The sequence below is a fragment of the Mchenga conophoros genome, linkage group LG3 (genome assembly GCF_057382185.1).
Source record: "Mchenga conophoros isolate Kocher_MC1m ecotype Shallow Benthic linkage group LG3, M_conophoros_male_GT1.1, whole genome shotgun sequence".
In the NCBI taxonomy this organism is placed as follows: Eukaryota; Metazoa; Chordata; class Actinopteri; order Cichliformes; family Cichlidae; genus Mchenga; species Mchenga conophoros.
This window is the reverse complement of record NC_140528.1, coordinates 65,763,778-65,878,181: the sequence shown is the minus strand read 5'-3', so window position 1 is coordinate 65,878,181 and position 114,404 is coordinate 65,763,778. Positions and strand designations below refer to the sequence as shown.

At 40.3% G+C, this 114,404-nt stretch overlaps 12 protein-coding genes and 2 long non-coding RNA genes across 23 annotated transcripts; 9 read left to right on the top strand and 5 right to left on the bottom strand.

Moving 5' to 3' along the window:
* Positions 1 to 1,528: 1,528 nt before the first annotated feature.
* LOC146580177 (uncharacterized) lies at positions 1,529 to 8,255 on the top strand. The gene is made up of 3 exons (XM_085266710.1): positions 1,529 to 2,018; positions 3,676 to 6,977; positions 7,069 to 8,255. The coding sequence occupies exons 1-3, from the start codon at positions 1,943 to 1,945 to the stop codon at positions 7,279 to 7,281; spliced, it is 3,591 nt and encodes a 1,196-aa protein (XP_085122836.1). The 5' UTR covers positions 1,529 to 1,942; the 3' UTR covers positions 7,282 to 8,255.
* A 2,520-nt stretch (positions 8,256 to 10,775) lies between these two features.
* slc7a7 (solute carrier family 7 member 7) lies at positions 10,776 to 19,786 on the top strand. 2 transcript variants are annotated; one of them, XM_085266712.1, is made up of 11 exons: positions 10,776 to 11,158; positions 11,579 to 11,632; positions 12,508 to 13,132; positions 15,705 to 15,830; positions 16,097 to 16,241; positions 17,381 to 17,504; positions 17,588 to 17,691; positions 17,786 to 17,882; positions 17,982 to 18,131; positions 18,768 to 18,951; positions 19,057 to 19,786. In XM_085266712.1, exons 3-11 carry the CDS (start codon positions 12,640 to 12,642, stop codon positions 19,128 to 19,130), a joined length of 1,497 nt encoding a protein of 498 aa, XP_085122838.1. In that variant the 5' UTR covers positions 10,776 to 11,158; positions 11,579 to 11,632; positions 12,508 to 12,639; the 3' UTR covers positions 19,131 to 19,786. The 2 variants fall into 2 exon arrangements, with proteins under 2 accessions (XP_085122838.1, XP_085122839.1); XM_085266713.1 differs by lacking the exon at positions 11,579 to 11,632.
* oxa1l (OXA1L mitochondrial inner membrane protein) lies at positions 19,748 to 25,808 on the bottom strand. 5 transcript variants are annotated; one of them, XR_014891214.1, is made up of 12 exons: positions 25,677 to 25,808; positions 24,483 to 24,617; positions 23,880 to 23,975; positions 23,512 to 23,788; positions 23,210 to 23,353; positions 23,028 to 23,113; positions 22,302 to 22,466; positions 22,096 to 22,200; positions 21,847 to 22,009; positions 21,637 to 21,717; positions 20,345 to 20,511; positions 19,852 to 19,985 (listed from the first exon to the last, which is right to left on the bottom strand). XR_014891214.1 is itself a non-coding variant. In XM_085266716.1 (11 exons), the coding sequence occupies exons 1-11, from the start codon at positions 25,785 to 25,787 to the stop codon at positions 20,504 to 20,506; spliced, it is 1,371 nt and encodes a 456-aa protein (XP_085122842.1). In that variant the 5' UTR covers positions 25,788 to 25,808; the 3' UTR covers positions 19,748 to 20,503. The 5 variants fall into 5 exon arrangements, 4 of the variants coding, with proteins under 4 accessions (XP_085122842.1, XP_085122840.1, XP_085122841.1 ...); XM_085266716.1 differs by having other exon boundaries at positions 19,748 to 20,511; XM_085266714.1 differs by lacking the exon at positions 20,345 to 20,511 and having other exon boundaries at positions 19,748 to 19,985.
* Positions 25,809 to 30,006: 4,198 nt separating this feature from the next.
* LOC146580174 (uncharacterized) lies at positions 30,007 to 31,070 on the top strand. The gene is made up of 2 exons (XM_085266785.1): positions 30,007 to 30,284; positions 30,683 to 31,070. Exons 1-2 carry the CDS (start codon positions 30,152 to 30,154, stop codon positions 30,814 to 30,816), a joined length of 267 nt encoding a protein of 88 aa, XP_085122911.1. The 5' UTR covers positions 30,007 to 30,151; the 3' UTR covers positions 30,817 to 31,070.
* On the bottom strand, positions 30,487 to 35,106 carry LOC146580173 (uncharacterized). Of its 2 annotated transcripts, XM_085266756.1 has the most exons (7): positions 34,879 to 35,106; positions 34,622 to 34,741; positions 34,413 to 34,529; positions 33,620 to 33,803; positions 33,422 to 33,522; positions 32,762 to 32,914; positions 30,488 to 32,676 (listed from the first exon to the last, which is right to left on the bottom strand). In XM_085266756.1, exons 4-7 carry the CDS (start codon positions 33,774 to 33,776, stop codon positions 32,218 to 32,220), a joined length of 870 nt encoding a protein of 289 aa, XP_085122882.1. In that variant the 5' UTR covers positions 33,777 to 33,803; positions 34,413 to 34,529; positions 34,622 to 34,741; positions 34,879 to 35,106; the 3' UTR covers positions 30,488 to 32,217. The 2 variants fall into 2 exon arrangements, with proteins under 2 accessions (XP_085122883.1, XP_085122882.1); XM_085266757.1 differs by lacking the exons at positions 34,413 to 34,529; positions 34,622 to 34,741; positions 34,879 to 35,106 and adding an exon at positions 34,214 to 34,398 and having other exon boundaries at positions 30,487 to 32,676.
* Positions 35,107 to 35,452: 346 nt separating this feature from the next.
* On the top strand, positions 35,453 to 45,665 carry LOC146580172 (ubiquitin carboxyl-terminal hydrolase 47-like). 2 transcript variants are annotated; one of them, XR_014891215.1, is made up of 12 exons: positions 35,453 to 35,857; positions 36,440 to 36,542; positions 38,854 to 38,966; positions 39,065 to 39,135; positions 39,206 to 39,331; positions 41,558 to 41,653; positions 41,739 to 41,867; positions 42,353 to 42,481; positions 42,591 to 42,628; positions 42,927 to 42,958; positions 43,045 to 44,235; positions 45,355 to 45,665. XR_014891215.1 is itself a non-coding variant. In XM_085266745.1 (11 exons), exons 1-11 carry the CDS (start codon positions 35,785 to 35,787, stop codon positions 43,299 to 43,301), a joined length of 1,167 nt encoding a protein of 388 aa, XP_085122871.1. In that variant the 5' UTR covers positions 35,453 to 35,784; the 3' UTR covers positions 43,302 to 45,345. The 2 variants fall into 2 exon arrangements, 1 of the variants encoding a protein (XP_085122871.1); XM_085266745.1 differs by lacking the exon at positions 45,355 to 45,665 and having other exon boundaries at positions 43,045 to 45,345.
* Positions 45,666 to 46,814: 1,149 nt separating this feature from the next.
* Positions 46,815 to 51,955, top strand: LOC146580171 (E3 ubiquitin-protein ligase DDB_G0292642-like). The gene is made up of 5 exons (XM_085266762.1): positions 46,815 to 46,973; positions 47,329 to 47,423; positions 47,598 to 47,698; positions 51,016 to 51,171; positions 51,274 to 51,955. The coding sequence occupies exons 1-5, from the start codon at positions 46,954 to 46,956 to the stop codon at positions 51,727 to 51,729; spliced, it is 828 nt and encodes a 275-aa protein (XP_085122888.1). The 5' UTR covers positions 46,815 to 46,953; the 3' UTR covers positions 51,730 to 51,955.
* Positions 51,956 to 55,296: 3,341 nt separating this feature from the next.
* Positions 55,297 to 60,748, top strand: LOC146580170 (uncharacterized). Of its 2 annotated transcripts, XM_085266760.1 has the most exons (6): positions 55,297 to 55,421; positions 55,619 to 55,713; positions 55,894 to 55,994; positions 58,597 to 58,629; positions 59,659 to 59,814; positions 59,897 to 60,748. In XM_085266760.1, exons 1-6 carry the CDS (start codon positions 55,417 to 55,419, stop codon positions 60,350 to 60,352), a joined length of 846 nt encoding a protein of 281 aa, XP_085122886.1. In that variant the 5' UTR covers positions 55,297 to 55,416; the 3' UTR covers positions 60,353 to 60,748. The 2 variants fall into 2 exon arrangements, with proteins under 2 accessions (XP_085122886.1, XP_085122887.1); XM_085266761.1 differs by lacking the exon at positions 58,597 to 58,629.
* A 915-nt stretch (positions 60,749 to 61,663) lies between these two features.
* LOC146580169 (uncharacterized) lies at positions 61,664 to 63,887 on the bottom strand. Its single transcript, XR_014891218.1, has 3 exons — positions 63,732 to 63,887; positions 62,848 to 63,022; positions 61,664 to 62,273 (listed from the first exon to the last, which is right to left on the bottom strand). It is a non-coding gene; the product is annotated as an uncharacterized LOC146580169 (long non-coding RNA).
* On the top strand, positions 63,059 to 66,710 carry LOC146580168 (uncharacterized). 2 transcript variants are annotated; one of them, XM_085266758.1, is made up of 6 exons: positions 63,059 to 63,151; positions 63,396 to 63,510; positions 64,387 to 64,481; positions 64,597 to 64,697; positions 65,552 to 65,707; positions 65,778 to 66,710. In XM_085266758.1, the coding sequence occupies exons 2-6, from the start codon at positions 63,473 to 63,475 to the stop codon at positions 66,231 to 66,233; spliced, it is 846 nt and encodes a 281-aa protein (XP_085122884.1). In that variant the 5' UTR covers positions 63,059 to 63,151; positions 63,396 to 63,472; the 3' UTR covers positions 66,234 to 66,710. The 2 variants fall into 2 exon arrangements, with proteins under 2 accessions (XP_085122884.1, XP_085122885.1); XM_085266759.1 differs by having other exon boundaries at positions 63,075 to 63,151; positions 63,412 to 63,510.
* A 416-nt stretch (positions 66,711 to 67,126) lies between these two features.
* LOC146580165 (uncharacterized) lies at positions 67,127 to 84,178 on the bottom strand. Its single transcript, XM_085268045.1, has 7 exons — positions 83,959 to 84,178; positions 83,629 to 83,720; positions 83,185 to 83,329; positions 82,855 to 82,961; positions 79,361 to 79,452; positions 68,095 to 68,291; positions 67,127 to 67,678 (listed from the first exon to the last, which is right to left on the bottom strand). The coding sequence occupies exons 1-7, from the start codon at positions 84,023 to 84,025 to the stop codon at positions 67,548 to 67,550; spliced, it is 831 nt and encodes a 276-aa protein (XP_085124171.1). The 5' UTR covers positions 84,026 to 84,178; the 3' UTR covers positions 67,127 to 67,547.
* LOC146580167 (uncharacterized) lies at positions 72,675 to 74,615 on the bottom strand. The gene is made up of 2 exons (XR_014891219.1): positions 73,711 to 74,615; positions 72,675 to 73,112 (listed from the first exon to the last, which is right to left on the bottom strand). It is a non-coding gene; the product is annotated as an uncharacterized LOC146580167 (long non-coding RNA).
* On the top strand, positions 76,268 to 79,300 carry LOC146580166 (uncharacterized). The gene is made up of 5 exons (XM_085266780.1): positions 76,268 to 76,428; positions 76,712 to 76,806; positions 76,991 to 77,091; positions 77,487 to 77,642; positions 77,739 to 79,300. The coding sequence occupies exons 1-5, from the start codon at positions 76,280 to 76,282 to the stop codon at positions 78,162 to 78,164; spliced, it is 927 nt and encodes a 308-aa protein (XP_085122906.1). The 5' UTR covers positions 76,268 to 76,279; the 3' UTR covers positions 78,165 to 79,300.
* A 7,819-nt stretch (positions 84,179 to 91,997) lies between the features above and the next one.
* On the top strand, positions 91,998 to 96,622 carry LOC146580164 (uncharacterized). Its single transcript, XM_085266746.1, has 5 exons — positions 91,998 to 92,192; positions 93,471 to 93,565; positions 93,748 to 93,848; positions 94,899 to 95,054; positions 95,152 to 96,622. Exons 1-5 carry the CDS (start codon positions 92,044 to 92,046, stop codon positions 95,791 to 95,793), a joined length of 1,143 nt encoding a protein of 380 aa, XP_085122872.1. The 5' UTR covers positions 91,998 to 92,043; the 3' UTR covers positions 95,794 to 96,622.
* Positions 96,623 to 114,404: the final 17,782 nt, after the last annotated feature.

Sequence of the window (114,404 nt, the reverse complement as noted above, 5' to 3'; positions counted from 1 at the left end):
TTCAGTTACTGTACTTCACTGTCTAACGTTATGAAGCCACATAGCACATATATTGGCAAAAACGTATATGTTGTCTTTTTGAATTCATGTTTTTTTTTTTGTAGCTGCTTTTGCTGGCACAAGTATTTATGCTTCCAGGCTTCCTTACAAAAGGGACATAAATAAAACAACAACAACAATGAGAATGAGAATGTGATCTGGATATCAGTGAGGGAACCATTAATGCCAGAGATGATATATTATGTGCCATCTGTTGCTATCCTGGATTTCAGGAAGGACCATGCTTGTTTCAGCATAATAATAATAATAATAATAATAATAATAATAATAATAATAATAATAATAATAATAATAATAATAATAATAATAATGGTTTTACATGTTATAGTGTCCTAACTTTTCTTTCTTTCTTTCTTTTTCTTTCTTTTCGAAATAGTGCCGTATTTCAAAGTGACGTGAAAAAGCTTGACTAAAGTCCATCATTGTGAGCTTAAACTGTTAAACTCTGAATGGCAGGCATTTCCTCAAAATCAAATACTGCCCATTTTCCCTACACAGCCTCTGAGCGGCCAGTCTATATGCTTTATGTGAGACACCTACTTAAATATGGCCCCCTTCCTCCTCCGCCACCACTTTTTTTCTCCCCCTCTCCTGCTTTTATCCATTTCTCCACGTGGTACAGGAGTAAAGGCAGGGGGTGAAAGAGGGGCATTGTGTTGTGCAGCAGCGGGTCCGGGGGTTCATAGTGAGAGAGGGGAGATGCTCACTCAACTGTGTCCAGCACGCCATTGTCAAAGATTCCCATCTATTCTCTGCCTTTTAAATAGAGCTCCAGTGTAAGATGCTTTTTTTGGGTGGTGGTGGTGCTGGGGGTGGGTATTATGCGCTCGGTGATAACACACACGAATTACATGCATGCATGTGGAATGGATGTGTGGCCCCACTTGCAAACATTAGCCGCTCGCTGCACTGTTGTTGATAATTGGCCCCGAGGAAATCAAAGGCTACATCTCGCCTTCTCAGCTCAATGCTGGGAAGGCAGATTTTTGACTCACGCTGACGGAAACCACCTGCCAGCTTGACTTCATTATTATGACTATAGGATCAAAGTATAGGTGCAGAGCGCACAGGATGATCGAGGCATGGCACCTGATTGCTAAGTTACCTGTTGGATTAGTTTTACGCGTGTTACTGCATCTTAATCAGAGCCATCATCGTCTCTCTCTCTCTCTCTCTCTCTCTCTCTCTCGCACTCACTCTCTTGCTATAATGATTGAAACATTTATCTCGAACAAAAAGGCCACATCTTACGCCCGTTTTAATTTGTTTTTTAGACATCCAACGGGCTTTGACGCCATTGTCGGTTTTTTATTGAAAGTTTATGGCTGCAGCGTGAGAGTGTTAAGAAAAATAAAGCTGGGGGGGGGGAGATAGAGAGAAAAGGAGAACCGGGGAGGCTGTGTGTTGCACGCCATTCAAATGCAAATATCATAGAACAAGGAGTGGTTCTGTGTGCGTGTGTGTATATAGTGTGTATGTGTGACTGTGTGTGCGCTCCCTGTATGTGCATGCAGTGGGGCAGCAGTGGGAGAGGAGGGGCGCAAATTGGACAAGTTTTTTGGGGGGGTAGAAGAGACTTTAGAAAACAGCCACACACACGGCAAGCTTCATGTGACACGGTGCAGCCCGGCGGATTTCCAAACATCACTTTTTCTTTTTGGAACTTTGTTCCATGAAAGACCCGCTCTTTCAAAACTCCCCCTTTCTTCTTCTTCTTCTTCTTCTTCTTCTTCTTCTTCTTCTTCTTTTTTCTTTTTTAAAGCCAAGGACTTGCAGCTTCTTAAATTTGGATGCTCTCGGAAGCTCGTCCAAGTGCGCAAGAAAAAAAAAACTGCCATTGAACCGACGGATGCCCCCCTCTCCGTCTGACTCGCCGTGAATCATGTCACGCCGGAAACAGAAGAGACCCCAGCATCTCGTTAACGCGGATCCAGGGGGCCCGAGGCTGCAGTCGCACGGTGAGAAAACATGTTTACGAGTGTTCGTGCGCTTTTTATTTTTGGATTTTTGTGTTTCTTTCTTTCTTTTTGTTAAATCAAAGCGGCATAAGATTGTTATAAACAACATTGCTCACAGGCTACTGGCTGCTTGTGAAATTCACTATAAGAACTTAAATCTTTAAATTCATTTACCAACGCAAAAGTTAGCATTTAAGTCATGAGCGGGTTTTCTTTGATTTCTTTTCTCGAACTTTTGCAAGTTCATGTTTGCATTTGCATTCCGACAAATGCACCTGATTTAACTGACTGAAAAAAAGTCTCACCTCACAATTCTGCTTACTAGTTTAGTGCAATAGATCCCACTTATAAATGAGACCTGGGGCACTTTGGACGGGGCCAATAAACTTGCTCTTGTGGGTAGGATTAACTAACATACATCTGTGGCCATTTTCGTGTGCTGTTCATCCTCTTGGAGACCAACAGGCTGCTCAGCGCTGACTGCTGGAGGGCTTTGATTAGTATGGAGCACTCTCTTACTTCTTCACAATAAGGTGCAATAGGGTGGGGGCGGGGGGCAGTGGTTTTTTTGGGGGGTAAAGATTAATCTTCCACCCTTTCTGTTCTGATCTTCTTTTGCTCTTCATCCATGCTTTTCTTCCTTATGTGCCCCTCTCCCCCTCATTTTTCCACCTTTCTTAATACAGCCCCCCTCCCCTTTCTTTGCTCCTTCTTTCTCACCCTTTAGCCCTATTGACTGTATACTCCTAACACAGGCGGGGGGATTGAAAACATTTCAGAGAATATGGAGGTTTTTGTCACATTATTAGTGGGATATAGCTTCTGATGCATGCACCAGCTCCCCTGGGGCAAACTCTCACAATTAATAGTGGAAGTTTTAGTTTGAGGCTTATCTGCTTGCAGGTTTGCAGGGAAGGAGTTTCGCTTGAGGTACAGTCTTTCATTCCATCACTGTCTCTCCAGGAGGGAGTAGTTAGTTTGTCTCTCCATTGTTGTTACCCTCCCCCTCATTTCTTTTTCTTTTTTACTCTTTCTCACTCCGTGCTCAAGATTTCTGAAAGAATTTGACCCCTGAGTGCCAGAGGTCAGATTAGTTGACCAATCAGAGTGTGTGGACAGTGCCCAGAACCCTTAGCTTGGCCTGACCCCTGACCTCCACTGTGACGTAAGGCGGGGGAGGGTGAATAGGGAGATGAAAGACGTAACCGCTGTAGGGAGTGGGTTAAGAGGGGCTATGGGTTGTCTTGGTGATGCCCATTGTCCTCTAAAATGTGTTGCTATAGCAGCAAGGTGGTCTGTGAGCTTTTTTTTTTGTATGTGTGTGCACAAGATGTTTGAGGAGTTTTACTCTGGAGAGCACAGATTGAGACAAGATATCACAAAGACTCGTGGACGGTTGAGTTTCTTGTTTATTTGCATGTTCAAGGCCACTTTCCAGCAGGAATTTCTTTTGATGTTGTAACTGTATCTTTTGGTATGCACACAGAATTTTTTAAAACTAAATTCATAAACAATAATGGAGGCAAAGGAAAAAACAGAGTTCAGATAAATTCACAAAGCTGTATATTTGGGTTGATATCGGAGCTTTGTCAAATAAACATGCAGGTTTAAAAAAAAAAAAACCCTCATCATTCTTCTTTTTCTTCTAAATCCTCAGATGACCATCTGGGCTTAAAGTCACCATCCACATCTCTCGGCTCAGAAGTGACCTCATCAGGATCCTCCTCCTCCTCATCCCCCACATCTCTTCAAGACTGCCAGCCGCCTCTGGCCCCTCGCCCATCCCCTGGAGGGCTCCACGCGCCCTCCTTACCCAGCGAGAGCTCACCTCCTCCCCACTGGCCCAGCCACATCGCCCCCTTCACAACATCTCTTCCCAACACCCACTCCTCCCTCTCCCCGGACTTCCCTCACCCGTCGCTGTCTTCCCAAACTCACTCACCTCCCCCCCTGGGTCAGACCTCTGGTTCCCACAGCCAAGGGAACTCTCACTCCACCATGACCTCCCCGCAGACTGGAAGTTCAGCCACCACCACTACCTCCACCTCCTCTTCCTCCTCCTCTTCTCAATGTGTTCCACCTCACCGTGAAAGCTCAAGTCCAGGTCAACAGCAGGCCACCAGCTCACCAGGGGAGCAGGGACAGAGCCAGGTCCCTCCCACACTGGCGGTGCTCTTAGAGGAGCTGAGGGTTTTACAACAGCGCCAAATCCACCAGATGCAGATAACAGAAGAGATCTGCAGGCACGTTCTGAGGCTTGGAGGAGCTGTCTTTGGCCAGGACAACAATGCACAAGCCAGCGGAACGGAAAGCAACCTGAAACCTAACGGAGCAGCATCTTCATCCCCAACGCATCCTTCCACTGCCACTCCAGTCACCACAGCCTCGTCACTTTTGACTGGCCTTCCATCAGCTCTCTTCCCCCAACCGGCTGTCTCCAAGTCAGGCGCTTCACACAACAACAGCAGCAGAGCTGCATCTTCCTCTACCTCGTCCTCATTATTATCTTCTTCTTCCTCATCTCTTTCATCCACTATTAGCTCCTCTGTTGCCTCCCTACACCCCTTGTCCCTGTCGCTGGGCCTGCCACCGCGCTACCTCCATGAAAAATCGTCTAACACCTCTTCATTCGCTCACAGTAATGGCGTCAGCTTCCCAACTCCTTCACTTCCTCCCACCAGCCATCCCCAGGACCTCCAGTCCAGCTCCTCTCTTACCTCTGCCTCCTCATCAGGACGCCCTCAGCACATCTGCCGCTTTTGTGGGAAGGTGCTGAGCAGCGACTCGTCCCTGCAGATCCACCTGAGGTCCCACACAGGGGAAAGGCCCTACCAGTGTCCAGTCTGCCTGAGCCGTTTTACAACCAGGGGGAACCTTAAAGCTCATTTCCTGCGACACAGAGAGCAGAACCCAGAGCTGTCGCTCTCCCTGCTGCCTCCAGCGCTGTCAGAGCAAACGCAGGGCGGATCGGCCACAGGGAGCATCCAGAGGAGGCGCAAACGGCGAGCTGATGATGATGAAACATTTAACGCGGTGAAAGGAAGCGTTCCCGGCATCACAGAGAGCATGGCTTTAGGATTCCTGTCCAGTGGCTCGGCTCGGGCCTCGCCTTCCTCCCTACCTCTTCCCCCCTCTGTGGACATGGCTCTGCTGTCCACAGCTCATTCGCTGCTACAGCTGAACAGAGCTTCAGCGGCAGCCGCTGCAAGCGCATCCAGCAGTGTGCTCCCGTCTTCCTCTTCGTCATCTTCGTCCTCTGTGGGCAGCCAGTTTAAAGGAGCAAAGCAGCAGCGCTTTGACGAAAACACTCCTCCTCACTCGAGCCTCCATTCAGCCTCGCCGTACTCCCAGCTGGCTCACCTGCCTAAGATTCTCTTCCCTGGAGGTACCTCCCCTCACCACCTCGCGCTTCTCCGACCACCGGGACACCCATCCACCTCCCACCTCACTTCGCCTCATCAGCTACCTTTCCCTTTCCCACCTTTCCCCAAACCATCTGCCTCCTCCCCCTCCTCATCCTCTCCCACTACCTCTACCTCTGATACATCCAAGTTGCAGCGGCTGGTACAGAAGCTTGAAAAGCAGCCTCACCCAGGTGTCTCCTCCTCTTCTTCTGCCTCTTCGCCCTCCACCTCCTCACACACCACTACTGAAGCCAACGGAGACACCCATGGCCACGACCTGACCACCACCTCCAGTGCCTACCGCAGGGAAATGTTGGCGGCTCTTGGACTGAGTCCTAGTGCTAATGCTGCAGGATCAGAGACAACCCAGGGTTCGGGCGCTACTAGAACTACCCCATCTCTCCCCGCCGTCCAGGCTGCTAATCAGTGTGGTGTGTGTTTGCGTGTTCTTAGCTGCCCCAGAGCTCTTCGCTTGCACCAGGCCACACATTTGGGAGAGCGCCCGTTCCCTTGTAAGCTTTGTGGTCGTTCCTTCTCAACAAAGGGCAGCCTTAGGGCCCACCTGGCCACTCACCGTGCGAGGCCACCCAATAGCCGTGCCCTGAACTCCTGCCCGCTGTGCCCACGCAAGTTCACCAATGCCCTGGTTCTTCAGCACCACATCCGCTTGCACCTCGGAGGACAGATTCCACCCGATGAAGATGTTCCCCCCGAAGATGCTGTAGAAATGGACAGTGGCGTCTTTGATGATGGTGAGAATGACTCCATTAGCTCCCAATCTAAAACACAGCTCCTTCCTTTGGCCTTAACAACAGGCACCAAGTCTCAAATTGATGCTCTAAGCTCAGGGTCCACTTTTAAGCAATCTGCAGCTAATGACACCACATCTGTGAAGACAGAGGAATCAGAGCGCTCCACGTCCAGTGTTAGCCCACCTCTGACCCATAACCTCACTTCAGCAGGGCCAGAGGACAGCATCCCAGCTGACAGTAGCCTGGTGAATGGCTCCATGTCCTCTGAGGAGGAGACCCACACTGACCTGGGCAGCCCTTTCAAAGCACCCCCAGCTTTGGCAAATGGAGATTCAGAGGGTGACGACGTCCCCCTTTCTCTCTGCATTTCAAAGCCTGGTGCAGAAAATGATCTGCCACACAGAGGCGTTAATCATGATGAAGAGTCCTCGACAGATAAACCCACAATAACTCCTGATAGTAACCCCACTGCAAATCCCGCACCTTCACTCCCCCCTCCCGTCAGCCCCACAGCTATCCCAGAAGCAGATGAGGCCTGTGGCAGTGCACCACATGAGTCACAGGAACGAGATGCTGCCCACAGTAAAGGGAAAAGTGAAACACTCAGAGAGTCTTTGTCTGGGTTGGACACAGAGCTGGAGAAGGACACTCCAGAAAAGCCTTCTGCGGATGCTGAGCCCTCGGTCCCAGCAGCATCAGCACCAACACCAGCACCAACACCACACACACAGCCTCATCGCCCAGAGAAACCCTACAGCTGCTCCCACTGTGGAAAGGCTTACGCTAGCCGGAGCGGACTTAAGGTGAGAGAAGAGATAATAGATAGTGTGATGTAAAAGTTTTTAATTTGAGATTTTGTATCTGTAAATAAATATCATTGTGTCCTGTCAACAGGGTCATATGAAGACCCACCCCGGCGTGCTGACCAGTACCCCCTCCAAGGCTCAAACCAATGACAATGACTTTGCGGAGGATCGTAAAAACGCCGCACAGCAGGATGAAAAGCAGGGATTGCTTAAATCCCCCGAGAAAGGCGACAGCACAGATCCTCTGCCGAACAGCGTCGGCTGTGACGCGGCAGACGAGGCTATGGACACCACCGCGTAGAAAGTTAGTGCTGTTGAATGTCAGTTTTTAAGGGTCCTGACAAGGGAATGTATTTTTCTTTTACTTAATAGAACGAGATTTGTTTCCTAGCGTAATAATAATTCAAATTCATATTTACCTTTTTGTTAGGCAGATAGGTCTGCTGTAGTTTATACTGTAGTATGATTCCAGTGATTTTGTGAATGTAGTGTTTTAGCTATGTATTTTTCTATTTTGGAGACCACGGTGAGGCCTTATTTACACACTTCACAGCATTACCATGAGCTGAATTACTTGTTCTTTTTTTGTTATCGTGGTGCTTGTTCAGCACAGACTCTATGATAGCTGATTTTTGTGGTTTTTTTGTTTGTTTTTTTTAAAAAGAAGAGTGTCCAGAATTTTACAAAATGAAGTCAATACCAAAACAGGCCAGATTAGGAATGGCCAGAGTTTGTAAATACAGCTGCGGTTACATTTTAAGACTTCTTATTGTTTCCTACTTTGTTCCTTTTTTTTTTTTTAATGTGATGCTGCTGAATGCATGTGCCGAGCTACACTGTGAGCTGCACTTTGCCTTGTGCTGCCGAAAAACCTGCTGAAATGATTGAATCCGTGATGCTGTTTGGTCGTAATGCTGCCGGTGACTGTGTGAGTCCCGTACTTAAAACTGTAAGCTACCCCGGCCCTCACAGGGCCCTGTTTGCGTTGTTGTATTGATGGTTGCTGTTATCTGCATTGTGAAACCCGCAACAAGTATGAGCCCCGTCCGTTATAACCGCCCTCCCGCCTCCTCCTTCATCCTCCCTTCTCTCTCAGAGCACTTGAGGGTGTCCTGCTCCTGCACCAACTGTCTGCACTCACTGCATTCCTGCTTTAGCTCAGTTTAGCTTTTTGTATGCTTTGCTCCCCCCTTTGTAAACCCTTTTTTCTTTTTTTTTGTAGCAAAGACAAAAATATGTTCCCATGAGATGTATAAAAGATAAATAAAACAAAAGGCAATGTGAAGAGGAGACCTGTTTGTTGCTCGTCTGGTGGGTTTCGTTTTGTGTGTGTGTGTTGGGGGGGGGGGGGGGGGGCATTTTCTTGTCTGGGTTTAATCCCGTGTCTCTGTGAAGTCATCTATCTGTTTAAGTATTCTGCTTGCATGACTCTTATTCTGTGTGCACACTGTTGGTCAGTTTTCTCTTGTTTGTTCCAGTTTCTCTGTGTGTCTGGATTGGAGGAGGAGGAGGAGGAGGAAGGTGGGGTCCTTTGTCTGAGACTCTGGGCTAGCTGTCTCCAGATTCTGCTTTTTCTTTTCTTTTTCTTTTTTTGCTCTCGGTGTCTTTTAATATGTTTCAGTTCCCCTGCGCTGTTCATGTGTGTGTGAGTGTGTGTGAAAAGGATAATCGGAGCCTGTATGAGTGTGATTGAGGGTGCAGCTGTAGAGGCTGCCACCTCCCTCCCTATACCCCCCTCTCCTGCCTTTCGCTCCCCTTCTCTGTGTCATACTCTCTTTCATACTCACTCCTTTTTTCTTTTAAATTTTCTCTTTCATTTCGCTCCCTCACTCTTTTTGCTCCACCCGTCACCCCTACACTCCCCCGTGTAATGAGCTGACACACAGGAAGCTCTAATCCTCACACAATGCCGGCCCTCGTCCCCCCTCGCACAGTGACTGGGAGCGGGACAGGGGGCAACAGGGACCAACCTGGTCCAGCTGTCCCCAAAATGGCCGCCTTTAATCCCTCTAGTTTTTTTTTTTTTTAGCCTGCAGGGGCTCCCTGAAACCATGACAACTGGTAACCAATGAAAAGAATGCCCAGGGCAGGGAGCGGGACAAAGGGGGAGAAAGGAGCCATGTGTGAGAAGTTTGTCCACATGCGTTCATGAGTGACAACGGATGTGTCTCAATCAAAAAAAAAAAAAAAGACAAAAAGAGAGAGAGCGGGAGCGAGAGACAGAAAAGAAGCCATTTAGATAGAAGTGAATATAAAATCCAACAGGTGTGATGCTGGATGTGTTTACAGGCTTTAATCACGCCTCATCACACTCATCAGTGAGCTTTAATCAACCCTCTGTGGGCATCAATCATCTCCAGGGAAAAAGGACAAAAGTTTCTCAAGGGGTCAAAGGTCAGCGTTTAAACCTGTTTAGCCTTGGAGCAATGAGGAATTAGCATCGTTTTAAAAGACAAAGAAACTGATTACTTCACAGTCGCCAGTAATTAATTTGATCTGATTAATTAAAGCTGCCATTCAAGCGAAACATCCTCGAATAAATCCTTAAAAAAAAGGCTTATGATTAATTAGTGATTTGATTTTTGAATTGGGACAATAATAGCTGTAAAAATGTGCAACATGAGTCACGTATTTTTAACTTTTTAAATCATTTTTTTGTTCCCCAGGTTGTATTAGTGGGGCAGGAGTTTTGTTTGTTTTGTCTCTTTTTTGCTCAAAATGTTCTCGTTACGCTCTGTAAGTATTCGCCGATGGCCACATCAGACATTTCCTCACAAACAGAGCCGCACAGTTTTACATCATAACTGTGACCGACACACAGGAACAAAGATGAAGTATTTGGATCTTCTGTGAGTTCATTTTGAGCATCTGGTGATTTGATTGTTGAGGCTGATTCTTAATTAACAGTTGTCTGCAGGGACCTGGCTCTTACATCTCCAGGTTAAGTGTTTGCCTGTTAATTAGACATAACAGAGATCAGAAAACGGGTCAGACAAAAGACAAAATGGAAAAAACAAAAATGCATTATGAAAATAAAAACACAAAATTTATGTTGTTTTTACTTTATACATTTGTTTTTATGTTCACTGCAAACCCTTTTACTTTAGAGACTTTATTTCTTGTAACTGACCTGTAGCAGCCTACCTGTAGTACCTTCACAGCCCACCAGGCGGACCCAACGCACACTTTGGGGAGAATCAAGAGTAAGCAAACAAAGCAAACAACAAAGAAAGAAAGATAAAAATGACCTACTGGTTTTTCTACTTTTCCATAATATCTGCATTATTGAAGGTTCACGTGCGCTTGATGTTTTTTCTCTCGGATCTTTCTCTTTTAAATCATCTTCATTTCAGTCAGAATCAAACCGAGATCACTAGAAACTGATAATTTATCACCATTCAGTTTATTTCATATCCACAAGAGGGCGCAATAGCTTGTGTTTGGTCATCCATCAAACAGCCTCACACAGACACGCATCAGCTAAGTTACGCTATTTCCCTCAGTTTTATAAACCAGTATAACTGTTTTATTACAATATTGCCTGTGTTATAAACAACACTGTAATGGGATGTACTTAAAGTGAAGGAGAAAACGCAGGCTAGTCTTACATGAGTGGATAATTACGACCATTGTTCGGATGAGCCTTAAAGTGAACATTTCTAACAGCATTATATCATCAAATTGTCTCCAGATGCATTTGCATAATAGTAATCGTGGAAAAACCCTCAGTCCTCCTTTTATTTCCACTGTCACACTGATCAGAGAAGAGCAGGTAAGCTGCAGATAACACCTGTGTGATGGGCGAGATAATTGAATCACACACCCGTAGGAAAACAATGCTGAGGTGAACTAAAGCCCTCCCACTCTCGCCTTGAACTCGTTTCCTTGGTCGATTAAAAGCGTCGTTGGGAACCAGAAGTGCACAACACCTCAAACGCATCAGCCGAGGAAGGTCGGAGCAAAGCAGAACAAGAGGAAACCGAGCAGCAGCACAGCAGAGAGACAAGAGGAAGGCGCATGAAGTGGTTTATTTACGACTGTGACGGGGAGGCAGGACAATGAAATAACAGAACAGAGAGTGGATTTTGAAATAATACAGTATTTGCGATCAGACTGTGCTGCAGTGATTTAGAGGACCCCAAGAGGAGCAGAGAGGAGCTGAGGAGCCTCTGGAGAGGGTGAGTGTCCCCCCCCCCCCCCAAACTGCTGCTTGTGTTTCATAATGATTTAAGTAGAAGTGTTAATTCAGGAGAGTTGTTTTACCATGCCTGGCTGCTTTTACGAGTGAGTAATCTGAGATCTTTTACATGAAGAAATAACTAATTAGAAACCCTCTGATGTGTTTCAGATGTTTCCACAGCTGCCTTGAAAACATAATGATACTTTGTATTATCGCTGCTTCATTAATCTGAACTGTTACTTGTGTCCCGTTGCGTAAATAACAGGACTTCCTGTATCCAGGATGTGACCTTAAGTAGCTCAAAAAGAAGCCTACTTATCAGCAGCTTTTGAACTTTGCACTTTCTGTCTGCAAGAGCTTCGCCTCTGAGCTTCTCCGGCATGCTTCACGTCCAATCTGCTGTCCTCCTTCTTTGCAGTGACTCCTTCATCAAGACACGTGCTGCTGCTCCTACTGCTGCTGTTGCCACGAGGTATCTGAACTTCACAGCCTCTCTTACATTCTCCTCACAAAAGCTTCATGCTTCTGTGAGTCTGTGTCTGTGTGTGTTCATATCAGGCTTTCCATGCTTGAGTCTCTCCTGTATCTGAGTTCCTTATTACTTACGAGCTGTATCCAGTTTACGATCTTTGGATCGATATCTTGCATTTATGCTTCTCCGTGTACCTCTACACCTGACGTATACTTATTTATATGCGCTGACTTTATGAAAGAGTCAGAAGCCTGAATGATCAAAGTGTAAATACTGTAAATAACTACACTTTAAATTGGCATTAATGTAGTGAAAACACTGTCATTCAAAACAACACTAGCAGTTCATGATATGTAAAGAGATTGTGTAAAGCCAGATTATTGAACCTGCTGCCTAACGTGTCTGCATCATCATCAAATTGCACACATGCTGACGATAATGAACTTTGGAAAACATGTGACCTGTGGCCGCTGTGCTGACACTGAAACTCTGCATATGCCGGCGTAGGTGGATCTGGGAGTCTAAGTGTGAGTCTTAGTCAGTGATTCTTTCTCTGCTTGTGGTTACCAGCGAGAAGCCGGTGTCTGAGGCACGCAACGTGTTTGCTCCCCTCCCCGTCTCTCTGTAAATACACTCAACCTTAAAAGGCCATTTGGTGTGCGGCCTAATGGCCCTCCAATCCCAAAATCCCGCTCTCGAATCCAACCGTGTCCACACTCGTTGTGCGTTGTCTTTTCTGCATGTTTGTTCTGACATTAGTGCCTCTGGCATGCGAGTGTGTTTTTGTGTGATCGGATCGGGACAACGCGAGTATTTGCTGTGTGTCTGAGTTGTGACAACATCGCTGATATGACCCCTGCGTGTTGCCTTCACAGATGGCGGGAGATAAACGAAGATAGCTCGAGGAGGAATTTTCCAATCTTCATCACACAGCAAGGCCAAACAAACCCTCTTATTTTGTGACTGTTTTCCTTTTTAAAATAAATTAAAACCACCAAACTCGAACAATGGCTTCTCACAGCCTCATCCCGACAGAAGAGCCGTCCAACGGCGGCCCCCCGTCAGAGAAGTCAGATGACTCGCAGGAGTCCATGAAGCTCAAGAAGGAGATCTCCCTCGTGAACGGAGTATGCTTGATCGTGGGGAACATGATCGGCTCGGGGATCTTCGTCTCGCCCAAGGGCGTCCTCATCCACAGCGCTTCTTATGGTCTTTCCCTGGTGGTGTGGACCATCGGCGGGATCTTCTCCGTGTTCGGCGCCCTGTGCTACGCCGAACTGGGGACCACCATCACCAAGTCCGGGGCCTCCTACGCCTACATCCTGGAGGCCTTCGGGGGTTTCATGGCCTTCATCCGCTTGTGGACTTCGCTGCTGATCATCGAGCCCACCAGCCAGGCCGTTATTGCCATCACGTTCTCCAACTACATGGTGCAGCCCATCTTCCCCACCTGCATAGCCCCGTACCTGGCCAACAGGCTGCTGGCTGCTGCTTGCATATGTAAGTACACATCTGGAGACTGAAGATGAGTCAGTGCGTGAGTGCGTGAGTGATATCCAGTGTCAATAATGCCTAATAATCTGTGTTACAGCCGTGGTTTCACATCTATGACAGATCACGTGAGCTGCAGAGACTAGAGAAGTGAAAAATGGTGGCAGTCGGTTAGAGTCAGCAGGTCTACAGCAGAAACACTCACTAACATCTGATTAAAGAGGAACCGATCCACCCTAAAATCATCCATTTGGTAGATTAAGTGGGAGGAAAAGCCACTTTTTACTCAATCTCAGAGCAGTGGCTTTGGAAAACCTGGTATGGGCTCATCACACAAGGACATGAATCACAGCTTTTCCTTTTTCTTCCTGTAAATGTAGAAAGATCAAATCTACCACGAGATAAAGACTACGCAACTGCACACTGAGTCAAAGGTGCAGAGAGAACTTGTTAATATCTTCCAGATAAGCCCTGATAACAAATATATGTCCTCCTTTAAATCCATTGACCCACCTAAAAGGTGGGCGCGCAACACACACACACACACACACACACACACACACACACACACACACACGCTTGAATGCGTGCACACACACACACACACACACTTTTGTGCCACGCACCAGTAAGCAGAGGACGACAGAGAGGCTGGTAGCTATGAGGTAAAGTCCTCCCTGCAGGGGCACTCTGACCTGACAAGCCTCTCCTCTGATAGCTCAGTCAGCACATGAGTGAAGCGCTTAAACAGCACCACTTCCTTTTAAGTGAAGGCAGTGCAGTAAATGTAAGTGCAGCTGCTGTAATGAAGTCCCTCTGTTTCATATTCACCTTCACCCTATTTCACTCAAGACTAGAAAAGAAAGGTTTTAGACATGGCAGTGCCGAAACTGCTCTGACAAGACAACATGTAAGTTCTGTTTTATAAAAATTATGATAAAACACAAGAACAAACAGCTTGTAGTGCAATGAGGTCATGTGTAGACAGAGAACTGGGATGGGGGTGAATGAGGTCCTGGGTTTGAATCCACCGGCCACCCGGGGCCTTTCTGTGTGGAGTTTGCATGTACCTGTGTGGGGTACAGCATGCTTCCTCCCGTAACCCAAAGATTAGTTTAATTAAACTAACAGACCACATGTACAGATGTGAGTGTGAGCGGTTCCCCGTTTCAGGGCGTACTCCACGGCAGCCGAGGTAGGAGCCATCGTGACCTTGAACTGATTAGCAGAATAAGATAGACAGTTGTGATTTCAGTACCTTAACATGACAGATAAAAACATTCAGATTATAATAAGTGAAAGTTTACATCCTGTGTAATAATTTACTATCGAATGATTTGAGTTGGACTGAGTATTTAAAAGTCTGGTTGGGTCAAAGTGTTTTGCAGTGGAAGAATTTTGACTGATTATCTCAGATGTCGTGTAACTGTATAACTTTATTAATATGCGCGGGCCATGCTTCTATAAAACGTCCAAATTTTGAGTAATTAGGTCATTGTGTGTGCAGTTTTTATCTATTCTTGTCTCTGTGATGTCAAAGTGAGAGGAGACATCTTTAATATGGTCATTTCAGATACATTCAGCTCAGTCCACATCCACGTACTGTTCAAACGTTTTGTTTGTGAGGGGCGGTTATCAGAAGCACGTGAACTCAGGTGTAAAGTCCGCCCAACCCGTACTCAAGGTCATCGTCTGCTAACAGCTACGCAGTCTTCAGCATCTCTGTATCACTGGCCTGCCTGTCTCTCACACCTGATCTCAAACCTCCACCTCTGGGTGGCACAGCCTCCTCCTCCATCACTCATCCTTGATCGCCTCCATCTGAGGCATTGTGCTCTGCTGTGTTTGAACAGGCATCCTGTTATTACCCTCTAGCTGTCAGTGTGGTGGAAGATGATGCATTCCTGTTTTGGTCTGAACTACAGCAATTAATTTACATTCATTAATAAAAAGATTCGCTTTCGCAAAACTGAGTATTACACGCTATCAATGGAGATAGTAATTTTTACGATGTCCCGTGAACTAGGCGGTCCCTTACTGATAAGGTGCCAGAGTCAGAGAGCGTGCGTGAGAGAGATAAGTGACAGAGAGGAGCAGAAAAACATGTTTTCCAACACCATTAATGCTGATCAAGGTGAAGGAGGGCAATAAGGAAGAATGCAGCAGGGACCACTTTACTTATCAGGACCAGAGGCTGTAGGTCAATAAGTGCCAATCGTGACAAATCTCCAACCTCAGGCTGAAACATACAAGCTCATCAGAACAGATCGGTGCTTGTTTAATTATTTCTTCTTTCAAGCTTTTAAACTTGGTCTCACTTCCATGACCGTACATGTGTGTATTTCAGTATGTGTGTGTTATGTGCTGCACTCAGCTGTTTCCTTGTCTGACAAACAACTATCCGGTCTGCTTGAGTCAGCAGCAGTGCTTCCTTAAATCAGCCGCTCTCTCACATGGAAACACGCTGGCACAGACACAAACACACAAACACACACAGTTTAAAGAGCAAATGTCTGTTGCTGTGCGAGTCTGTGTTTGAATGATACGTGTGTGTTCATGTGTTTCGCTCCCTCGCCTTCAGGTTTGCTGACCTTTGTCAACTGCGCTTATGTCAAGTGGGGAACCCGAGTCCAGGACTTCTTCACCTACGCCAAAGTTATTGCTCTCATCGCCGTCATCATCACCGGCCTGGTGAAGATCGGACAAGGTGCTCAAACACATCAGCAACTCACACACATTTTTTCTTTTTCTCGTTTTTCTTTTTCTTCTTCTTCTTTCGTCTTTTACCCTGTCTCTGTCACATCAACACTCTGCATGTCCTCCTTCACTAAATCCATAAAAAAATTATCTGCTGTTATAACTAATATAAAACTGTTAAAGAACAATCAGATAAGATTGTTATGTGGAGGGTAGGAGTTTAATTAGGTTAACTACATGACGCTCACACAGTGCCATGCTGTCACTTCCTTCTAGGTCACACCCAGAACTTCGAGGGGCTATTTGATGGCTCATCTCGAGATCCAGGAGCCATCGCTCTGGCTCTGTATTCGGCTCTGTTCTCCTACTCTGGATGGGACACCCTCAACTTTGTCACAGAGGAGATCAAGAACCCAGAGAGGTGAGTTAATACGCATGATGTCACATGAACCATTTGCCACTATGAGCATTAAATCATCCCATCATATGGGAATTAAATTACTTTGGTTTCAAATGTATAATTCCATTCCTAGACACCGGAGTATGGAAGCTCATTTCTGCCAATGAAAAAATTTTTTTTGTCATGCATAAGTCAAAATTTCAAGTTATTATCTCAAAAGTTGGACTTTGGACTCAAATTTCTGAATAAGCTGAAAATTTTATATAACATGAATTTTTGACTCACAGATGATAGAAAACATTTTCAGTGATGGTAATGGGCTTTTTAGACTTGAGACATTAACAAACAGGTTCAAATGTGACAGGTTTTTCTCTTTACACCCAATGGCCTTTTTGACACAACCCCAAAGTGGTTTGTGTCACTTTGTCCCAAAGATATAGCCGTTAATGACCAGCAGGGGGCGACTCATGTGTTTTTGCAAAGAAGAGAAAACTACACTTTTGGCTTCGCTGCTCTGTTACCTTATTATAAATATTTAACTCATGAGTTAATGCTTTTAATGGCTAGTTTAAGTCTTATCCCAAAAAATTAACATCTTTATTTTATAAACTGTGTCCTCCCTTTAGAGCCAATGGCCAGAATAGCAGACTAGCTTACACTTAATTTTACATTTGCAGCTATTATATTCACAATTACATCTTTAAACATACAACAAGCAGTCTATGAGCAGTCTACTTTTCCTGAAGCATCTGGATAAAGTTCAGAGTTAAGGCTATAAAACTGAAATGATCAGTGCATGACAAAAAGTAGCGGTAGCTTGGACTTCTACGGCCTCCTCTTGTCTGAGTACAAAACAAAACACAGAGGTGAAAAGCAAAGGGAGGGAAAATGGGAGGAGAGGCTCTGAAGTATTCTCGTGTGTGTTTCAGGCTTATTCTTTGATTCACACAGCCAAACGCTGATCAGCAAGGCCACACATGTGATTAGATCAAAAGCCTTTCTCAGAGTTCACAGACAGAATAAGTGACAAACACCCGCTCCTTATCACTTAATATCCTCTTGACTCAGAGACTTCAGACAAAACTCTGGATCTTTTCTCTCTATAAGAATCTCTCTGATCTCTTTTGCTGCCCTCTGCTGTTTCTCTCTCTAAACTACAGAAACCTGCCTCTGGCCATCGCTATTTCCATGCCCATCGTGACTGTGATCTATATTCTCACCAACGTGGCCTACTACACTATCCTCCCAATTCCTGCAATCTTAGACAGTGATGCTGTGGCTGTGGTAAGTTCCTCCGATCCACACTGAATGATGTAGGCTTGACATGTACGAGGTGTAGCTTTTGTTGAAGAGTTTTCCCTCTGCAGACATTTGCAGATCAGGTGTTTGGTGTGATGAACTGGACCATTCCTCTGGCTGTGGCTCTGTCCTGCTTTGGAGGACTCAATGCCTCCATCCTTGCTGCCTCCAGGTATCTCTATCGTTCTTTAGGCTACTTTGCGAGGTCATTAAAACCAGTCAAAATAAACCAATCCTCATCATCGCTTTATTTTGTGTCTCGAAAGGCTGTTCTTCGTGGGCTCCAGAGAAGGCCACCTGCCCGACTTCTTGTGCATGATCCACGTCAACCGCTACACTCCCGTCCCCGCCCTGCTCTTCAACGTCAGTTGTTTTTTTCTTTGTTGTCTAATTGTTTCAATTTAGTGCCATGCTTTTTTGGCCCTCACCCTTACTCACCATGATTCCCGTACTTTCCTGCAGGGCGTCATGGCTCTCATATACCTGTGTGTAGAAGATGTCTTCAGGCTGATCAACTACTACAGCTTCAGCTACTGGTTCTTCGTTGGTTTGTCCATCCTGGGCCAACTATATCTGCGATGGAAGCAGCCGGACAGAAAGAGGCCTTTAAAGGTATTTAAATGAAATGTTTCAGATGTATGTGCAGTGTTACCTGTAAACAGACAATAGTAGACTGATGCTGCTGCTGAGATAGAAAAGTGAAGCCAGTGTGAAAATATAAAATCTCCACTTTTTATTGCAAAATCTTTACTGCAGCTCAGGAAATAACCGCCGGAGTGAAACAATCAGGAAAATAACTCCTGAACACATTTAATTTTTGAACTGCACACATGCTCAGACTGGTCACTGTGTACTCACAGGCTGTATAACAAAAAGGAGGCAGCCTTCAGGTTAGAAAAGCATCTAATTCTAATAAAGTTCTAATTCTTCAACCTGCATTCTTTCTACTGGCCAGCAGGGGGTGACTCCATTGGTTGGGCTGATTATAATGATTCCTCTCTCTCAATTTATGACCTACGTAAACTCTTTCGTGATGGGTCTACGACCTTTATCGCTTGGTTTAAGTCCTATTAAAAACAACATGTGCATTTCGTAACTGATGACCCCGTATTGAGTACAGCAGTCGATAAACTGGAAAAGGCTTTAAGATCCAGCATGTTTCACTTAATCACGTTGGCGAAAAGAATTTTTGAGGCAGTAATTCATCCCATCGTCTCACCCGGCTCTCTCTCTCTTTTCCTTCCACAGCTCAGTTTGTTCTACCCCATTGTTTTCTGCATCCTCACCATCTTCCTGGTGGTGGTGCCTCTGTACAGTGACACCATCAACTCCCTGATCGGCATCGGCATCGCCCTGTCGGGAGTGCCCGTCTACTTCCTCTGCTGCTACACCCCGGCTCACAAAAGACCGCTGTGGCTGCGAAGGTTCATCGGTAAGATTGGGAAGAATCCAGATGTTTTTCTGCATTATTCTGATCATCAAAGTGTAAATGCTTGACCTAAATCCTGCATTCTAACCTCCTTCATGTCTCTTTTAGCCAAATGTGGCATGGGGATTCAGAAAGTGTGCTTCTCTGTCCTGACCGAGATGGACATCGACAAACTCGAGTAGAGACGCTCGTTTTAACGCCCTGCTGGCGGCCGGTGACGCACAAACAACAGACTCTCAGCTCAGCCTGGATCTTTGCCAGCCGCCGCTGTTGCGAGACCGCAGTGGACCAAACATTTGGGCTTAAAGCGGGATCCAGTTCTCAGACCCGTCAGCCACCACCCTGTGATGATGTTAAAGAATGTGTTAATGATGCTGCTCATAGGCGGCACTTCCCTGAAGCCAAGCGTGACTTCGGACTGTATTTAATTATGTCAACACAAGTAGTTTGTTTGAAATGATCTAAATGCAAAACCTTTTTTGATTTCACTTGAAGGTGGCCGGTTGTTGTTGAAATCGGTCCAGCAGGCTGCATCTTTGGAACCGAGAGCGCTGCTGATCGTGTTTTTATCATCATTTGCTCACAGAAACAGAACAGATGAGACTGACTCCACGCTCACTCAGGTGGATGAACATTCATGAAGTTTTATAATGTCAGAGACTACTGAAGGGCTATTTTTAAACAAGTGTGAAACAGCTTGAAAAAGTTGAGCTGCAAACATGTATTTATAATAAAATTACTCGTTGACAACATGAAGACAGCCGTTTGTTTTGTTGAAATAAGCAGACATACAATAAGGTTGTGTTGAGGCAGTTTACATTTTTATTAGAACACATATTCATACCCCTAACTCTTCTATCCATAAATATGTACACAATTCATCATTACTGCCACGCTGACAGCTGGTTGGATTTATCCAATAGTGTCCTTCCATGGTCTCGTCTTGCTTCCAGCAGACTTGTCTTTAGCTGATGCTGCTGCTGCAATGGGAGGTTTCTGCTCTAGAGGATTGTGGGTAAAAGTCTGTCTCAGTGGACCTGCAGGGAGAAATGAAATGAGACAACTCTTAGATAAACCACGGTGGCATCAAGTGATAAAAGTCCGGCAGCAGAACAGCAACAAATCAAACAGCTCCACCGAGTGTTTAGGAGGTGTAAAGACAAACACGTGTGGAGTCTCCCCCTACCTGTGACCTAGAAATTAATCTCAGTAGCCATCATGAGGAATGTTTCAATTCCTAAAATATATCTGGAAGATAGAGGTGGTTTGCAGGAACAGCCATAAACACGGACACACAGGTGTATCCTGTCCTTAGAGTGTTTTTAATCTTGGTGTGTGCAAGAGACAGGATGCTACAATGATGATCAACTGCCTGATCAACCTCTGTCCTTCTCACCTGTGCGTGGTGAATAAAAATAGTTCCCGTGCACTGCTGTCATTGTGACTCCTGACATTTAAGTTGTCATGAACACTTAAGTTCACCTGGACACTCCCCCCACATTAAATAAAGCACTACATTGTTGCCTTCTTCATGTCTCTTCATCGCCTCCTCCAGTCATATCTCTGATGAAAGGAAGAAAGGTGTAAGGAGAGGTGATAAGGAATGAACTGAGGATGCACAGAGAAATGAGACGAGGTGCAAACATGTGAAATGTCTGCTGTGAAATATAAGCTCCAAACATCTAGAAATCAGAAAACGGTTGCTAAAAAGCCTTTTTTTCACAACAAGCTAAACTTTGATCTTTAGAATATAAAATGTCCATATTAGTATTTATTAATATATATATATATATATATATATATATATATATATATATATTAACATTACTTGAAATATCACTTTCCTGCTAAATTTACAACCATCCAGCAGTAAGTCTGATCAGGTTTCACACTCAAGAATCTGTATTTATCTCTTTAAACGCTAATTTATTTAACACTACTGATTACAAGAGTTTAAAAAAAAAAGTTAATTTTTATACTTCCCAATCCTTTATTAAAACCTGTCGTTTTTAAGGATCTTAAATCTTTCTTTTAAGCTTTTAAAATGCAGTAAATTCCTTATAAAGCAGGTAGTACTGAAGTAGCCACTGAATAACTGCCCGGATAAATCCCACAGAAATAAATTGTATATGTCGCACTGTTCGGTAGGTTAAGGGCACATGCTCTTGGCTGTCTGTGTGTGCATCAAAGGTCAAAGCCATTTTTAAAAATTTTTTTTTTTTTTAAACAGTTTTTAAATAATAACACATGTTCTTCCACAACTACAATGGGGCTACTTAGGAACAAATACACACAACAATCAGCTCTAACCCTGCAGCTTTTCAGCACATGAATCCGTTCTCCACCTGCTCCATAACAGAACAGGGACTACAGCAGACAGGCCGACCGCCTGACAGGGTAGCTGACTGACAGGAAGGATCAGGAAGCGGGTCAGCAGTGAATAAACCTTCAAAATAAAAGCGAGTGAATTCTACTCCGATAAATTGACTGTGTCTGGTGTCAGTCTGTAAGGTGGAGGGCAAGACGACAAATGTACTTGGGTCAGAGTTTATATAAATGAGCAACCATTTCAAATAAAGTTTTTTTCTCCCTCCCTCTAAATAAAGTGAGTCATTTTTCTGCAAGGAGGAAAAAACCCCTGACAGAGACCAAAAGGTCTCTGTGGATGAGCTGAAGACTGGGACTGACCTTTGGCAGCGAGGTCCAGATGATTTTTTATTCTTCGCTCACGCTCTTCCAGCTGGTGGGCCAGCTGAGCGTTCTTCCAACCTGCAGACCAAACCAGTTCCAACACAGACAAACACAAAAACAATCAGAGTGGAAACAAAGTGCTACAAACTACAACTAGATTTATAGTCCTACTCTGTTTATCGACAGATTTATGCTCACAACACCAACCCTTTTTCATGCTTTCGATCAATCCGTCGCTCTGTGGCAGAGCGGAGGCCGGGTGCTTGATCCTTTCAGGGATCTTCAACTTTTTTCTGATTAAGGGGTGTCTGAGCAGAGCCACTTGGCACAGAGAGAAGCAGTTTGAGGTCAGCCAGTAGGTAAAGACTGCCTGAAGTTTGTACGAAGAAAAATAAAGATGTTTCAGCGATGTTTTTTATGAAAACAATAACAGATGTGAGCGAAAGAGTCACTAACCGTGGGGAAGTTGATGGTGAGAGGGAAGATGACTAAAGGCATGATCCTGAACACCGTCTTCATGGCTCGCAGGTTGGGGTTGTCAATCCCAGACTCTGCACCCAGCTGAGGAAAAAAAGATGGTGATGAAGTGGGTCAGTAATTTTTTACCATCACTCTCTTTTTGTTGCCGTGTTTCTTTTGGGAAATAAGAGATCTGAGTTCACCTCCAGGATGAAAAACATCGTTCCAGTGACGGCCAAAGGCAGAATATAAAAAGGATCTGATGCCGTCAGGTCTGCAAACCACAGCATGCCTCCTGTCTGCATGCTGGGCACGGGCAGATAGGCCATCTTTCTCAGGGCGATGAAGAAGGAGATGAAGACGGGTGTCTGAGGGTTGTGGGCAGATGAGTGAGGCCAGAGAGAAAAATGGGAAAAACAAAGCTCCAGCAAAAACAATCTCAAACACGTTGAAGCAACAAAGCAAAGTCAATGATAATAACTAGCATATCTGCAAAGGTACACATACATTCATCACTAATTTAACAGCCATGAATAGTTTCTCTGTTTTATGATGATGAATCCATGAAGCTGCTCCCCTGCACCAAACACACGCCTTTATTTTGAAGGAAGGGACATATATTTGACATATGGCTGTGTTTGTGATGTCTAAATAAAACCCTTTCAACAAAACCCGCCATGGCAAAAAGCTAGACACCAAAATCTTACTTACAAACTGCATTTTTAGTGTTTCTGTGTTACAGTCAAGATGAACTAAAAAGAACTTCTTGTTAATCATAAATGCACCTAAAAATCTAAATTCCACCTTTGCTTACACTGTAATAGCTGGGAGCTCCACATAAGCAAGTACTAAGCTGAAGTGTAAAATTTGTTTAATTAGTCTGCCTGAAACATTCATGCCAATAACACAGAAAGCTGAGAATAACTGACCTGCACCAAAGGGATCAGGAAGCCACGAAGAGGATTCACATCATGTTTCTTCTGGAACAGGTTCAGGTCAGAGTACGCTTTGGAAACTGTGACAGAACCAGAGACAGCAGCAGCAGCTCAGGATCAGCTGAATGTCTAAAGAGTGAGTATAAGGCCATGAAGAAAGAGGAGAGAACATTTACATTCAAACTTGTTTCCGCTCTGCTTGGCCTCATTCATCCTGTTGGTCAGTTTGGTCATCTCGGGCAGCACGTTGTTCAGCTTCGCCGCCTCTCGCTGGCCCTTCACTATGACGGGAAACACAGCCAAGCGAGCCAACACGGTCGCTGGAGGAAGGAAAGCAGAGGATGAGAATAGACGCAGGAAATCAAGAACAAGGCGCTTCTTAAAGAAAACTTGAGGAAAATATAAACCCAGCCTGTGTTTGGGTGGCCTAAAGTGACGCACTGATACTGACAGAGAAGAAGTGTTAAAGCATGCTTACCCACAACAATGGCTCCCCACCAGGGCAAACCCAGATCCATGTGAATGAACTCTAACATATTCTGGACCAGCCCCACTGGTGTGTGACCAGCTAGTCCAAGCTCTGCTAAACGAGGCTCTCCAGCAACGGCCTGCAGGACCTCCACTGCAGTCGGTGCCACATCAGCGACCTGCTCAGAGACCGGTTGTGTTAAAACAGGAGCAGGGTCAGCAGACACGAGAGGAAGAACAGAGCTCTCTGCTGCTGGTAACACACTGGAAACTGTCCCACCTAGGATCTAAAATGATTAAAAATGACAAAAGCACCAAATGATTGAAGTGATCACGTAGCTGAGGGATGTGGAAGATTTACTTTGGATGCAGACTCACCTGCTCAGTGACAGGCTGTGTGACAGACTCCAGGACTGGAGGACTGTTTAAAGTTTCTGTTACTGGAACTGCAATGGATCCACCATCAGGCGGGATCTGTGAATGTCAAGATAAACTCTACACATCAGTTAAGTAGAAATGTAATAGTGTAACCTCACAGGAGTTCAATTTGTTTAATTTCAGTGTTTCTATAAACTGGATCCAGTTGTTAAGATTACATCAACTTGTAATGTGTTACTGGATCCTACGCGACTCATTTCACTCTACAGTCCACCTGTGGCTGTGATAGAGGATTTAAATCCTACAGGCCACTCCCAATCCTGTTACATGAAGAGGCTAAAACATTTGACGCACTTTAGTTTGACACACGACAAACACAAACCTTTCCAGGTCTTCAGGCTGGCCACTGCACTCCAGTAAAAACTCACAGACACTTTTTTTTAAACCAACATTTAAATAATACCGTGACTACTATCAGTTTACACCAGTAAGTGAGGAGGCTCAAGAAAACAGTATAAATCAGATTAACTTTAATGTGTGAAAAAGGTTAAAGAATGGCATAGATCTAACTGTAGTGACTACATAACCTGTGTGGCGACCCACCTGTGAGCTGTTGTGTCTGATGGCCACGGCATTCACCCAGAGGAACTTGTCATGGTGTCTGCGGCCCAGCAGAGCCCTGGTGGCAGGGCTGCGGCACTCAAACACTGTGTGGAGATGTGACCTCTGGATTAACCGCTGTGTGGACAGAAGGAGGACAAAGACCTGTCGGTCTGATACACTAACTGCAGAATAACCTTTTTTTTTTTTTCTTTTTTTTTTTTTTTAAATAAAGACAAGAAGCAACAGGAAAGTAAAAAAATAAAGCTTGTATAATTAATGATTATATTTCAAATTGAATCCTTAGAATAATTTACTAAGCTACAAGTCTCCTGCTTCTGAACCAGTTCAGTAACAGAAAACAATATAAGATGTTAATGTTTTACAGCTGCGTCTTTTCTACATTGTGTAATAACTAAAACCAGCGCACTGAATGAACAATGGGCTGTGAGGGTGACTTGCATTGAAAACGCTACGTACAGATAAACAGAATCAACCTTTTGGGATTTACTTACCTGTATGATTGGGCATGCATCAAGACTTTACTGCAGTAAAGTGCTGCTTGAATTAAACAATGTGACTTATATAACTCTTTGGCCACATAAACTAATGCAATGTGATACTTTTTAAATATGATCGTCAATCTTTGCATTTGTTTAACAATTACTATAATACATCCTTAATAGATACATTGACGTTTGGGAAAACATTACATGTAGTTCAAGTTAAACCTATACTGACCTCTAGAGGTTTGCAGGTGACTCCTGCAGGACATGGGTTATTACACTTTGGCATAGTTTAAATGAGGTTAATCTATTTTCATAAAAACTCTCATTATTATACATCGGAGAGAAAAGCTGTAATGGTTCTTTATAAACTGGTAGACTGTGCAGTCACACTGATGTAGCATTACGGATTTTCAATAACATCAAACAAACTCCTACTAATTCCGTATTTCAGTGTTTTTAGCTGACCTGTCCGCGCTTTCTGGTTTAAATCCAGCTGGTTTTACAGTTACCCTGAACAGCAGAGAGTCCTGTCTTTCTTGTCTTTGCTGGAGAGCCTGTTACTGTCAAAGTCACACAGGAGGCATGATGCTAGCCGGCGAGCTAGTTAGCCGTGGAGAAAAAGCTATTTGTATCTTTGCTTCGGAAGCACAGACAAAGTACCGAACATGAAACTGTGAAGAAGACCTACGTGGCTCCAGATGTCTGAGAGAGGATGGCCGCCTCGGCTTGGTTTGCCTGTCTGTCTTAGAAAACATCTTGTTAAGCAGACCGGAGTCAAACCGCTCCTGACGGCAGCCATGTTGACATGACAGACAACCTGCTACGGAAAGCGCAAATAGTCAATTTCAATTTCAACAAGTTGCGCACATATATAAAAACACGATGTTGGTTATTTCTACCAAGGAAGTTTGTTTATTTGCATAATTACATTTAAAAAAAGTCACTGCCTGAAAATCATAGCAAATTTACCAAGTGGTTTTGGTTTGGTCCACTTTGGAGTCCAGGATCCAGGATTATTTGGAAAGATGACCTTTTAACCTTTTAAAAACTGAGACTCAAAGATACAAAAAACAATCAATAAACAAGCCTAAGTCACATATAATCACAGTCTGGAGTGTTACAGCAATGGGTGAGACATGTTTTCACTTTGTGTTACTGATGGTCACGTTATTACTAAAGGTTGTTTAACATTTGAAATGGTCTGTGTGCTTTCTGTGGTTCCTTTACCCAGTTTAAATATTACATTAAAAATGTAATGGAGACTTTCATGCAAGAAATTGTCTGTCTCGTCTTTTACACCTCTATTTCTTGTTTAAACCATACTGAACAATCTAGATGAAGAAACGTGAAGATGAAGGATTTTCATATCAAGGAAACTGAAACACGAATGAAAATCACTTAGTGTTATTCCCATAAAGCAGAAAGTTGCTCTTTCATCGTAAAAATCGCATGACATAAAATGTAAGGTAATAAATATAATGAAACAATGATGAACAAATGAAACAAGTGACAATAACCAAAAACCAAAACAAACAATTAAAATCCTCAAACTTTATATGTAAATAACTTTCATTTTTAAGTTGATACCAGGTGGCACAATTGACTCCGTTTTAATGTACAGTTAATCATCAACACTTTAGACACTTTAAATAAAACCAAAACAAAACAAAATAAACATCCCTCAAAATATTCCTTGGAAACTGTGTCTCTGTGTCTCTTAAAATGATATTTAATGTTAATGTTAATGTCAGTAAGTGTGAACACTTCTATAAAAGCAAAAGCTCTGTCAGTTTGCTGGTCTGGAGTTTTCAGGCATGTGTTAACGCAATGCCTACACTGTAAAAAAAATTGTATTATAAAAGTATTTTACAGTTTATTTTACAGTTTTGTACCGTTCTTCTAGAACATAATTAAATTCACATAAATAGACTGTGATTTTACATTTCAAATGTAAATTAACGTAAAATCACTGTAAATGTAATAAAACATCATTTTCTTGTTTTTTAAATGTATCTGTCTGTACATATGCATATTTAGATTGTTAAAATACATTCACAAATGCATCACAATTTCACAAATATTTGTCCGTTATTTGAAAGATTGAACTGTTAAATTCAAATGTAATGCTATGGAAAAATATATATAAAATGATTTTTATAAACTTTTTCTTTTTACATCAAATAATAATAATAATTATTGTTATTTAGGGCGATCGTGGCTCGAGAGTTGGCAGTTCGCCTTGAAGGTTGCCGGTTCGAGCCCCAGCTCGGACACTCTCGGTCGTTGTGTCCTTGGGCAAGACATTTCACCTACGACCTACTGGTGATGGCCAGAGGGGAATTATAAAGTGGAATTGTAAAGCACTTTAAGGGTCTCAAAAAGCGCTATATGAATGCAATCCATTATTATTTAAACCAACTGTTAACTGTATATTTCTATACATTTAAATATTATTATTCATATTGCTGCATTCATTGACCTTGTTTATAGGTAATTTCATTTTCATTATTTAATCACGTTAAATTGTTCCTAATTCAATGTTTAAAAGCACTTGAAAAAGGCAGAATCCCATGTAAAATTATGGCAACAAACTGTATTGTCATTACTGAAAATAACTGTATTTTCATGAGAAAGTTATTTTCTGGTATTTTCTGGTAGTATTTTGGTGCCCCAGCTGCCAGAATATTACGTTTTTTTAGGATTTTCTTTTTTACGGTGTAGGAGGAAAGACATGAGCTGTGATCTTAAAAAAGCAATTGTTTCTGCCCATCGGTCTGGGAACGGCATATCCAAAAATTTGAGGTCCATATAAACTTCCAAGAACTACGTCTCTAAAGGCCTCAGTTAGCATGTAAAATGTTAATTTGATGACAGTAAAATTAGAAAATGAATGAAGAAGTTTGGCTTGTTTATCAGAATCAGAATCAGAATACTTTATCAATCCTGAAGGAAATTAGGGTTACAGCAGGCAGCACGCTAATGGCGCATGCGCACTTACAAAGGAACCTTCTGACCAACTTTACACAAACATCACATTGGGGAGACATGTCAGAAAGGTAGGCTGATAGGAAAAAAAACAATGAAAATACAAAACATGAGGTAAGAGGAGGAGAAAAAAAAACTCCACTCAGATTGAGCTCCTAGTGGGAGAACAGTTTGATAACAGAAAAAACACCTCAGCACAAAAGCACATGACTATCAATACATCATAGAAACACAAGACAAGCAACAGGGGCGGGTAAAGGGTAAGAGAGAGCCGGTGTAGACAGCGCATCCGGTTCTGCAGCATGTCTGCGCTGGTCCAGTCGACTGCCATCTTCCCAGGTAAGGCACAAGCATCGAAGGTGTTTGGAAAGGGAGGGAGGATCAGTGTGTGCATATCAGTGTATGTGTGTGTTTGTGCGTGTCCATAGTTTAGCTGAGACAGTGTCCTTCGCCCCGCCAGGCTAAGTAAACAGTCTTCCAGCCAACCCAGGTGGCCTTGCATGGAATGGGGGGAACAGTCTAAACACAGTTGTTATCAGGGTGTTTTGTTCAGCTCCAGCCTTGAGGCCGCAGCTGGCGCTGAAGGGGTCTCCGCATGAAGTGATGATGGTTTTTACTTTAGTGCGAACAGCTCATATGAATTTCAAAGCTGTTCTAACAGTCCAACACTGGTCTCTCAATCTCCCGTTGGAGAGCCGCGAGCTTTCTATGGTGTTATCCAAACTTACGTTCCGTGATGTTGTCGTTCTTTTTGCTCAAAGAGCAGGTTCTGAGAACTCACGACCGCAGTGCACTTGCCCAAGATGTGATCGAATTTGCGCTCAAAGGTGTTATTCGAGCTAGCCCCTCCAGATGTAATCCAGTTTTTCACTCAGAGGTCTTGTTCTGAGTATTCACGGCAGCCGTGCGTTCTCCAAGATCTTCTCCGTGCTGCACTCAATGAGCCCATTTTGAGAAACTCACGCCTCGTCCCATCATTTCAATCCCAGCGGGCAGCCTTGTGGGGGTTTGAACAGCCGGTTCCACTTCCTTAATTCTTCGGTAAGCCAGGGCCAAGCCTGCTCCGATCAGCAAGAACCCTGTTATCATGGTTCCGAATAGGTAGATATCTTCAGCACTCAGGCTCACCCGAGCCCAGACTTCTCGTTGAGAAGGGGTGTCAATTGCATTCAGAGACCAGTTGATCAAATCCATAATTCCTCTTTTAGGTTTTAGAGAACAGACTGTGAGAGAGTGTTCCAGGGAAAAGTAAGTAAAAACACAAGACAAGACAAGGACATAAGAAGCTAAGCAGGGAAGATAAGGGCAGGAGAGGAGAAAGTGCGACCGCCTTCGCTGAGAGCCTAATCTGGCCTCATGTTTAGAGGGGCTTTCAGGGGAAACTCGTGTCTCTTTAAGAAGAACCTGGCAGCACGGCATATGTTTGTAAAGTTGTATCTGAACAAGTCTTCTGGAACAACAACCTTTCAACAGGTGAGACAAAAGTGCAAATGTTTGACTGTAACACACAGCTCCATGTTTCAAGAAAGTGTAACACAGCATCTCAGCACAAACACCTCATAACATAAGTTCCAAAGGTAGTGCAATAAAAACACATATTTTCAAAATAAAGCAATAAATCTGTGAGCAGCACTGATAACCTAAATAAAACAATTCAGCCTTCCATTATTGCAACTGGTGGAAAGCAACAGCAAGTAAAAAAAAAAAAAAAAGTTAATGTTTACGTATAATTCCCAAAACTTATCTCAACCAAAAACTGGCGCATGGCCAGGTCCAAAACAGACTTGATGCCAGAGATATGACTCAGAAATCTGCTGATGACCTGGCTTCATTATTAAACCAATAAACCATTGAAGTATACAGCATCCATATCCTAATCACACATTAGAAACTGTGCTTGTGTTGCTTTTTCTACTGGCTGACGAAAAACATAAAATATTTTTTCACATTTATTTGGGAGTTGGGAACACCTTGCTTGCTGACCCACATCTTGCCCATAGTTAGAACTGAATCGTCACTTACAGTGTGCCGAAGCACTCCACAGGAGGAAGTTGTTTACCTGAATACCCAAATGGGCGGCGACTGCTGGGATTTTGTCTCTCGGACAAGATAGTTGAAGTTAAAAGCCTTGATAAAAGTCTTATTGAAGTGGAGACAGATCCAGCTCTTAGTGCTAAAATGTCCGTCCAGCTGAAAGTAAACGGACCGAGGGGAGAGGAGAAGATAGTCGATATTTGTGACAATATGGACCAGATGAAGGCCCTCACTGTGATGGAGCTGAAAAGCAAAATCGCCAAAGCGCTGGTGATAAGTAAGCATGACTTTTCTTATCGTCTGCTTTTACATTTTTATAGAAATGCAAATGTCATACTTTTATTGAACAGCAGATTCTGTTTACAGAACTCTCTATTTAAATGCAGTGCAAGTGCAGTGTCTATTTATGTTGTCTTCAGCCAATCAGACAACACACACAATAACCACAAACATGACTTTTAGTGGTCTACAGCAGATATAATGATTTAATAATGAAAATTGTCTTCTAAGTGGAAACTTTCTTTGAAAAAATACAAATCAAATCATCTTTTGCTAGTATCACTAACTCATCAGATCACATACATTAAACAATCCAAATATTAGCTTTGCTGATCTACTCTAAAAGGCCTGAAGCAAGCCCAGCTCTTTAAAGCTCTTCTCTCTGCTTCTGCTCAGTTGGTGAAATGCGGGTGGTGTTCAGGACGAAGCCGCTGGAGGACAAAGCCCTGCTGGTGTCTTATGGGATTAAGCACATGTCCGTCATCCACACACTGCTGATGCTGCCTGGTGGAGGAGATCGACCCGCATGAAGGAACACGACAGACTCTGCACTGACAAAATCATTTATTGTGAAGTCTTTATTGTGATCTCATATGCACTCACATGATCATATTATTGTTATGTACTTACTGCTGTCCCTTTTTTGGTCTTTATTTTTCATATAATAAAATACATCATGTTTGTAGCACACTGCATAATGCGTTTCATATCTTATTTTTGAGACACTTTAAGAAATCAGATGTTTAGCTGGACTTTTGCTAGAGAGATCATTTCAATAAAACTCTTCCATGTTTGTTTGTGCTATCTTGTTTCTTTAAACTCCAGATTACAACAGAGGAATCTGGATGTTACAATATTTACAGAAACAGATCGCTGCTAAAAGCAGACAGTTACTGGGTGACTTCAAAACATAAAAGGCAGAAACCAGTGCCTGATCCAAGATAAGAATGTGATCTGAAAGACAGCTCTACTGAGGCAATACTTATAATCAGTGTTGGGCAAGTTACTTTGAAAAAGTAATTAATTATAGTTACTAGTTACTAGTTACTTCTTCAAAAAAGTAACTGAGTTACAATATTCTAAAAGTAATTAATTACTTGAAAAGTAATGTGCATAAAATGAATTTTCATTCACATGTTTTAGGACAAATTTTTTCTTTTAAAAAGACGCACGATTTATTTATTATTGTTAAAGTTTACTGCAGTTAACAATCTTGTTTGACACGTGAGGAGAAAAGGGGATTCCTAGGGTACAAGGAAAATTTAAAAAGTGAGAAATTATCCAAAAAGTTATTTTAAAAGTCTATAAAAGTCTGGTGCACATTCTTCAGATTTCTGGTGTAGAATTTTTTTCATTAAATATTAGAAAGTGAATTCTGTATTAGAAAATGAAGAAATTCTTTCAAATAATAGAAGTAAAACACTTAATTTTAGAATGCTAATATATTAATTTGATGATTACTGGTCTTAATCTGATTTATTGCTGTATTTGAGACACAGAAAGTCCATGCATTAGATCAGCGGTCTCCAACCTTTTTTGCGCCACGGACCGGTTTATGCCCGACAATATTTTCATGGACCAGCCTTTAAATACAACAAAATAAAACTAGTACCGGTACCGAAAAAAAGAAGATTTATTCATAACACACGTGAAAAGACCCAGGAAAACCGAGTAAACGATAAAAACAAAATAACGCTGAAAACCGATAAAAACCCTGAAAACTATACATTTCACACCTGAGCCTCAACTCTCACGGCCCGGTACCAAACGACTCACGGACCGGTACCGGTCCGAGGCCCGGGGGTTGGGGACCGCTGCATTAGATTGTGGTAACTGTAGCTTAGTGGTAAATTTTAAATCAGGCTTTACCAACTTACTGAGCTGTTAGTTTTTCTATGTGAATCACACAATAACAACATTTCTGTAACAATCTAATCATCCCACTGACACACTGGTATAGAAGTCTGTCTAGGGGCTACACCACTGGAACAAGGTTTGTAATATTCACTCGTCTCCAAACATTCCTCTTTCATTTTGAGGCAAACAAAGCAGAACTGCAACTTACAACGTGTACAGAAGATGTTTTTACACCCAGTTGTGTTATGTTCCACAAGGAAGCCACATGTGGGACAGGCACGGATAGAGGGACAGCCAGTGATGCCCTCCACATTCTGGAAGGTGATATCTGGACATTTTCTCAGAGTTTCTAAGGACTTATTGTTGCAGCCATGATTTTCACATCGGTTTGAACGTGGGGACGGACCTTTCCATTCCCTCAAACACTGCCAACAGAACGTAAAGGTCCGATTTAGATCAGCTGTGCACACTGTACATTCAGTACACAGATTACTGAAGTCAGTTCTCAGCACTGAAGACTTGCAGCCAGGACACTGTTAATAAAAAACGATTATTTATTTAATGCTCAACATTTGGACAAATATGGCGCAGAAATGCAGACTATGTAAATAAACTTACTGATTTAACATCAAAAACATCCTTAGAGTTGCTGAACATTTTCTTTTCAAAGTACTCGATTTCTTCCGGGGTTAGAAGAGCCATTTTACAAACCTCCTCAAAGGACCACTCAGCATGACATTCAGTTTGGCCGCACACAAACCTGCTCTCGCCCTGAAACACAATATACAAAAATATATATCAATCAGTGAAAGCAAAACATGTGGAACAAATAGCAACTGCTCACAATAGTATATAGATCCATTAACTGAGCCACAGTCCAGTCTCATGCCTATTAGATTCCATTCCTACCATACTAATGTGAATGCTTTATTTATTTATTTTTGGATTCTGAAGTAGCAATCCAGAAAGAAAGCTTGAGAACTACCAGACTAAGAAAACCCCCATTAATTAATTCCTGCGCTGATGACCCATTACTTAAACTCCTATAAAACTTATATAGTGCGTTTCTGCTCTATCTGGTAAAACAACATACAAACGTTCTTGACATCATGAGAGTTGTCAGTTCTGCCTTATAGTCCTGTAATGTTGAATTGGTGCCTTATTTTGTGACTGCAACTCAGTAGTTATGCAACTGAGTGCATAGTAATATACACTCAGTTCAAAAATCACTGTTAATTTATTTGGGGTTTGTGATTAGATGAACGTGTAATATCCTACCTGATTCAATAAGCTAAGACACCAGTTGGTGAGAGACATGGGAGTGACAGCATGGCCGCAAGACATCAGCGCTCTCAGAGACTTGAAGTCCTCATACAAGACTATGAGTGACACATGAAAAATCGCATTACTGTTGTACACTCTACTCAACATTATCTGTAGCCCAGTAAAGGTAGAATTCATAGTCTGAAGACTTACAGTCCAACTCATCATCTCCATCCACAAATGTAAGTGTAAAGTCGGATGGGTCGTAGCACTTCTCCTCCTCATATGTCAAACTGCTTCTGGAGTCTTGAGAGGGAGTTCTGCTCCTCTGATGAGAAATCTTTTTCTTTTTAGATAGTTTTAAACCCATCCTGACTCAGCGCCGCCTTCAGATCATCTACAACAAAACAAACAGAGATCTCGCTAAAAAGTTTTTTCTCTCTTATTTCATCCACTTTGGACTTCACTCCATCAGGGACTGTCACTATACCAGATATTCTACATGCATTCACATATGATTAACATGTATTTATTCCATGTTTTATTCTCTCACTACACTTTTCCTTTATGCTGGGTGCTTTGTCTAACACTACGTGTACAAGTAGACACAGGAAAGACAAAAGGAGCTCATGCACAACTATGTGTGTCTTGGTGCGCACGCATTACAGTCTATAGCATTAGAGTTTATTGATAATACTGCCATAAGAGAGCGTGGAAAAAGTCAAGCCTGACGCGTGGATTTCAAGAGTTTCGACAATATATCGCTGCTCAAATTCCGATTAGATCAAAGTAATCTATGTTACTCACTTTGACGCGGAAAAATCTTCGTCATCTTTCGACGTCTTGACTTGCTTTGGAAATAGCTCCCAAATGAAAGTTATCCCGATGCGCAGACGGATCTTAAAAGCGAAAACCCTGAACTTTGTTTCAGACGAAACAACCAAATGGCCAATAGTACCCAACACTCCCATTATTTAATGCAAAACATGAAAACGGAGGTAATTACCAGTAAGAGAGGAACTGCCAAAATCCAACGATGTCAGGATTCCCAAAATTGTCAAATATACTCGCAAGGAAATTCTTGTCCCACAAGACACAACCGCAATAGTCGTCTTTCCATCATCTGTTAGAACAAAGCACATCAAACAAAAACAGTGTACCTGATGACTAAAGTTTTAACATGAAGACTTGCCAAACAGAGATCCGGACGGTGACCTTTTCTTATTTTTCAAAGAAGAACAGAAGCCGCAGCTGCCCGCAGGTCGAACCCGCGACGTTGTTTTCTTGGTCATGTGGTCGCGGTATGACGCGTAGTGATCCAGTCAGAGTCTCTCGCTACAACACAACAGATAGGGATCATTTTAATTTAACAGAGAAAACAAATCCATGGGTGTTTGGTGTTTGACGTTACATTTTATCACCAAATTTTCGTGAACAGTCAAAGAGGCTCCACTCCAATCACATAGATTTACCTCAGCCTGTTTTTTTTCTCTTTTCTTTTTCTCTTTTTTTAAATAACACACTAAATAACACTAATCCATTCGCGTCTGCCTATATGCAAAGGATGTCTTCTTTCACTTGCGTGTGTGGACACACGAAGGTCACCACTCTGCCCTCCTCCCCATGTCGGAAAAAACAACCTTTCATGGGTGTCAGATCGGGTCCAAGTGAATTAAATTTCCTCATGAGACCGCGAGAACGAGGCTCGTAAAGAGCTCCGCATGTTGTTGTTATGATGTAAATACAAAAATGGGATACACAATCTATACTCATTCTGTAATAATAATAATAATAATAATAATAATAATAATAATAGTTGTAAACTCGAAAAATTTCGTCTCATCTAAACATAAAAAGGAAGAGGAACTCAGTCCATTTGATGGAAATGTAAACACTGACGAGCTGCATTCAAAATCACAATATTTTAAAAATTACGCTAAGGTGTATCAAACAGTGTCTGCCAATATTTTATGACCACTTGGACTTTTGCATGGAGACTCTCCAGTGCATCATGTGCCCTCTGGGCGGATTTCAAGCTGACACGAATGAGTAGGCTGCTCCCCTGTGCCTGCGTGCGCAACAATCCCATGGCGCGCGCAGTAAAAAATCTCGACTTTCTTCTCTTTAAAATATAAAATAATCATTGTATGGAGCCTGTTCTTAAATAGAAAGTTCAATCTGAACTTGCAGCAAACAGCGACATCGGCGGATCTATTTTTAAACCAAGAAAAGAAGGTGAGCCGATAGTTCAAAGTCGAAACTATTCCTGGGTGAAAATATGGAATATGAGATGGTGCAACAAAGAGCTGGATATTTTTAACAAATAAACTCAGATTTTAAAAAAAGCAAAACAATTGATCCTCAAGGAGAAATTCAAGATGATCGGCTCCAGGAAACGGAACCTGGAAGAAGTGAACACAGAAGAGACGAAAAAACTAAGAGAGGATGCAGGTGAGTTAAAGTCTTTTATACTGAACACTTGCTGGACAAAAATTAAAGAAATAAAACTAAAGCACCGCATACACAGGATTTATAAAGCCGATTTATAAAGCTGTAACTGTCACAGAAAAGAAACATCTTTAAACCATGTCCCCATAAGGCCCAGGCTACATTATACATTCAGAGACCACTTTATTAGGCACACCTGTTCAACTATTCTATAAGGCATCTAATAGCCAGTCACATGGCACCAACCCACTGCATGTAGACATGGTCAAGATGACCTGCTGACGTCCAGATGAACATCAAAACCAGGAAGAAAAATAGTTTAAGTGACTTTGAATCGTTGATGCTTTGAAATATTTCAGAAACTGCTGATCTACTGGAATTTGCCCACACAATCTCACGTCACATAAGAGTTTTCATAAATAGATACAAGAAACCTATTGGTCTGTCAAAAACTGTCAAATTAATTCCTTATATATATGCTTTAAATATGCATCATTTTTGTGGCTGAGGTCTTTAAATTTTTTGTAATCTTTTCTACAGTCATTTATAAAAAAAATGCTATTTTTTTTTCTTTCCCCCCCAAAGTAATCCAGCAGAAGAAATTTCATGGCCTGAAAAATCAAGGAGCCACATGTTATCTCAACAGCATAATGCAAGTTTTCTTCATGACACCTGAGATTCATGACAGGTGGGAGATTTTAGATTGCTTATATTTCACATCTGATGCTAATTAGAAACAAATAAACAAACAAATATACCCCTCTTCTGTGGAACCAGCTTCCAGTTTGGATTCAGGGGACAGACACAATCTCTTCTTTTAAGATTAGGCTTAAAACTTTCTTTTATGTCATAGCTTGTAGTTAGGACTGGATCAGGTGATCCTCAATCCTCCTTTATTTATTATTTTATTTCCCACTGTCGCCAAGTGCTTGCTCACATAGCAACAATCGAATTGAACTGAAAGTGAACAAAATTGAAGCGTTTATGCCACTGAGAATTATTTTGATTCATCAGGCCCTGAGTTTTATAAGCTCAGATATGTTATTACAAGATTTCTGGTCATGTTAAACTTTCTTCATATTTAGAAAATGTCACACAGAATAAATATTCTTTGGTTTGAGAATTATTTTTAGGAATCATATTACTCTCAACCAGCTGCTATACTGAAAGAAAACAAGAGACGTGAAAAAAAAGTTTCATCTAGTGGTGAATCGGTTCTTCTATCTTTCCCCACCTGCACTCCACCTCGTTTTATTTGAAGTGAGGTGGAGTGCAAACTATGGTCCTCCTCCATAGAGAAAAGTAAGCAGTTATTATCTGCCATGTGATTGAAGTGGAGCTTGTGCAAAACCATTGGTTCATCAGGTTATTGTAGTCACAATATGATTATGATGGGGGCAAATGCATGGTTAATCAAATGTATGATCAGTCCCCTGCTGTGGGTTGTTGACTGTTCATTCATCACATAACTGGTATGAAAGCTTCATTTTCATCTACATTATTTTACGAATAGTTCGCAAAGCAGCAAACTTTCTGAACCCAAAACAGTGACTCCCAGTCATTACTTGGTTTTCTTTCATAAAAAGGAGTAAAAAAATAACTTTATGTAAAAAAAACAAACAAAAAACATCCAAAAAGCTTTTGTTTACTTCGCTTATCAACTTTTGAGCCTAGAGTGCAACTGTTCTGATTGTTCTTTATGACAGTCTGGTGTGTTGTGCTGCTATCAGCAAATGTAAACCTGATCTTCTGACCCCAGTCACAAATAAGGAGTTGACTCTAGAGGTCTTACAGAGTTAGATTTTGTTTGTTTTCAACTTCAGTCCCCATGAATGCAACTCTTGGTTTAATAGAGTGTTATGGTTCAAAAATATTGGAGATGGACACCAGAGGAAAAACCCACAATAACAACACTGGTCCGGTCGGGTTGAGTCAAACGATGATTTAATGATCACACACGTGGGAGATGGACACTGTATGCAGACAGTCTCAGATCTCATCTCAAAAAACACATTTCCATAGTTTTATGAAATCAGGGTATTAGAACGCCCCCTCATGCGTAGTGACAGGTGTAATACAATCAATGTTGACAATTTTATTTAACACAAAGAATAACATTGTCTCCTTCCCGAGGGCAGACGCTAACTGCCCCCCTTCTCCTGGAACCGTCTGTACCTTGCTGAGACACAACATGGGAGCTACAAGGACTCTTTCATTTATTAAGACCATCAGTGTGTATTGCTCTAAATCAAGTATATAATATTAAATGAATATTGCTGGATCAGCTACTTCTACTTAAAACATATTAAAACATGACTAAGCACAAAATCACCAAGAATGACATCTTATAAGTGCTGTGTAAGCGCGTGCGGCCTTCCAAGCTCAAAGCCTTTGCCCTCCATAGATCAGCCAGACTCGCGCTGGCTGTAGCTTTTAACCTTTAATTACCTTGAGCACAACTCTAAAATGAGCAACAAACTGCAATGTGTATGGAATGATCATGGTTACATCTGCAATGGAAAATCATGTTATTATTCTGATACCTGTAAGAAAGATCAAATTAAAGTTATCACCATCACTGTAATGCAAAGAATAATATAAGATCAAAAACTTCAATTTATGCTTAATGCAAAGCTGGTTATATACTTCTAATGAACTACTAATGACATATTAAAATATTAAATGATAATGAGAAAAACATCCCCTCCTTATTCTACAAGAGGCAGGTTTTTTTTTCTTTTTTTAGGATATGCATTTTACCCCCTAATATCTTTAAAGAAAAATGTAAATTTAGGAAGCCCCTTGAGTTATTAATTGGGTGTCAAATCAGTCAAAGTGTTTCATTTCGAATTTTTTTGTCAGAAATGAAAGAAATCAAATGACTGAATAACATTGTTCTTGGTCACAAGCCTGTATTTGAAATTAGATAAAATATTAACAACATGGTGAATGGACCATAAAAAGTCAATATTAACTAAGAAATATCTGTTTTCCTGAAGGTTGGATCCAGAATCACAGAAAATAGACCAAGAGCTGAGAAACATCTTTGAACGTCTGAAGAAAGGAACGTGTGGAACAGAAAAGATAACAAAAACTTTGGAGATCCATAATGGTGAGATAACCAGTTGGTAAAACATAAACATCAAAGGTAAACTCAAAGAAAAGGTCACATAGTGGCTGTGCTGAGTAACATTTACATGTAATTTTCAGTTTCTCAGCAGCGTGATGCTGCTGACTGCCTGGATCTGATTTTATGTAAGGTCAGCCCCCGTGTCTCTGAGGTGAGAATCTTACCATCCAAATAACATTGAGAAACCAGAATGTTTTCTAACTGATATTTCTGTGTTAAAGCTTTTTGAGGGTCAGCTGACGTACACAACAAAATGCTCCAAAGGCCACGTCATCAATGAAGAGACAAATCCTTTCTGGACTCTTCCACTGTCACTCAGAGACAACCCTGATGAAATATACAGCATGGTAAGCAGCAGCCAGGGCTCAGACTGCACCCCTGGTCATGCTGGTTTTGAGTTAATAAAGAGATAATTCTGTCATTGGTACAGAAAAGATGTTTATTCTAACATACACTGTGGTGTAATCTGGATACATCATCAGTGATGTTCCCGGGCTCATCAGGTGCTTCAGGTCTCTTTTCTTTTTTTCTTTTTTTTTTGCCTGTCCCGTTTGGCTCTTTTGCCATCAGAATTATTGTCTAAAGGCGAAGAAAGATCCATCCATCCATCCATTCGCTTCCGCTTATCCTTTTCAGGGTCGCGGGGGGTGCTGGAGCCTATCCCAGCTGTCATAGGGCGAGAGGCAGGGTACACCCTGGACAGGTCGCCAGTCTGTCGCAGGGCCAACACACAAGGACAGACAACCATTCACACTCACATTCATTCACACATTCACACCTAGTGGCAATTTGGATTATCCAATTAACCTATCCCCACAAGCTGCATGTCTTTGGACGGTGGGAGGAAGCCGGAGTACCCGGAGAGAACCCACGCAAACACGGGGAGAACATGCAAACTACTTTACCAAATTGACCATCCCAGCCTTGCCGTAATGGTCTATTTGATTCATCTTTTATTGTTTATTTTATTTATTTTTTATTTTCACTTGTTAGATACGGGACAGACTTGAATGAGGAAAAGAAAAGGGAGAAAGGAAAAGGGGAAAAAAAACAGTGGAGAAGAGGGGCGGGGATAAAGGGCAAAAAAACCAAAAACCAACTAAATAAGCAGACAAAAAAAAAATACATATATCAATCACCTGGATCACCTGTTGAGAAAGAAAAAAGAAAACAAGCAGAAGAAAAGGAGAGCAATACAATAAACAACATCATGATGATCTATGGGAATATAACAGTAAATACTAAATATTAAACATTATTGTGCAGCACGTAAGATCGACAGCGCACAGTGTGCTTTGAGGTAGGAGCCAAAAAGGGTGTAGTTTGTGTGTGTGAGTCCCCGTGTGTACACCTGTGAGCATGAGCGCGCTTGTTTTTAAAAGGTTCCTTCATGTAATGATCTGCTAGAGGGTGTGGGGGGGCCACAGCCCCGTCCTCCAGGGCATGAAGCAGGTATGGAGGAGATCAAAACTCCAGACATCCAGAGGCCCCCAGAACACAAGAGACCAAGGAAGACCAACAGAGGGGCAGCCGCGCCACTGTCCCAGAAAGAGCTGAGGAGAGTCCCAGGTGAGGGGTCGCTCAGCAGCCGCGGAGCAGAAGCCAGGGGGGGTTGCAGTGACGCGCCCGTGAGCTCCGCCGGCAGCCAGCTGTGCCAGAGTGACCGAGCTCCAGGCCGAGAGGCCGAGGGCATCCCACCCCGAACTGGCCCGAGCGAGCCCCAGGCTCCAGGCCCCGATAAGCGGCCACCAAGGAGTGAGCCGGTGTGTACCTGGACGCCCATCCTCGGACACAAAGAACCACCAACGCACCGATGTCTGAGGGAGTCCGCCACTGGCAGGGGAAGTGGTGGTGGGAGATAGGCCTCCATACCTTGGAGGGCCTGAGATGTCTCCAGAGAGGTGGCATCTGATACCCAACCTAACATATAGACACAGACATACAGGCACACACAGATACAAACATCCATTACCACCCTCATGCTCTCATATGGTGTTTCAGGTCTTAATATCAGACACCTTCTCCTCAGTGACCCAGCCATGGGGATCAGGCCCTGACTTGCGTCCAGGTAGCAGGCTCTACTGCATAACACCTTTCTTCAACCAGAGCTATTGGGAATCATTCACTTGACAGCTTTCCTCCTTCACAGTCTAGATCCCCAAGAGCACTAGGACTACTCAGTGTATATACTGACTTGCAAAGCCCCCAACACGCCACCTCCATGGGGTCAGTGGGTGCTTTCAACCCTTGCCTCCAAAAATTGGCTACAAAGTATTTTGTCCACTTTCTTTCCTGGGCTTCCTCCACTCAGTCCTCCTGTGGGACCATCAACTCCAGCAGTGTGACTTGCTTAGACTCCTCAGACTCCCAGGACCATGTCAGGCCTGAGTATGGGGGTTACAATGAGCACGCTTAGTGTGCATGAAAGCTTTTCAGTTGTGTATGTAAAAGTGTTTTACTAGTTGGTTTCTGTAACCAACTCTTTCTTTAAGAGCTTGATTTCTGCCTCCCCCCCCCCCCCCCTTCTTCTTCTTCTTTTTTTTTTTAAAATTGCAACATGTGTGTTTGTGCAGGAAGGAGGATTTGAAAAGATTTTCCAAACCAAGTCATACAGTGGAGACAACATGGTGTACTGTGGAGAATGTGAGAAAAAAACAGAAGCAACGAGTGTGAGTTTCTTAGTTTTTTTTATTTTAAAGCAGCGTTTGTTAGTCAAACTCTGCTGTGTGTAATCATCTCTCTTGTGGTTTTTAGAAATGTGAGATGGTGAAGTTTCCTCACATCTTGATTCTACTCCTGAAGAGATTTGGCTTTGACTACTACACCATGTCAGATTTCAAGTCCAACTGCTGTGTCGCTGTGCCATCTGAAATGACAACAAACGTAAGGAGAAGTCACTCTGAAACCTGCTCTTATGTTTTTGTTTCTATAAACTTAGAACAAAACTAAGGAAATTTGTGATTGGTCAATTGTTTCTTTGTTGTAACTGGCAACTAATCTTATATCTGTTGGAAAGCCTGTTTATTTCTCCTTTAAATGCTCCCACATTTGTAAGGAAATGCGTTTGTAGGGTGAGCAGCAGTTACACCCATGAAAAACCTGCCAGATCTTCACTGTCAATGTCAAACAGTTTACTCTGCTAATGACTCTTGCATGGTGTTGTTTATTAGTTTGGGTGAAGGAAGGCTGAAGAAATAAGAAAGGTCCATGCTCACAGGTGCTGAGAATCTGGTACCTGGGGTACCAAAGCTGAGATTTATTACCAAGAAGCATTGTTAGGGCAAAGAAATAATCAGTCAAACACAGATTTCCTTACTTTTTGCGGTAATTTTATATGTTCTTATGTCTGACTGCGTGCTCTGTTGTAGGGCAAAAAGTACAAAGTGTATGGGATAGTGAATCACATGGGGAGTCTGAGAGGTGGACATTACACAGCCACTGTGCTGTTCAGGGAGGACCACACCTGGTATGACTGTGATGACTGTAATGTGACAAAGGTGACTGATTAAATAGAACTGAAATATGGGTCATATTTAAAACCTACAGAAAGTGTTACAACTGCAGAACTCATTTTAATGTTAATCTTGGTTTTGTTGATGTGTGCAGGCTGAAGAACAGCTGTTTGCAAAAACCAAGACATACAAGTAAGTTTAATTTTGTTTAACAAGTCTGACACAGCAGACAGTTTACATCTAGAGCTGTTTGTGAGCTTTATTTACTAAACCTTCACAAAATGATTTTTTTTCCCCCAGTGGTTTTGCGATCGAGTGTTTTGTGTGTTTTCGTTTTATTCTTTGATTATTGTTATTTTCTCAGGCAGTTATTTTTACCACTTGTTGGGGCACTTTAATGTCTTTAATAAGCATGTATGACTGATGGATTACTGAACATTGTTGAATTTCCTTCTTGCTCTGTGTGAACTTCAAAATGATGGTTCGACAGTTCCAGGTCTGCATATCTGGTCATGTACAGAGGTAAGATCACAAAACTACTGAACATCAAGAAATCGTTTAAGAAGTTCATTCAACACTGACAAATAATTACTGTGTCTTTTGTGAAGCCTCGGAGAGAGAGCCAGAGGAATTGAAAGAACAACAGAGGACCAGGAGAAGAGTGGGGGAAAAGGATGAACCAAAGAAAAGAAGAGTGTATGAATACATAAAGAAATCTGGAGAAAAGAACATCCACGATGATGCCCTGCAACCTGGCAAGAGTTCAGAGATAAAGAGGAATACTTTTTTGATTACTTTCATCACTGTTTTTTTGGCCTTAATTGTAATACTTGCAATGATACTCACAGCTCTAAGCAGAAACTGATGGAGAGGAAGAAAGTCACCAGAGTTTATGGTTTTGAAAATTTCAGCTTGTAACAGAACCAGTTTTGTCAAGGGAGCAATGAAAATGTTATAATTGCATTTCACAGATAACTATGGTCGATGTTATGAACGCAACTTTGTAGAAGCCATTTAAATAATTGTAAAATCAGTTGTTTGAAGTGTGCAGCTCAAAGAAGGTGCTGTGGTGATGATCATGATGATGTTAATGAATTTTAATCACAACAGAAAAAATTCAGGCATCAAAATTGTATTTTTCACATTGTCACTGTAAATTCTGACGCACAAACACAGTCATGACATGCAATACCAAGATTTCATTAGCAATAAACGATTAAATAATAACTGTTGTAATCATAAAGTTTTCCCCAAAATTATAAAAAATGATTTTCCAAATAAATAAAGGGTCCCACTCCACAGTGAGTGATAGTGACAGAACAATATCATATATTTGTTTGACGTGCAATTTACAGTTCACCCAGAAGGAAGCAGTGATCCAATAATGTAACTAGAATGGTTATGGATATGTAATCTCTCATTATTAATATTTAGCAACTTATATATTTACTTATATATTTCTGGCTTTAATATTACATAATAGAAACTGTAAAAGTAAGTTTATTACCTACTGTTGTTACCTGAAACCACAAAGACCATCAGCTGTAAGAGCGGTATGTTGACATAGCCTATAGGCTACTTATAAACACTGACAACCTTTCAATTGATATTCTGCACATTGTCATCCAGTTTCTGAATCCTGCAGACAATATTAATTGCAGTGTCCTGCCTTAATTTTTAGAGCTCACCATCCAAGCCAAGCGTCCAACAGTCCAAAAGCAAAGTGTAGCTGAGCGTCATAGTAGAGACTGAGCTGCTGCTGTCAGATGTTCTCTCATCATCAAAATCTCTTGTGAAAGGTAGCTTGTATTTTCATCTTTAGCCACCTTCAGCCACCAGGTGGGCCTTCTTCATATTTACTTTCTAATAGTTTACTCTGTATATCAGGTGTGTAAATTAAAGCAATTAAAGGTGCTGCTAGTTAGAGACATTGTGGAATTTGTTGTGTATGTGGACTACTCAGATTTAATTTGTAAGGCACTTATACAGTTGCTGACTAATATACAAAATGTCTATGTTGTACACCTTTAATGTTATTCCTTATCACTTTCTGATCAGAAACACACGACACCATGTTTTCAGCCTCACTGTGCACTAAGTCCTCCTGATCTACAATCACTGCTGCATCAAGTGCTTCTTTTCAGTCCACACTAACAACATACACTAATCTACATATTCACTGTGAACATGTAGATTAGTGAATGTTGTAAAAAGAAACAAACAAAACAAAAATTTGAGTATAGCTTCCCATATAACTTTTTCATTTTCCCACCGAATAACTGAAACTATTCATGTTTTTAATACGATTTTACTCCCCCACCTTCCCTCTCCCTTTTTAAAAGCAGCTGAGATGCAACGTGATACATGATATAGGCAACAATCATTAAAATCAGAAAGCCTAAACATGCACTGTTTACCAGAAATCTCACATATGCTCTCTAACCCTGTGTTAGTTACTATATATGTCTAAAAACATATCTTTACTAATTGTAATGTTCATTTTATAATACATGGACAAAGTCCCAAAAGATTTGGATCATTTGACTAAACTGGAAAATCACATGCCTTTCTCCAGTTTAACAACGTTGGATGGAATGGTATCAAGAGAATATCATTTTGTATTTGTGGCTGTTCCTGAGTTTTTTCATTGCAAACATTATCCTGCATCATACATAAATCAGCTACTCTAAAAGATTAAAAAAAAGCTGGAAAAATAAACAAATGACTTCAATACAACTTTCTTGGGAATACTTATTTACACACTAATTAATCATTATTTACAATCTTTGATACTTAGTACTGAACTCTAAATAGGTTTGATAAAAGTCTTAAAATGTAAAGGAAGACCCAAAGATGACACAGTTCAGTCTCAGCTGGCAAAGATGATGCATTTTGTCCTTTGGTGTATCATATTTCAGTCCTGCTGTGCATCGATGATGATATCTGTCAGCCACCGTGGACCTTCGCCACCATCTGCACCACAGACGAGGGTTTGATCCCATACTCCGACAGAGATGCAGAGTCATCGTCCAGCGGCTTTCCTGAGACAATCAGCCGGAATTCAGCCACAAGATATCCTACACACACAAGACAGGAGAGAGAGAACCTCACTAAATATTTAAACATGTCACAAATAATTATATCATGTCCCTGAACACCACTGAAGATTGTTATTTTTAAAAGTCACTCAGAGAGCACATGACTGTGGCCACTGCTCAACTTAAACTAAACTAAGTGTGAAGAATATTTAATTCAACTATAATAAAATAATAACTGGAAACAAAACAAAACCTGAGTGTGCTCTCACAGTTTGTGCTACTAACTGACATACAACAACAGTAAACACGTACAAATGTGTGCATGGGACTGTGCTCATCTATTAACACAACCTGAGATGTCCACTTGAATGTGTGTTTGAAGTTGTTCTGTTTTATTATTGTGCTTCTTGATTCTTGCGCCACACAAATACCTCGCATGACAATAAAACAAACTGAAACTGATACTGAACATAATGTAAACAAAACTAAATCAAAAGATTTTTTAACAATAAAAATTAAGCACATTAAGGTCATTTAAAAGATGAATAAAATAAACCAGGACATTTGAATGTAGGCTTATAACAGAGTCTGCCTCATTTGCTTGTCTTACTTTTTATCAGATTTCTACATAATCACATGAGACACAGATTAAACACAGATCTGTTTTGAGTTGTTGGGCTTACCTTTCTTGGGAAACAGTTGCGCTGCTTTCATCTTCAAGTCTTTCACGGTCTTCTGCTGCTTTTTGGAGTGGTTTAATTTGATAATCCTCAGCTCACCTGCGGGTGAGCGAACAGACACGCTGTACTTGCACATTATGTTTGTCTGGATCGTGTGTGAGGCTGAGGAGCTCCTTTGGGTTCTGTTAAAGTCAGATAAGGTGAGTGTATTAGTCACTGAGATGGGCTGTCTCTAAATAGTTGTTCAGCTGACGACTCTGTCAGACAAACATGAAAACACACTTCAAGAATTTTAGGGAAGTTCCTGAGTTCTAATTTAGTTTCACTATCATCTCCACACAGAGATCACATGATTTATTTTAACACAACAAACTGTTTACACTGTCACACTCAGTGGATACTAACACTAGTATCCATATTTATCAATACTTAAACGGCATCAAACACTTTATCTTATGTACTTTATCAGTTTTCTATTCTGGTCAAAGTGTGCTTCATTGTTTGATTGCAGTACAGCAGAGCTCCAGAGGAGAAGATAGAAGTCAGCAGCAGCCCAAGTGTCACCTGGCAGTTTATTGCTCTCTGCCAGGTGATTGGCTGAAGAGCTGTGAAAAGGTAGTGGGTGTGTGGGGTGAAGTGAGCGCTCTTCTGTGGAAAAAACCAGAGGCAATTAATTCACTCAGGTGCGAGTGGGTATACTGTCGTGTGACCACGAATTTTAATAGAAGAATTGATCAAGCCCTAGATCGACTGCGCTCATAACCGCGTCAGACGTTTTTTGGTTGCATCTAGAGCGAGGATGGCGGGTCTGCTGCACAGGTAACACTCAGCGTGGTTCACTCACTGATGTGTGTGTGTGTGTGTGTGTGTGTGTGCTACATTTACTCGTCTGTTTTCACAGGTAAAGATGTGATCGGACTTTTTGTTATGTTTGGAAACTGCGCACCGGAGAGCGCGCGCTGTGCCCGATCATTCAGTGTCACAGTCTGACATCACAGTGATACTGAAACATGAAGCCGCTGATTAAAAACTGAATGTGAAGAAGAAACGGCAAATGTTGATCGAAGATCCCGCAACACTGCAGCGCGCACGCTGTTCTGACTCCAAGCCGGATTTTGCTCTTTTACGTGAAACCGGAAGTGTTCATTCTGATCTGTTTGTTGTTGTTTCGCAGTGTGATGCTCCCAAGAGTGCCGACAAAACACGAAAAGTGTTACGACCCTCATGACCCAACAGTTAAATTTGTCGATAAGGAGGATGATTTGGACTGTAAGTATCACGTGAGCACTTTTCACGGCGATGTCAAACAGACAGAATTTAATGGAGAAACAGTAAAAAAGAAAACAATCAAATGCATAAACCAATGTAAGAACAGACATCGGCATTTATTTCTGTGTAACACTGATTTTTTGCTTGTGTGTGTGTGTGTGTGATTGTTCTCAGTTTTGTGTGAAGGCTTCAAATCTCTCAGAGCTCAGATGTCCTGTGGTCACGCTGTGACCCCGACCTCTCTCACCAACTGGTGTCGCAGGTTGTTGGAGCAGGTAGGCCACTAAGGGTTGGCTTTGTTAAAATAAACAGTATGTAGCAACAAAAACGAGTGATGGGGAAAAAGCGAGAAACAAACGATGATTACTAGGATGGTGGTGTGGTGATTGGGAGTGAAAAGCTTTACAATTACAAGGAAAATCCAGCAACGGAACCCAGGGAATGACAGCTATACATCTGGTTCAAACATATGGTAATTATCAAGGAGGCGCTCAGGTCTGCTATACTTTAGACAGAGACACGGCTAAGGCCATAAAATAGTTTGACAGGTATTTAAAACAAACCAATTGCACATATACTGTTAATCACTTCAGCGCTGTAGCTCACCAGTGAGCGAATGGACTGCCAGAAGAAGACCAGAGAAGCACCAATCCACAGGTGCATCTCACCTCTAATTAACACTTAAATTAAAGTTTAGCTCAAACCAGGGCTGTCTACACCGGCTCTTGCTTACCCTTACCCATCCCTGTTGCTTGTCTTGTTCACACCTCGTTCCAAATTATTATGCAAATGATATTTTTCTCTGTTTTTCCTAAATAGTCGATTCAAATGACAGTCGGCATATTTTTCAAGTCATCGACCAATAGAGTATAATTCAAATGTTACTGAACAAAACTCCCAATGAAAACAGTATGTTTTTCAAAAATAAAAAAACTTAAAATGCACTGTTTCAAATTATTACGCACACAGTTTCAAAAGATTTTATAGGTTGTAGAGAATTGAAAATGGTCATTTGTTGAATTTGCAGCATTAGTAGATCAATTTCACTGACATCAAAAGCTATTTCAATCAAAAACATCTTGACAGGTCAAGTTACATATTAACATAGGACCCCTTATTCGATAGCAGTTTTACAATTCTTGCATCCATAGAACTTGTGAGTTTTTGGAAAGTTTCTACTTGAATGTCTTTGCAGGATGTCAGAATGGCCTCCCAGAGCTGCTGTTTGGATGTGAACTGCCTCCCACCCTCATAGTTTTTTGCTTGAGGATGCTCCAAAGGTTCTTAATAGGATTGAGGTTAGGGGAGGATGGGGGCCACTCCATGAGTTCCTCTCCTTTTATGCCAAGAGCAGCCAATGATGCAGAGGTGTTCCTTGTAGCATGAGATGGTGCATTGTCTTGCACGAAGATGGTTGTGTTGCAGAAGGCACAGTTCTTCTCTTTCTACCATGGAAGAAAGTGGTCAGCCTGAAACTCCACATACTTTGCAGAGGTCATTTTCACACCTTCAGGGAGCCTAAAGGGCCGACCAGCTCTCTCCCCGTGATTCCGGCTCAAAACTTGACTCCACCTCGTCCTTGCTGACGACGCAGCCTTGTTGGGACATGGTGGCCGTCCACCAACCATCCACCACTGCATCCATCTGGACCATCCAGGGTTGCACTGCACTCATCAGTGACCAAGACTGCTTGAAAATTAGTCTTCATGTAGTTCTGGGCCCACTCCAGCAATTTCTGCTGTAAGCATTGGTTAGGGGTGGCCAAATATAAGGTTTATGCACAACTGCAAGTCTCTGGAGGATCCTACACCTTGACGTTCGCGGAGCTCCAGAGGCACCAGCAACTTCAAATATGTGTTTGCTGCTTTGTAATGGCCTTTTAGCAGCTGCTCTCTTAAACTGATGTATTTGTCTGGCAGAAACCTTCATCATTGTGCCTTCATCTGCACGAACCCATGTGTGCTCTGACTCGGCCACAAATCTCTTAACATTATGGTGATCACACTTAAATTTTGGTGAAATATCTAAAGTTTTCATTATGTGTCCAAGGCATTTAACTATTTCATTCTTTTCAGCAACAGAAAGATATTTTTTCCTTCCCATATTGCTTGAAAATGGTGGTCTGCTTAATAATGTGGAACATCCTTCTTTTGTGGTTTTTCCTTTAATTGGGCTCACCTGGCAAACTAATGATCACAGGTGTCCGAGATTGTTTTCAGTGATACAAAGAGCCCTGAGACACAATTCCATCCATGGGTTTAATTGAAAAACTACTTATTTAATCTTTATGACACTTAAACACAATTTGCATAATAATTTGGAATGCGGTGTATGGTGTATTGACAGTCATGTGCTTTTTGTGCTGGGGTGTTTTTTCTGTTCTCAAACTGTTCTCCCATTAGGAGCTCAGTCTGAGTGGAGTGTGTGTTTTTTTTTTTTTTTTTTTTTTTTTTTTCCCCTCCTCCTCTCACCTCATGTTATGTATTTTCATTGTTTTTTTTGTTTTTTTTTTCCCCCCTATCAGCCTACCTCTCTGACATGTCTTCCCAATGTGATGTTTGTGTAAAGTTTGGTCAGAAGGTTCCTTTGTAACTGCGCATGCGCCATTAGTGTGCTGCCTGCTGTAACCTATAATTTCCTTTGGGATTATTAAAGTATTTCTGATTCTGGTTCTGATAAATAACCACGGAACATGGAAGTATATCCCACCAGCAAAGCCACCCACTGACCTCCACTTTAAACCTTCAGCTTCTGAATAAAATAAAAAGAAGTTATTTATAGATCCAAAACATGAAGACAATCAAACTCACCCTCATGGTAGTAACAAACTGGTCATCTGCAGCTATAAAAAGGTCCTTCCAGTGGTGTAACAAACATTAGTATATTACAAACCAAAGGCTTTTCTTTTTAATCTTATTGGTGTGGCCTTTCACAACAGTCCCAGTTTCTCATGTGGTTCCTTGGGAAAATTAATTGTCCACCTCTGGGATCAGGTTTTACCGTAGCTGCTCTGGTGATTAACTGACTTTTTAAATAATGCTCTGCTAAACAACTTTATATCCACATTGTCCACGGCAAAGTTAAAGTATTTTGAGAAGTCATGTCCTTCTTTTGCACCTCAGGAGTTTTGGACTTATAAAACAGTATTTAAAGTTAGATTAGTAACCAGTGAGTGTACAAGCCTGTATGGAAACACTGGGACTGTAGATTCTGGCTTACTGCTCTTACTGCCTTATTTGGCTTTTTTGAGACTCCAGTGCAGCTTTAATTACACCTGTGCTTTTATAGCTGTGACCTTTGAATGTTTTCTGTGTGAAGAGCCTTTGCACAGATGACTTTAAGACAGAATTAAGCAACAAAAATCACTACAGTGTTTCAACAAACAATGGCATATTTAGCAATGCATTTCTGACGGATGAGGAAATATTTTGATTGTGATTTGTTTCATTAGGTATTGAGCAACCTTTCTCCACAATATAGTTTAATATTTTAATAGTTTAAGCTTAACTGGAAAAAAAGAGGAAAAAATTATTTCATCAACTTGTTTGGAACAAGTCTGATAATTCTCCCATCTCTCATTATCTCAATAAAGGGTGAAAGCAGATTTGTGTGTGGCGGGTCTGGTTGCAGTGCTGAGTGGACTTTTTCAGAGGTTTGGAAAATGGCTCTTCTGACCCCTCAAGAAACTGAGCGTTTTCGAAACAAATTGGCTGTCAATGCTGCCAGGCAGACTCTTATTACCAAATCAGTAAGTATCTCATTAGAATAGTATAATGTCATGAAAATAGAAATGTATTTCTTGTAAGATTTAGTTCTTATTAAATATTGTAACTCTCTTGTCTCCATGTAGTGTCCTGTATGCAGATCCACTGTGATGAGAGAGAATGGATCAGACTTGAATGTCCTCTGTAAAGTGTGCACAGCAGTAAAAGGACGGCCGTTTGAATTCTGCTGGCAGTGCTTGAGGGAGTGGAAGGGTGCACGGCCTCGGAAGGACCGCTGTGAAAATGATGGCTGCTGTAACCACTCACTAAAAACACTAAAAACCTGCCCAGATATCAGCTTTGATTCAGTGAAGGGAGTCCACGGGTGTCCCTCTCTACGTGCCTGTCCCACCTGTGGGTTACTGGTGGAGCACAACAAGAGGCACTGTAAATCTCTTGTTTGTCCTCGATGTACGGTGAAGTTCTGTTTTGTGTGCCTGAAGATCTTCACTAAATGTATGAAAACAAGTGGCCCTTATGCAGCATGCTCCAGTGGTGTAGCCCCCAGACAGACATCAATACCTGTATGGAAAAAGAAATAATTAAAAAGACACAAAGCTCCCAAGTTTCACTTTTAATGCCTTTTCTGTAAATAATATACCATGATGTTTTTTTGTTTACATGACCTGTGGTTATAGTCACTTGTTATAATTCTCTATTGTGTTGGAACAGTTATCAGATATAATCAATGTTGGCTTATATTGATGAGAAATTTGCTACCAAATGTGATCTTTACAGCTGTATTATGTCTGAATCATAACGACAATAAACCTGAAAAATGTTGTTCATTCATAAATTTGAAAACAAGTTAATCATACATTCTGTGATAAACGCATTCTTTGCCTCAATATTTAGTTATTTTACATTATCCTGTCATTGTCTGTTGCATCTTTAGCATCAGCATCTTTGGCATTAGGATCTTCTAAATTGTTCTAAATTTTATACATTTAATTACAGGTTGTAAAGCTAAAATACAGATTAGAATAAATGCATTAACAAAATAAATAGCACAATAACCAGGGGCGGAGCGTGGGGGTGGCTTACTGGGCTTAAGCCCGGGTTGTTTTGTCAGAAGCCCGGGGTCTTTTGGAGTGTAATTTTTTCATAGTTAGATGTCTGGCTGACAACTGTATAAAACAAAAAGTACACACAATATTCGAAGCACATAGTGCACACTGTGGGAATTTACGACTGTGCGTGAATCCCCCCTGATATTGGTATGATCCGAGCTCAGGCACTAAGTGACTGAGCGAGGGGGCGGGGCAGCTGCTGCCTGTGTGCGCTGTTGGAGAAACGGAGCCAGCCATACTAAGGAGAGCTTAAGTTTGACCAGTTACCAAAGAAAATCATTCATACCGTACAAATAATGTAAATATGACGGTGCATCACGAAAGATTGATATCAAACTGATCACTTGACCAATATTACGTTACTCGCTCTTCAAGTGAATCAACAAATGGCGAAATGAAAAGCCGAAAAAATGCTATTTTTTTAGAGTCTTAGCTTACGTGTGTTTATTTCATATTTTCAGTTCTTACCCTCCCCGACTAAATCGGTTTCAGTTATGTACTGAAATATAAGAATGGACATTAGAGGCTTCTTTCAAAGAAAAAACTCAGGTAAATGTTATTTTATATATTATGCTTTGTATGTTGTTCAGTATATTTCTATGCAAAACAAGAGGGATTTCAGTACACAGCAGGATATTCACATTTGTAACCAGATATTTACATACACTTTAGGGAGAAAACATAAAACATTTTTACTGTACAACATCAATTTAGAGTAAACTTTTGTTTTAGATAAATATTGAAATATCTTTTGAATTAGTTAAATGTCAGAATAAAGAGAGACAGAGCTGTCTATTTTTTATCACTTTGATCAAATTTAGGAGTACATATACATTAAGTTTATTGTTAATTAGTAAGAAACTCCAGACGATTCCATTCTGAGCTGAAGAAGCTTCTGATTGGTTAGTAGAGTCCATGTGAGTAAACTGGTGGCACAGCTGTGGATGCATATAAGGCAAAACACAGAGCCTGTTTTTTTGAAATGGGAAAATCAAGAGATGTCAACCAAAACACCAGGAAAAGAACTGTGGAGCTCCATAAGTGTGGCTCAGTTTGAATACAATTTGGTGCCATTTGCAATTAAGAAATACAGATAGTTTCTCTCTTTACTCTTAAAGTTAACAAATATGTTTTTTATATTTATCAATCTAAAAAAATAAACATTTAGTCCGATTTGATGTTACAATTAAAAAGTGTTTGTGTTTTGATCTGAACAGTACATAAATATGTGGTTTCAACTGTATATTTGATGATTGTCAGCACAAAGAGAGAGAGAGAGGAACAGAGAGGGAGATGGAGAATGAGGACAGAACAGAGATGAACAAGAGCAGGTGAGACACACATGTTAGTCAAATGGTCATTTGCCAAAAGTATCACCGTATCATAGGTCCTCATGTATCTCGTACCTAGTGTTTCTTTTTAGGTTTGCTATTTTTCAAATTCTATATTTATTAAGTTATGCAGGCTTGTTCGCACAACAAGGCTAAATAATTATATAAACTTTTCTCAATCTAAATATTGTACTTTGGTGGAATTAAAAAATAAGTGTAGTGCAGGTCTATGATGATTTTTAGTGCTACTATCATCTAGTTCTGATTCTGGTTCTGTCTTGGTTAAGTCCTCAGTAGTCCTGATTTTGAACTGTTGTAGTCCTGTTTTAATTCCGGATCAGTTCTGGGTCTGGTTGAATTGGGGTTTAGTCCCTGTGTCTTGATACAGCCCCGACTTTGTTCTGCCTTGCTGCTTAATTAAAAAACTAGTTTAAGATGTCCTGCACATGTGATATATATTTTTCCCTATATGAAGTCATTCTTTTTTGAACAAAACTCAAAACAGAGCCTATTAATCTTTCAGTCATTTCTAACCCCCCCCCCCCAAAAAAAAAAAAAAAAAAAAAAAAAAAAATACCACATGCATACTACCCTTTAGGGCTAAGCCCCGGGTGTTTCAAATGTCTGGCTCCGCCTCTGACAATAACTGACAGATAAAAATAACTAACTTATTAGAGAAGAATATTAAAAAAAGATAAAAATGAATGTAAACGTGGTGCGCTTTGAAACACATTGAATAATTCATTGGCTACATTTTAAAATAACACTTTAAATACATTAACTATTCTAATTTTACAACAATTAAAGTTTATCTGACTCGGATCTCTGGACCTGTTCACTTTCATCCACCAGGTGGCACTTTGTTTACTCTGTGCATGAGGTCTGTGAATTAGAGGGGTGTGTCCAGTTAGACACAAATGTTTTTAACCTTCCTGTTGTGTTCTGGTCAAAGACTCCCACCGGAATGTATCCACACTGCACCATGAAGGCTGCATGGTGTTTAAAAGCATTTGTGTGTAACTGGAAGCACCTCCCAGTGCTCTAATTCATGTGCAGAGTACACAAAGCTCCACTTGGTGGCTGAAGGTGAACAGGTCCAGAGATCGGAGGCAGATAAACTTCGACTATCCAAATTTTACAATACTTAATATATTCAAAGTGTTTTTTTAATGTAGGGAATGAATTATTCAGTGTGTTTCAAAGTGCACCACGCTTTCATTCATTTTTATCTTTCTTTATATTCTTCTGTAACAAGTTATTTATTTTTATCTGTCAGTTGTCAGAGGAGGGTTTGATCCCATATTCAGGCAGAAATGCAGATTAATCGTCCAGCGGCTTCCCCACGACAATCAGCTGGACTTCAGCCAGAAGATATCTTACACACTCAACACGGGAGAGAGAGAACCTCACTAAATATATAAACGTGTCACAAATAATTATATCATGTTCCCCAACCACCACTGAAGATTATGTTTAAGATGCACATGACTTTGGCCACTGCTTAAAACTAAGTGTGAAAAACATTTATTTCATCTGCTTCATAAACCAGCAGCCCACAACAAAGGCTTAATAAGACAAACAAACCAAAACATGCTCCAGGACCGTCAGGGAAGTTCCTAATTTAATTTACTTTCACTATCACTTTCTTACAAGAAAACACTCCTCCGACCTTTGAGTTAGCAGTTGCTCAGTTCGCCACTGCGCCCAACCTCTTTAGGCTGTATCCAGAGCGTCCGGCAGAAAGATCGACGTTGGCGGCATTCACGTGTCCGGAGGTAACACAGCTTCGTTCAGTCAGTGATGTGTGTTGCACTTGGTCGGATATGCAATGGTGTGAGTTCACTGGTAACGACTCTTATGATCGCACTTTTTGTTATTGTTGGAAACACTGGAGAGTTCACTCTCTCCGTCTGACACACACACACACACACACACACACACACACACACACACACACACACACACACACACACACACACACACACACACACCACTAAAGTGCACATTCTGGTTTGTTTATCATTTCGCAGACTGATGGCCTCAAATATGACAACGAAACAGGAGAAGTGTTATGATCCGAATGACCCAACACTTAAGTTTGTTGATAGAGAGGATGATTTGGATTGTAAGTAACACTTGGGCACTTTTCAAACTGGTGTCCGTGACGTTAAATTATATTTTAGAAATAATAAAATCAAATCATTTTAAGCCTTTGTATTACTATTGACATTGTGCAATGTAAAAATAAAACGGACATTCCTGCATAACACATTTTCTTTTAAATGGTGTGTTTGCTTGTTCTCAGTCTTGTGTGAAGGCTTCAAATCTCTCAGAGCTCAGATGTCCTGTGGTCACGCTGTGACCCCGACCTCTCTCACCAACTGGTGTCGCAGGTTGTTGGAGCAGGTAGGCCACTGAAGGTTGGCTTTGTTAAAATAAATACATTAAAAAAAAAAACTGCATAAATAAAAATATACCTAAATAAATAAGAAACAGAAGTAATCAGGCATCGTGGCAGTATCCTGATTTTGGGATAAATCAGATAATAAATGAATAATTTGGGCCTTAATTATAGAAGTTAATGGTTTTAATGCTACCACCCACAACTATTTTAAGCACACGTTTGTGATAAACACACATGTGAATAAATGCAGAAAACATATTAAATCACTTAAATAAAGAGATCCAAAGCGCACTTAAATAAATACCATTTTACTGGAATGATTATTGTCATATAGGTGAGAAAGAGAGCGAGAAAGACTAACTGAAGTCAACAGAGGGAGTGGTGCACTTAACTTATCTCGATAGAAACCACCTCTGCTTTCAAGGAACAAATAAAATGGGACAGAAATGTTTAGCTCTGATTTCTGTCTGCGTTGTTGTCGCTTGTAGCATTTATGTAATGTAACTCTTGCTTTAGTTAAGTGAAAGTTTCATAAACGGGAGTTTCTCAATATGTAACGCAAATGCTGCAGACGCATGACTCATCAGTGTGTACACAACATTTCAGTATATAATCATCTGAGATGATTTAGATAAAGAAATGTTTGGTCACTGCTGAACAGCTGCTCTTCCACACTTATTGTTTTCAAAGAACAGTTTAGTAAGCAGAACAGGACTATGATCTACATCTTTTGGTCATTTCAATCCTCCACCCATGCTCCATACATTTTTAATATGTACACATACTGATTAACACTGATGTGCTGTTGAATCAGCAACTGTGATACACAGCAAAAAATTACACATCCGAGAGCCTCATGGGCACGTTCTGGGTTTGAACCTGTGCTTTGCTACACAACATTACATCCACAATTTCAACAGCAATATGAAAGTTTTTTTGAGAAATCTCTTTACTCTTTTGCATGTCACAAGTTTTTGGGAAAAGCTACTTAAAACTAGACGATGAATGTCAGGTAAAAAGAAATGTCCTGGCAGTTTTCTGTTTTTATACAGACGTTCACAGACTTTCCTGTTTATATTACTATTACAACATTTGTGTTCATTAGAACAGGACGGATGGATGACCACAGCCCTCTTAGCACAGGGCTGATAGGACTTTTCTCTCATATATTAAAAAATGAAATTCACAGATTAAAACATTAAAATAAACATATATTAAAACAGAGTGTTATAACATAGGTGTTTCACAGACAGGTGGTCAAAATGCAAAAACAAGTTTCTAATATTCTAAATGAATCAAATGTTTGGCCTCAAAGAATACGTCTGTGTCTGTATTATGTCCAGTATTACAGTGCTACACCAGGCTCTGACACCAAAGAACACTTCATCTGCATTTGTGACACATCAGCGGTATCTGTCAGAACGTTATTTAAAGTGCTGGGTTGGGACAAACTTACAGATAAAACTGCATTTACTGTATTTGTTTTGCCTGCTCTTGCTTTTCAAAAACAATGAGGAGCAAAGTACAATTAGTAGTGCTTGTCTTGATGAAGATTTAATCTGTTTAAACTGTAAACAGCAGCTAATTCAATTCAATTCAATTCAATTCAATTTTATTTATATAGCGCCAAATCACAACATAAGTCGCCTCAAGGCGCTTCATAAGTGAATAAGGACCTGTATCCACAACTCCTCAACAGTAACAACACTTAAAGTGCAGTACCTGTAATACTGCAGGTATTGCAGGCATGCTCTAATAATTCTAATAGAATACTATCATCAGCAATATCGAATGCTGCACTAAGGTCTAGCAGGAAGAGAACAGAGATGAGTTCACTGTCAGAGGCCATAAGAAGATAATTTGTAACCTTCACTAAAGCTGTTTCTGTGCTGTGATGAGCTCTGAAACCTGACTGAAACTCTTCAAATAAACCATTCCTCTGCAGATGATCTGTTAGCTGTTTGACAACTACTACTATTTTTTAGCTAAGACAGCTGGGCCAAGAGATGACTTTTTAAGTAACGGTTTAACTACTGCCAGCTTTACATAGCCGATTATTAGAGACAGGTTGACCATTTTTAAGATTGAAGCATTAATGGTAGGACTTTTAGGTGTCTTGTAGGAATGGGGTCTAAAAGACACATTGATGGTTTGGAGGAAATAATTACTGAAGTTAACTCAGAAATATTAATTGGAGAAAAAGACTAAATATATATCAATTGTTACTAAAAGTAGCTGTAGATAATGTTACATCTGCAACATTATTATGAGTATTTTTTTCTCTATTTGTTCAAATCTGTGAAGAAGTTCATGAAGTCACTACTAGTTAGTGTTAAAGGGATGGTTGGCTCAACAGAGCTCTGACTTGTTTTAGCCTGGCTACAGTGCTGATGTGAAACCTAGGGTTGTTCTCAATATGAATAGTGAGATGTTCTAGCTAGCAGAGTAATTTTTTGATAAAGCAGGCATTTCTCCAGGCAAAATGGGGATCTTCTTGATTTGTGATATGCCATTTCCGCTCGATATGCTTTGAGGTGCGTGTTTTAGAGTTACCGGTATACCAGGGAATCAGGTCCTTCTGATTTGATACTCTCTTTTTCACAGGAGCTACAGTATCCAGTCATATGTAGTGAAGAGGTAAAATTATTAACAAGACAATCGACCTCTGTTGGAGTAGCATTCATGTAGCTGCACTGCTCTGAGAAGCAGAAAGATGAAAGTCTTTTTTTTGCTGTTGTTATTAACTTTTAAACTAAAAATAAAACGAATAAAGCAACAATAGAACAGCACAGAAAAGCCCTTTATTATCATTGTACATGTACAACAAAATTATAGGTGCTCCACACCAACCGTGCAGGTATAAAATATAATTAGCAAGACAACAGGAAAAAATAACAAACAGGAGAATTATATGCAAACTAGAGGAATGTATACAAAAAAGAGAACGGCACACATTGAAAAACAAAGTGTAAAGACTTGGTCTTTGTTTAACACTTTACAAAGTTTAATACTGAGCAAACTGAGGTGGAAAATGACTTGAAAACAAATTAAAATTGAATGGATTTGTATACCTTTCCATTGAAATCCAGCAAGAAATAACAGAGTATTACACAGCATTCAGTTGTAATATGAGCAGTTTATTATTAAAGTAACACACGTTCCTTGAAAAACTAAAACAAATCATAACATGAAACTCACCTCGTTTCTGTGGAGAGGTTGAACAGGGTTTTTCTTCATGTTCTCAGACCAGCTGGATCATCACCAGCTTGCATCTTCATACATCTTTCCTTCAGTGAAGTCTTTACCTTTGTTGCCATTCATCTGTGTTGGAAAACCAAAGTGTTGGTTCTAGCTTATGAGTCACTGTTGATCTCAAATAATCTCTAAGCAGCTGAATGTTAAAGAAAGACACACATATTTCTCCTTATCATAGGCTAAAAGCTTGATATAGACACAATGACTTGCATGTCAGCAGCATCCCCATAAGGCATATAAAGCCCTGCAACAAAAGTTAAAGCGAAGACATAGTTACATGGATAATGTATCTGCAAATATTAACTCAACATTTCTATGTGCTACAACATGGACATAATGGCACAATGATAAATCTGGTTTGTTTACAAAATGAGTCTAATAAATAATTTCTCGTTTACTATTTCAATAAAGGGTGAAAGCAGGTTTGTGTGTGGTGGGTCTGGTTGTAGTGCTGAGTGGACTTTTGCAGAGGTTTGTAAAATGGCTCTTCTGGACCCTCAAGAAACTAAGTATTTCCGAAGAACATTGACATTCAACGTCGCCAGGCAGACACTTGTTACCAGATTTGTAAGTATCTAATTAACATATTATATTGATTATAAAAATTTTGTTATGTATTAAATGTTGCCACTCTTTTGTCTCCATGTAGTGTCCTGTATGCAGATCCACTTTGATGAGAGAGAATGGATCAGATTTGAATGTCCTCTGTAAAGTGTGCACAGCAGTAAAAGGACGACCGTTTGAATTCTGCTGGCAGTGTTTGAGGGAGTGGAAGGGTGCACGGCCTCGGACAGACCGCTGTGAAAACGATGGCTGCTGTAACGAATCACTAAAAACACTAAAAGAATGCCCAGATATCAGCTTTGATTCAGTTGAGGAAGTCCACGGGTGTCCCTCTGTCCGTGCCTGTCCCACCTGTGGGTTCCTGGTAGAGCACAGCAAGAGGCGCTGTAAATTTGTTGTTTGTCCTCGATGTAAGGTGAAGTTCTGTTTTGTGTGCCTGAAGAGCAATACTAAATGTATTAAAACCAGTGACTACTTTGGAGCATGCTTCAGTCGTGTAGCTCCCAGACAGACATCGATACCTGTATGGCAGAAAAAATAATGAAAAAGACGCAAAGCTCAAGTGTGTGAGAGTGCCTTTCTGTAGTAATATACCATGTTGTTTCTTTTAATTATCTTTTGATAATTCTCTGTTCTGTTGGAACAGTTATCAGATATAATCAGTGTTGATTTTTCTTGATGAGAAATTTGCTACCACATGTGATCTTTACGGCTGCATTATGTCTGAATCATAACGACAATGAACCTGAAAAATGTTATTCAGTCATAAATTTGAAGTAAAGTTAATCATACATTCTGTGTGTACTCATCTTTTTCCTCAACATTTAGTTATTTTATGTTGTCTGCTGCTTCTTTAGCATTAGCTTCAGGATATTTAGCACTTATACTACTCAGGTCAGACTTTTCTTTCTTGTTTTGACTGCTTAGGTTTTTTTTGTAAAATGTTTAAATAAATCAATGTTTAGTTTCTTGAAACCTTGTTATGCTAAATCAAAGTAGAAAAAAATGTTTTTGTATTTTCACCTTCAGCCACCAGATGGCACTGTTCACTCTGTACATGAGGTGTGTTAATTAGAGCACTCACAGGTGCGCCCAGTTAGACACAAATAATTTTTAATACCATGCAGCCTGCATAGTAAGTGAACTATTGAGATAGGATTTTGGCAGGTAATCAACAGCTACTGCCTAATACACATCAAAAGATTTATATAAATGTTACCATAGAATACATTTGTTATTTTTCTGCCTGCAAAATGCCTCTATAATAAACATACAGTGTTATTTATTGCTCACAGTAAGTAATACTGCATTTCATAAAAAGAACATCATGCCAACAGTTAAACGTGGTGGTAGCAGTGTAATGGTCTGGACTGCTTTGGTGCTTCAGGATGACCTGCTGCTGATGAATCCATGAATTCTGCTCTCTACGAGAAAATCCTAAATGAGAATGTCCAACCATCAGTTCATCCCATCCCATGAAGCTCACTTGTGTTATGCATCAGGACAATGAACTGACAGCAGCAGGTCCACCTCTGAGTAGATAAAAAAAAATTAAGGTTTTGGAGTGTCCGAGTCAAAGTCTGGACTTAAATCAGATTGAGTTGCTCTAAGATGCATGACCCTAAACAGGATGCTAATGCTTGTAAACCCTGCAATGTAGCCAAAATTCCTCCACAGTGATGTAAAAGACTCACAAACGCTTGATTGCAGTTTTTGATGCAGTCCAGTTATCATGTTTATGGGGAATGAATTACTTTTTTTTGCAGGGTATATTTAGCTAAGCAAAGCAAGGCTACTCAACAAGAACCCAAGAATAAATATACAGAGCTACAAATGAGCACAATGGGTTAAATTCAACAATCATTGCATTTATTTTTAAACAAGATGAAAGCAGAGCATTTATGAGAATCAGCTGGAAAGTCAAGATAACTAAATATTAACCAATGATTTCATCACTTTTTTTTAGGAACATTGATATTCATGGGGCTGCTGCGTAACCGTACATTTGTTGTCAGCTTTTGGTATTTCAACTACTAGTAAGTTACACAGGCTAGCAACGAAACAAAAAGAGAAATAAAAAAAAGAAATGTTATTATGCCCTATTTGTGCATCATTTACAACTTGTGATAATAAATTAGTGCTGAAGTCTATATAGGTATGATAAAAGTCTTAAAATCTAAAGGAGGATACAAAAGTGTAGAAGAGAACCAAAGATCAAAGATGACACAGTCCCAGCTAGCAAAGATGATGCATTGCGTCCTTTGGTGTATCACATTCCAGTCCTGAGGTGAATCTTTTGGGTGGAGTTAAGTTCATCGATGATGATATCTGTCAGCCTCCGTGGACCTTCGCCACCATCTGCACCACAGACGAGGGTTTGATCCCATACTCTGACAGAGATGCAGAGTCATCGTCCAGCGGCTTTCCTGAGACAATCAGCCGGAATTCAGCCATAAGATATCCTACACACACACAGGAGAGCGAGAACCTCACTAAATATTTAAACATGTCTCAAATAATTATATCATGTCTCTGAACACCACTGAAGGTTGTTATTTTTAAGTTGCACTCAGACAGCACATGGCTGTGGCCACTGCTCAACTAAAACTAAACTTAGTGTGAAAAACATTTATTTCACCCGCTTTATAAACCAAAGTGTGCTCTCACAGTTTGTGCGACGAAAACACAATAACAGTGAGCTATCCAGTTGAATGTGTGTTTGAAGTTGTGTCGTATTATTGTGCTTCGTGATTTTTGCACGACACAAAAACCTCACATAACAACAAAACAAACTGAAACTGACACGGAACATAACGAACACCAAACTGTACAGAAAGAGTTTTGACAATAAACACTTGATACAGTTTAAAAAAGATATAAGATTCTTGAAATAAATGAGGACATTTGAATGAGTCTGTGTCATTTGTGTCACTTGATTTTCATTAGATTGCAACACGATCGCTCGACACATAGCTTCACTACTATTTCTTCTCTTTATAGTTTCTCTTTTGATATGTTTTGAGTTTTTGGGCTTACCTTTCTTTGGAAACAGTTGCGCTGCTTTCATCTTCAAGTCTTTCACGGTCTTCTGCTGCTTTTTGGAGTGATTTAATTTGATAACCCCCAACTCACCTGCAGGTGAGCGGACGGACAAGCTGTACTTGCACATTGTGTTTGTCTGGTGTGTGAGTCTGAAGAGCTCCTTCGGTTTCTGTTAAAGTCAGGTGAGTTCAGAGTGTATTAGTCACTGAGATGGGCTGTCTCTAAATAGTTGTTCACCTCATAACAAACGCTTTATCAGACAAACATACGAAAAGATCCTTTAGGAATCCAATGTTAGGTAAGTTCTATATCTAATTTAGTTTCGCTATCATTTTCTTAGAGTTAAAAGAAATCACTTTCTTTCTTTATGATTAATTTTAACGTGATGTTGGGTTCACTTTGTTGGTTTGATAGTTTGTCGTCATTGTTGTTTATTCATAGGCCTGCTGTCTGTTCACCTTTTAATGTTTTATTAATAGCTTGCACATTAAACTGTATATAATAAACAAATCCGGCCACACGTTTGTGTCGACGTCACTCAGAGTCAGCTGTTACTAGGCTCATCGCGGCGCCACACGTCTGTTGACTGCACCGTGCGTGTCCCGCAGCAGGATCGACGATGGCCTTATTCACCTACCTGGCCGGTCTCCCGCACAGGTAACACTCAGCGTATTCACTCACTCATGCGCGTGTTACTTTTGGTTACATGTTCAATACTCTGATTTCACTGGTAACGACTTTTTGTCATGGTTAGAAAGTGCGGACCGGAGAGTTCGCTCTTTACTTCGATCATTTAGAGTCTGACGGTCTGACGTCACAGTGATCCTAAAACATAAAGCCTGTGATTAAAAACATAGTACTGAAAGTTCAGAACTTACTGTTACCAGGGCTGGAGTGGTAATTTGGCACACAGGGAATTTCACAGGCAGGGCGATGGATCAGTTCAAGGGCCCCCGAAGAGTGAGCAGCCTATTCGTTCATTTTCATTATCGACACTGTGTCGTCCAATAAAATATCTTTACGCAACCGGGACCTCCCCTACCTTCCCTGCGCGCTCCGGCGCTCGAGTTTAGTGTGGAAAAAAGTTCTGAAAAGATGGAGCTGAGAAACTGAAACCGAAAAATAAAAAAGAACTAAAAATAGATGCACAAAATATGTCAAAAGAACAGAGATATTATCTGCAGGGGTGCTGTTGAGGAGGGAGAAATGAAAGAGCTGGAGAGACGTCATTAAGATCCAAGGATCTTACTAAAAGCCGAAGTGTGGCTTTAAATCATGATATGCGACATTTCAGTGTAATTGAGAAATAACCCAGCAACAACCAATCTGATTAAAACCTGCTTCAATATCTCAATGCCTTTTTTTGTAGTTTTTTTGGCCCATTCCCACTCCGAAATCACACACACACACACACACACACACACACACACACACACACACACACACACACACACACACACACGGCTCAAACTCGGAAGGGGGGGGGGGGGTTGTCTCTTTGAAGTGACACTGTGCTCTGTTACTGTTTCGCAGACTGATGGCCTCAAATACTTTAACAAAACAGGAGAAGTGTTACAACCCTCTCGACCTGACATTTAAATTTGTCGATAGAGAGGATGATTTGGACTGTAAGTATTACTTGGGTGCAGCAATAATGAGAATAATTACAATAATAACGGTGAAAATCATTTTAACCAACGTCACAAAACATTTATTCTTGAATTTGTGTGTGATTGTTCTCAGTTTTGTGTGAAGGCTTCAAATCTCTCAGAGCTCAGATGTCCTGTGGTCACGCTGTGACCCCGACCTCTCTCATCAACTGGTGTCGCAGGTTGTTGGAGCAGGTAGGCCACTAAAGGTTGGCTTTGTTAAAATAGATAAAATAAAGTCAGCATAAATAACAGTGTACCTAAATAAATAAAAGCAGAAGGCATCGGGTGTGGTACCAGGTTTCTGATTTTGGGATAAATTAGATATTAAATTAATCTTGATAATATTTTTAATCCTACCACAACATACAAGCACACACATGTGTAAGTGATGAAAATAATACCTGATCTATTATCACATCTTGTTTTAAACATAATACACAGCAAGCGCTCTTTACTTGGTCTGCAGACACATCACTCAACAGTGTGTACACAACATTTTAGGGCCTATAATCACCTCGTGTTCAATCAGCACCTGTGAAGCACTTCAAGAAATCACACATCTAAGAGACTGATAAACCGTGCTCTTCTAAACAACCTTACAGCCACTTTTGTTTCCTTATTCTTTTGCATCTCACAAGTCTTTGGAAACAAAAGTACCAAAAACTAGATGAGCACCTAATGAATGCTGTAAAAGCCTGTATCAAAAATATTAACCTGAAACCTGTTATTTTTATCATATACTTTAGATTTCAGTGCAATGACTTACACCTTGTCCAGCTGTGACATTTTCAGTGTTTTATCAAACCACTGCATATCTAGCAATGCAGGTATTAGCTACAAGAAAAATTTTGCTAATGATAAATATAATTTCTTTTATTAGCTAATAAGTTAATGAATTACAGAACATGTCTTACCCACAATATGGTATTTATTGATTAATGTGAGTTTAACTGAAACAACAAAAATCCAGCTCATCAAATTGTTTTGTGTTTTGTTTCCAACATGTGAGTCTAATAATCCTTTTACGTCTCATTATTTCAATAAAGGGTGACAGCAGGTTTGTGTGTGGTGCGTTTGGTTGCAGTGCTGAGTGGACTTTGGCAGAGGTTTGTAAAATGGCTCTTCTGGACCCTCAAGAAACCGAGTACTTCAGAAAAACCCTGGAATTCAACGCTGCCAGGCAGATGCTTATCACCCGATTTGTAAGTGTCTCATTAACATATTATATTTACTGTAAATTTGTTATTATTGTTAAATGTCATTCTCTTGTAGTGTCCTGGATGCGGATCCGCTGTGACGAGAGAGAATGGATCAGATTTGAATGTCCTCTGTAAAGTGTGCACATCAGTAAAAGGACAGACCTTTGAATTCTGCTGGCAGTGTTTGAAGGAGTGGAAGGGTGCACGGCCTCGGAAAGACCGCTGTGGAAATCGTGGCTGCTGCAACCAGTCACTAAAGACGCTAAAAGAATGCCCAGATATAATCTTTGATTCAGTGAAGGGTGTCCATGGGTGTCCCTCTGTCCGTGCCTGTCCCACCTGTGGGTTGCTGTTGGAGCACAGCAAGAGGAATTGTAAATCTCTTGTTTGTCCTCGTTGCAAGGTGAAGTTCTGCTTTGTGTGCCTGAAGATCTTCACCGAATGCACCACAACAAGTGGCATTTCTGCACCTTGCTCTAGTGGTGTAGCTCCCAGACAGACATCGATACCTGTATGGCAGAAGAAATAATAGTAACAACACAAGGCCATCAAACTTCACTTTGTTTTGGTGTGAAAGTGCCTTGGAGTTGATGCACTTTAAACTATATCATAATTATATTAAAAAAAATAACTTTTTGCTCCCACATTTACCTAGCAACTGCCAGAAACCAGTCAACAATTCCCAGAATTTCACTCTGACTGGAGATTGCCAGGTCACTGAACTTATACTAGGTCTGCATGGTTAAGCTACTTCCAGTATCCACTTGTCAACCAGTCAGGAAATAAACATGTTTCATAGAAACCTGTGGTTGGCATTTATCTGTAATAATATATCATGTAATATAATGCTAAAGAAATGCCTGATTTGTAAAATCTCAAAAATACATTTTAAATGTGAAGTTAAACACACATTCTTTCTTTTTGCAAAACCTTGTTGGGTTAAAACAAAAGTTAAGATGTAAAACATGCAGCTCATTTAAATAAATTGTCAAAATGTTGTCATTTATCATGTTGTGCTGGGTAGGTGATATCAGTTTTTGTTTTAATTAAAGAAATAATCTCTTTGGGTTTTTAAAAAAAATTATTTACAGTTTCAGTTTGTTTCAGTTTGATTCCAGTATTTGAATTATTTTATGGAGATTAAATGATTTTTAAACATTTTTTATTCACTTACATATAATTTCCATTTGGTGGAAATTGGGCGAAAAGTCCTTAAATGTCTCAAATACAAATCACTGTACATGACGGGCCTTTATCATGAGTATCAGGCTTTTATGTATCATTTTACATAATATACATGACAGTCTGACTCTGACTCTCTGACAGTCTGAAGTAATAGGCTACAAAGCAAATCAGAATTTTATTTCTTGCGTAACTTGCAACTAACTAATCTAAAAGTGCAATCCAGTCCATGACAAGTACAGTGGTATATGTTTGTTTTTATTTACATCACAAAAGCACAAATGATAAAAATCAGTACATGATTTACTCTCTTGAGGTTGTTCTGTGTGCCTTTACATTTTCTCATTTCTTGGTGGTTATCATGTGGCTAATAATATTGCCACATGATTGATTTATTATTTATAATCTTTGGCTCTGAGCACAGAAGCCCATGAGGTGGAGCATTTAATTTCCCCGGTGTGTGCACCCTTACATTTGTTATTGGTGTCCCACACAATTTATCAACAAAAATAAAAGAAAAAGAGAAAAAAGAAAAAAGTAGCTAATGAATTGTTTACACCCTGAGAAACAGCTCGAAATAACTGCACAGGTTTAACAGCGTACAAAAGCATTTTTGTCCTTGGTCTGTATTAAACGGTTGGAGCTCGACGATGGAGCTCAGTCAGCCTCCGTGAACCTTGGTCACCATCTGCACAACAGAGTTGGGCTTGATTTTACAGTCTGACAACGACGCAGAGTCGTCGTCCAGTGGGTTTCCTTCAACGACCAGACGGATTTCACCCAAATATTTCTCTACACATGGAACACAAGGAAAACAGAAAGTTACTCCGCAAGCCTTAGAATAAATAAACAGGCTACATGTATCCGCATTAAAGGTTTTAACGCGGGCATTAAAATACTGGACTTATTTAAATGCCTCTGTTAAAGCCGCATCGCAGAGAACAGCAGTTCAGTTAGTAACACTTTCACTGTCTATGCTTCCGGACAGTCTCCAGGTTGTGGACCAGCTTCGTCAGTTCCACGTTTATAATGTTTCAACAACTGACAACTGAACTGATCGTAATTCTAAAAATAATTTTAAACATACAAATCACATTTCACAAATCACAAAAAATACGCAGCATGATTTAAATGTATTGTTTTGTTGTGTAACAGATTGCTACAGTGTTTATTTTTATTTTTTCAAATCTTGTTTTAGGTTCGCCTACCTGTGGAAAACGCTTTGAGCGCTTCCTTCCTCAGCTGGCCCACCGTCGGTTGTTGGACGGGCAGCTGTTTGGAGTACACGCTGACTGTTTTCATCCCGCCTGAAGGCGAGACAACAGCGACATCATATCGACACATCGTGTGGGGGAAGCTGCGAGCTCCTTTCACTGTCTCCGTCTGAATGTTATGCGCAGTTACGCTAAATTTTTATACAGCAGACCCGGAAACATGCGTCTGAAATGGGTTGTTTCGCTTTAAGAAGGAAACAGTAATGTAAACATGCCATTTATTTATTTGTTTATTTATGAGAATAAAATAATGTGGATGTTATTGACACTTAATCCAACTAAATCGGCCTACAACTAATCGATTACAGTGTGAGGGAGTAACAGAAATATAAGAGTGAAAGTTGTTGTTGTATTTGAATTGGACTCATATCGAGTTGACCGACTCTTTGGAATCACTGCACAGGTTAATTCAATATTATCTCCTGTGAATCACAGTGACTTTAATCTAAAACACTGCATATGGTCTCCTTATGATTTACAAAGCAAACCTAAACCAAGAGCTTTGCGTTAGTCTTTAAATGAGTCTGCGGGTCATGTGTGGACATGAGTTACACAAGTAAACTGTTCTTTATCTTGTTCGTGTTAAACCATTTTATTAAAAACAGTCTGTAAATCTGCTTTTTCTATCACTTATATCTCAATATCATAATATCGTTTCAGAATTATAAAACGGTAATTGCGCAGATGTTGCAGTTGCGCAGTTCTGCCGATAGTAGTGAAGCTATCAGATAAGTAATGAAGTGTCGGTGTGTCAGGGGAGTCTGGCGTTTCTCGTCTTTGATTTAGAAGAAATCACGTGATTATTCACCTTCACCGTGTGGTCAGCAGTTTTTCTGCCAATCGATCAGACATTCGCTTTGAAGCAGCGGGCTTAGTGTCGCTTACAGGATTTTATTTATCCATATATCACGTCTGCACATCCTTTAATGTTGTATCTGTCGCTGCGTTTGGTAGCCTATAATAATCTTATTTCCAGGCATTTGAAGATATGGTACTCCACTGCTTCAGTAAATAGACTCCAGCCCACACAAGTCTTCTCAGTTCACCGCTGTTCACGTCATTTCAACAACTGCTACTCGAGTCTCGCTGTGATAATGTCCACATCGTAAGTGGATCAGTCACAGCTCTGCTGCTCAGGTAAAGCACGATGTGGTCTAATAACTACATTGTTGATGTGCATATTAGATCGGACTGCCTGGTTATTGTTTTAATATTTTGGAGGATGGAGGTTTTCTAACGATAGGAAACTGCGCACCAGAGAGCGCATCCTCTACCCTCATCTCTCAGTCACGTCTTTTAAAATGCTGAAAGGCCCTTTGTAACAAATGCTCACCACAATACAATAGAAAATGTACAGTTGTTTATACAGAGAGATGGTGGTGTGTTGTAAGAACGTCCTGGTCCGAATCCACCTTCAGGCTGGCCTGCGACAGGCTGGTGCTTTGTTTATGTCTATCCTGCGTTTCACTCCAGTTTTGCTGGGGACCCTGAATTGAATAAGTGGAAGGGAACAGATGGCTGAACTATGGAGCTTTTCATTCTTAAATATGAATGTAACTGAACAAAATTTTTAAATTTTAAATTTATTATTGTTTAATCTTTCTTTTTGTCCCTGGTCATACTGTTACCCATGTGTTTCTCATTAAGGTTGGACAGGCCAGGGCACACATAAAACCCATTTACAGTCATGCATGTCAGTGGACTCTGGAAGGAAGCCAGATTTTTGAGTAGCAGGGAGAACATAAAAACTCCAGACTGGTGGATTAAAACCACGGACCTCTATGTATGAGGCATCGTACTAACATTCTTGCAATGCAGTTCTGAAACATGCAAATAAATATTCAGTTTCATTAGATGATACGTTAAGAAATGATACAGAATTCTGCTGGAATTATCTGAGGGAAGCATCCACGACCTCTTTGCTGCAGTCAGTCTCTAAAACAGGGGTGCCCAATCCCGGTCCTCGAGAGCTACTATCCTGCAGCTTTTAGATGCATCCCTACTCCAACACAGCTGAATCAAATGGTTTGATCTCTTCAGCATGCCATCATGTTTGGCAAAGGCCTGATAACAAGCCATTCACTTGATTCAGGTGTGTGGGAACAAGGATGCATCTAAAAGCTGCAGGACGGTAGCTCTCGAGGACCGGGATTGGGCACCCCTGCTCTAAAAGTACTGCCTTTGAGTCTGTGAAGGGAGTCCATGTCCCTCCATCCATGCCTTACTCACCTGTGGCTTAGTGTTGGGACACAGCCAGACACATTGCAAATCTCTTTGTTTGTCCTCAATGTAAGGTGAAGTTTTGTTTTGTGTGCCTGAAGACTGAATGCGTGACAACAAGTCAAATATCTGCACAATGCTCCAGTGTGTGGGCCGCCAAACAGACCTCTATACCTGTTAGGCAGAAGAAATGATGGAAAAAGACAACAGCCTGCTGGAGCTTTGTTTTCTTTGCGTGTAACGTAATTTCCCATACTGTGTTTCATGTCCTTCTCTGGTTATAACATGAGGTCAGATTTGGCATATGTAATCATTATTGGCTTTTGTTGGTGAGATATTTTGCTGTCACATGTGATTTTTTTTTGCCTATACTGCTTTTAGTTTAAGTCACAAGGACCATAACAAGTCTGAAACTTTTCATTTATTCATAAATCTGAAATATGGTTGAACCTGCATATACTTTATGTATGCATTCCTTCATTTCAGTTTAATTCCAGTTTAATGAGATAGTATATTTTACTTAGTTTCAGTTATTTAAAGCCATAATTAAAGCCTTGTTTTCCCGGCATGAATAGGTTGCGGATAAAATTCCCCACAGATCCACCTTTATCCTAAATGCTGGTTAAGTGGCACAAAGAAGAACATTTCAGCAGAATCAAGGATATTACAGAAAATATGCACTAAGATTTAAATATGGAACTGAAGATGACGCGTAAACCAGAAAATTAAAATAACTTTCAAACATATAAATAACGCTCATCATAATGCCTGCTAGCTCAGTTTCGAGTTGAATCACTTTATCAGGCATGATGCTGTCATTGAGATGAAAACTGGAAACTACCTAATACACCCGCACCAATGTGTGTTATGTAACCAGAACAATGTTTGGTTTGGTTTTTTTGCTGTTTCACATCCTGGTTGTCTTGCCAAATGATAGGTATGAGTGGATTCATCAGTAATCTTATTATCATATCATTTTTTTATCCAGTTTGATACACATTCATAACACCACAATGGCAAAAGTAACACAATAACCATTTCAATCTCTCCAAACAAGACAATAAATCCAGTTTATAAGCCAGCCCAGTGAAGCTGATTGGTAGATCGGGTACTTTCCACAACTTTGGCTACATGGTGCAAGGTTCCAAAAGTAGAGTGATAAAACCCATAAATGCACAAAATAAGATATTAAACCTGGACTCGCTGCAGAACTAACACTGATTACATAAAATAAAATGTACAAAATAATCCTGGCTGCTAATCTGCAGTTGCATGAGTTTTCGTAGCTGGTGGAGAGAAACCGAAAGTGATAACGAATAAATAAAAAACAATCTAGGGCATTTCCTGGTGTGTGCAGACAACAGCTTCTGTGTTTACTGCTCATTCTAAACCTGAGAAGGATACGAGGTGAATGGTGATAATTCAGAGAAAACTGAAAGGACAGCTGAAAGAGAGGGACTGAGAATCTGCTACAGCAGAGAGAAGGGTTGTTTTGGGACTGCAGTGAAGAAAGAGAGTCACAGAATGACAAAGCTGAGTGCGGCACGAGCTGAGTAATGAAAAAGGATTCAACGTAGATGCCGCAATCAAGGAAACAAAGGCAACAAATGTCAGGGTGCCGCGAGGGGAAAACCCAAGCCATATTGAGAAGTGTGTTGAAGACAACAGAATCAAAACAACAGCAAAGTGGCAAAAATATATATTTGTGCAGGTAAAAAATGGCTTTACTATGATATGAGGTCTGCCCAGTTAAAGACAGATCAACATGTTTAAGATCCTCCCACAGATTTCATTTATGTTCACATCAGAGGACCGTGAGGCCTCAAAAGCTTCATTTTATGCACTGTAGGTAATAGTGGAAATTTATGTCTGCTTTGGGTTGAACCACCAGCCTTCTGATTAGTACATGAACTGCTATACTGCATAAGCCACCAGCAGAAACTGGTGTGGTAATAATATTGCCTAACAGCAACTGCAATCTAAAGGCAGCACCCAACAGTCCAAAAGGAAACTGTGGCTGGGTGTCATGGCAGAGACTGATGAGGAAGCGGTCCTGAGCTGTAGCTGGATGCTGTTCCGATCCCAAGCAGACAGAATAACCCCACGGTTTGCATTTTCACCTTTAGCTACCAGCCAGCTCTTCTTCATATTACTCTGTATATCAGGTATGTGAATTAGAGCAGTGATAGGTGGTGCCTATTAGAAACAAACAGATTTTTAATGCCTGCGTGTAGCAGTGTGGAATCTGTAGTATACATGGACTATTGAGATTAGTTTTCAGAACACAGACTGTAAAAAAAGAAAAAATCTTTTATTATTGAATAAGATGGAAAAATATCTCAAATGATATACATTCATAGTTATTTTTGATATACCAACAAATAGGAAGTTACACAGCTTAGCAGGGAAATAAACACAAAATACATTATTACATCCTAATTATTCATCATTTACAGCTCATCATAATTAATTAGTGCTGAACTCTAAGCAGGTATGGGACAAGTCTTGAAAGAGCCAAAGATGATGGATTTTGTCCTTTGGTGTCTCATATTTCAGTCCTGCTGTGAGTCTTGTGGATGCAGTTGAGTGCATCAGTGATGATCAGCCACCGTGGACCTTCGCCACCATCTGCACCACAGACGAGGGTTTGATCCTATATTCAGACAGAGTTGCAGATTCATCATCCAGCGGTTTCCCTGCGACAACCAGCCGGACTTCACCCAGAAGATATCCTACACACACAACGCAGGAGAGAGACGAACCTCACTAAGTATATAAAGATGTTACAAATAATTATATCATGTTCCCTGAACACGACTGAAGGTTGTTATTTTTAAGTTGCACTCAGACAGCACATGATTGTGGCCACTGCTCAACTAAAACTAAACTAAGTGTGAAAAACATTTAATTCAACTGTAAAAAACAAAACCTCAACAACACAGTTTGTGCGACTTACTGAAACAGCAACACAGTACACAGGAAACGTGTTTGTAATTGTGGTCATATCTGTTAACACAGCCTGTCTGAGCTGGCTTGAGCTCACATGTTTACTCAGACTGAGATGTCCACTTGAATGTGTGGTTGAAGTTGGTGTGTTGCATTATTGTGCTACACAAATACCTCACATAACAATGACGCCAAACTAAATCGTTCTTAACTATATTATTATTACCAATAAAATTAAACACTTCATGTAGTTTTTTTTTTAAATATATAATTTAAAAGATTCATAAAATAGGCAAAAACATTTGAATGTAGGCTTACAACAGAGCCATGTGATCACTCAAGAAGTAATTTTTCTCTTTGATCTGTTTTGGGGTTTAGGCTTACCTTTCTTGGGAAACAGCTTCAGCGCTCCTTTCTTCAGGTCACTGACCGTCTTCCGCTGCTTCTTGGAGGGGTTTAACTTAAGAATCCTCATCTCCCCTGCAGGTGAGAGAACAGACAAGCTAAACTTGCACATTTTGTTTGTCTGGATCGTGTGTGAGCGGTACGAGCTGCTTCAGGTTATGTTAAAGTCAGAATGGGCGTGGGCTGAATTTATAATTGAGATGGCTTTTTCCTTTTAGGTGGGTTGTCCCAAATAGCTGTTCACAAAGACTAGCAGCAGCAGCTTATATGAGCCTACAATGGTGACTTTATCAAAAAGCCACACCAACAGATGCGTTTGGACTGTTAGGGAAGTTCCACATCTAATTTAGTTTCACTATCGTTTTAAATCGAGTTATAAGAAATCGCATGGTTTACTTTTGCCACACATTATGTTTACACTGTAGGGTGGATAGTTTACATCAGCTGAACGGACAAACCCAGGGCTGGACTGGGACAAAAAATCAGCCCGGGCATTTTGACTAGAGACCAGGTATTATAGGAAAAGCCATAGAGCCTTTGAATGAAAACAAACGCTGTTGTGACAGTGATGTACACTATCTTGTTGGTATAAATGAATGCCTTCTATACATTTTACATCAGATGACCACTTTGGTTGAAAGATTTAGATAATTATTTATTAAAAGCGAGACATTTTAAATGAGAATAAGGAAGAAAAGTATTTATTTTTGTCCCCCTTCCCTGTTAATGCCCTACCTGGCCCCCTGGCATAACTTTGCTAGACCCGCCCCTGCACAGTTACCAGCTGTCAGCTACTTAGAAAAGGATCCTGGTGTTATTTGTCTCTCAGAAACAGTTCATAACTTCAACTCATTCATGTCACCTAAAAGGTAAACCTGTTTGTCCATCACCTGTTCAGCTCTGATGATTCAGTAAGGACATCTCCTGGTTTCATCTTCATGTTTCCCTCTCACCAGATAACCAAACCAACATCATGACCAGCAGCTTTACAGCTGTGGCTCCAGCAAACATCAGCTGGTCCTAGAAAGTAATATTAAATAAATTATAACAACAACTGATCAAGCTTAAACATGCTGTTGTTGTTCAGCGTGAAATCTGCTGGTTTCCTCTTTCTGGTGCAAAGTGGGCGATAAACAAACAAGAGAGAAAAGCCGATCAGCTGATCATTGATCAGTTTCATGATTGAAGTAGCAACAGAAGAGGGAGGGGAGAGGATGAGCGAAGAAGAGGCAGCTGTGCAGCATAAAAACACAGAATAACTCCAGCTTTGTCTTTTTTTTCTATTCTAGCTGAAGTACGGGACAAATCGTGTTCCTTTTCACCTCAATACCATGTTATTCTGTTTGTCTGTGACAAGACTGCTTTTAGAGCCATTGCCCAAGCAAGGAGGAAGGTGCATATTGTGTGCATATTTAAAGACAAGATCCAGAAAGCTATTCTTAAAGGTTTATTATGGCAATGAGGTGAATGGATGGATGTGTGATTTTGTCTAGACATTCAAATAAGAACACACAATAACAATTAAGGATCAAACCAAATCACAGTGCTATCATGCTACTGAAAGGATTCAGTAGATCACTGAACCTACTGAATCTACACTAATGCATCCAACATCTTAGCATTTCCATTTCTTTAAATTTATGGCTCTGGTGTAACACAACCAGGGGGAGGGAAGATCTATTTACATTGCATGGCAACCAGATATAAGGTTAAACAGAGTCATCTTTGTTTACCTTCTCTGGTGAGGAGGTAAAAGCCTACCAGGCCAAAGTGGAATTATAAAGACTCCTGGGTATTTCCAACAGCTGGTGCTGGTGTAAGGAAGTTGGATTCCTGCCTGTGGCCATCTCCCTGTACACCTCATCCACCTAACACACTGCATACTGTAATAGCCACACCCTTTTTGCACATACTCTTATTTCTTTCTTTGTTAGTCAGATATTTATCAGTAAGTGACTTATATGTATGTATATATAGCATATATTGTGCTATTTCTTACTTCTTGTATTGTCTGCACGCTCGTGCAGTAAAGAGAGTGTATGTTGTAACACAAGACACAAAAAGAGAGCTGATTAAGTTGTCTAACTAACTCATCTACACCAGGCATGCTGTAGGATATGTAGCAGCACTGAGGAGGTGGTTTGACTCGAAACGATTAAAAAATAAATCAAAAAAGGTATTTCGACTTTTTTCATTTTTGATTTTCAACTATTTCGAGTTCAATCTCGAAACTTAGAATTAGTTCTCAAAATGAACACTAATGAATGAAATTAAATAATGAAGAAAAAAAAAGATTTTTAATAAAATCAGGACTCGTCGTAAAAACCAGCAGGCAAGGCTAAACTCGAATTTTACCAACTACAGAGGTGCGGCCCAGAAAACACACACACACACACACACACACACAGTGGGAGAGAGAAAGAGATGGGAGGGAGGGAGGAGGGAGTATCGCTGCTCATATTCACCGCAGAACAACACGATTCTTAGTCGACCGCTGGATATACTCCCGTGAACAGATAGTGCGCAGTGACAATAAAAGCCAAGCCAGATGTTCAACCGGACCACACCTTTGTGTTCACCTCACCAAGATTCGGGTGTTGCTCCGTTCATCAACGTGCCAGATGTCTATTACTTGTATCCAGTGTGTCCCGCAGACAGAGCGCCGATGTACTTGCCCCCGCCTTTGCTGCTGCACAGGTAACAACTCAGGTTACATCTGCTGCTCCGATTTCACTGCTAACGATTTTTATGCTCTGACTTTTCGTTACGGTTGTAAACTGCGCGATGCCATAATTCAGTGTCACAGTCTGACATCACAGTGATGCTGAAACACGAAGCCGCTGATCAAAAACTTTATGTTAAGAAGAAACGCGAGCTGTGTGCAAGTATCAAAAACTGCGCAACACTGCAGCTCACACACTCTCTTTTTTGAAGTGAAACCGGAAGTGTTCATTCTGATCTGTTTGTTGTTGTTTCGCAGTGTGACGCCCCCAAGCGTGCCAACAAAACAGGAGAAGTGTTACGACCCTCATGACAAAACACTTAGATTTGTCGATGGAGAGGATGATTTGGACTGTAAGTGTCACGTGGGCACTTTTCGAAGTGACATCGAACAGATTCAACTTTAATATAGAAATAATGACAATAATTAAATACAATAATTTTACCTGTGCTCACATTAGCCTAGGTTAAACAAAACGCATTAGCATTTATTCGCTTGTGACATTGATTTTTTTTGCTTGTGTGTGATTGTTCTCAGTTTTGTATGAAGGCTTCAAATCTCTCAGAGCTCAGATGTCCTGTGGTCACGCTGTGACCCCGACCTCTCTCACCAACTGGTGTCGCAGGTTGTTGAACCAGGTAGGTGATTAAGGGTCAGCTTCATTAAAATAAATAAATAACAGACAACATCAGACACAGTGGCAGAATTCAGATTTTAAACAGGGCAGAATAGTTTTGCCTGTGTCTTGAAATTACAGAAGTTAATGTTTTTAATGCTACACGCACGTGAATAAATCAAGAAAACAACGCCCAATATATCATCATTATTAGTATTATTTTCCTGTGGATTGGATTGGAACGATACTATTTCATTTGTTGATAATATGCAGTAACCCTCACACAACATAGTGTTTATAGTTTTATTAATCAAAGATTAACCTAAAGATATTAACTGCAATTCCTGAGATTGTTCTCTCGTTTGTTTTCAACCCCTGAACTGTATAAATAACGCACCTTTCTATATTTCAATAAAGGGTGAAAGCAGGTTTGTGTGTGGTGCGTCTGGTTGTAACGTCGAGTGGACTTTTGCAGAGGTTTGTAAAATGGCTCTGCTGACGCCTCAAGAAAATGCATATTTTAGAAGAACCATGGCGTTCAACGCTGCCAGGCAGACACATACGACTAAGATGGTAAGTGATTCATTAACATATATATTTCATGTAAATGGAGAATTGTTAGACATTTCATCATGTATTACATATTGTCCCACCTCTGTCTCCATGTAGTGTCCTGGCTGCAGATCCACTGTGACGAGAGAGAATGGATCAGATTTGAATGTCCTCTGTAAAGTGTGCACAGCAGTAAAAGGACGGCCGTTTGAATTCTGCTGGCAGTGTTTGAGGGAGTGGAAGGGTGCACGGCCTCGGAAGGACCGCTGTGGAAATCGTGGCTGCTGCAACCAGTCATTAGAGACACTAAATAAATGCCCAACTATCACCTTTGGTTCAGTGAAGGAGTGTCCCTCTGTTCGTGCCTGTCCCACCTGTGGGTTACTGTTGGAGCACAGCAAGATGTATTGTAAATCGGTTCACTGCCCTCGATGCAATGTGTCATTTTGTTTTGTATGTCTGAAGAGCTCCAGTACATGTTTGATAACCAGGTGTATTCTTGCCCCCAGACAGACCTCTATACCTGTCTGGCAGAAGAAATAATGGGAAAGACACGAGGCTGTTAAGTTTCACTTTCTTTAAATTAAGAGTGTCTTTTCTAAATCAATGTACCATGCTGTGTTTTTTAATTCTCTGCTTTAAATGTCATCGCATTAAAAAAAAAGAAAAAAAGATGGTAGTGAGAAATGTATTACCAAATATGATCTTTGCAGCTGTGTCATGTCTGAACTGTAATGATAAATCTGATAAATGCCATTCATTCATAAACTTAGAATAAGGTTAAACATTCTGTGTGCACATCCTGTCCTCTGGTTACTTACATATATAACACATGTCGTCTCCTTATCACACATTTTGTTTGTTTTGCAAACTACGTGATATTAAATCTGTTTAGAACAAATGTTTTGTGTAGGAAAATCTTGTTTTGTTTAATCAGTGTCAATGCTCTTATTTCCTCAACTGTTTCGAGCAAATGTGTCTTTTAATAAAACCTTGTTATGTTTAATTAAAGTCATTGTGTAAAACATTCAGCATATTTAAGTTAATTGTTTCATTTTCGAAATTAAAAATAAAAATGTGTCTCTGAGGAAGAAAAGCTTGCAACATCATATTTAATACAAGCCTGTAGATTGTTTTCTGCCTTTTTTTTCCTTAGTGTAAAATGAACACTGTCATGTAAAATGTGATTTTTTGTACTATACATTGTTAAAAAAAAATATGGTCCAAATGAAATGTTGATTTGAAAGTTAAATTAATACAGTGACTGAGTTAAAATGCAGATTTTTAATTATTATTATTGTTAGGTTAGTCATACAGTCTCAGGAAGAGAAGGCTTCATCACTTTGTGCTGTTTAGTTGGGGAATGCAGGAAAACCTGTTTTCATTCTGTTCTTCATTTATACAATATAAAATATTTAACTCTTAATCTGATTAAAGTTTAGCTGTTTGAAGGTTAACTTAAATTCCAAGTTTCAGTGTGAATCCAGGGATATCAGTATATTTTTTACTCTTTTTAAATGATGTAAAATCATTGTTAACGTATTGACATGTAAGTCACAGCATGTATTGCACTGAGGTAAACATTTTACAGAAGAATTTCTATCTCTATTTAACATCCAAGCTCTGATATGTAATGTTCCAAGGAGCAAAGGTGTCTCGCTTTTTCCCCGGACATAAAGGTTTACTAGGCTAAATAAAATAAAATAAAACATCAATCATCTTTGCTTCCAGAATCCCACTGCTCTACTCTCGCAATGGTTGTCCACACCTGCTTCAACCTCTCCCTGACATAGGTGGTGCTACTTTTTGCACCAGGTTTGCTGATCTTGATCTTTGGAAAATAGCCCGAGCCCTTTAGACTTATTGCCAGGTTGTCAACCCAAGCTTTTCATCTCAGGCATCCGTGATAAATTCTGTGATACGCATATCAGTTAACCATTTTAAACTTATGTGCTTGTGTTGCCGGCATGAGGTCCTTTACCGCTAAGGAATGGATCAGCTCCAGAATGATCTACATTTGAAGCAAGTTGTTTCCCTAAGTGAGTTTAAATAAATGCTTAAAATTTTAAATCGGCAAAGATCGGCATGCAAATTTTTAATGGATAAATTATCTGACTACTATGTGAAAATGTTTTGGGACTTTTTTCTTTCTATTTCTATGTTGATGATCTGTAAACAAAACAGTTAAACTTAAGCTGAAACATGTAAATGATGCTCATCATAACACCTCAATTTCAAACACAATCATTTAGCTGAAAACTGTAAACTACCTAACAACTAAAAATTGCCCGTATCAGCGTTTGTTATGTAGCCAGAACAATGTTTGTTTTGTTTTTTGCTTCTTTACATCCTGGTTGTCGTGCCAAATGATGGTTATGAGTGGACTCATCAGTCCTAGTTTACAAACATTCAGATTAAATAATTTTAACATCCAGTTTGATGGACATTCAGAACATTGCAGTGGCAAAGGGAACACAATAATTCCCCCAAACTCACCAAATAAAATAATAGATCCAGGTCATAATGCGTCACAGCGTCACTGGTCAGACCAACTTTGACTACAAGGTGCAAGTTTACAAAATATATAGTGATAAAACCCATAAATCATCAAATAAATAAATAAACCTGGACTCTCAGCAGCACTAACACTTTTATTATATAAATCAAAATCATATAAGTGCTGATCTGCAGTCGTATGACTTCTTGTAACTGGTGGAGAGAAACTGAAAGTGACAAAAACAAAATAAACAAAACAGTTTTGGGGACGTTCCCTGGTGTGTGCAGAGGTCAGTGTCTGTGTTTACTGCTCAAACCTGAGAAGGATAACAGGTGGGAGCCAAACAAACAGAGTACAGATAATTCTGGGAAAACTGAACCTTTAAATTTGTCTTATTATGTGGTTTCACTGTGACGGCAGTAAAAGTTTGACTTATAAAGTTTAGCATCTTGTTGCTTGCTGGGCAAGATCTTCTAAATTCACATAAGCTAAATGTGAAGAAGCTGGTGTGAGAATCAGCACCTCCAAGTCTGAGGCCATGGTTCTCAGCTGGAAATGGGTGGAGTGCACATCAGCACCACTAGTCAGGGTTGAGCTGCTATATTGAGTGGAGGACTTTAAGTGATGGGGGAGCAGAGCAAGAGATTGACAGGCAGTTTAGTGCTTTACTGGTTTGGTGTGGTGAAGAAAGCTGAGCGTAAAAGTAAAGCTGGTGATTTACATGTTGATGTATGTTCTTCCCCTCACCCGTGGTCACGAGCTGTGGGAAGTGACTGTAGAATTAGACTGTGGATACAAGCAGCAGAGTTTTTTTGTGAAGGATGAGGGCTCAGCTCTTGAGATAGAGAGGTATTATTGTTGTTGTTATACTCTTTCTTTAGAAATATTATCATAATTTTCTTAGACTCATTTAATAATAAATGCTGGGAATTCCACTCGTTTTTTAGGGCTGGAATGAAGGCTATCAAATACACATGACAGTGGTTTGTAGAGAGCCAGGGGAAATCCTGTGTTTAAAGTAGTTTCACTATCACTTTCTCTTCAGACATTTAAAATAAATAACATGAGTTAATGTTAAATGATATTGTGTAAAAGCTGAGGAGCATTACATGGTTTATCCACACGTAACCAATGTCGCACCTTGTAATATTTTACTGAGTATTAAAGACTTGTATGTGTAAATCTAAAACATAACATTCATTGTCAAATCTGATCCCTGGATTTGAACAAGTCAGCAAAACCTCATTTGATATGAGCCTGTGGATTTTCCTTCCTTCCTGCAACATTTTGCTGAGATCCCATATTGACAAATGAAAATGATCGTGTAAAATGAAATATTTTATAATACTTTATTTTTTATAAAGTGGTCCAATTGTGCCAATTGATGGGTCTGTCTAACACAACCCCTCGCTGGAACGAAACAATTCTATTACAACAGCAAAAGCAAGACGCAATTTACCAGAGCTCTTTGTGTTACTCGTGCACGAGGGAGAGAACTGGACGAGCGCCGTTCCTTCACTTGACACCAGTGCTCTCGTCTGCTCCCCCGTAACACTGCTCTTTATTGAGGTTACATGAATATGCATGACGTCTTACACAGATATACATGTGAACAAAGAGTACCTTGTCTGTGTGCTGTGTAGGTATATGTGTGTGTGTGATCAAGATGTGATCCTGTGAATGACTCCCCAAAATCTGCTGGCCTGGAAGTCCAGCAATTCATCTAAACAAAAGGCACTTATACTAAAACAGATACAGAGTAGGTGTCCTCCTATAGTATAAATCAGTAAGAGAAGGTATGATCTCTCTCATGACCTTAAGTCATGTGTGTGCATGCCAGAACACTCTGGAAAGCACACAGTCTCTACAGACTACTACGGATCGAACCTCTATTATTATGCAATCGATTATAAAACTCTAAGCATATATGAGTAAAAATTTCTAAGCATAAATGACAATCAACAATATAAACCTTACACCAATTCTGATTTAGAAGTATTTACAGGAACAGCTAAAGTTGTACAATAATCAAGTTAAGGTGGAATCAAAAAGTTTAAATAAATATGAAACACGTGAACATCACGATGCTTTTTGGCTCAGTTTAGATTAAAAATATTAAACCTGATTTCAAAATTATTTCAAATGTTGTCATTGACTTAAAAACGGTAAACTACTCAACATGCAGACATCAGTGGTATGTGAGCAGAACAATGACATTTGGTAATGTGTATTTATTCATGCACATTATAAATAGCAAATATAAAATAGGTCTTTTTTCAGTATGTACTTTTTGGAGGTTGCTCTATATACAGTTACATTTATTCTGATTTCTTCCTGTGATGATAATAATCGGAGGCTCCTTAATTATTGTTTGTATCCTTTGTTTCAGATATGGGATGTGTGTAACGTCAGTGAGAGGAGATATTCCTAATATACTCAGGCACACAGCTCTGGCTGTGAGAACAGAAGCCCCAGAAACTTGTTTGGAAAAAAAATGCACCCCAATTAATCGTTATTTACTCCATATGATATTGAATTAGTGCTGAGTATAGGTATGACAAGAGGCGTAAAATGCAAAGAAAGCACAAAGGAGAAGGAAAACCATAGACGCCAAGCTTCATTTAGAATTATGCGTTTTGTTCTTTACATGTATTTATAGTTCGGTGAATCCTGTAACTTTGATGTAATCAGATGAATTGATGATGGACTCCTTCATCCTCCGTGAACCACAATCACCATCTGCACAACTGAGCCGGTTTTGATTCCGTATTTTGTCACTGGTGCAGAGTCGTCGTCCAGTGGCTTGCCATCACTGTGCAGCTTGAAATCCTTCTCAGTGCATCCTAAACACACATGACACAGAAAGAGATGACTAGACTAAATATAGCTACAAATATGTCATAAATAATTATATTACGTTTCCTGCATTATTCATAACATAACATAACTTCATAACATTTTATAAATTTTTTAGTGAAAATTTTTTAAGACATTTGAATATAGAGTTATTAAGCACTGGTAATGACAATTTTAATGTATATATTTTTGTTTTCTCAGGTTACTTACCTTTCTCGTTGAGCATTTTCTTCACTTTCTGTTTGAAAATGCTCACAATCATTACTTGCAGCTGCATGGCGCACAGGAGCAGCAGGTATCTCTGACCATTAGCCATGATAATGAAGATTTCACACATTGTTTTGGCTACCACCATCTGAAGGTTATGAGAGGTGATGGTTAGTACTTTTGTTAAACAGCACTTAACACATATCATAAAAAAGCAAACACAAATATTTTAGAAACCTTTTCAGTGAGTCCTCTAAGTGCAACCATTTTGAAATGGAGTGAGGAAACTCAGTTCATGTTTTTATACCAAAATATTAAGTTGAAATACGTGAATTATAATTTATTCCATGTAGTTTTAAATTAGTGCTGAGCACAGGTGTGACAGGAGCTGTAAAATGTAAAGAAAGCTAAAATAATGATGGACCCTCCATCATAAACGTTTCTCACCATCTGCACAGCTGAACCGGACTTGATTCCACATTTGGACAGTGGTGCAGAGTCGTGGTCATGTGACTTTCCTCCATGATTCTTCGTATATCCTAAACACATATAACACAGGACAGAGGGGACTTTACTTTGCAGCCTTTAGAATAAATATAGCTCCACACATGTCATAGATAACTGTACCATGTTCCCTGCATTAGACTGAGCAGAGGTTATTGTTGAAAGTAAAGGTGTCCAGTTTAAAATGATTAAAAATGGTTTAAAACACCGGACACAGATTAACTGAGTACTGATAATTTCATTTTTATGTATTTATTTTCAGATTTTATTTACCTTGGTTGACGCGCGTTTTCAACACCTGGTTGAGCTCACGCAGGGTCGCATCTGGCAGCTGGTTCATGTGCAGGTTCACCCCGGCAGTACAACAGCAGCAGACATCGCTTTGTTTAGGAAGTGAGGCTGCGATCTTTTCAGGTTCTCAGTCTGAAGGTTATGTGAGGTGACGGTGTGGTCACGATGTTTATAACTTCGCCTGAGGGGCGGGGATTGCCCGTTAGTTGTTTCGTTTTAACCAGGAAATAACAATGAACAAAAACATATGAACAAGGTATTGATCTCGTTATCTGCGAGAATACTGTTTGTATTAATAACACGCCTTTAAAATTGTGAAAGCGTTTTGTGCGTCTTTTTTGTGTTGCTTTGCACGCAAACAGTTTCTAAGTTAATAACAAATACAATAAACAACAATCAACCACTAAAAACATTTTCTGTTGAGGAACGCAAACAAATGATTGTAATGTGACGTCTTTTAAAATAATAATGCAAGGTGTGAATATTTTTCTGCTTTTTTGTAAAAAAAGAAGAAGAAGAAATCATTAGTAAAATAATCATCCTTATCAAATACTTTGCGCATTGGTGGATTAACCATTCTACATAGAAATGAAAAAAAGGATTATGGTAATTACTAATAAAGTTTAAATTGAAATATAAAAACATTCAAATATAGTACACATCAGCTGTGGTATAAACCTGACACTGGCGGCCTAATTCATTTGTAAAGCACAACGGTGTGCTGCCAAGGCGAAACAGCGTGGGTCAGTCAGTGCTGTGTGTGTCGTATGAGGCAGAGTGCTCACTGACTTAGATTTTAGGTTTTTTAGTCTCTCTCTCTCTCTCTCTCTCTCTCTCTCTCTCTCTCTCATCCAACACACACACACACACACACACACACACACACACACACACACACACACACACACACTATTGCTTCAGACTGAAAATGAAAGTGTATCTCACAAAAAGTCCCGAAAGACTCAGCTCACAATGTTGCTGTTACTACTTCCAGAAGTGAACAGTAGCAGCAATCTCGTGGAACTATTTAAAACAATTTGGTGCATGTCATAAGTTCATGTGTGACATGGATTTTTTTCTTGTGTGTGATTGTTCTCCGTTTTGTGTGAGGCTTCAAATCTCTCAGAGCTCAGATGTCCTGTGGTCACGATGTTGTTGTTAGACCAGGTTGGCCACTAAAGGTTGACTTCATCATTGAAAATAAGAGCACACTTTTAACAGACACATCAGAAAGGAACACATGCCAAGATGTAATGGAGACAGGGATGGTTGTAACAGCATCACTTTCAATAAGAAGGGATATCCTAAGAGCCATGTAATCAGTTGTATGTATGAAAACATTCTCCATGGCCTTATATGTGAAACTGGGAAGCTGTGTAAAGAAGCACTAAGAGTTTTTAGCAAAATCACTGACTTCTAGTTAAGAAAGTGAATCTTTTGATCAAGTGTATATTTTGATCATTCCTGCTCAGATTAGATTGTTTAAAATTAGTGTCTTGTGTAAATTGTCAGTAAACTTCAAGCTGTCTTGCTGTTGCGGCTAAAGTAAAAGGCTGACAGGCGTGAGAATAGTTATAACAACAACAAAAACAGTTAAAGCTACCTCCATGGTGACATTTAAATGCTTTTTTCCTTAATTTGCAGATTTGTTTGAGAATGTCGAGACAGTGGATGAGAAAAGCTTTACCACTGTGAGAGGAAAATAAAATTGTTTATCTCATAGTGTAGTGTCTGTGAAGGTTCTCAGTCATCCAGGTCATCGCAGTCAAAGGAGCTTGCAAAGAAAAGCGTCTGGACTTCTTTAAGTTGCTTGATAGTTCATAGTACATATCATAGTGTAGTGCATATTTTAGAGCAGGAAGAAGTGTTGGTCAGCACACATTAAATGATTAGATGAACATATTGTGATATAGTAGCAATTTTTAACTGTTAATTACATTTTTATAACCAATATCTTCTCGCTCCTCGTCTAGTACAAACACATTCATGTAAAGTTAACGTGGGATTATAAATTGGCCATGGATGTGAAGGAGATAAATTGCTAAAATTTAAAATACTTTCAGTTAGTAAGACACGAAAAGCACTTTATAAATGAGAAAAGTAATGACTTTTAAAACAACGCAAGCAGTGTCCAGACTCTTCTACTATGAAGCCACGCTGTTGCAGTTTAGCATTGTCTTGCCAAGAAAACGGCAGCATTTCTGAATCATGTTCACGTAAGGAGTCATATCTGTATGACAGAGCTTTAACTTGTATCTGTGGATGGTGCGGTGAATCTCTGGATGCGTTCCTGATCCCATGCAATGATTTCTATGGCAGAATCTTTTCTGTTCTTAACGCAGTGCTGTCTGACAGTCCAAAGATGACAAGCATCCAGTTTTGATTTTGGACCTTGTCCCTTGAATACCAAGATTTCTCCAGATCACTTGGATGTGTTGATGATACTGCACACGATGAGATATTCAGTCGTCACAGTTTTACACTGGTGAATTATTCAGAAATCTTTCCACAATTAGTAGAGGAATTTTTTGTGTTGTTGTTTTTGTTTGTTTTTCAGATTATTTACCTTTTGTTTCAAGCACTGGGCTTGCACATGCTGGTATCCCATTTTAAATGACATGACACCATCCATGTATCAGTTCTCTGGAATGCTGGGAGCAGTAATCAGTGTGATGATGTCCACACCTCCATCTCCTTGGCCTCCTGCTCCAGGTCTTCTGGAATACACTAAGTTGTTCCAAGGCAGCTGATAGACATCATCTATCTAGCATGTCCTGGGTCTGGGGCAGTGGTCCCCAACCCCTGGGCTACCGGCTGTGAGAGTTGAGGCTCGGGTGTGAAATTTATGGTTTTCAGGGTTTTTATTGTTATTTTTTAAATTGTTTTTATCGTTAACTCGGTTTCCCTGGGTCTATTCTCATGTGTTAGGAATAAATCTTCTTTTTTATGGTACTGGTACTGGTTTTATTTTGTTGTATTTATACGCGACACCTTAAAGGCCAGTCTGTGAAAATATTATCAGACATAAACTGGTCCGTGGTGCAAAAAAGGTTGGGGACCACTGGTCTGGGGTATTGTTTCACAGGGGTGTGCAAAGCAGATTTGTATGTGGCAGGTCTGGTTGTAACATTGAGTGGCCTTTTGCAGAGTTTGGTAAAATGGCTCCTCTGACCCCTGAAGAAATGGAGTACTTTCAAAAAAACATGGTGTTCAATGCTGCCAGGGAGACCCTTAATACCATTTTTAAGTATCTTCCTCATTTATTACAATTTATGCAAATAAATATTTATTATTGGGGTGGATGTAGCTCAGAAGGTAGAGCAAGTCATCCCTTGATCAGAAGGTTGTTGGTTTGATACCTGGCTGCATGCCAAATATCCTTGGGCAAGATGTTAACCCTAAGTTGCTCTCTGTTGCATCCATCGGAGTATGAAAAAACAAAATTAATTTCAACATGTTTAATCAAAATTAAATATATAAGACATGCAGTTCATTTAAATAACTATTTTAATTTAAAATAAAAAAACATCCCTGAAGTTAAACATGCAAGCAAACAGCACGTTTAATATATGTTTGTAACAATACTTCTTGAAAAGAAAGGAAAATAGATTTGTGGGTTGAGCAGCAGAGTTCAGCATCAGATCTCCTGAGCCAATGCCAAACTCCACACTTTGACCCTATGATCCAGCTGCTATAGGCAGAATCTGGATTCATTGCAGAACATAACGTTCCAGCATGTTCTGGTTCCAGTGCATCTTGCTGATAACAATACAAACAGTGCAGGGCAGTGACTGAATGTGTAGTGAGCCATCTGGCAGAGCCTCTTGAAAACCTTGACTGCGAATCTGTAGCAGACTGCCTAAAGATGGTAAATGCTGACAGGGAGAGGAAATGTGCCCACTTGGAGGTTGGTCTCTGACATTCCCTGTTATACTTGGCCTTCAGTTTGGAGATGGTACTAGTGCTTACACCAAATACTGCTGCAGTTTGGTTTTGCACAGCACCAGCTTGAAGTTGCCCTATAGCAGTAATGATCACAATGCCTGGTAATTCATTGTAGAAATAACTCTCCTTATTAAATTTAAATATTGTCATTCAGATGAAAACTGGAAACTACCTAACACACCCTCAACAGTCTCGTATGCAACCACAACAATGTTTGTTTTGTTCTTTTTGCTGCTTCACCGATTTGTTGTACCAAATGACGGCTATGAGTGAATTAATCAAACCTTTTGTAAAACCATATAAAAAGTAAAACATTTTGACATCCAGTTTGATGCACATTCAGAACACCACAATGGCAAAAGCAACACATGAAGCCCACAAACTGTCCAAGATAATCCAACCCAGAGTCACTGATCCAAAGATCGGGTACTTTCCTCAACTTTGACTCCGTGGTGCAATATAACCCATACATTATAAAGTAAATAAACAAACCTCAACTCTCAGTATTGCTAACACAGATTAAGTAAAACAAAAGTGTTTAAAATCATCACGACTGCAAATCTGAAGTCACATGACTTCTAATAAGTGATGGAGAGAAATCGAAAGTAATAAAGAGTGAATAAAAAAAATCTTAGGGGCATTCCCTGGTGTGTGCAGAGGGCAGGTTCGGTGTTTACTGTTCATTCAGACAGGTGAATATATAACAGATGAAATCCAAACGAAACAATTGGAATCAATCCTGGGAAAACTGAAAGGACAGGGGAAGGAGGGGGAAAGGAGAGGGACGGAGAATCTGCTGACAGAGAGACCAGCGAGTACCTCCTCAACATGTCTTGAATTCCTCCAGAGGCCTGGCAATGAACTCATCTTTTGATTCAGGTGTGCTGACCCAGGGTGATATCTGAAATCTGCAGGACACTGGGCCTTGAGGCCTGGAGTTGCCCACCCCTGCGTTAAAGGAATAACAGTATTTTTAAGATCTTCCCACAGATTTTCACTGATGTACTGTGAGCTTTAGCAAATGTTTTCATTTGGTGTAGTTTATATTGAAGTCTAATGGCTGCTTTGGGTCATTATTTGGTTCTAGGAGTTCATCGCTTTCTCAGCGTTGAACTAAAGAGCCTCAGTATTTTCACCCTGAAGAACAACAAGTGCAAAGTGTTCTTTCATCAAATGCTGAACGATGAGTTCACTGCACTCAAATGACGTCTGAAGTTCTGCAGACAAAAGAGGGTTCAATCCTTATTAGCAAGGTGTAGCTAATAAAATGTCTGGTGAGGGTATGTGTCTTTCGTAAAAGCAGTTCACGTATCATTTGGTGCAAAGCCCCACCTTGTGGAAGTAGCAAAAGTAGTTTTTTTACATACTTTGTGAACTATAAATTTAAACAGCCCTGATCAAAAGTTTAAGACCACTTGAAAATGGCAACAAATCTAATTTTGTTCTATCTTTCCAAGAAGAGCTTCAACATGCAACAAGAAGAAATGTGAGTGAGACAAAACATTTTTTTGAGAATGCAATTTATTGAAAACAGCTCTTAAACTGAAACATCCTGTTTTACAGCTGTTCAAAACTTTGATCAAACTCAGAGGATTTTAAATAAATTTTACAACCTTTAGCGTTATCGACAGTGAAGAGAGCCAGGTAGGTGAGCGTTTCCCGTGTTGCTGTACGGGTGCCAGTATCCAGACCCGGGGGTGGGGCCTTGTCGAAGATCAGGTGAGTTAAGTTATCCATCTTGTTTAGTGTCTAATTGCCTATTCTGTTTTGTTTCAGTGACATTGATCTGGCAATACAGGCTCATTAACCGTTAAATTTTTAGGGTTAGGGGCCTTCTCTCAATTAATGTTATTGGCCAGGATGTGGCCTCTTTATTTGCTGTGATTTCCACGGTTGATCTTTCATGTCTGTGTAGTGTGCTTTTTCAGTGTGCTGTGGTGTAATCACTTGTAGTGCTTAGGTTCTTCGAGGAAGGGGAACCCCTGTAAACTGCAGAGTGGTTATTGGAGAGAGTAAAATTTTAACAAGGATGTTTTGGAAATTCTAAATAAATAATAATAAATAAATAAATTTCAAGTGCTTCAGCATTTCACTGTTTGAATAATACTTATTTTTGGTATCATAATGCAGACCAGTTTAACAAAGGTGCTGGCATTATACTGGTGGAAGCAGTGGGATACAATTTGAGTTTTCTATGGCTCTTTACCACAGCCTGCCTGAGCACATACTTCAGCACAAAACAAACTGAAGCTGACAACAAAAACAATGAAAAACAAACTAAATCTACAGATTTTAACAATATAAGTAAATATTTGACCTACTTTTTTGAAAAGATTCTTTTTTTTTCTGACATCCTTTCCTGACTGGCAGCTTTTACAATCAGAGTTGTGATCAAGGTCCATTCAAGTGACATCTAATGAGCATCCTGATGCAGTCATGTGACAAGTGAGTGGCTCTGACTACCCATGACATCATTTCCAAAACAGCAGCATACCTGGGGAGCTAATTTTAGAAACCTAGTTTTCTATTACCAAAGGTCAATTTCAACCAGTTCAAGAATACTAAACCTTAAATAATGTGTCCTATCTCACATATAACCTAACCTCTAAAATAATTTCACAAAGAAGAATGTTGGAAAGACCGATCTTCTGAGCATGCTTCAGGCATCCACTGGAAGATTAGTAGTGAGGATGCATGCTGAAGTAGACTGTATCAGAGAAATCTTGTGTGGGGAGTCTGCCGAATTGCTTCTCTCACAGTCATTCCTACTGCTGATATTGTGCTAGAGCAAATGCTGGATCATGAATAAATTCTCACACTGTATTTTGACACACTGCAGTGTATTCTAACCGATAGGCCAGGAAGTCATCCTTTCAGAGATCCACTTACATATACCGCTACCTGCAAGTAGTATTCAATATTGGTGATTCAAACAAGATGTGGTATAATTTCCTAGAATGAGAGAAACCTTTGAACATGCAACCATTTTCCTTCCAGCCTGAAGCAGTTAGGTCAAATACACTCATCTGCATATCTTCAGGACTATGACCTGAGACTAGGCTGCAGACATGTTGAGAAACTTGTACACATTCACACAGCAGCAGCAGTAGCCAAGGAAATGAAGCAACCCTGACTGGAGGAAGGAGCACAGTCAAGGTCTATGGGAAACTTTGGACTGATTTACTTCTAATGCATCCCGGCAAGAAAGCAGGCCCTTGTTAAAGCAGCAGGAATTAGACACACAATGTCATATTTGCTGCCCTGCTAGTCTGTTCCTACAGACTGGTTGCCCTCCACAGTCATCTCCCTACCATCGGCCAAGGGAGAGAAAGCCCCATCCACCTCAGGAGCAGTGTTGGGCAAGATACTTAAAAAGTACTTCTAAAAAGTAACTGAGTTAGTAACTGAGTTAACTAACCCATCTACACCAGGCATTTTGTAGAGTATATAGAAGCGTGGGGCAGTGGTTTGACTTGAAACAATTTTTTTTTACTATTTTCCTTGAAAAGCATTTCGAGTTTAATCTCGAAATTTTGACTTGATTCTAAACCTGAACAATAATAATTACAAATTTAATGTATTATTTAATGTGGACCCAGGGCTGGAGTGGTAATCCGGCATACCGGGAATTTGCTCTGTGTGCTGATTCGTTCATTTTCATTATCGACAGTGTATTGTCCGATAAGATCTCTTTATGCAAACACAACCTCCTCTTCTCTGTGCGCTGGTGCACCTTGTAGAACAGAGTTTAGTGTGGAAACAAGTGGCGAAAAGGTGGAGCTGAAAAGCTGACACCTAAAAAGAAAATAAACTAAAAATAGCTGTGACAAATGTGTCAAATGGACCCACAATGTAGGGCTGCTTCTTCTTCACCGTCCACAGCAGCATCAGCAACAAGAGAGAAGAAGAGGGTGAAAATAAAGGGGTGGGGAGACGTAATCAGAAAGTGACATATTCAAGAATCTCTAAGAATCTAAAAGCCGAAGTTTCTTTTAGTCATTCAGAGGTACGGCCCTGAAACACACACACACGGGGCGAATAGAGAGAGAGGGAGGAGCATCGCTGCGTACATTCAGCGCAGACCAAAGCTACTCTCAGTCCATCGCTGTATATCCAAGCCAGATGTTCAACCGGACCGCACGTGTGCCTTCACCTTACCCAGATTCAAGTTTTGCTTCGTTCATCAACGTGCCAGATGTCTGTCGCCTATATCCAGAGTTCCCCGTGGACAGAGCGACGATGGACCCAGTATTCCCGCCTCTGCAGCACGGGTAACACGTGGTTCACTCACTGTTGTGTGTGTTACATCTGCTGCTCTGATTTCACTGACTTATTCTATTGTTGTACACTTCGCGATGTGATCGTTCAGTGTCACAGTCTGACATCACAGTGATACTCACGGTTTTTGATACGGGCGACACGGGCGGTTGCCCGGGGCGGCATCGTGGGGGGCGGCATCACGGGCATCGGCAAAAAATAATAATAAAAATAAATAAATAAATAAAATTGCTCGTACTCATGCTGCCCCGACGCCATGCCAGCGCAGTTTGGAAATGGCATAGGCGTGCTGCTTGCGGCACAGGGAGGAGAGGGCGGGGCGGCGGGAGATTCTCTCGCTGGCTGGAGAAGCGTCTAATAACCATCTCACAAAATAAAACAAAATAAAAACAAACCAACAAACACAAAAACAGCAGACATCATGATACAGACTTATAATTTGCACCGATGTTTTTTCGAAATTCTATACGCGAAAAGTGAGCACGAGAGCCCTCGGTGCGCCTGCTTGCTGCTGAAGTCAAAGTAAACTTTATTGTCATCTCCGCTACATACAGTCCAGACGAGAGAGACAAGAGGACGAGGCTCCAGTTACAACAGGGCAAGTAAACAAACAATAAATATAAGAAGAGTAAGAAAATAAATACACACTTTAGGACTCGGGGTAAAGGGATCAATAACAATTCAAAATGTATATTTTATACTTTGGTGATTTAATGTCTCACACACAACCTGTCGAAATGGGAGGATCCCCGGCTGCTTCCAATTAGAGCACATTTCATTCATAATGTTGTAAATCCAAGCCCATTATGTGTTCATGATTTGAATCCTGGGTTGTGTGAAATCCCAGAAATAAACCAAAGTGAATTTGTGAACTAAGGTGTAGGTCTGTTAGGTTATGTTGTGATGATTCTCAGGATGGGGGATGGGTGTTCATACTGGAGTGCAAAGTTAAAACCAAGATGGACAAGGAAAGTTCAAAGCCATCAGGTCCTCAGTTTAGAAAAAAGAGAAAAGAAGAGGAGGAGAAATGAGCAAAAGATACAGGTAAGCAGATGTGTCATTGGATAATGGCAGGTCATCCTGAAACAATCAGAATCAGAATACTTTATTAATCCCTAAGGAAATTGGAGTGTTCGCCCAGGGCGCCAGACAGGCTAGAACCGCCACTGGTGATACTGAAACACAAAACCGCTGATCACAAACTTTATGTTAAGAAGAAACTGTGTGAAATCAGAAGTGTTCATTTTGATCTCGTTTTTTTTGTTTCGCAGTGTGACGCCCCCAAGCGTGCCACCAAAACAGGAGAAGTGTTACGACTTTTGTGACCAAACACTTAAATTTGTTGATGGAGAAGATGATTTGGACTGTAAGTATCATGTGGGCACTTTTCAAAGTGATGCCCAACAAATTCAAATCCAAAATATAAATAATGATAAAAATAAAAGAAAACAGTTTTACCCATATTCACACTAACTAATGTTAAATAAAACTCATCAGCATTTATTCACGTGTAACACTGATCGTTTGCTTCTGTGTGATTGTTCTCAGTTTTGTGTGAAGACTTCAAATCTCTCAGAGCTCAGATGTCCTGTGGTCACGCTGTGACCCCGACCTCTCTCACCAACTGGTGTCGCAGATTGTTGGATCAGGTAGGCCACTAAAGGTTGGCTTTGCTAAAATAAACAAGTAAACAAATAAATAAATTACAGTGTCATGCAGGATTGTGTTGATTTGTAACAGGACAATGTTATGAGCTCATATAAATAAACAATAATGAAAACAGGGTCCAATATGTCATCATTTTTTGTTGGATTGGATTGTAATGTTTACTGTCATGTAGATGAGAAAGACGCTACGCTGACTTAAATCAACACAGAGCGACACACTGCTCTGTAAATTCATGAACTTCTCTTAGCAGAAACCTGCTGTGCTCTCAAGGAAATAAATAAAACAGTCAGAAATGTTCAGCTTCTGTCTTTTCTATTGTAACTTGTAGCGTTTAAATCAATTAAGTTGAATTGCCTCTGCAATTAAACCTGTAATACATCACACATTTCTTTTCCAACTTTGTGACTGTGCATGTTGGCTGACTGATCTGCCCTCTGTGAGGCCTCAGTGTAGCTTTGAATTGGACCTGTACTGTTTAAAGCTGTGATCATTTCAGTGTTTCTATAGAGTAAAGAACATAAATAGCTTTCAGACAAAATATAGCATCATAACTCTGTTTCATCAAATATGTACATAATTTGTACATCTAGCAATGCAGTTCTGATGTATGATGAAATATTTGAGTGTTTGTAGTTTTAACGCTTTCATGCGTAGTGGTCACTTCAGTGGACAGCAATTCAGAGGCTGTTTTCTTGGATTTATGTTGATGGTATACTTGCACATAAACCACTATATTGGACTGATGTGTCACTCCATACCCAATTCATAAGTAAAAATGTATGTTGTCCACCTAAGTGGACATGTAAAGAAAACAATTTGAAAAAGAACAGGTTTTTAAAAAATGAAGTTCAAAAATCTTGTTTTCATGACTAAAAGTGAAAAAAATACTTTAGAAACAAATCCAGATTGAGGTTCTCATAATTCATGCATGAAAGGGTTAATAACGTGCTGAAAAAAAATCTTTAAATTGTTTGGTGTTTTGTTTCCAACATGCAAGTCTATTAATTCTCACCTCTCCATATTTAATAAAGGGTGAAACCAGGTTTGTGTGTGGTGGGTCTGGTTGTAGTGCTGAGTGGACTTTTGCAGAGGTTTGTAAAATGGCTCTTCTGGACCCTCAAGAAAAGACGTATTTCAGAAAAAACATGGAATTTAACATTGCCAGGCAGACACTTACTACTAAGTTGGTAAGTGTTTCATCAACATATTATATATACTGTGAATGTAGACTTGATAGACATTTTGCTATGTATAAAATATTGCCCCACCTCTGTCTCCATGTAGTGTCCTGGATGCAGATCCACTGTGATGAGAGAGAATGGATCAGACTTGAATGTCCTCTGTAAAGTGTGCACAGCAGTAAAAGGACGGCCCTTTGAATTCTGCTGGCAGTGTTTGAGGGAGTGGAAGGGTGCACGGCCTCGGAAAGACCGCTGTGGAAATGATGACTGCTGCAACCCATCACTAGAAACATTAGAAAAATGCCCAGATATCACATTGTGTCAGTATGAGTATGAGTATGAGGATGAGGATGAGGATGGTGATGACGATGAGGATGGCGATGAGGATGAGGATGAGGATGGTGATGACGATGAGGATGACGATGAGGATGGCGATGAGGATGAGGATGAGGATGGTGATGACGATGAGGATGGTGATGGTGATGAGGATGAGGATGGCGATGACGATGAGGATGGCGATGACGATGAGTGTGATTCTGGAGTCCGTGTGTGTCCCTCTGTCCGTGCCTGTCCCACCTGTGGTTTGCTGTTGGAGCACAGCAAGAAGTATTGCCCATCAGTTGTTTGCCCTCGATGTAGTGTGACGTTTTGTTTTGTGTGTCTCAAGCGCTCTGGTAAATGTCAGATGACCCGGTGCATTCCTGCCCCCAGACAGACCTCTATACCTGTGTGGCAAAAGAAATAATGGGAAAGAAACACTGCTGTTAAGTTTCACTTTATTTTTACTGAGAGCGTCTTTTCTAAATACATTCACTATGTTGTGTTTTAAATTCTCTGCTTTGAAAAACATCAGGCTATAAACAAAAATTATTGTGTTATATTAGTGAGAAATTTACTACCAAATATGATCTTTTCAGATGTGTTATGCTGAACTGTAATGATAAATCTGAAAAATGTCATTCATTTATATATTCAGAATAGACATTCTGTGTGCACATGCTGTCCTCTGGTTACTTACAGATTTAACCTGTGACGTCTCATTTCCACACATTTTGTTTGTAGTCCTAGCTCCATGATAATAAGTTGTTTAGAGAATATGCTTTTTTTCAAAGTAGTTATGTTTAATCAACGTCAATGTGTAAATGTAAATAAAAATGTATCTGTGGGGAAGGAAAGCCAGCAAAACACTGTTCAATGAAATCCTGTGGATTTTTATTTATTCCTTAGATCTGTAAGTGAACACTGTCATGTAAAATGTGATATTTCATTATACATTATTTAAAAATGGCAGAAATGGACAGCTAAATTAATACAGTAACTGAGTTAAAATACAGATATTTTCATTATTGTTAGGTTACTCATACAGTCTCATAGGAGAAGGCTTCACCACTTTGTGGTGTTGGGTTGGGGAGTGCAGGTAAACCTGTTTTCATTCTTTGTTTTTCATTTCTAGTGAAACATTTTATAACGGACAATATAAAAATATTTAACTCTTAATCTGATTAAAGTTGAGCTGTGTAGAGGTTAACTTTAATTTCTAGTTGTTGGTGTGATTCCAGGATATCAGTATATTTTTCACTCTGTTTAAATCGTTTAAAATCATAGTTAACTTATTTGCATGTAAATCATAGCATGAATTGCGCTGAGGCAAATATTTCAGTAATTTCTGTTTCCCCAAATCCAACTTACGATATATGATATATAATACTTGTCTCAGAAAAGCCAGTGTGAGACTGTGAGATGAGGCTAAGCTCTTTGCCACTGCATTCAGCACCTGGTCGTGGTGCCACAGATAGCAGCCATCGTGGAGAGGCTGTGGGCAGCTGCTGAGAAGATGATCCAAGGAACCTCTTCTAGAGGGGAAGAAAGGGGTCTCACTCTTTCTCAAGTTGATAAGGGTTTACCAGTTTAGTCAAAACATCTATTTTTCCATGCTCCCACAGTCCTACTGCTCTGCTCATTCCCCGTTCGTCCACACCTCCTTCAACCTCTTCCTGATGTAGGTGGTGTTACTTTTTGACCCAGGCCTCTAGGCCTATCACCAGGTTGCCAACACGGGCCTTTTGTCTCAGATGACCATGATGAAGGCCTATGATTCCATGATAATCAGTTAACCATTGTAAACTTAGGTGCTTGTTTTCCAAGCATGAATGTTCTGCTCTCCCCCTTAGTGCTGGTTAAGTGATACATTATGAAGAACATTGCCTGCATTGGTTTGGTTGCAGAAAATGTATTACAGAAAATACACACTAAGACTTAAATATGGAACTGAAGTCGACGTGTAAACGAAAAAGTTTAACTAAAGATGAAACATGTAAACGATGCTCATCATAATGCTTCTGAGTATAGAAGTAAATCTGGTTTTCAACATGATTTCAAACACCGTCATTCAGCTGAACACTGGCAACTACCTATTAACTAGAACTGTCTGTAAATGTGTTTGATATGTAACCAGAACAATGTTTGGTTTGGGTTTTTCTGCTTCTTTACATCCTGGTTGTTGTGCCAAATGGTGGCCCTGAGTGGATTCATAAGTCCTGTTGTACAAACATTTATATTAAGTAATTTCAACATCCAGTTTGATGCACATTCAGAACATTGCAGTAGCAAAAGGAACACAATAATCCCCCAAACTCTCTAAATAAAATAATAAATCCAGGTCATAATGCAAGAAACACAGCGTCACTAGTTGGATCAGCTTTGATTACCTGGTGTACGTTCATAAAAGAGTGATAAAAAATAAATAAACCTGGACTCTCAGCAGCACTAACCCCTTTATTACATATAGCAAAACCATATACAGTGGGGCAAAAAAGTATTTAGTCAGCCACCGATTGTGCAAGTTCCCCCACTTAAAATGATGACAGAGGTCAGTAATTAGCACCAGAGGTACACGTCAACTGTGAGAGACAGAATGTGAAAAAAAAAATCCATGAATTCACATGGTAGGATTTGTAAAGAATTTATTGGTAAATCAGGGTGGAAAATAAGTATTTGGTCAATAACAAAAATACAACTCAATACTTTGTAACATAACCTTTGTCGGCAATAACAGAGGTCAAACGTTTACTATAGGTCTTTACCAGGTTTGCACACACAGTAGCTGGTATTTTGGCCCATTCCTCCATGCAGATCTTCTCGAGAGCAGTGATGTTTTGGGGCTGTCGCCGAGCAACACGGACTTTCAACTCCCGCCACAGATTTTCTATGGGGTTGAGGTCTGGAGACTAGCTAGGCCACTCCAGGACCTTCAAATGCTTCTTACGGAGCCACTCCTTTGTTGCCCGGGCGGTGTGTTTTGGATCATTGTCATGTTGGAAGACCCAGCCTCGTTTCATCTTCAAAGTTCTCACTGATGGAAGGAGGTTTTGGCTCAAAATCTCACGATACATGGCCCCATTCATTCTGTCCTTAACACGGATCAGTCGTCCTGTCCCCTTGGCAGAAAAACAGCCCCATAGCATGATGTTTCCACCCCCATGCTTCACAGTAGCTATGGTGTTCTTGGGATGCAACTCAGTATTCTTCGTCCTCCAAACACGACGAGTTGAGTTTATACCAAAAAGTTCTACTTTGGTTTCATCTGACCACATGACATTCTCCCAATCCTCTGCTGTATCATCCATGTGCTCTCTGGCAAACTTCAGACGGGCCTGGACATGCACTGGCTTCAGCAGCGGAACACGTCTGGCACTGCGGGATTTGATTCCCTGCCGTTGTAGTGTGTTACTGATGGTGACCTTTGTTACTTTGGTCCCAGCTCTCTGCAGGTCATTCACCAGGTCCCCCCGTGTGGTTCTGGGATCTTTGCTCACCGTTCTCATGATCATTTTGACCCCACGGGATGAGATCTTGCGTGGAGCCCCAGATCGTGGGAGATTATCAGTGGTCTTGTATGTCTTCCATTTTCTGATGATTGCTCCCACAGTTGATTTTTTCACACCAAGCTGCTTGCCTATTGTAGATTCACTCTTCCCAGTCTGGTGCAGGTCTACAATACTTTTCCTGGTGTCCTTCGAAAGCTCTTTGGTCTTGGCCATGGCGGAGTTTGGAGTCTGACTGTTTGAGGCTGTGGACAGGTGTCTTTTATACAGATGATGAGTTCAAACAGGTGCCATTCATACAGGTAACGAGTGGGGGACAGAAAAGCGTCTTACAGAAGACGTTACAGGTCTGTGAGAGCCAGAGATTTTCCATGTTTGAGGTGACCAAATACTTATTTTTCACCCTGATTTACGAATAAATTCTTTACAAATCCTACCATGTGAATTCATGGATTTTTTTTTCACATTCTGTCTCTCACAGTCGAAGTGTACCTCTGGTGCAAATTACTGACCTCTGCCATCATTTTAAGTGGGGGAACTTGCACAATTGGTGGCTGACTAAATACTTTTTTGCCCCACTGTAAGTGCTGATCTGCAGTCGTATGACTTCTTGTAAATGCTGGAGAGAAAGTGACAAAAGAAAAATAAACGAAACAATCTTGGGGACGTTCCCTGGTGTGTGCAGAGGTCAGCGTCTGTGTTTACTGCTCAAACCTGAGAAGGATAACAGGTGGGATCCAAATGAACAGAGTTCAGATAATTCTGGGAAAACTGAACCTTTAAATTTGTCTAAAGATGATGTGGTTTCACTATGAAAGCAATTAAAGTTTGATCTCTACAGCTTAGTATGTTGTTGTTTACAGGTCAAGATCTTCTAAATTTACATATTTTCTCGATGTTTGTGCAGGTAATGAACACCTTTACTGTGATGTGAGTCACTGATTACATAGTTTGAGCAGTTAAAGAAGTTGCAGTATTTTTAAGATCCTTCCACACATTTTCACTTCACGTCAGGGAGTGTGAGGTCTCAAAAGCTTCAGCTTCTTCTTTTGAAGTCACAATTTTCAAAACAAGCTTTTACATAGCTCATTATTTTTAGGTAATGAAGCTGAGAATGAAGAAGCTGGCATGAGAATCAGCACCTCCAAGTCTGAGGCAATGGTTCGCAGCTGGAAATGGGTGGAGCTCCCATCAGCACCACTGGTCAGGGACGAGCTGCTGGAGTCGAGGACTTCAAGTCTCCTGGGGAGTTGTTCACGAGTGATGGGGGAGTGGAGCAAGAGATTAACAGGCAGTTTGGTGTTTTACTTGTTTGGTGTGGAGAAGAGAGCTGAGCGTAAAAGTGAAGCGGATAATTTACACGTTCTTCCCCTCACTGTGACGGTCACGACCTGTGGGTAGTGACTGTGAGAATTAAACTGTGAGAGAGATACTCCCATACAGTATGTGACAAAATTTGATTCGATTTGATTGATGACCCTAATCACGACCTTTTGACCTCCCCCCTCCCCCCTGGAAGTGTGTAATTTGATCCCCTAAGCGTGACGAATTGCATCCGGAGAAGGGAGGGGGAAACCCCCGGAAGCGCGCCACCTGTTGTTGGAAAAAAAAGAAAAAAGTTTTTAGAGGGAGGGAGGGTCTGCAGCAGGGGAGTGGAATAAAAGCAGAGAGGAGGCCGTCACAATTTCTAGGCACAGACGAAAGATGGATCCTTTAATTCTGTTTCAATATTATGACAATTTTCTCTGTATTTTTTTTTTTTTTTACAATAGCGGATGTAATTTTACTTTCTTAAGCTGCACCGGCGCTTGTAATGGGAAAAAAGAGTGACTTCCTATTGCCTGTAGAGAACCGTTTCTTTCAATAGTATTTTATTTTCCTATAATACAGACGCAGTAAAAAAAAACCTTTAAGATGATGATCTGCCTAGCAACAAATTGCAATTTTTAGGCTACACCATAGCTTGTGATGAAAAGAAGAACTTTCTATCCGCTTGTAACCTACAGGCTGCCTACCCCGTATGTGTAAAAATGAATAAATACCCCTTAGTGAATACTTTTCTTTGAATACTACTTTTCCTTTTGAGAGTCCCTTTTACAAGGGACTGAAAAACAAACCATAATTGCCGTGACAGGCGATCTTGTTTCACACACACACACACACACACACACACACACACACACACACACACACACCGCGGGTCAAGGAGGAATGAGACAGCGGTAGAGTTTTTTTCTTCATTACTTTTACAATGGGTTTTCTCAATAGACAGAAAATGAAAATGAGGAGTCAACAGCCGATATTATCATTGCTTGTAACCCGGTAAATAATTTAGTACATCTCCCCATAAAATAAGCCTGAGTGGAAAAAAGCTCATATTCGAATAAGTTTATTCCCCTCTGTGGGAAAGAGTTTTTTTCTCAGAGTCAACCATGAGGCGAGTTTTGTCAACAGGAGGCGAGCAAGAACAACTGTTGCCCATAAAGTAAAACAAATATCCACCTCTAAGTCGTATTTTACCGTTGCAGAATGTGGAAAACAGACAGCCCTCACAAGAAGGCGCCCAAAAAAAAAAGGAAATTGGACACCCCAACTTTCCCCCCTCCCGACTGCGCACACACACACACAAAACAGAGACCCGAAACAACATCACCCACTTAGGCAGAAATGACTTATACGCATATGTCATCCAGGGAAGGACGGATGTTGTTTTGCTGTGCTGTATTTTAATGTGAAGTGTACTTATTTATTTTTTTATATTGCATGTATTGGTTATATTTTGTGCAGTGTTTTATTTAGTTTGCATGTTTTAGTTACCGTCAAATTGTCCTGGAGAGACTCCGCCCTTTCCCCCGTTTTTACTAATTGGACACACCTGAGAGGAAAGGCAAGGTAATTTACAGAGTGCTCAATGACACATAAGAGGGTTGGAGTTGGCGTTCGAGAGCAGATGACGAGACACCACCAGCGACTAGGGACTCGCAGCGGGCAGTCAGACGGCAATAACGACAAGAGCCAGCTTGTGCACTGCGGGAGAGCAGAAGCAGTGAGACAGCTGGTGCCGATTTCCAGTTTTAAAGAAGCGGCGGGCGGAGTTGAGAGCTCTGCCCACCCGGGGTAAGTCTCTGACTTATCCCTTTTTATAAAGTAAAACTGTCGAAAGGAATAGTGACTGCCGCTCCCTCCCTTCCTTTAGTGCACCGGGACGTGGAATGCGGGGAGGAAGGCGAGGACTCCGCTGGGTTTCCCTCTTTTACTACTCTGCTGGATTTCTTAGTTTTTTGTGACTTTTATGCCGTGGTGGATCCCACTGGACTTTTAATGTTGTGTTTTATTGATTTTTATTGTGTTATTCCTTGGCCAAGGTTGTTTTAATTCATTTTATATTTTTAACTATTTAAATATAATAAATTATATTTTTAATCTTACAGTTTAAATTGTGTGCTTTCCCTTGGCGGCTCCACTGCTCTGCCCGTTTTGAGGAAGGTTTCCTTCCTTCCTTTTAAAAACCACAAAACATCTTGGGAATAAAAACAGCCTTTCCGCTCCGTTACACATAACACAAACTGAAAACCGGTCCATGAAAATCGTCTCTGTGCCAGAGTGTTTAAGGGTTTTCGCTCAAAGTTTTAATGGGATTTTTGAAAAGGATTTCCTTTGATCTTTTTTGATACTATTTATTTGTAAATTTTCATCGTCCTGTTGAAAGGTCCAGATCATCTTCATCTTTTAGTCAAGTTATCCTGAGCTCTCTGAATAGATTAATTGAATCGTTTAGTCATTGACTGCACACTGACCATTTCCTCATCATGCTTTACAGTTAATATATGAGACCCATTTTATTGAAAGTTACCTATGGTCTGGTGAATATATCTCCTTTTCACTCATCTGCACAGATAATTTGACTAAACTGGATTTTAATTTAGGGACGTCATGAGCTTTCCTCTATCACTTCTCATAAACAACAACCGGTGAACTAGTAAAACTGACTGTTCTGCATGAATACTTTTATTTTAGGTAAACTCATAAAGCGCCCTTTTAATATTTAGCCTACATGCACTTGAAATTCACTTCACATATCTCTATGCATACTGTACATTAATATAATACTGTGTACAGTGCAATCTACGTGAAAAATCGTGCTCATTGTTTTGTTTTTTTTTTGTTTGTTTTTTTTACACCCATCATCACTCTAATGCTGCTCGTGCTCGGTCACGGTCAGCACGTGCCAGTGTTGTGCCACAAACTCCCGCCTGTCTCCTCTCGTCTTTGTACCTTCAAGACATTTCGCTGTGAAGGACTGTTTACGTCTCAGCGCTATTGTGAATGCCGACGAGACATTTCCGGCGTTTCTTACTTCAAGTTAAAAGCTTTGAAATGGTGATTCAGCTTGATGCTTTTATTGTGAAGGAACTATCGGAGATGCACATAGGTGTGTTTACAGAACTTCTTTTTTTTTTTTGTTTTTTTTTTTTCTTTTGTCCTCAGCGCGGGTGAAAACTCGGGCTGCACGTAACCGAAGCTGCTCACTGCAAAGGTCGGTGCTGGTAACCAGAACACGGAGGGCCCCCTCCACCGACTCATACAACTTTTTTTTTGTCGTGTAGTCGTCGCCACAAACCAAAAAAAACATCTACAGCTTATACAAATTTAAATTACATACATACATTTAAATCCTACACTCCTCTTGCAGGATTGAGTAAATAGTTCGTACGTGCATGGATGTTTTATGGTGTTTGTGTTCTTGTGTGTGAGGCTGCGTGTGCATGTGTGTGATGTGGACTCAGTAGGATTTCTTTTGTGGTTTTTTTGTATGTCTGGCTGGAGTCGTGCAGGGAACAGACAGGGTTGAAGAAGAGGTGGAGCAAGAAATGTTCTAGACAGTATTGCTAAGAGCAACGTGTTCTTTCTTCTGAAAATCTTTTTAGGATCTCAGGATGGCCTGTGCACACGGACAGCTGTTTTCAACTGTGATGAACCCTGTCACTCCATTATCCCACTGTGCAAGACTAGTTTCTTGCACGTTAACTGCTGTAAACGTGCACGTTTCAGTCAGCACAGGAGAACTACATTTAAAGCACGATGTCAGCATCATCGGGAACATTATGAATCTCACAATCTTCAGAGACTAAAGATTGCTCAGTATCCCTGGTACCAAATATGTACCAAGTTCTGTCACTCTGATGGTTGATTGAGCAGAAGGGCTGGAAGATGCCATTTTCATGGAGAATTTCAAGCCCAACAGATGGGAATTACCGTTCTTTTCCAAAGTTACAGCTGCTAGAGACGCAGTGGCCAACTCTACGGTTTTTGAAAATAGCTGCCACACCTACCCGCACCCTTTAAGATCAACCCACTTCCAGACCACGCCCTCTTCTGTTATTTAAAAAGAAGACCGCCGTCTCATTCCTTCAAACCTTTTTTTTTTTTTTTTTTAAGCTCAAAAACAGAGAGAAGTATGGCCTCTACAGCCCTGCGCCACCCTGCGGAGGAGGAGGAAAGTTCTGCGGACGAGGGCACAATATTACCTGACACGTCCGGTTACTATCGACCCTTGGAAAAGCAGCAGCAAGCGGACGAGCTTGACGGTTGGCCATCTTCTTTGTTCATCGATACCGTGAAAACTGCTGTGTATCATCTTGTCAACCTCGTAATCAACAAGTACCTCACTGACACATGCAACGGTTGTATGTCCGATCAACCCCACCAGAAACAGCATGAGTGTTCGCGAGTGTTGGAGGATGACTTTTACGCTGAAAATTATTACAGCATCAGAAAAAGACTCCTCACCCCTCGTTTCATTCCATCCATTCAACGGCTGCTGATTGCTCGCCATATCAAAATGGACGACGTCAAAGTCTGCATGGTGGCGGAAACTCTCTTGCACGAACTGAAATCGGAAAGGAAAGTCTTTGACGCCATCGCCGAGGCATACCACAATCTGGTAGGGTTGGACATGGTGAAAATCAGACAGCTACGGTTGGTCGCAGAGTTTTACAAAGGGGGGCTGCTAATTTTTTCTCTGAAAGACTGATTTTTTTCATTCTTAGAACGTGTAACCAGCATTTTACCAAACAATGTATTCTACATATAGTGCATATAAAAAAAATAAAAAAAAAAATAAAAAAAAAAATGTACCCACGTAATCGGTGATGAATTGTGAAGTTACAATTCTTTTCTGAAAAAGCATTTTTATTTTTGTATATAAATAAATGTTGATGTTGTGCTATGGGATTGTATGTTTCAATTTTACTTATAATGTGCCAAATCACTACAACAGGCGGCTCAAGGCGATGCCATCCAGAGAAAGGATCTTGTTAGCCACAGTGTTTCTAAGATTTTTACGCCCCGTTACAATAACCTCAGTTCTATCTGAACTTAGAAGCAGAAAATTAAAGCTCATTATGTGTCTAAGACATCCCGGCAGTTTAACCAATAAAAGCGGGTATCATATGCATAGCAGTGAAAATGTATGCTATGCTATGCCTTCTAAAGCGCGTATAATGTAAACAAAACTGGTCTTTGCACAGAAGCCTGTGGAGCTTCATAATTAACCTCAGTGTGTGAAGAGGACTCTCCATTTAATAATAGCTGTAATAAAATGTTATGGCCGACGGTGTTAAACGTTGCACTTGGGTCTAGCAGGGAAGATTTCAACTTTTCAATATGAATGAAGGCTGAAAACTGATTAGATTAATGTCTGATGATCTTTTCTGTGCTTCTTCAAGTCTGTAACACCAAACATATTAAAGGATGATATAAGGTTCACAGGAAGAGTTTAATTAGACACACATTTACTATTTTCTTTATACTCTTTCTTTCTTGACATGTTTAATATGCTTACTATCAGAGGAGAAAATGAACCTTGTGTAGTTTAAAAACTTTTTATTTAATCAAACTGTAATGTTGTTGAACTCTGACGGACGTGTCTTTTAATCTTGTCAACAAATCCTTAATCACCTAAATCTGCCATTTATCATCTAGTAAAATGTTCCCTCTGCTTCTGTTGCACATCTCCCCCCGACACTCTCTGCTTCACCTGTCCTGTGCAGCTGGTCCAACCCCTGCCTGCCTCCTTAAACTGGGGTGTTTAAATCTCTTTACCTCTGTTGTGAACTTCACACAAAGTTTGTGGTAACAAAATCAAACTGACGAGGATTTCGTTTGAAGAAAAAAAAAAACAAAAAAAAAAACACACAGTCACGAGACAAAATAAAAACGGACTGCTCAAAGCAAAAGCAGAGCCCTCACAGCTGGTAGTACAAAACACAGCGACAACATGCGTATTAGATACCCTCAGTGCCAAAAGCATAAATATGAAAAAGGTGGGATCACCAAGAATATCCTAAAAATGGCATTGAGGTGGGTGTTACAGTGAAAAAACAAAAAGCAGCCAAATTTTCATCTGAAAATGTTGAATTTTAGTAAGAACAATGCTCTGTAGTTTGATACTGTCGTTACAGACAAAGCAGATGTTTAAAGCCTTCGGACGCTCATTTGAAATGCACACATTCTCCTTATCAGCTGGAAACATTAAAGCCGTAAAATGACTTTTTCGAACGGATAAAAACTATTGAACAGCAGCAATGATGAGCCTGTACCAGAATTTGAATGTACATGTGTTGAAGGTGCGGGTCTTGTTGAATTATTAAACATACTTTCTTTAATTTTTCGAGCCACACAAACAACAACTTTTAATTTCTTCTGCTTGAGTCTCGGCCTCGGGTAGCTCTACTTATCATTGCTCAGTCAGTTGTCTGTTTGTGCTACTTTTTCAAGGAGCAGCGGATTATTGGTAAGGGTGACTTTATGTGTTTAGCTACTTAAGTGGAAGTACTGTGGATAGTTTTACCTTACATACATAGATCTACCAGTACAGCTTCTGAGGTAACTGTTTACAAAATGTTATATTCTATCCACAAGTTCTTTGCAATTTTACATTGATAAACATTATCCTTAACACATTTGGCCCACATAAAGTACTATGGCCATCACACTGTCATTTAGAATTGTTTAAATAACTCGTGTCTTAAGTCCTTCCATCAAACAGAAAATAAATTTAAAAAAAAGTCGCATGGTTCACTTTATATTTCTAACATTTTGTGATATAAAGTCATTCATAACAAACTGAAAGGCTGGGAGTTTAAAATGCAAACCGATGGAAGCAGAAGTAGAAGACTATAATGTCACAGAGCACACGGTGTCTATTATTGTGTAGACATTTATAAATAAGAGCTTAATAAAGATGCTTAATTTCTTAAGAAATAAACAGGTGGAGTGATCTTTATCAAAAGTGGATGTTGCATCTGTGGCTAAACCCCTGTACCCAAAAACTTTAAAAATCTACTGTGTGTGAGGCTGTGTAAGTAAAGCTTGCCCTTCACACCCGCGTGTAACAAACCATTTGTTGGGGGTTGTGGATTTGGCACCTCAGCATTGTGAAAGTGGGGGAAACATGTTTCTGGCTGTGCATAAGATTTCTGCTTACAACTTAGAATCTCAGTTCTAAATGAAATTCAGATGTTTTTAAGTATGGCTAATGTATTAATTGACTTCTAAGACACACACGCACACGCACACACACGAACAACAACAACACCAACACAGAGAAGAAGAAGAGGGGGTCGTTTTACTACGCATCATAAAAACGCAATCTTCCAACTGTATCTTTCTGTTCTGGCTTTAGAATCATTGGTTGTTTACTGAGCCGTACTTTGGGAGTCATACTGTTGTGATACTGGGGAGAAAAGGGTAAGGTTTGATAGACTAAACCCTTACACACATAACTTGAATAACCTAAAGAGTGTGTGAGACTGCTAGCTGTGTTGTTCAGCATTAAACTCATCTACAAATGTGTTAGTAAAGAGTGACTTGTACTTCTGTCCCATTAAGCAATGGTTTAATAAATTTCACTGCAAACTATTAAAGGAATCTGGATTTATATAGAACATAGTAGTGATGGATTAAATGCAGGAAACACTAGTATAAGGTGTCTATGGAACAAATCTTTTGGGCGTCCTATTAATGATCAATGGTGATTGAAGAGGAACTCTGACTCAGGACATTTTCATGGCGCAGACAACTACTAATGAGAGAACATGTTTTATCATCATAAAGACTGTGATATGAAGCATCGTTAAAGTGTCACTTCAGTAATGTTGACTCTTGTTTTTAATAATGACTTTAAAACACTAAACTCTAATTTCTGTGGTTTATTTTAAGTTTACAGAATATAACATGTGGTAAGACGACGAGTTTTACTTCTCACTGACCGTGTTATGTGTATCTATTTATCATGTATGCTACTTTGCTCTGTGGACTGTAAAATGTTTCATTGTGTTCATGAAATCAACCAGACTTTCACTGTCTGCATCTTTTACTGTTTTTCTGCTTTTGTTCACTCCAAGTTTGACAAAACCTACAGATATCCAGAGTTAACTCACTAACAATGTGGAGCAGTCTCAGTGTATTTAGCTGCTTTTTCCCTGAACACAACCAACTGAGAGAAACGCCTGTAGGCCTCACTTTGGTCATTTGAACGCTGAAGGAGATTTGTTCAATAGACACCTTATACTAGTGTTTCCTGCATTTAATCCATCACTACTATGTTCTATATAAATCCAGATTCCTTTTATAGTTTGCAGTGAAATTTGTTAAACCATTGCTTAATGGGACAGAAGTACAAGTCACTCTTTACTAACACATTTGTAGATGAGTTTAATGCTGAACAACACAGCTAGCAGTCTCACACACTCTTTAGGTTTTTCAAGTTATGTGTGTAAGGGTTTAGTCTATCAAACCTTACCCTTTTCTCCCCAGTATCACAACAATATGACTCCCAAAGTACGGCTCAGTAAACAACCAATGATTCTAAAGCCAGAACAGAAAGATACAGTTGGAAGATGAATGATTGCGTTTTTATGATGCGTAGTAAAACGACCCCCTCTTCTTCTTCTCTGTGTTGGTGTTGTTGTTGTTCGTGTGTGTGCGTGTGCGTGTGTGTCTTAGAAGTCAATTAATACATTAGCCATACTTAAAAACATCTGAATTTCATTTAGAACTGAGATTCTAAGTTGTAAGCAGAAATCTTATGCACAGCCAGAAACATGTTTCCCCACTTTCACAATGCTGAGGTGTCAAATCCACAACCCCCAACAAATGGTTTGTTACACGCGGGTGTGAAGGGCAAGCTTTACTTACACAGCCTCACACACAGTAGATTTTTAAAGTTTTTGGGTACAGGGGTTTAGCCACAGATGCAACATCCACTTTTGATAAAGATCACTCCACCTGTTTATTTCTTAAGAAATTAAGCATCTTTATTAAGCTCTTATTTATAAATGTCTACACAATAATAGACACCGTGTGCTCTGTGACATTATAGTCTTCTACTTCTGCTTCCATCGGTTTGCATTTTAAACTCCCGGCCTTTCAGTTTGTTATGAACAACTTTATATCACAAAATGTTAGAAATATAAAGTGAACCATGCGACTTTTTTTTTTTTTTTCTGTTTGATGGAAGGACTTAAGACACGAGTTATTTAAACAATTCTAAATGACAGTGTGATGGCCATAGCACTTTACGTGGGCCAAATGTGTTAAGGATAATGTTTATCAATGTAAAATTGCAAAGAACTTGTGGATAGAATATAACATTTTGTAAACAGTTACCTCAGAAGCTGTACTGGTAGATCTATGTATGTAAGGTAAAACTATCCACAGTACTTCCACTTAAGTAGCTAAACACATAAAGTCACCCTTACCAATAATCCACTGCTCCTTGAAAAAGTAGCACAAACAGACAACTGACTGAGCAATGATAAGTAGAGCTACCCGAGGCCGAGACTCAAGCAGAAGAAATTAAAAGTTGTTGTTTTTGTGGCTCGAAAAATTAAAGAAAGTATGTTTAATAATTCAACAAGACCCGCACCTTCAACACATGTACATTCAAATTTTGGAACAGGCTCAACATTGCTGCTGTTCAATAGTTTTTATCCGTTCGAAAAAGTCATTTTACGGCTTTAATGTTTCCAGCTGATAAGGAGAATGTGTGCATTTCAAATGAGCGTCCGAAGGCTTTAAACATCTGCTTTGTCTGTAACGACAGTATCAAACTACAGAGCATTGTTTTTACTAAAATTCAACATTTTCAGATGAAAATTTGGCTGCTTTTTGTTTTTTCACTGTAACACCCACCTCAATGCCATTTTTAGGATATTCTTGGTGATCCCACCTTTTTCATATTTATGCTTTTGGCACTGAGGGTATCTAATACGCATGTTGTCGCTGTGTTTTGTACTACCAGCTGTGAGGGCTCTGCTTTTGCTTTGAGCAGTCTGTTTTTATTTTGTCTCGTGACTGTGTGTGTGTTTTTTTTGTTTTTTTTTCTTCAAACGAGATCCTCGTCAGTTTGATTTTGTTACCACAAACTTTGTGTGAAGTTCACAACAGAGGTAAAGAGATTTAAACACCCCAGTTTAAGGAGGCAGGCAGGGGTTGGACCAGCTGCACAGGACAGGTGAAGCAGAGAGTGTCCGGGGAGATGTGCAACAGAAGCAGAGGGAACATTTTATGAAAGAAATCTCCGTCCCGGGTTTCCTCCGAGGATCGGGTTTCCTCCGAGGCGTGAGCACCAATAAGCAGAGTTTTGTCCTTTCCTTATAAAATTCCTAATTATTCAAAGTAACGCTCAGGTATGCCGTTCAGCAGGTTAGTTACGATGTCGGGAGCAGTTAGGAGAACAAAGTGATACAGAGACTGTTCAGGTTGCTCTCCCACAATCAACTCAAAGGTTTATTCAGTATACAACAGTTTATATAGAGGAAAAAAGGGTTCGTGTGTCAGCAGGTTCTCAGTTCAAACCGGTACAGACCAAATAAGGAAACGTCTTCCTGAATTCTGAGCAAAGAAGTATCCTTTGTGCAGTTTATCAGTTCAGCTACAATTTATGATCATCCCAGCAAAATACACTCCTAGACATAGAATACAGAGTTCTTTCATTAGTGAATTCTGAAACAAACCACCTGGCCTTTAACAAGCTCTTTTCTAAAGGATAAGGAAGGGAGGATGGGAGTAAGGAAGTGGTCTCGTCTCTGTGGTATTTTCGACCTTGGGGTACCAGCCTGTGATTCTTACACATCAATTCTTGGGTCAGAGAGAAAGAGAAAAACAACTAGTAAATGGGCCTTATTGAGTAACAGTTTTCCTGTATAATCTCACTACAAAACAATATCCTGTAAATGCTAACCGTAGTGCTAAAATTCACAACATTTTACTAGATGATAAATGGCAGATTTAGGTGATTAAGGATTTGTTGACAAGATTAAAAGACACGTCCGTCAGAGTTCAACAACATTACAGTTTGATTAAATAAAAAGTTTTTAAACTACACAAGGTTCATTTTCTCCTCTGATAGTAAGCATATTAAACATGTCAAGAAAGAAAGAGTATAAAGAAAATAGTAAATGTGTGTCTAATTAAACTCTTCCTGTGAACCTTATATCATCCTTTAATATGTTTGGTGTTACAGACTTGAAGCACAGAAAAGATCATCAGACATTAATCTAATCAGTTTTCAGCCTTCATTCATATTGAAAAGTTGAAATCTTCCCTGCTAGACCCAAGTGCAACGTTTAACACCGTCGGCCATAACATTTTATTACAGCTATTATTAAATGGAGAGTCCTCTTCACACACTGAGGTTAATTATGAAGCTCCACAGGCTTCTGTGCAAAGACCAGTTTTGTTTACATTATACGCGCTTTAGAAGGCATAGCATAGCATACATTTTCACTGCTATGCATATGATACCCGCTTTTATTGGTTAAACTGCCGGGATGTCTTAGACACATAATGAGCTTTAATTTTCTGCTTCTAAGTTCAGATAGAACTGAGGTTATTGTAACGGGGCGTAAAAATCTTAGAAACACTGTGGCTAACAAGATCCTTTCTCTGGATGGCATCGCCTTGAGCCGCCTGTTGTAGTGATTTGGCACATTATAAGTAAAATTGAAACATACAATCCCATAGCACAACATCAACATTTATTTATATACAAAAATAAAAATGCTTTTTCAGAAAAGAATTGTAACTTCACAATTCATCACCGATTACGTGGGTACATTTAAAAAAAAAAAAAAAAAAAAAAAAAAAAAAACACAAACAAAAAACAATGAGCACGATTTTTCACGTAGATTGCACTGTACACAGTATTATATTAATGTACAGTATGCATAGAGATATGTGAAGTGAATTTCAAGTGCATGTAGGCTAAATATTAAAAGGGCGCTTTATGAGTTTACCTAAAATAAAAGTATTCATGCAGAACAGTCAGTTTTACTAGTTCACCGGTTGTTGTTTATGAGAAGTGATAGAGGAAAGCTCATGACGTCCCTAAATTAAAATCCAGTTTAGTCAAATTATCTGTGCAGATGAGTGAAAAGGAGATATATTCACCAGACCATAGGTAACTTTCAATAAAATGGGTCTCATATATTAACTGTAAAGCATGATGAGGAAATGGTCAGTGTGCAGTCAATGACTAAACGATTCAATTAATCTATTCAGAGAGCTCAGGATAACTTGACTAAAAGATGAAGATGATCTGGACCTTTCAACAGGACGATGAAAATTTACAAATAAATAGTATCAAAAAAGATCAAAGGAAATCCTTTTCAAAAATCCCATTAAAACTTTGAGCGAAAACCCTTAAACACTCTGGCACAGAGACGATTTTCATGGACCGGTTTTCAGTTTGTGTTATGTGTAACGGAGCGGAAAGGCTGTTTTTATTCCCAAGATGTTTTGTGGTTTTTAAAAGGAAGGAAGGAAACCTTCCTCAAAACGGGCAGAGCAGTGGAGCCGCCAAGGGAAAGCACACAATTTAAACTGTAAGATTAAAAATATAATTTATTATATTTAAATAGTTAAATATGTGTATCTATTTATCATGTATGCTCCTTGGCCAAGGAATAACACAATAAAAATCAATAAAACACAACATTAAAAGTCCAGTGGGATCCACCACGGCATAAAAGTCACAAAAAACTAAGAAATCCAGCAGAGTAGTAAAAGAGGGAAACCCAGCGGAGTCCTCGCCTTCCTCCCCGCATTCCACGTCCCGGTGCACTAAAGGAAGGGAGGGAGCGGCAGTCACTATTCCTTTCGACAGTTTTACTTTATAAAAAGGGATAAGTCAGAGACTTACCCCGGGTGGGCAGAGCTCTCAACTCCGCCCGCCGCTTCTTTAAAACTGGAAATCGGCACCAGCTGTCTCACTGCTTCTGCTCTCCCGCAGTGCACAAGCTGGCTCTTGTCGTTATTGCCGTCTGACTGCCCGCTGCGAGTCCCTAGTCGCTGGTGGTGTCTCGTCATCTGCTCTCGAACGCCAACTCCAACCCTCTTATGTGTCATTGAGCACTCTGTAAATTACCTTGCCTTTCCTCTCAGGTGTGTCCAATTAGTAAAAACGGGGGAAAGGGCGGAGTCTCTCCAGGACAATTTGACGGTAACTAAAACATGCAAACTAAATAAAACACTGCACAAAATATAACCAATACATGCAATATAAAAAAATAAATAAGTACACTTCACATTAAAATACAGCACAGCAAAACAACATCCGTCCTTCCCTGGATGACATATGCGTATAAGTCATTTCTGCCTAAGTGGGTGATGTTGTTTCGGGTCTCTGTTTTGTGTGTGTGTGTGCGCAGTCGGGAGGGGGGAAAGTTGGGGTGTCCAATTTCCTTTTTTTTTTGGGCGCCTTCTTGTGAGGGCTGTCTGTTTTCCACATTCTGCAACGGTAAAATACGACTTAGAGGTGGATATTTGTTTTACTTTATGGGCAACAGTTGTTCTTGCTCGCCTCCTGTTGACAAAACTCGCCTCATGGTTGACTCTGAGAAAAAAACTCTTTCCCACAGAGGGGAATAAACTTATTCGAATATGAGCTTTTTTCCACTCAGGCTTATTTTATGGGGAGATGTACTAAATTATTTACCGGGTTACAAGCAATGATAATATCGGCTGTTGACTCCTCATTTTCATTTTCTGTCTATTGAGAAAACCCATTGTAAAAGTAATGAAGAAAAAAACTCTACCGCTGTCTCATTCCTCCTTGACCCGCGGTGTGTGTGTGTGTGTGTGTGTGTGTGTGTGTGTGTGTGTGTGTGAAACAAGATCGCCTGTCACGGCAATTATGGTTTGTTTTTCAGTCCCTTGTAAAAGGGACTCTCAAAAGGAAAAGTAGTATTCAAAGAAAAGTATTCACTAAGGGGTATTTATTCATTTTTACACATACGGGGTAGGCAGCCTGTAGGTTACAAGCGGATAGAAAGTTCTTCTTTTCATCACAAGCTATGGTGTAGCCTAAAAATTGCAATTTGTTGCTAGGCAGATCATCATCTTAAAGGTTTTTTTTTACTGCGTCTGTATTATAGGAAAATAAAATACTATTGAAAGAAACGGTTCTCTACAGGCAATAGGAAGTCACTCTTTTTTCCCATTACAAGCGCCGGTGCAGCTTAAGAAA

Excerpts from the sequence above, each read along its gene's own strand:
- LOC146580177 (XM_085266710.1), top strand. The coding sequence starts at position 1,943 with ATGTCACGCCGGAAACAGAAGAGACCCCAGCATCTCGTTAACGCGGAT. Across the intron at positions 2,019-3,675 it reads CCCGAGGCTGCAGTCGCACG|ATGACCATCTGGGCTTAAAG; the intron begins GTGAGAAAACAT and ends CTAAATCCTCAG. Across the intron at positions 6,978-7,068 it reads CTAGCCGGAGCGGACTTAAG|GGTCATATGAAGACCCACCC; the intron begins GTGAGAGAAGAG and ends TCCTGTCAACAG.
- slc7a7 (XM_085266713.1), top strand. The coding sequence starts at position 12,640 with ATGGCTTCTCACAGCCTCATCCCGACAGAAGAGCCGTCCAACGGCGGC. Across the intron at positions 13,133-15,704 it reads GCTGGCTGCTGCTTGCATAT|GTTTGCTGACCTTTGTCAAC; the intron begins GTAAGTACACAT and ends CCTCGCCTTCAG. Across the intron at positions 17,505-17,587 it reads ACAGTGATGCTGTGGCTGTG|ACATTTGCAGATCAGGTGTT; the intron begins GTAAGTTCCTCC and ends TTCCCTCTGCAG.
- oxa1l (XM_085266717.1), bottom strand. The coding sequence starts at position 25,743 with ATGTTTTCTAAGACAGACAGGCAAACCAAGCCGAGGCGGCCATCCTCT. Across the intron at positions 22,201-22,301 it reads CGATGTTTTTCATCCTGGAG|CTGGGTGCAGAGTCTGGGAT; the intron begins GTGAACTCAGAT and ends TTTTTTCCTCAG. Across the intron at positions 21,718-21,846 it reads GATCGAAAGCATGAAAAAGG|GTTGGAAGAACGCTCAGCTG; the intron begins GTTGGTGTTGTG and ends TTTGGTCTGCAG.
- LOC146580174 (XM_085266785.1), top strand. The coding sequence starts at position 30,152 with ATGTCCGTCCAGCTGAAAGTAAACGGACCGAGGGGAGAGGAGAAGATA. Across the intron at positions 30,285-30,682 it reads CGCCAAAGCGCTGGTGATAA|TTGGTGAAATGCGGGTGGTG; the intron begins GTAAGCATGACT and ends GCTTCTGCTCAG.
- LOC146580173 (XM_085266756.1), bottom strand. The coding sequence starts at position 33,776 with ATGGGTTTAAAACTATCTAAAAAGAAAAAGATTTCTCATCAGAGGAGC. Across the intron at positions 33,523-33,619 it reads TGGAGATGATGAGTTGGACT|TCTTGTATGAGGACTTCAAG; the intron begins GTAAGTCTTCAG and ends TGTCACTCATAG. Across the intron at positions 32,677-32,761 it reads ATGTTTTTGATGTTAAATCA|TGTCCTGGCTGCAAGTCTTC; the intron begins GTAAGTTTATTT and ends TTTTATTAACAG.
- LOC146580172 (XM_085266745.1), top strand. The coding sequence starts at position 35,785 with ATGATCGGCTCCAGGAAACGGAACCTGGAAGAAGTGAACACAGAAGAG. Across the intron at positions 38,967-39,064 it reads AACTTTGGAGATCCATAATG|TTTCTCAGCAGCGTGATGCT; the intron begins GTGAGATAACCA and ends TGTAATTTTCAG. Across the intron at positions 41,654-41,738 it reads AAAAAACAGAAGCAACGAGT|AAATGTGAGATGGTGAAGTT; the intron begins GTGAGTTTCTTA and ends TGTGGTTTTTAG.
- LOC146580171 (XM_085266762.1), top strand. The coding sequence starts at position 46,954 with ATGGCGGGTCTGCTGCACAG. Across the intron at positions 47,424-47,597 it reads TAAGGAGGATGATTTGGACT|TTTTGTGTGAAGGCTTCAAA; the intron begins GTAAGTATCACG and ends GATTGTTCTCAG. Across the intron at positions 51,172-51,273 it reads AGACTCTTATTACCAAATCA|TGTCCTGTATGCAGATCCAC; the intron begins GTAAGTATCTCA and ends GTCTCCATGTAG.
- LOC146580170 (XM_085266760.1), top strand. Across the intron at positions 55,714-55,893 it reads TAGAGAGGATGATTTGGATT|TCTTGTGTGAAGGCTTCAAA; the intron begins GTAAGTAACACT and ends GCTTGTTCTCAG. Across the intron at positions 59,815-59,896 it reads AGACACTTGTTACCAGATTT|TGTCCTGTATGCAGATCCAC; the intron begins GTAAGTATCTAA and ends GTCTCCATGTAG.
- LOC146580168 (XM_085266758.1), top strand. The coding sequence starts at position 63,473 with ATGGCCTTATTCACCTACCTGGCCGGTCTCCCGCACAG. Across the intron at positions 64,482-64,596 it reads TAGAGAGGATGATTTGGACT|TTTTGTGTGAAGGCTTCAAA; the intron begins GTAAGTATTACT and ends GATTGTTCTCAG. Across the intron at positions 64,698-65,551 it reads GTCGCAGGTTGTTGGAGCAG|GGTGACAGCAGGTTTGTGTG; the intron begins GTAGGCCACTAA and ends ATTTCAATAAAG.
- LOC146580166 (XM_085266780.1), top strand. The coding sequence starts at position 76,280 with ATGTTCAACCGGACCACACCTTTGTGTTCACCTCACCAAGATTCGGGT. Across the intron at positions 76,429-76,711 it reads CCGCCTTTGCTGCTGCACAG|TGTGACGCCCCCAAGCGTGC; the intron begins GTAACAACTCAG and ends GTTGTTTCGCAG. Across the intron at positions 77,643-77,738 it reads AGACACATACGACTAAGATG|TGTCCTGGCTGCAGATCCAC; the intron begins GTAAGTGATTCA and ends GTCTCCATGTAG.
- LOC146580165 (XM_085268045.1), bottom strand. The coding sequence starts at position 84,025 with ATGAACCAGCTGCCAGATGCGACCCTGCGTGAGCTCAACCAGGTGTTG. Across the intron at positions 82,962-83,184 it reads GAAAATGCTCAACGAGAAAG|GATGCACTGAGAAGGATTTC; the intron begins GTAAGTAACCTG and ends ATGTGTGTTTAG. Across the intron at positions 67,679-68,094 it reads GCTCAAAGCGTTTTCCACAG|AGAAATATTTGGGTGAAATC; the intron begins GTAGGCGAACCT and ends TTCCATGTGTAG.
- LOC146580164 (XM_085266746.1), top strand. The coding sequence starts at position 92,044 with ATGTTCAACCGGACCGCACGTGTGCCTTCACCTTACCCAGATTCAAGT. Across the intron at positions 92,193-93,470 it reads TTCCCGCCTCTGCAGCACGG|TGTGACGCCCCCAAGCGTGC; the intron begins GTAACACGTGGT and ends TTTGTTTCGCAG. Across the intron at positions 93,566-93,747 it reads TGGAGAAGATGATTTGGACT|TTTTGTGTGAAGACTTCAAA; the intron begins GTAAGTATCATG and ends GATTGTTCTCAG.